This window comes from Sphaeramia orbicularis, chromosome 4 (assembly GCF_902148855.1).
Source record: "Sphaeramia orbicularis chromosome 4, fSphaOr1.1, whole genome shotgun sequence".
Lineage (NCBI taxonomy): Eukaryota > Metazoa > Chordata > Actinopteri > Kurtiformes > Apogonidae > Sphaeramia > Sphaeramia orbicularis.
Genome location: NC_043960.1, coordinates 39822372 through 39966550, shown reverse-complemented (window position 1 = coordinate 39966550; position 144179 = coordinate 39822372). Strand labels below are relative to the sequence as shown.

General features: G+C 39.8%; 3 protein-coding genes and 1 long non-coding RNA gene across 6 annotated transcripts; 1 reads left to right on the top strand and 3 right to left on the bottom strand.

The window, feature by feature from the left end:
- Nucleotides 1-28496: 28496 nt before the first annotated feature.
- Nucleotides 28497-53940, bottom strand: midn (midnolin). Its single transcript, XM_030132204.1, has 8 exons — nucleotides 53549-53940; nucleotides 50982-51210; nucleotides 49249-49336; nucleotides 49048-49110; nucleotides 38261-38815; nucleotides 36661-36784; nucleotides 36121-36444; nucleotides 28497-29581 (listed from the first exon to the last, which is right to left on the bottom strand). Exons 1-8 carry the CDS (start codon nucleotides 53622-53624, stop codon nucleotides 29319-29321), a joined length of 1722 nt encoding a protein of 573 aa, XP_029988064.1. The 5' UTR covers nucleotides 53625-53940; the 3' UTR covers nucleotides 28497-29318.
- A 27100-nt stretch (nucleotides 53941-81040) lies between these two features.
- atp5f1d (ATP synthase F1 subunit delta) lies at nucleotides 81041-89880 on the bottom strand. 2 transcript variants are annotated; one of them, XR_003935211.1, is made up of 5 exons: nucleotides 89655-89880; nucleotides 88291-88444; nucleotides 86582-86670; nucleotides 81316-81488; nucleotides 81041-81170 (listed from the first exon to the last, which is right to left on the bottom strand). XR_003935211.1 is itself a non-coding variant. In XM_030132038.1 (5 exons), exons 1-4 carry the CDS (start codon nucleotides 89769-89771, stop codon nucleotides 81366-81368), a joined length of 483 nt encoding a protein of 160 aa, XP_029987898.1. In that variant the 5' UTR covers nucleotides 89772-89878; the 3' UTR covers nucleotides 81041-81170; nucleotides 81359-81365. The 2 variants fall into 2 exon arrangements, 1 of the variants encoding a protein (XP_029987898.1); XM_030132038.1 differs by having other exon boundaries at nucleotides 81359-81488; nucleotides 89655-89878.
- An 802-nt stretch (nucleotides 89881-90682) lies between these two features.
- cbarpb (CACN subunit beta associated regulatory protein b) lies at nucleotides 90683-110079 on the top strand. 2 transcript variants are annotated; one of them, XM_030132035.1, is made up of 11 exons: nucleotides 90683-90776; nucleotides 91701-91879; nucleotides 93006-93078; nucleotides 95013-95158; nucleotides 98200-98261; nucleotides 100591-100753; nucleotides 101216-101387; nucleotides 102419-102571; nucleotides 103546-103783; nucleotides 104592-104778; nucleotides 105811-110079. In XM_030132035.1, exons 3-11 carry the CDS (start codon nucleotides 93031-93033, stop codon nucleotides 107309-107311), a joined length of 2670 nt encoding a protein of 889 aa, XP_029987895.1. In that variant the 5' UTR covers nucleotides 90683-90776; nucleotides 91701-91879; nucleotides 93006-93030; the 3' UTR covers nucleotides 107312-110079. The 2 variants fall into 2 exon arrangements, with proteins under 2 accessions (XP_029987895.1, XP_029987896.1); XM_030132036.1 differs by lacking the exons at nucleotides 90683-90776; nucleotides 91701-91879 and adding an exon at nucleotides 91886-92129.
- Nucleotides 110080-115123: 5044 nt separating this feature from the next.
- Nucleotides 115124-127021, bottom strand: LOC115417865 (uncharacterized). Its single transcript, XR_003935212.1, has 3 exons — nucleotides 126885-127021; nucleotides 118836-118840; nucleotides 115124-115135 (listed from the first exon to the last, which is right to left on the bottom strand). It is a non-coding gene; the product is annotated as an uncharacterized LOC115417865 (long non-coding RNA).
- Nucleotides 127022-144179: the final 17158 nt, after the last annotated feature.

Here is a 144179-nt window from a genome sequence, read left to right as displayed (position 1 = left end):
CAAGCAGGGCTGCAATAACATTGTAATAATCTATCATATCTAGCCTAGTTGTCGTCAGGATGTACTTTGTTTTCATTTTCCTGTTAACGCTCTAATTGAATCAACATTTTATGGTTTTACCTAATTTTTTGACTCCATTTTGGAAAAAGATTTTATCATTATAATGTTTTGACTCTTTGTACCTCTGACCTACATTGTGAAAATTTCCGCAACTTGAAAGTAACTTTTTCATTTCATTTATTTCATTCATGGTTGCGCCTTTCATCAGCAGACATTCAGTAATCATCAGGTGAAAAAAACATTTACACACCCATACTCAAAAAGGAGCAGGATGAAGAAAATCTTATATTTCTTGCCCCCTTCTAAATAATAACAGCCTTAATGGTAAGCCATACACAACTAGCTATACATTCTCTGACCATTAAGAGTAGTTAACCCACTCATTTGGTTTCTTCAAGCTTCACTCAGGACCAAAAATCATCCTTTGAACCTGAAATTACTCATGATAATTAATGACATCAACTGTTTTTTTTTTTTTTTTTTGGCATTTTTAACCATACCACCTAGCTCTATCTTTAAAAAGGAGTTGCGTACCAAAACACTAGTACCAAAACCACTAATAATTTAACTTTATGTATGCACAGACTGTATCACTCATTGAATAAAGTATAAAGCTCATTGTTTCCTCACATCTCAGGCAAAAAGTCATGCAATCCGTCAAAATAACACTGTCTTATCTTTACGTGCTGCATCAGCTGATAGTTTACATTATAGCTCTGTTAGCTTAGCTCTGTTTTTATACAGAAAACAGCCACAGTAAAACCACTAATCACCTGTTTTCTGTACACTTTGTGTTGTCAGTAGCTGCACCAAACATGTGTGTAGAATTGTCCAAACAAGGCCAGAAGCGTCACATTTTAGTCTGAGCTGTGGATCAACAAACGGTGAACTTAGCCAAGGTAACATCACATAATAACTTTAAATCTTCATAAGCATCCTAATAAAATTCACCCGTGTAGAAGAAAAGCTGCAATTTCATCATCAAAGTCCTTTTTTTTTTTTTTTATTTTATTTAGAGCTGTGTCCAGTGGTGAAAACAACAGTGTTTCTAGCTGTTATCACTTTGTTTTATTCTAAAGCACAGGGGTCAAACATGCAGCCCGGGGGCCAAATCCGGCCCGCCAAAGGGTTCAATCCGGCCCCTGGGATGAATTTGTGAAATGTAAAGATTACACTAAGATATTAACAATCAAGGATGTTAAAATCCTTTAAGGTTATCTCAGTCTACAGTGGATCAGGCTAGTCAAATACTATCATAATAACCTTATAAATAATGAAAACTGTAAATTTGTCTCTTTGTTTTAGTGCAGGGGTGTCAAACTCATTTTAGTTCAGGGGCCACATTCAGCAAAATTTGATCAGAAGTGAGCCGAACCAGTAAAATTATAATATAATAATATAGAAATAATGTCAACTCCAAACTTTTCTCTATGTTTTAGAGAAAAAAAAGTACATTTACATTATGAAAATGTTTACATCTACAAACTATCCTTTCAAACAATGTGACTAACATGAGCAAACTGAAAAAATAAGTGTAATTTTAACAGTATTATGCCTCAGTTTATCATTTACACAAGTACATTATAACTTTCAGATCACAGTGGATCTACAAATACACAAAACATTTAATAACAGACAGAACATTGTTAAAATTGTACTTACTTCTCTTAAGACATTTCAGGTTGTTCATATTTGTTCAGGTTATTCACATTTTTTACGAAATTATACTTTGTTTTAGTGTAAATACATGAAAATGGTTTATAAAGTAATGCATGATTTGGCTCCAGATCCTCTGGCAGAGTTCATCAGCCAAAGAAACAGCTCTGAGCGTGTCACTCGAGGCTCTGTCAGAGGTGACTGTGTCATTTCTCTGCGTAGGAGCACTTTCAGTAAGTCAGCCTGGTCAGTGAGGAGCGCTAGTGAGTGGAACTCAGTACCTGAGGAGGTTAAACTGCTTACAACATACAAGGCCTTCACAAAAAAATTGAAAATGTGGCTTATCAACACCTGTAGCTGCCAACACTAAAAGACAAGCCTGTTGTGATGTTTTGATGTTGTGATCAAATGTTGTTGTGATATGTTGTGATGTCTTATTCTCTTTTAATTGTATAGTAAGTGTTCGAATATGTATCTTGTATTATATTGTACAGGTATTGTGTGTTTTGTGCTCCCTTAACAGTCTGTTATGTATATGTTATTTGTTACATTAGTGCCTTATCAAGTGTCTAACCATGTCTTTCACCTGTAAATGTTGTTGTTTTTTTTTTTTTTAAACTTGGCCAGGGGACTACAGATGAAAACTAGCCTTCTGGCTAATTCTGGCTTTTTTTAACCATGTGTAACCATGTGTTTTATGAAATTGCATTGTCCCCTTTCAAATAACCTAAACTTAACTAAAATATTACATTTACAAAGAGAAAATTTTGTTGTTGTCATTATTTATATGTTAATATGATAGTATTTTACTGGTCCTTCACACTTGAGATTGAATTGGTCTGAATGTGGAACCTGAACCAAAAGGATTGTTAATATCTTATTTTTGCATTTCACAAGTTCATCCCAAGGGTCGGACTGGATCCTTTGGCGGGCTGGATTTGGCCCCCAGGCCGCATGTTTGACACCTGTGTTTTAGTGTAAAAAAAGTAAAATCACACAAAAATGTTTACATTTACAAAGTAGCCTTTAACAAAAAATGTGAATATCTGAAATGTCTTAAGAGAAGTATGTGGAATTTTAATAATATTCTCCCTGTTATTAAATGTTTTGCGTATTTGTAGATCCACTGTGATCTTTAAGTCGTGATTCATATGTGTAAATGATAAACTAAGGTGTAATATTGTTAACATTGCACTTATTTTATTAAAGAATTTTCAGGTTGCTCATATTTGTTCAAGTACAATTCTTAGATGTAAATATTTTCATTACAGATTTACTTTTTTCACTCAAAAGTTCTTATGCTATTATTTACATTATTTTACTGGTCTGGCCCACTTTATATCATATTAGGCTGTATGTGGCCCCTGACCTAAAATGAGTTTGACACCCATGCTCTAAAGGTTGTTTCTTAACGGTTCTCATCACCGCTCTTCACTTTCTGACACTTGAGTCAAAGGTTCTGTGGTGTGAGCTTGTGAGAGACATTACTTCTACACTCTAATGATAGGTTTCAGTTTTTTATATTTATAAGTAGGAATAATGCATACCCCCTTTATATGCCAATTTAAAAAGAATATATTCCCATACAATAAGAGTAAAACCACAATTCAAACATGTACTGTATTTTTTTACCCTTTGAATTTTTTTTTTTTTTTTTTTTTTTTTTTTTTTTAACTTTTTGGACTAAAACATGAAGCCATTCAACATGTGTTTATTCCAGTCATAGAAATCTGTAGCAAAATGATAAGTGGCTGTGTGGTTGGGACAAATGCCACAATCTCACACATTACCTTTTCTCTCTCTTCATTCAGTCGTTAAGCCGAAAGACAGCTCTGCTAAATGTCAAAAAGCTGCAGGGGGGAAACCACAGAGAGAAGCTGGTTTCATTGTTATGCTCTTTAATTGTACACAGGTCAAGTGGAAAGTCTCTCTTCATCCTCTGAAAATAACCTTTTCCCTCAGAAAATTGGCATGTACCGTATTTTGTAATTGCCCTGCATTGAGAAATGGAGCATTGCAGATGAATGAAGATATTGTTTGCACTAGACATAAACTCTGATAGTCTCATTTTACCTGCCCTGAAAACAAAGTTCAGACAAGACCGAACAGAAGAACACGCTGACAGAAAACAGACTGTATGTTGGCTTATGTCCTTCCCCACCTGTTTGACACCCCCATCTATACAGCAACGCTACTTCTAGGTTCATTTTTTGATGATAGACAGTGACAGAGTTGAGCAGAGCAGAGCAGAGCCGAGCTGAGCAGAGCTTCACGGTTCCTGCCTGTCTTCCGCCTGCAGTGTCTGGTGTGTGTTTGATGTAGTCCAGGCTCACCGCCGGCCCTGTCTCTGACTGCTGGCCCATGACACCAAACTCAGACAGATCTAAAATCTGGAGGGAAGGAAGGAAGGAAGGAAGCACACTTCCAAGACAGTCAACTAAGAAAGAAAAACAATCACCAGTCACCACTCAGTCTGTGATTAGTATAAAGAAAGCTGAAAAATACTACAGCTATTTTTGCATTTCCATTACCAAAACAGATGTGTGTTCTGTTGTCAAACACATTGTGACTTACTGGAAGTATATTAAAAATGCTCATCAATCAATAATCAATTTTACCACCCTTATTTTTATTCCAGCAGTTTCTACTTTATTTCCAACCACATCAAACTGAGCTTCAACTACTTATTTCTGTGTGACATGCATGAAAAGTTAACTTCAGGTCACTGTGTTGTCACTGCTTTAGTTTAATCAACTTCAACAATGAGTGTCATGACTGTCAGTTTTGCTACTCACACAGCAGAGGTTACTGGATTGTCCCAGATTTTAATGAAGGCTAAGTGAGCATTAAATTGCCACAGCTGGGGGCATTATGGGACAGTATTATTACAAGTAGTGCAACAAATTACCACTCACAAGGAGTAATAATATTTTTTTTTTGAAGTGAATAACAAGAAATTAGTAAGACATTATGTTTTAATGGCTGCCAGAGGCTTAGGACTGTGCATATACTGATATTGGACAGAGACTAAGTTTTCCATTAGGTCTTTAATGAGCTGGATACATCCATGTTGCCTTTAGCAGGAAGTCTTATAAATAAGCCACTGCTTTACTGAATGTGTTATTGCACAGTAGTTTCAGTAAACTTTCTTCATATTTTTGTTAAATTCAAATAGCTTTTTTATTTGTTTAGCGCTACTTTAGCAGACTTGATTATGTGACTTTTGATGTCCTCTCTGTAGCTAAGATGTAAAGTAGACAAAGTAATAAAATGCAATAATTTTCTTCTATAAAAACATCCTATTTGTGTGTCAAAGGTATTTTCAGAAGTAGAAATGGTAAGATGCATAATATGTAACATTTTTTACATTAATCTGCCCCCCCTCCAAAAAAAAAAAAGGAAAAAAGTCTATGTAATTAAATCACATCAAAAGTTTCTAGCACTGTTAAAACTTAACTTAATCCATAATTTCTGTAATTGTAGTCTGCATGGAAAACACAGTAAACACTGTTTTTAATATTGTCATATTCAAAGTCAAAGTCAGCTTTATTGTCAGTTTTGCCATATGTGCGTCACACACAGAAAACTGAAATTACAAAACTCTATGGCCCCACAGTGCAAAATGAACAGAAAAAATACAAAAAAAAGGAAAAAAAATAGAATAGAATAGAATAGAATAGAATAGAATAGAATAGAATAGAATAGAATAGAACTATAAACAGCAGGGAGTTGAGGAAATAATAAATAGACAATAAAGGTGCAACACTGAAGTTAAACAAATGAGTAATTGAGTTAAATTGATATGCAATAAAGTGACTAAAGTAAAATAAAGCAGCTGGAGCAGTCATTGTTATCAGTGTGTGTGTGTGTGTGTGTGTGTGTGTGTGTGTGTGTGTGTGTGTGGGGGGGGGGGGTTCATCTTCCTGACAGCCTGGTGGATGAAGCTGTCCTTCAGTCCGCTGGTTCTGGCCTGGAGACTCCGCAGTCTCCTCCCTGACGGCGGCAGACTAAAGAAGCTGTGTGACGAGTGGGTGGGATCACCGACGATATGGAGGGTTTTGCCGGTGATAGCTGCTTGTGGCTATTTCATTGAAATGACAAAATGCGAATATAAATCACTAGATACACAACCAGGCCAAAAAAGTCCCACTCTTTAATATTTCACTGGATTGCCTTTAGCTTCAGCGCACATCCATCCTTTTGATAAACTTATACAATGTCACAACATTTGTTTCCGTCCATAGTTGCATTAATTTTTCACCAGGATCTCGTGTTGATGATGGAGAGTCGGACCACTGTGTAAAACCCTCTCCATCACATTATTCTCAATAAAGTCAGGTCTGGACTCGGCAGTGGTAGATCCATGTATATAAATGATTCTAAATCTTTCTTTTCTAATCTGACCCTGATGAATCCTGGTTTTGTCATCTTGGAATACGCCTGTGTCATCAACGAAGAAAAGCTCCACTGATGTTCAGACCTGGTCATTCAGTTCATTCAGGTTCAGCTGATCTCATTTTATGGACACATGTTACTGAACTTAGGCCTGAACAACTGAACCAACCCCAGGTCTAAACACTCCCCCCACAGGCTTGTACTGTAGGCACTAGGCATGATGGGTAACCACTTCATCTCCCTTTCTTCTAACCCTGGTACACCCATCATTCTAGAACAGGGTCAGTCTGGACTCATCAGACCACATGACCATTTTCCATTGAAACACAGTCCAATCTTTATGATCTCTTAAAAAATCAAAGCCTTTGCTCCCATAAGTCTCACTGTTAATTAGTTTTCTTAAATAAATCAAGTAAATTGACAAATACAGTTTTTATTATTATTATTTTTTTTAGTTGTTTAGTTAGAATTAGACTTTAATTAGGGTGACCATATTATGATTTCCAAAAAAGAGGATACTCTTGTCCTCCTTGAGATACTTAAATAATACTCAAATTTTAAAGATACCTTTGAACTTTAATCCTACTATATAATGCACGTTCTGTGTCCATCCGATTGATGTTGCAGCACAGGAGGGCATTTGTACATATTTTCCTCAGCCTTCACAGGCCCGATCGCCGCCAAACTCACCAAATGAATTGAAACATTACCTGACTATCTACTAGGCACAATTTTATGTCTGTATTCAAATGTTGTGAGGTATGCTGGGTGATTTTAGCCTCTCATGCTATCATACGATGGCACCACGGGTACAATGCCACTAATATATTTAACCCATAAAGACCCAAACATCCACTGGCGACCAACAGCATTTACTGATCTAAACTGTCTAATACCTGTTGATTCGCTAGTCCTATCAATACATGTAAATCATTGATATAAAATGCAGTTTGTCGTCTTTTCATGGTCATTAGATATGATCCATTTGGACATTCAGGGGCTCCGTAGTTACCGTGGAAACACTGTCATCTTCTACAACATTGATTCATCAGTAAAACCCATGGAGTTAGACCAATGATAGTGGATGGAGACAGTTGTTTTATGTTCAGTTATTGATATCTGTGCTAAAAAAATCCACTTTTTCTTTCATTTTCTCTGTTTCTGATAAAATAACATTGAATTTACTCTGAGTTTTCATGAGCATCTAAATGAAGGAGATGAAATATAAGAAATATGTGATTTAAAGTGAAAAATGCAAAATACAGAGAATAAATCGTGATAAATCACTTAAGAAATTTTAAATAAAGATAAAAATTCATTTGGGAACTGACACAAAAGTAGCACTGGGTCTTTATGGGTTAAAGTATGGATAGAAAAGACAGATTTTCACTCATTTATAAACCCCTCCCAACAGGATGTGAAAACAGGACATGTCTGGGCAAAAGAGGATGTTTAGTCACCCTACTTTAATTGGAATGATTGTGTTGCTTTACTGTCATATATCACTTGCACAATAACAACCACCTAGTTGTAAGTTTATTCCAGACTGTAGTGTTTTCTTTGGTGTGTCCTAGATGTACGACAAATTAATTTGGTATTGTTAAAAACCCCTGGCAAAAGGCAAACTGCACACAAAACAATTAAGCTTTTAAATTCCCCCCTTGGGCACTTCTAAAACTGTCATGTGAGGAAGGTTTGGCCGAAGGTCATGATGTGAGTCACAAAGCAGAGCAGGCTCATGTTTCCTGCCAGGGGAGTCAGGCTGTTTCATGCTTCCTTGCTGGGACAGGAAGTGGAGGGGTAAACAAAGGGAATCCCACACGCTGACGAGGAAACTCCACAGTGTCATTGCATACTCACCCCGTAGGGACTCTGGTGACTATACCCCCCCCCCCACTCCCATCCCACACACACAGCCACAAAACACACATAAATGCATGGATGCACCGCTTCCCACTTAAGTACACATGTGGATGCACCGAGTCCCTCAAGTCCTCAGTGAGACAAAGGATTTCTGTGCGGCGCCTGTGGCTGGCAAAGAAAAGAATTGAAATCACATTTGCTTTTAAAGATTTTGCTTTGTTCCATTCAGTAACTTCTACGGATACGCACCTTTCAAGCTTTGTTTTAGGATGCACAGCATGAAATGTGGTAATTCAGGTACAGTGCATGCCTGTTGTGAGAGCTTATGTCTTTTTGACAAAGTACATTACTGCCCGTAGAGAAAAATGAGCTGCAAGGAATACTCTAACTCTGATATGCTTTGAACATGATCGCCATCGTGATGCAATAATGTGCAATGTGCCCTTTATAAAATTTCAGGGGAATTAGCCTAGTTTGTGAAATGTCATAGCCATTGCTCACCTTGGCATAGCGCTTTCTCCCCTGTTAGCATGTGACCTTATTTCTCTTATCTATGGCAGCCATGCAAGACCTCTGCTCATCTGTTTATGTGTCAGTCATTTGTGGTGCACCTTAATGCGTTCGGTAGGATCTGAGTTTGAGGTTTTGCTCACGCTGACATATGAATGTTTATAGCTTTAATGTGGTTATCGTTTTGTTTTGACAACAGTGTAATACTGCGATCTGCCTAATGGGAAAGTGATCTGCAGCCTCCTGAATATTTGATGTTAATGCAATAGGAAAGTCATAAAAGCTTTTCAGATCTCAATTTATCCAGTCAAAGCAGTCATTGATTTAACCTGCAAATTTATGTACGCCCCCTTTTCCTGTTCCCCCCGTTCACCACAGAGAATGTTATGCCCGTAAATCGCAAATACAATGAGGATTTTTTTTTTTTTTTTTTTTTCACGATTTATATTCCAAGGGGCTTAACTATCTCATTTGAATTATTTACTTGTGGGTTTGATGGAGAGACTAGGGAGCAACTATTGATCTGAAAGATTTAGAGCCTGTTGGCTAAGGTAAATGGCAGCATGTGATAGTTAGTGGTTGAACTGGGGGGGTCTGTTTATCATTTCTCTTTTACAAAATAGAGAGAAGATGCATAAAAGGAAAAAAAAAATCTTCAAACTTTCTGATTCTCAAAATATAGGGTACTTTGATAGTGCACCATGGGTCAAAAATGCATTTTTTTTACATTTCACACTGCCAAGTTTTCATTAAAGTAAGCTCCTGGGTATTGACAAAACTGTCACAACAGATTTTGGACTGTGCCTTCATTAGAGGTACAGTATTTTCCTACTATAGCGTATTAGTGTCATGCAGAAGGTCTTGGGCAGCAGATGTAACGGAGAGTCACCACTTAAGGCCTAAGGCCGCCGACCCTGATACCGGCTCAGACTGCCACACTTCTCTGATGATGATGATGATGATTCAAGGGGTGCATGCGGGTCAATGATCCCCTGCCAGGGCTGCACAGAGGGTGGGGGGCCAGAATGGAGCACAGGGATCAATACATAATATCTTACAAATTGAATTCGACCTGGATCGACCCAGAGGGCGTGTGTGACCGGCTGAGTACTGTGGACGACTGCACAGTAAATCCTACCGATCAGTGTCGAGGCTAGAAAGGGGGATGGAAGGAGGGCGGGGCGTCCTCTCACAGGGGTGTCTGCTCAGAGGGAAGGAGGCGTAAAGAGCCGGGTTTAGACGGATGATGGAGGGGGGTGAATACGGAGCAGTAGAGGTGATGGAGCGAGGGGGAAAGACAGAGGCAGTATCAGTTTATCAGCTCCAGTCAGGGGGTCACTCACTTCCCCCTGTCATTATATTCCAGAGGTTTCACCCCTAATCTGTCTTTATAATGGTGGGCTTGTTTGGACAAAGTCAATTTTATCATCTCATTCAGGCTCTTCAAATGTCTATTTGTATCTATATGATTTTCTGTGTGTTCGTGCATATGTTCATACAGATGAGAGTAATAATTCTGTATTTCATATAGTGATAAACAAACATTGCAGTGCTTAAGCCAGTGTGATATATATGCACTAATATGAATTCACTGGTGGGAGACATGTTCAGATTCTTTATGTATGCAAAAGTATTAAGACCACATTCTTAAAGCGTCCTACAAGTGAAAAAACCTGCATTCAAAACCTCACTGAAGTAAAATAATATTTAGTAGTATGAGCAAAATGTAGTTTAAGAATGAAAAGTATTAGTCAATGCACAGTAAAATGTTCCCTGTGTGTGTGGTTTTTTTTTATATTTTATTGTTCTGGATCCATGTTATGTTATGAATGCAATGTTATTGCTGCATTAATGTTTATGTTGCATTTTACTGCTGTATGTTGATCCCCTTTTAGCTATTTAATACTGTGTTAGGTAGTTTTTTCCGCACCAGTTGCAAAAACGTCAGCTTTTCTTGAGCTCAGAAAAACAGTCCAGTTTCAGTTCTGTGACAACGTGATTTACATCTAAACCAAAAGAGTTTAGTTAGGTTAAGATGGAGCAGAATTTCTTCATCTATAAAGGAACACTTAACCTTTCAGTTTATTACAAACATTTAGAAGCAATTTATTCAGAGATGTTTTACTGGACTAATCTAATCTGAAAAGAAACTAAAGGTATCGGGTAGAATTTGCCTCTGAGACTGGAATGGAGGCCGAATTATTAAGGACATGTTCTGGTATCCTTGGCCACTTTGGATTTATTTTAAAAATAGGTATGTCTGGTTCAGTTAAATGCATAATTATGTCTAGAAAATCATTTTGGACCATGTTCAGTGATGCATGAGTCAGTTACTGAAGCAAAACAGCAATATCAAGCATCTCCAAAACTGATCCCTTTGAGTGTGACAATGTCTGTAATACTAAGTCTGGAACTCTTTTGTATTAATAGCGACATGATTTATTCAACTGGAAAGGAGTTCCATTAAAGCAATAACTACTGATGATCATAATAACAACAAACATTTATAAATAAGACATGTTTGGGTGATCAGTTGGGATGTTCCATTCACTTCTGCATGTGTTGTATCAGTTTTAAACCTTCTTAGTTTGCCTTCAAATTGAACATCTTGCCCTCCTCGTAGATTCTACAGCTCGATATATTTTATGTATAAATATAGTGTGTTTAACATATTTCAAGCAATAGAATGTACAAGGTGGGCAAGAATGTTATTTTAGATTTTGAAAGTCAAACCTAATGATTTTGCTGTATTTTCCAACATGATATTCAAATGAGTTCAGGTCAAAGGTCATGTTTAGCACTATTTAACCCATAAAGACCCAAACCTCCACTGGCAACCAAAACCATCTACTGATCTAAAATGTTTAATAACTTCTGATCCATTAATCCTATCAATACATGTAAATAACTGGTGTAAAATACAGTTTGTCATCTTTTCATGGTTATCAGATATGACCCATTTGGACGTTCAGAGGCTCTGTAGTTACCATGGAAAGACCGTCATCTTCTATAACATTGATTCACCAGTAAAACCCATGGAGTTAAATCAGTGACAGTGGATGGAGACAATTGTTTTATGTTCAGTTAATGATACCTTTGCTGAAAAAGTAACTTTTTCTTGAGTTTTCTCTGTTTTTGATAGAATAATCCTTAACTTTACTTTAAGCTTTAATGAATATATACATGATTAGTAAGTTAAATATAAGAAAATGCATGATTTACATTGAAAAAATGCAAAATATGGAAGATAATATTACAATCAATGGTGATAAATCACTTAAGAAAGGCTAAATATAGAGAAAAATTAATTTGGGAACTACCACAAAAGTAGTACTGTATCCTTATGGATTAAGTATTATAAGTATGAATGATATATAAGTTGATAAAATTGCATAAGGGCTTTGATGTGATTTTTAGGAAATATTGCTGGTGCATGGTGACGGCAAACAGGGGTGAGTTCAGCTGCTACTGTAGCAGTATCTGGAGGTTTAGATAGTTGTAGAATATTAACCCTTTCATGCATGAATTTTGAGAACCTTCGCCAAGATTTTTTTCCTGAGTGTTTTTATACCTCTTTAGGCATTAAAAAACCAATGTAATTGAATTTTTTTTATATAAAGCTATTTTTCATGAAGTTACAAAAAATGTCCACTCACCTGGACACCATGCATTTAATATTTGAAGCAAAGATTAAAACCAATCATCAAAAAGTAATATACTGTTTGAAAACTATGAAATAAAAACATTTTTCATGCTTCTCACATTTTATCATACTCTAATATTAGTTATTACTCACTTCATGGAGATGATATGCAAAAAAAAGCCCAACTTTTTGATTAGGAAAGTAGTTAATTATAGTCTTAGCAACTGATTTACACTAAAACATGTTAGTGTAGATCAGGTTTATCAAGAACAGCAAAGTTACAGTAATGGTATGAATTCCAGTGTATGGGATGGTACATAAGTATCCACTGTGTTGGCTGAAATGGAACTAAAACAACATAAAACATGGATATACAATAGAACAGCTGTAGAATAGCTGTCCACTGTAGTGACCAGTATGCATGAAAGGGTTAATATATGGAATTATAAGGTGGATCCTTCTTGGAATCAAAAAATGAACTATTTCTGAGTAAGTCTATGAAAGTGGGCCAAGTAGGTACAGATAGGAGACAAACCCTTTATGCATAAACAGAAACAGGCAAGTCAAATACAAGTACTTTAACACTATACGTATGCACAGTATCTGTGTAGAAGTACTTAGTTGCATTCCACCACTGTTTTTACTTCTTGTACATGTTTATGCTCCATGAATGTCAACTAATCAAGCATGAAAAACACTGTAATAAAAAGCCTCTCTTCTTGCTCTTTGCAGTAATGAGCAATTTACGCTCATAATGGTTAGAATAACCTCTGGGATTTGGCAGCAAAACACCTTTGTGTATTGTCATAGGTTAGTTTCACAAGTACAAGCAGCTGAGGTTTCATGCTTTTATTCAGCAGAATCTCTCTCAAAACAAAAACACGTTTGGGGCACGCCACTCCCCTGCTTTCATTTTGGTAAGTGGCAGTTGTGTTTCAGAGAAATCAAAGGGAAAGTCAGAGCTGTAGGTAATTCACCTCTGATGTCTGCAGTGGCACAGACGCTCACTGAGTGCTCACCAGCAAAGGCCGGGGTCAAAGTGAAAAACAATCTGTGCAGCGGAAAAGTGCTCGGTCAATTCTAACCCAGAAGGCCTTTAGTACTGTAGCGGCTCAGGTGTCACAAAGGCTGATGTGTGGGTGTCGTTTACATGGAAGGCTGTGCATACGGCCGGCCTGCTGAGGTTGAGGACACATTTATTTGAGTCTGTCTAATTGACATGTTGGGATCGATGGGGAACAGAAAGCCTCTCTGCAGAGTCCGCCGATACAGAGCCACTCCCCCAGGGCCCCCACACGCTGGGGCCCTGCCACCCTATCAGTCACAACCATAGCACTGAACCGAGAAGCTTACCCCCCCTCACCCCCTCACCCCCTCACCCCCCCAACCCCACCCCCATCACTTAAACACACTCAGACTGAAACACACACACATATACTGGGGGAAATAGACACCGACTGACCAGTGCAGACACACATACCCACAGACAATCAAACACATAAAATCCCTATTGATCATCGCCCCCCTGTTGTACCAGAGGCACCGCACGGCTTTGGGGGAAGGGGGAGGGAGGGGAGCATAGCAGGAGGGTCCAGGATGAGCCACTGATCCCACCGTGGACAATTGGATCACACTCAGTGGTATCTACTGGACGGCTGCTGATGTGTCACTCAAGGCTCCTTTGTAGCCTCACGTCCCTGAGAAATACAAGAAAATGCACAATGATGGAATAATAATCAGAATACACAGAATATTTTACTATAACCACAATATTGTTCCATGCATTGTGTGTGCGTTTTATATATATATATATATATATATATATATATATATATATATATATATATATATATATATATATATATAATTACAACAATAAGTTTTATAAGAGTTTTTGTAGTGAATATGTAAACCTTGAACCATCCTTGTAAAAAAACAAACAAACAAACAAACAAAAAGCACGATTATTATATTTAATGTTAAATTCAGGCTCACATTCCAATTGCATCCTTTGCCTCACATTAGTTTCATAAAACTAATAAAACACTTGATCAGGTTAAGGAAGTAACATATTTCACTTTAAAAAAAAATTTTTTAAAAACTTGTAATTTTTTTCTGTACTTTACAGCTAATTAAAAGAGCAAGCCCCCCCCCCCCCCCCACACACACACACACAATAGTTTTTGTTTTGTCTTATTTAAGCTTTGTTTCTGTTTTGTTTTGCTTTGTTTCATTTTGTTTCGTTTTTATTTGTGTGTAAATTTGTTGGTATGAATCTATCTGATATGATACTTCAGTCTGTTCTATATATAGAAGTATTTACAATCTAAGTCTTATGACTGTATGTTGAATATCTATGTGTCCAATAAATAATAAGTAAAAAAAAAAAAAAGGCTAATCATTACTCCACTCAATTATATTTACTTTATATACTTGAAATTCATAATCTCAATAGTGAAACATGAAGATATGAATGCTGAACTGCTCACATCCATCTTTTCATTGTGACCTTTGTGTGAAATATTACAATATACTTCCTGCTTGTGAAAAATGGTAGTAAAGGTAGGTAGTAATTACATTCCCTTCATAATATAACAAAAGAAGAGTAGAATTACATTTACACACTATTGTATTTGTAGAGGATTTACTGCTGTCAGAGAAGAATACACCATTTATTTAGAAATTCTTCAGATGTATTTACTTACTTTGCGGTTTGACTAACAGTGGTCTAACAGATTGAATAAAATGGCTCAAACAAAAGCACAATTTGGCGACGCAACTGCTGACACCCCAGAACTGACTTACTACAGACACAGATGTTCCAGCGTATGGCTCTTCTGAGAGATTTATGATCATAAATCATAGCCACTGACAGACATGGAATAACAATCTTGAGTTTCCGTGTGTGTGTGCGTGTTTGTGGGGTGTATAAGGGGCTAATGAGTGAAAGACCATTTCTGAGGAGCCTGAAACCCATGAGGCAAGAGCACCTGTCCCTCGCCTTTCAGAGTGCTTCAAGAGAAAGAAGCATGATAGGGGGGTAAGAAGGAGAGCGAGGGGCCGAGGGAGGGGAACAAATCTGTCTAGATGATTATAGGGCCAAAAAAGCAGATGTTTGTCAAGGTGTGTGTGTGTGTGTGTGAGAGAGAGAGAGAGAGAGAGAGACGCGGAGCCCCTTTACATAAACCACGCAATGTGGGTGGTGGGGTTTACCCAATGCAGCCCCCCCACTGTCTACATGCATACACACCACCTTTAAGCCTCCTATCCTTTTGCATGTGTCTTACTTACAATGAGCCCCCCCACACACACACGCGGCTTTTCCCTCCATTTAAAAGAGGTTTGTCATCTATAGATTTAGCCTTGAGGCCCAAAGGAAATGTGACCCCCAACCCCCCCACCCCCCAACTCAGTCCTAATATTCACCCCAAGAAGCAACAGCTAATTACAAAAGATAAGGCTGAGGCTAATGAGTGACGGACTGCTGTAGAGACAGGCCTGGATAAATCTGTTTGGATGCATACAGAGCATCTAATTAGGCGGTGTGGGGGGGGGGGGGCAGCGAGGGAAAGATGAGCCAGGCCATGAGGGAGACCTTTTCTTGGCCTGGGATATATATACTCTTTGATTGGCAACAGATCACCTACTAAGATATTCAGGCAAGAGTTTATATAAAGATGTGGAAATCTTTTACATGAGCCTCATTTTATTGTTACACGTTGCATTATAGCATTTTCCGGAGTTCAGTAAAGTTCCTGTTCAATGTTAAAAATTCAGTTTTGACCTTCAGTATTAAATGATCCTGCATTTAACAGCTAAACCTAAACGGTGTATACGTGTGCAGCCTGATAAGCAGCATGTTTAGTTGAGTGAATAAAAAGCTACTCTCTTATGTGTAGTTATTGCTATGAATACTTTTAAATAAGGAATAAGTTAAATGTTTCACCCTTGAAGGTACTGAGAGCCATGACATACTCTATTTAAGCCATGACCTAAAAAAATTGACAGCATGACATATGTGCTTCTGGCGTTTTTTTCCAGTTTTGCTCCATCCTTAATGCATGCATGCCCCCAGCCCTCCCCTATTTCCCAGTGTACACCATCTTCAGCGCCCGTTTAAATGGTTCATCGCTTTGTAGTATTTTGCATCACTGAAACCTCATGACATAATTTCGCAAAGGAACGCGATTGCTTCTCTGTGTTGTTGCAGCATTCTGAAATCCTACTGCCATCACGCTGGCTCGAATCCTCAGAGCCACAGATTTGCTAAACCAGTGGTTGTGAAAACAATGAAACTGCACTTGCTTCACACACCACTAAGCTGTAAAAACAATAGTGCCAGAGTTAAAGAATGTGTTGTGACCATATTGCCAGTTTGGAATTAACACAGAGAGCATTTGCATATTCATCACTCACAGTTTTCATAATATGCTATTTTATTTGTTGATACTGTCAGTACTGCTTTTATATCACTGTCCTTGATATTAATGAACATATGGGGATTTTCCAGTTCACCTATTTGCTTGAAAAGATAGGACTGCCAAAATATTTGCTGGGTCTCCCATCATTTTTCTGTAAGCTCTTGAAAGTTCCCTGTATCTGCGTGCGATCTGTGCGCTCTGCAGCTGCTGCCTCTGACTCGCAGCGTACTAGAAATGACGTCAAGACAGCGAGAAAGGCGAGCCTCTCCTCACTGCTTCGGGTTTCAGTTTGTTACCATGGTAGCAGCTGCCACTTCCTGCCAGAGTGGGTCTTCCTGTGTTCATTCATTTTTGTGTGTGCGCACAGAGAGGAGTTACGAAGCACTGTGTTTACATTACCATATAAGGGGTTTTATGAACAATGGGCACAGGGCTTCCCCCAAAGTCAAATAAACAACATTAATGGTATCCACAAGCACACACACACACACACATATATATGTGCATGCACAAGCCTCTCCACACACACACCCTTGTGCCATGCCCCCTATCAGGCATTCGAAACTGCTCCCATTTGCACACAATTATCTCCACTTAAGTGAGTTAAATGGAATGTAAATGTGTATGCTACTTGACATGGGATTTCAAGGGACTGTGAAGCAAAAGATAAAAGATAAAGCAGTGTAGGTTATGCGAGGTCTGTTACTTGATCATTATTTTACCTAGCAAAAAAAGCAGTCTGTTTTCGGTTGCAGCTAACAATCATTTCCAACGTTCAGAGTTGATCTGCCATTCTATTGCATTTACTTGTTTTTTTCTGCCCTGCTTCTTGTTGACTCGCATTTGGGGGAGGCTTAACGTTCACCTTTTTCTGAGTGGAAACTATGCTGCTTAACCCACGCATATAACCGGTGTTTCCTTACTATGAGGTGACGAGAAAGCAGGGGGAGGGAAAGACTTGGAGAGCCCCAAGATTTGTAGACGTGTGGTTTTCAGAAAGGCTGTTTGTTTTGTGTTTAAGAGGAGCCAGGACCTTGGCTCTGTCAGAAGAATCTGTGCCCTTCTAAACGCAGACTACTGTCCTGCATACTTTGAGCTGATTAGCAAGATCCCTGCCCTGCCTGGCATCCAGAGGAGGAGGGACAGACGAGATCACGCACCGCTGTACTCAGCTCTGGCAATGGAGAAAAGCCAACTCATTTACATTCAGCACACAAGGCTGCACGCACTCTGTCTGTATTCATGACCTCAGCTGTTTCAGCACACTGTAAAGCCATTCCATAACTCATAGCGCTACATTCATTAATGGGGGCCAAGGGTGGATGGATGGAATGGTGGCTGAATAAGTGGAGCGAGTGGGATCAAGGAGGCGAGCACAAATGTCAGAGAGTAGGATGCAAAAGTGTACATTTATCTGCCTCTCTCTTTTTCTCTATGACACCTCTAATTCTATCGCTTCCACCCTCTCTCCTGCCCTTGTGCCCTGCCGTTTCTGGCAGGCGCAAATACCTGTTGGAGGGCATCCAAACAGCTGGCTTGCCCTTTTCATTGGGTACTTAGAGCGAGAGATCACATAGTTTGTACAGGACGCATGGTCAGCACAGAGGTAACAACAGTAAACCTCTCACAATTAACTCAGACAGATGCTTAATTAGGCTACATGCTTAAATATCTACTACAGCTAAGCCTCTGGAGTCCAAACTGCGCCATGTTATAGCCGACACCCAGTTTGTACTCTGTTAAAGCTGGACCTGCCTGGACAGTCCATTAACATGGAGGCTGTTCAGGCCCTAATGTGTCTTTTGTGCTGAGAAATGCAGTTTCTGTGTCATATTTTATATTGGTCACGTAGGGAAAATTAAAAAAGTGCTACTGCTCTCTTGGATCCAGGTTACTTCCTCTTGTTTTTATTTCAGTGCAATCATGTCTCGGTGACTCTGAGGTTATAAAACCATCACCACAGGATCATTTGAAGAGAAAATAAACATTTGGAGTTTGTGTTACAACAGCTCAACCGTTGAGCTCTTCTGCATTAGGAGAAGGGAGGATGCTTCAGTAACTCACCTGGTGAAGTGCAAACCTTCATTCTAGGTAAAGCCCTAGCTCAGCGGGTTTGGGTTTGGGTTTGGGTTGGGTTAGATGTCATATCCGGCCTTTTCTGTCTCCCTCTACTATTGTCACTAACAGTAAATAGCAATACAGGGAAACAGAAAGAGAGAGGGACAAGGGTGAGACAAGGAAACTCAGTCAGTTTCACCCCTACAGCTGCTAAAGGTCACTGGAGCAACTGCTGAAAGGTACCTGATCGTCAGCACAGAAGGAAAAGAAAGAGGAGGAGGACCCCAGCAAAAAGAACATCTGACATGTGACAGTTCACACAGACCTCCACTGTGCTAAATCTATGTGTAACAGCAGTTTTTTGAACACCACACAGAACACACGTGGAGATGATAAATTAGAAAGTACCTACATTAGATTGGGACCTAGCAACTCACAAATTGTGTTTGCATGAATTGTGTTTGCATGGATTTCTCTACACTCGTGCGCTGACAGATGGTCGGGTCACCTGACGTTTCTCTGAACGTGGTTCCAGACCTCTGAATCAATGCCCGTTGCTAGCATGGCAGCCACATCCACTAAAAACAACAGAAGGAGGTGGCAAAAATAGTAACAATCATGAATGAGGTTTAAGCAGCTGCACACATTTTAGAAATGAAAACTACAAAGCTTTAAGTTTAGTGCATCATGAAATAGGCTCCATTCACTGTTTGGTGTCTAATCCTGGTCCTCGAAGGCTGGTATCCTGCATGTTTTAGATGTATCCTTCTTCCAGTGCACCTGATTCAAATGATAATCCTATCATCAAGCTCTGCAGAAGCCTGATAACGACCGTCAGGTGAGCTGAAAGAGGGAAACATCTAAAACATGCAGGATACCGGCCCTCGAGGACCAGGTTTGGACACCCCTGGGCTAAAAGAAGTAAAACTAAATGGCAAATGAGCCTGATTTTCTGGCTAACCTGACTAATCACACAATACTGCATTTAATAATTATAGTTGATGGTTATGCACAAACAGATTAAGATGCCCATTTATTTTGCTCAAAGTTCACACCTTCTAAGGTGTATCAATGACAGAAAAGCATGCCCAAAGCATTTAATCATTTATATTTTCACTAATACCTCAATCACTCTCAAATATAAGTACTGCATCAAGTTTGTCTTTGGGTGTAATACACTGACATTTATTATTCAGCCTCAGAAGTGTTTGTCTTATGTTAAAATATAGAAATAAATGTAATGAATTACAGCTTCAGGAACTTTTTTGTTGCTTAGCAGCTTGATCCGTCTATGCTACAGCAGGCTGAATTTGTACTAATACTGAGAGCTTATAGCGTCCACAGAAAAGATTTCCAATTGTTTTTCTCCCAGCTCAGTGGTGTTTGATTAGTGAGTGCCATATGTCTGAGTGGGTGTACACATCCTGTTTACCCAGTTTCCATGGTTTATTTTAACCATGACCTCTGTTTCTCTTGCCCCGAGGTCACGGGGTCAATCTCCGGGGTCATCTGCACACTGACGGGGACGGACAGCTGAACACCTTTGAGTCTAATGTGCGCATGTGTGTGTTCACTGGAAAATGTCCTACAGTGGCCCAAAGATGGCCTGCCCATGAGGAAATGTGAGTATATGTGTGTATATGTATGTGTGTGTGTGTGTGTGTGTGTGTGTGTGTGTGTGTGTGTGTGTGTGTGTGTGTGCGCGTGTGTGTGTGTGTCTGTGCTGCTGCCTGAAAAAGATATCAAAGGTTCTCTTCACAGCCTCACAGCTGCATAAATATCCATCAGGTAATGTTTCAAACAGAAAGCCATTCTTCTCTTTCAACTGCGCAGGGAACAAACAAAAATAGACAAAAGACAACAAGGTCCCTGCTGACCATGCGAACAGCCCTGGGTGTTACAGAGGAGGAGAGTGTAAGGCCACGCTCTGATGTTTATGCCATGACCTGAAGAAAATGCATCTTCAGTGAGTTCACTTCATTGCTCTCTTGTACAGATGGGGCTTTTATCAGAGCAAGGAGGCTGCCTGTTGTTCTTTTGTAAAATGATAAAAGCATGTACTTAAGCATGGGGACAAAATGCACAAAACTGAAACGTGGAAAGACTGTAACATGAAGCATTTTGAGGGCCATATATTTGTTTTAATTCAGAGGATATCATCTTTTCTTTGCCTTAAAATATGATGTTTTGCATTAGTATTCAATCTCTATTCATCAACACTGTAGCTGCAAAACAGTCACCAGAGAACCCTATTCAAATGATAGTAAAATGTTCTCAACATCTTCAGTCATTTGCAGAGGGTGCAGTCACATGGTTTCTTTTAAAAGGAAGTGTCTTTCTGTAATGTGTGGAAACATGTTTTTTTTTTTTATAATTAATCTTCTGTTCTTTTTTTTTTTTTTTTTTTTTACTTTTTCTCACGCCTCCATTATCTTTCAGTATGTACATGTGCACAACATGCATGAACTTAGACACCTCCTAAAGGTTCAAAATTCAAGAATGTTTATTGTCATTATTTGCACATAAAGAAATTTTGATAACAGGTAGTTCTCAGTTAGACAAAAATATAAAAACATTAAAAAAACATGTACATCAAAACTATGTACATCATATATGAGTAGTGTATAAGAAGTGTAAAAACACAGTATGTACAGGACAGGATTTGTGTGCAATATAACCTAAAAGTAATATTAACCTAAAGGTCTTAATGCCTCAAAAGGCATTACGGCTTTATGTTTTATAGACTTGTATTTTGATGATATGTAGTTTTATTTCCCAATAAAGTAAGAAGTGCATGTTCACACAAACAAAAAGACATATACACAAGGCTGTGAACTCTCATTTTGACACAAGGGCATTTGATGCTCACTTTCTTGCAGCATCCCGGAATTTTTTCCGTTATGCTTGTGAATGTGTGAGTGTATGTATGTGTTTTTATGTGAAGAGAGGATACAGCTGAGTGTGTCTTATCTTAGATCACACAGCAATGTGTGAAACCCCAACTCTGCGGAACTCCTCTCAATCCCAGAGCCACAGGGTTTCAGTTTGTGGTGGCAGCTGAGCCCCTCTCTCTCGCCTGTCTGTCTGTCTGCGTCTCTCTCTCTCTTTTTCTCTCTCTCCCGCTCTCTCTGTTCTCTCTGTCTCTGAAGACAGTTACATCCACAGACAGCAAGCTTGCAGAAAGCAGCAAATATAAGTGTGGAGGCTGAGAATGACAGTCAGATGCAATCAGAAATAGGCAGAGACTTCTCAGAAGAGGCTCTTGGTAGTTGCAGTATGACTGGAAGCCATGTGAATTTAACTGTGTGCTGCTGCGCATGTTATTCATGTAAGGCAGACATATCCAGGAAGATGTAAAGCTGTAAACAGTCAATTCTGTGCGCAACAGTCATAAACAACACAGTTCCAATCAGTATACGAGGAGTCTGTTTACTGCACCTGCGATTTTCACTGTAAATATGTGTCAACATTCACACTTGTGGTTTGTTTTGTTTGTTAACTAAATGACAGATGGAGAGATAAGTTTACCTGCCTGTGCTTTGGCATGTTCTGTAAGTATGTTTCAAGCCAAATAATCTGTATTTTAAAGAACATACTGAATATCCTTCAATTTCTCTGGTGTTGCAGCCCACTGCTGGAAACAGTCTCTTACAAATGTAGTGTTGTTTCTCTTACTAACCTCTGAAAAGAGCCTGATCAATGAGAAACTATATTTGTGATGTGTTTTTACTGTTTTCTTAACGTTTATTTGACAGGGAAAATATGTATAGGTATTGTTACATGTAAAAGTATGCAATAATTTTACAATACTGATGTAAATTACACTGTTGCCCCCAATGTTGGAATAAAATATTTCTACCTCTGCTCATGAAATGATTATGACAATGTGATTCATTTTTGACATAGTGTTACTGGGACTCAGTATGCAATCATTGCATCTGGCCAAAGGTAATTAATGATGAATATAAATAGGAATAAAAAGAGAAATGGGTCTAAAAACAAAATTATTCCAACTTTATGGGCAACAGTGTATGTAAGACCTGTAGCTATAGTAGCTAACACTAAAAAAAACCAAAAAAACCCAAACAAAAACGAAAAAAAAAAAACCCAAGTTGACACAAAAACATTAAAATCATCTAAGACTGAGCATTTGATAAAATGTTGCCACAGATCCAGGAATATTTTAGCAATACTGCAAGTTAATAAAACTAAAATAACTAATGCAAAAACCATCAAGTGCTCAATGACATCTTAGATTAATGCTGGATATGATTCATAGATTTACTGTTATTTGAGCCACAGTTTTGTTTTGTTTTTTATGGTTGAAAACTTCTAATTTAGTTGATGTTTTTATTTCTGGTAATCCAGTATTCCAGATCGGAGCACCTTTAACCCAGACAGAGGACTGGCTGAATGTAATTTTGCATTTTACTGGTTCAGTCTCCACCAACAGCTCCTGTTGTGGTGGCTCCTTCACTGTTGTATTTAACCCATAAGGACCCAGTTTGACTTTTGTATCAGTTCCAAAATGAATGTTTCTCTCTTTTTAACCTTTCCTAAGCTATTAATCAACATTCATTATAATTTATCCTCTAAATTTTATATTTTTTCCAATGAAAATCACCTATTTTCCTATGTTTAATTGACTGATCATGCAGATGTTCATAAAAGCTCAGAGTAAAGTCAGAGGTCATTGTATCAAAACAGAAAAATGCTGAAGAAAAAGTGACTTTTTCAGTAAAATATATCATTAACTGAACATAAACCCAGTGTCTCCATCCATTGTCATTGATCAAACTCCATTGGTTTTACTGATGAATCAATGTTGTAGATGATAATGGTGTTTCCACATTCACTACAGAGCCTCTGAACGTCCAAATGGGTCATATCTGATGACCATGAAAAGATGACAAACTGTATTTTACACCAGTTATTTACATGTATTGATCGGACTAGTGGATCAACAGCTTAGATCAGTAGATGCTTTTGGTCGACAGTGGATGTTTGGGTTTTATGGGTTAAAGATCATTTGATCAAATCAAGTTTTATTTATATAGCACCAAATCATAACAAAAGTCATGACACTTTACATGTAGAGCCAGTTGGAACCAGACGCTCAAGCCAAGTATTTCTGGTACAAAACCATTTTAAAGATTTACTAAATGAATGGGCTATCAGTGAGCCCAGAAGGTCCTAAAGTATTCAGAGTGGGTCCAATGGAGTACAGCCTTTATTATATACATCAGGTTTGTTGACAGTGACATACTTTGGAAAAAGCATCATTCAAATCTGTTAAACGGTAGTGGGTGATGGTGATCTTTGTTCCTATTCAATAAAAGTGAGGAGGAATTTGGAATGAGTTCTGTTATGATAAGCTCTGTTTTCAACTCTGATATTTCTGTCTTTGTTCTTATTCATCACTTTAATGTTCATAATCTTCATTTTACTTCCAATCAAAGTTCCATTTAAAATCAGATATGTTCCATATGTGCACAGTTGGATATTATATGAAATATAATCAGGATGGTAATGGACAAACATACTGCACCAGAGTAGGTGGATACTCAAAAGAAAAAAAAAAAAAAAAGCACATTTCCCTCCATGCTTTGCATTTTCCTCTTTTCTCCCGGTGGTTTCAGGGTAAATGCATCCCCGATGGTTATTGACGAGCTGATCAATACCTGAGCGCTCATTAATATTCTTCGTTCATCAGGATTCTCTTATCAAACCCCACTGGTTATGGTGTCTAAATAATTCAAAAAATGCCATGAACAGGAGGGGTGTGTGTTGGCTTATGTTCAGAAGGCCACTGAGTAGGCGGAGGCTTTCATTTCCAGAATGATCTGTACAGAAAGAGGTGGGTATGCCAGGCATGAGACACATCTCTAGTCCTTGGCTATTATCAAAATGAAGGTGTAAAAAATATGAGGCATCTGGACTGGAGGGCTGCTTTAATGCGGCTCATGGCTTTTGTCTAATGGATACATCATTGAATCTGAGGATCATGGAAGTCATCCAGATATTCTTTTACAGCATATAATAGTAACTCCAGTAATCACATGGGGAAGTATGAGCTGGGTCAAACATTATTTTCTGATTCCAGTTCATTTAAGTTTGCCTTTGTTCTGAGATATGTCAGGCAAGAGCTACTATTACTGCTATTATTCAGTCTGATTAGATCACAATAGCAGTTCAGAATAAATAGCAGGAACTTATGTGTCATCATGTTATATGTTACCATGCAACTCTACATGTTGACAGGCAGCGCTGACACCTTTTTCGAGCAATGCTTTGACATACAGTAGTTTTGCCTTTTCATGTTCAGTCCTCTTTCAGATATTTCTTGATGCTCCAAGTCAAGCTCTGTTCTCAGCCTTGCTGGTTACAAAAGCGTGAGCTACAAGTGCTGCTTCAAAAACACTTTTTTGCTGTAAGTACATGTGTCAGGAAGTGAGCTTCACATGAGGCAGTGCTCTTTCTCCTTCTCCAGTCTGTCACTCTGCTTCCATATTCTGTCTCATCTCGAGCCCGGCTGCACTCACAGATGTGGAGAACATTTCTGTTGGCTCTCTCACTGTACCGCCCCCTCGTAACCTCCATCCACCCTTCACTCTCACACACACGAACCACCAAAAACATGTCTGTGCATTTTGCCTTGCCATAAGCAGATTATGAGACAGGGGACCTCTGGGTATAAACACATTAGTGACCTTAACTCCTCATTACAAGCCCATGTTGCTCAGGGTTTTGTCTTTTTGGCCACATTTTTCAGGCTAACCATAACACCGAACATTAACACTGTGGGAAAAAAAACACCACAATGTGTATTCTATGGAGCTGTATGGAATATGTTAAATAACAAAACTGACAAATACTCAAAAAAATACAACACGTCTGAAGCCTGTATGCGTCTTGTGGCTCACTTCCACCCCTCAGCCTGATGAAATGGTTCAGTCCAACCATCTATTACATTAACTTTGATATAGGGTAAGGCAATATATTATCAATGCAGTTCTGAGCTTCACTACTTTTTCACATGCTGCTCTTATCAAGTTACCTCATGAAATAGATTCTCACATGAAACATAAGACTGAATAGCAGCTTTCACTCAATGTTATTGAATGGGTTAGTAATGAATACTCACAGACAACCCGATTACTCATTTTGTTTTTTTTTTATTTATTTATTTATTTATTACCTAAAAAAAGAAAAATGTTCTATCACAAGTCACACTGAAATGTATTGCTTAAGAAAAAAAATATATTCATATTTTTTTTTTTATAATTTTTTTCTTTTTTCATTTTTTTTTTTCCTTTTTTCTTTTTTTTGTTGGAAACATGATTGTTTCCATTATATTCCACCAAAAACAAAAGTTTTTTTTGGACATGAGCATCAGCTGCTGCCACGTCCCAACAACCTTCTCCCCCACTTTTAAAAAAATGCACAAAGAAATACATAATTCACAGTTACCATTTTGGTTTTATAAATTAATACAGTCACACATGTGCTACACCGGTCTAGAGCTAGAACATTGTAAATTGTATTTTTGAATCCTGTTATTTTCAATAGTTGGCTACAAGAAAGAACAGGCAACTTAAATGACGTGATCAGAATTCCACCAACATGTTTTTTTCCTCTCTGTAATGCTTTGTCATCTTTTTTGTTTTGTTTCTTCTTTTGAATTTTACACAGAAGTGAGGCACACACAGAGTATAGTTCATACATATACAAAAGGAAATTAAATAAAATTTGAGAGGGGCAGGGGATGAACTGTCCTTTAATATGTTGTATCCAAAGGAAACAGGAAGTGCATGTAGTCTGGAGTCCTCACAGGACCGCCTTATTGGGAATCGGGGCTCTTACTTACTGTGTAAGTACTGTGGTGTAAACTTTCTTGGATAAGGTAAGTTCCACAGATTTGTAGCTTTTGCAGCTTGTTGGTGGGACTGCATAAGAGGGATGTGAGTATTGGACAACGGAGACCAACAAGCATGGCAACACAATGAAGAAATGGGACAAAGACAATATTTGAGGAAAAACACCTACTTTCGCACAGTATTCGATTCCCTCAAACAAGCTTTACCCCTAAAACCTACGACTCTCATGGCTGCGAACACTACAGTCATGAGTATCAATCAGTGAAAACAAGTTGTTCAGCTTAAATCTGACACTGACACTGCAAGGGCAATATTTTAAGGCACAGAAGCCTTTGACATAATTGAGACTCCACCAGCTAAAAGCACTAAACGACAGATGCCCAGTGTCCTCAGTGACAAAAATGGTGCCTTGATGACGACAAGTTTGACAACGATAACACAGAAAAGTTTAAAAACCAAAAACATTCCCGCTCCCATTGTCCCCCAAGTGTCTCATTTTTTTCATGAAAGGTAAGGCCACTTAAAAAAAAGATGAGGTTCACCAAAACGGTAATCTCTCACTGCAATCTCTAGGAGTGCAATAGTGGTATGGTGGTCGATCGATCAGACAGACAGATAAAGAGACAGTCAGACCAGATGCTTGTCTCGTATAGGTTTGGGCTTGATGGACAGTACTGTAAATCCGCTGGTCTGCTGGTTCCCTGCGAGTACGTCCACACTAGCAGAGGGGAGGTGGCTAATCAGTTCATAGGCTGTCTGGGTCCTTGAGAGTCAGTGAACGGGGATAAAACCAGCGCTCGGGAAGTAAAGAGAGTCAGGTGCTCTTTGCTAATCATCATCATCATCATCATCTTCATTGTCACACAACAGGAATGTTCAGTGCTGAGCAAGACGGGAGTCCACACTTAAACTTCATCTGTTTTGGTTTTGCGGTTGTAATACTTTCGCAGGACGCCGTTGTTCTAACATTGAAAAATAAAAATACAAAACCTAACCAACAAAAGCAGCATTGTTTTATTTTCTTCACAAATTCATGCATGTTGTTAACCTTCATTCCCACAGCACCAGTTTCTTTTTTTTTCTTCCATCAATAGAAAAAAGATCAGTGAAATTCACACTTCTGCATGCAAAGAAAAGTCACTTTTTCCCTCCCGCTTTTTTAAAATTTTCAGTCCCCGTGTGTAGCAGCAAAACTGTGAAAGGCCTAACCTGATATGTCAATGGATGTACTGGTGGAGGCACTAGATAATGATGCTGGAAACGGATCCCACTTCTCCCTCTTTGCCAATAAAAAAATAGAGTCATCATTATTGTGGTAATGGTCACATCAAAGGGGCCTAGAACTGAGAAGCAACTCTTCACTATATATATATATATATATATATATATATATATATATATATATATATATATATATATATATATATATATATATATATATATATATATATATATATATAGTGTGTGTGTGTGTACGTGTGTGTGTACGTGTGTGTGTGTGTGTGAATTGACTGCAGCTGATTTGAAACTATGGAGTTATCCAGGAGAAGACGGCTTGGACAAAGACATTGGGATATTTTAAATCAATTTATACTAAAGTCAAACATACACACACCCTCATAAACCTTTGCTAATTGTCACATTTATGTACACAAACGCTAATGCAAACTGTTGACGAGTCCATTCAGGTCTGTAAGACATGAGGTGGGCTCGATGAAAATTATCACTCCATGTCATTGGTTGTGGCTAGACAACTATTAGTCATGAATGAGCTAATGAATGATTGAATGGATGTACGTATTTTGTTGGTAGTCAACGACTTGACTAAAGCCACAGAGGGCTGCTGTTTTTTGAAAACAGCAGATAGGAAGAGAAATAAAAATAGATTTTTTTTTTTCCATATACATTTTAAAGATTTTAAAATCCTCTAAAGCACTTTCTGTTAATATTAATTCATTTTGTTTAATCATTAATCATTCCTATCAATACCCTATGTCACTGAGGTTGATATCAATACTTCCATATTCATTTCTTATTCTATTTCAGGCCCCTCCTCCTCCTCTTCCTCCTTGCACACTTTGACCAGCTGTTATAAATCAAGAAAATGTGCAAATCGACGACTACTTTTAACTGTTATATGAAAACCTGAATGCTTTGTGAACAATGCTACATATTTTTTTGTTTATAAAATATAATAATATGTTTCAAAATGGCAAAAAAAACAAAAGGTTTAACCACCCCGTAACAAGTAAAAACTGGACTCTGGTTGGTGAGATTTGAGATCAATAAGAATGCCCATTGGAATAATCCATAGTTCGGCAGCTCTGCCTTTCTTGTGAATAGGAAACACTGAGGCCTCTGGTTCTCCTGTCCTTTTAATTAGTCCAGTGTGGATCTCTTCATTGCTGTCCAGAGCTTGTGTTAAAAAAATCTTGAAAAAAAAAAAATCTGGTAAATACCACCACCACCACCACCACCACCCACTGAATTCTGCTATGCTCAAGTACAGGTATGGTCTCTGAAATCACACAAGTCTTTTACTTTAAGTCCAGTTTCTGCCTGTCCAAATCCAAGCTTTAAAAGAAAGTTCTGTAGCTATTGTTGCCATTTTCACAAGGTCGACTGTGAAGGACACAATGGGATTAAAGTCAACAGGGAGCTTTTTTCATGTGACAGACGGCAGTCACAAGGACAACTTTGATTTCCTCTTTGCACAAGACATCTTTGCACAGTTGTGTGTCATCTCCTGCCAATCCACTCCCTCAAAATATCTCTAAGTAAATCCCAAGCAATGCTTTGCACATCTTTGAATATATCCTCTGGGATATGACGGGTTCAGGCCATGACGAACTCAGACTTCAAGTCAGCCTTGACATCAGGCTTCCACACTGAATCATCAAAGTCCAGGTCCAAGGAACCCTCGCTGGACATGCTGCTGTTACTGTTACTGCGTCCAGCCTTGCGGTTGGGCAGCCACTGATAAGGAGCGCGCTGGTCCCGCCTGGCCTTCCTGCGCAGGCGCTTCTGCTGCATCAACAGCTGCAGGCGTTCCACCTTACAGCGGGTTGCACGGTTCTCAGTCTGACGTATACGGTCACCTGGGCAGAAGAACAAAGAGGGAGGAGATGGTTAGTCATACTGTTGTGTTTCTCTTTTTGTTTATTTACATTAAACAGGCCTGGATAGAGAAGAATGCCAATATGTGTGTGTTTAGCAGACCAGAGATAAGCTACACAGCCTTAATGATGACGCGAAGAAATGCGAGGATCATTCTGTGGGATACACACATAAAGACACACATCTTGTGTGCAATACAGCATAGGAATTTGCTGCTCAACCTCCCCCACTGAGCATCATTAGCCCCCTCAGTGCTATTTCACCCCCTTATCGCTCAGCGGGGAGACCTTCTTAGACTCAAATATCCTTGAGAACCAATAACAAGGCCAAAACATACAAACAAAAGTCAGGGATGACTCATTGTAATAGCTGCCTATGATATGTGGACACATAATTTCAGATGACATGCCACAGCGGCTGGATGTGCTACTAAGTGCATTTCTAGTTGTTGATGTGCCTATAGCAGCATCCAGTCTCATGGGAGAGGCAGAGCATTGCACTGTGAATACTTTCCTACAGTAGCCAAGTCGAGCCTAATTCCATTTATACGTATATTCAGGGGCTTGGAAGGAAGGGAAAGCAACCGCAATCTATTAGCCAGCTCCATTAGTATCTGTCTGGGAATTAAATAATTAAATAATGGGCTAGAATGTCAATAAACCAAAGCACAACGGCCATCTCTGCCTCTGCTGCACACCAGAACGCACACAAACACACACAGAGACACTCAAATCCGCATTCGAGCACATCATGTATTCACACAAAAACACATACACAATGTGCACGAATGGACACGCACGCATACATGTGCACGCACGCACGCACACATACACACTCACACAGCAGCAGCAGCCGCAGTAGCTTTTAACGTGGATCGATGGCAAATTAAAAAGACCTATTGATTAAACCTTAGCTCTAGTGCAGCCATCCATCTCAGGCCCAGGACAACGCTATTGGCTTTCAATAGAAAATGCAAGCGAATGGAAATTGTAAGCAGAGAGAGAGAGAGAGAGTGAGAGAGAGGGACACATAAGGAGAGATGGGTTTTTTTCTTCTATTTTTTTTCTTTATTATGGCTGTAGCTTCCTACTCTAAGCTCATTGACCCAACACTCCCACCTCCCAGTTTCCCCTACCCCCCAATAACCCTCACCCTCACACACACACACACACACACACTCAAGAGGACCCCCTCCTCCTTCTTCCTCCAGCTTTTGCCCCATGTCTCCCTAGAGACAGCAAGGTGGGGCAGTGCAAAGAAGGAGAAGAGGGAGGCGTGGGGGGGGTGAGGTGTGGGTTAAGGAATTCCTCCCCCAGGGGCAAGGGGGGGTAGAGCAAAGGACGGAAGATGAGGGTGGAGGGTAAAGGATCAACCGTAGGTGGCAGTTCTCAGAATCGATTGTGCCCCCATCCCCACATCGGAATGAATTCCGGACTCTGTGTGGGCTTAATTTACCTCTTTCCTTCATTTGCTTATCGGATCGAGCAGTGCAGAGCCTTTTCTCCTGCTATAAATATTCACCACGGTCTGGCAGTGCATACTAAAGAACTAAACTGCCGTCAAGTAGCCTTGGTGCTACTTTTAGAGAACAGAGAAGACGTGAATAGTAAAATAGTTTCACATTGCACTGAGCCGCATAGAGTTTTTTGTTCCACTTCCTGTTCTGTCCTGGCACAAATATGCATGTGTGTGCATCCAGATGCTGCATGCGCTGTGTGTGAGGGCAGCGTGTCATCTCTAGAGAACAGGGGGTATATACAGGGGAGGTGTGCGTCTATGGAGGGGGGGGTCTCTTCTACATTAGAGCCATTGTTCCGCTGCCTCGGCTCTATGTGACATCCATATACACTGCCTCAAGGCTTTGTTCCCCTCTAGTCCTCCCTATTCCCCTTCACTCTGACTAGCCAAAAGCAAAACCGCCCCTCGGCTGTGTTGAAATAAGGCTGAGCACAAAGAAATGACACAAAGTCAACACATGCCTATGAACAAAATAAATCTATTTGCTAGTGGCTCCTTAACAGGACTGTTTTTTTTCCTAGGGCCTCAGCTTTATGTCTTTGTTTATTTCATCAGGATAGTCTAATCAAGATGGAACAGATTTCCCAAATAGTTACAACTCAGCAATATTCAAGAACACTCACACACACGAACACCGTGTAAAGGGCAGTTTGGTGGTGCAGTAGGAGGTCTTGGCCTATGGCTTGGCAAGAGCTCTGGGAATGTACTTGGAGCTACACCAGCCTTAGTGCGAGTGAGTGTGTGTGTGTGTGTGTGCGTGTTGGTATGTGTGTGCGTGTGGCCATTCATCAGCGTCACTACCGGAGCCCTGGGCGGCTGGGCCGGACACAGCTGGCCGCAGGGATCTCCAGACTATGTTTATGACAGTAGGGCTATTATTAGGGCTGGCTAAAAAGAACAGACTATACACTCACACACACAAAGATACACACACAGGCTAGCCGGGAGCCTGCCTGCAGAGACTCGGGTTTGACGTGAGCACAATAACCTTGGAAGACCCAGAGTGAGGGGTGGTTAAGAGACATAAAGATTGTGTGAGGGAGAGAGAGAAAACATCTTCATACAACCCGTGCCACACACAAAAAAAAAAAAAGACAGATGAGGAAGCGACAGCAAATCTTTTCTTGGAAACACGCAATGAAAGATATCATACAGAAAACAGGTCAAGGGCGCGCAGAGGAAGGAAACGCCAGTCTTATCCACCTTTTCCATTTTTTTTTAACCGCTGCCTGTCTGCCAATCAAAAGAAAACTCAATCCTGAGCGGCAAATATATCCATCCCCAAAACTCTCCTCTGTGAAGACACAGGCCCAGTAAATACACAAAGCACTGCAGGGAAAGAAAGAGGAAAACAGACAGAGAGAGAGAGAGGGAGAGAAAGAAGGGGTGATCTATGAATAATCGATGCGTCAGTCAGTTTTCCTTGCCTTTGAGCCCAGCCCAGCAACACAGCCTGGACGGAGATAGGGAGCACAGAGAAGGGGTGGGAGGAGGAGGAGGAGTGGGTGGAAGAGGAGAGGATGGAGGTAGAGAGAGAGAGAGAAAGGGGAGGAGGGCTGCAGAGTGCAGGACGCAGGGGGAGATTAAAGGAGCTTCTTCTTTTATTGATTGTATAAAGATTGGCCTTCATTTGCAGTTGTCTTAGTGCTGTTGTTTGTTTGTTTGCCTTGATAAGTCTTGTGATCTTGCAGAGAGAACATTGTGTTTGCTCAGCATCCAGGGAACCAGGGGAAGAAAGGAGGGAGGGGTGGACAGACAGAAAGAAAAAGAGAAAGGGGAGAATACAAAATCACATTGCAGCAAAGTCGGTCGTGATTTCTTCATGTAGTCTGTCCGGTTCATAGTCAGAAAGCACGTGGAGACTTGCATGGTCACATCTATAGAGTTGTAGCACGGACAGATGTGAGAAAGATCTGCCCTCTTTGCAACATAAAACCAAAGCACCGAAACTGAAGCATCCAATCAGAGAAGAGCTAATATGAACATTTTGACAGCCAGTGAAAGGGCAGTGACAGCCCTGCAGGGACACAAGCTCTTCAATGACTTTTAGACTTCATTTGCATTCTCTCACTCTCTCTCACTCTCCTTGTCGACAATGAAAGGGCACCTGATGTGCTTGGCTGGCTTTGCTAGATAGGTCTGAGCTGTGCTGCGTCGCTGGGGCATTTCGTTGGAGATACCGATGCACGTGTGTCACCACAGACCTCCATGTGTGTGGTGAGAGGAGTAAAGCCGACCAGTGGATAATGTGCTTAAACGCAGGGCTCAATGAGGTTAAGGGCGTAGGATCTTTCTCTGCGACTCTGTCATTCTCTGTCACCCTCCCCTTCCTCCTCCTCCTCCTCCCCGTTCTCCTCTGGCTCGCCTCCTTGTACGAAGCTAACATGACCTGACAAATCAAAAAGTGGACAGGGGGGGTGAAAGGATGTGGAATGGACAGAGAAGAGGAAGGGGGAGCCTCCAGCGCTAACTTAGACCCTCTCTCTGTGCTTGTGTTGAGCTAAAGCAGCTGCAGAGGGAGTAGGACTAAAAGGCATCCCTATAATCCTGAAGTCCACCCCCTCTCACCCCCTTCCTCTGCCCCACAATGGCTCAGCCTGGTGCCCTGCATGCAGCCCCTGTCCCTGGCCCCTACACAATGAGTTTGGCCAAGCAGGGGGCTGGAGGGAGGGGTGCAAGGGAGGTCCACCCTACTCAGTAAAGGAATGTAGCTAACAATCAGCCTGGCAGGCCATCCCAAAGCCCCCCTGTTCAAGTCCCGGACTGACAAATCCTCATACTCAGCAATACTATACACCACAGCCATGAAACCCCGCTGGCCTTTAAACAGGCATTTGTGGTCAAGTATGTGTGCATGTGTGTACGTTCAAGCTTTTTATTTACGCTCGTCTTCTCCCCCTCGCACATGAACTTGCAGCGGAAAGGGTAAAGGCTCTCAGGAGACAGCCAAGCAACGTGACATTTTCAAGAGGCCGTCTCAACCTGAGTTTGACTGTGCGCGCACACACATTCGGACAGATGGGAAGTGCCGGTTATTCCAGTAGCTGAATGAAGGCAGGTTTCTGTGAAGCGGAGTTAAGCCGCAGTGTTAAGTCCAGTAAGTCTTCCATCAGGTGTCGGCTGATAAGACCGACTGAGAGCGCTTAGTCATCGGCTTCCTAGGGACACCATGCGGAACCGGATACAACTAGACATGTAGCCTGTGTCCACAAAAACAGACCAGCACATTCATTGTCCCAGTGAGCTAAACCATGCTTGGTTGGGTAGGTTACCCATTCACAAACCTTTCTGGATAAGTACATTGTGACCAGGAAGTTGTAGCAATAGTTGGAAAAGGCCTTTTTTTTTTCCCAGCCATTCTGTTTTTTTGTCCCCTTCAACTGGAAGCCCCGGTTAATCAGCGGGTACTTGGTCGACTGATGGACAGGATATAAACACCAGTATGATGAATGGAGGCTTAGTGTTGTGGTTTTAACAACCCCCCGTCTTCCGCAGCCTCCGCCTCTCACTGCCCTCTCCTTCACAAAGCAAATTCTTTTCAGAGCTGCATATTGGAATAAATCTATCTATTTAAAGGCCAAATGAACACAGACAATGTATTGATGCACAACACAGACATGGAAAGAGAGGGGTGATTAGTAGGAAGAAAGAGAGATGGATTTTACAGACGAGGCTTTTTTTGGACAGCAAATGGGGGAAACAGTGGCGTGGGCTGTTGAGTGCAGACGACGAGAGATGACAAGACGGGAAGAGGAGGAGGGCGTGGGGTGTGAGTAGGTGGGGGCAGAGAAGGAAAGGCCTTCCCTGAGTTAGGAAAATAAGCCTGTGTTATTCCATCTGTTCACTGAACATTTGTAAGGCCGCTCAGTGTGATGCAGAGGAATACTGGACACTGGCAGTAAATCTTTGCACGGTTTCAACGACTTAGAGGCTTCACTCGTCTTGTGACACAAAGTCTTAAAACAAAAGGGACAAAGATACAATAGAAGTGTATGTACTTGCTTTTCTAAACAAAAGAAAACATTAAACATTAATCACTGCATTCGAGGGCCCTCCCAGTCAGACTATTCAACAAAATTTACCAGCAGCTCACCACAGAGTAGCTCAATTTCCTCAGCAGGAGATAAGGAGGCAACAGAGGACAATACTTTTTCTCTCAGCACAGCCAGTCTAACCTTACAACACTGACTGAATGTTATCGGTGCTGGACATCTGTCTGACACTCAACATCCTGTGTCTATGTAAGGAAAAGAGGTTTTTAAAAACACCCAAACCTACTCCCTAAATTGTCCCATTTGAACTGCTGCACCTGCCCAGGCCCAACCCTTGGGCATGGGTATGTCGGGGTTTGTCCAGTCCCAACTAGCCCCAGTCCACACATGCCCCAGCTGCAGCCATTCTTTAAGAGGTGGGTTAAACCACCCAAAGCCTAATCTAATCTAAACATAGCCCAACCCAGGCTGGAAGGGGTAAACCTATCTCCTTGGCGCACAAAAACAAAGCCAAATGCACTGTCTGACAAGTGAAGCCTGACTGAACAGGTCTGGAGAAGCTTGTATTGCATTACTAAGGAGAACCCCCCTCCTCCTTCCGTTTCTCCATCTTCTTTTCTGCCTGAAACCCCAAGAGTAATATATCTATGACTGTTTTTGTTCTTTAATCTGACATTCTTGTTTTGTCAGTATTTTGAAGATGAAAATAAGTGCATGAACAAGAAAATGATGCAAAATCATCCCAGAAGAACCGATAGCAACCAGGATATGCTACAAGAATAGGAACAGAGAGACAAAGATGACAGGGAATTCTTAATAGGTTACAAAGGAAGAGTAGAGCTAGGCAAAATGATCAGCTCAGCAAACACACATACAAAGCGCTGTGGCAAGTGCAGTGACATCTGCATCACAAGGGCTTCAAAGGATGCACAATTACTAGTACATGTGTGTGTCTGTGTGTTCATGACATACTTGCATGAGCAGAGGGAGCAAAGAGTACAGTCACTCACCAGGAGGTTTGCACATGCGGATCTGGCTCTGGCACTGCACCAGCGGGTGAAGTGTCGGCGGAGGGCTGCTAGGGCTGGAGGCGGGCACCGAGGTAGCTTTGGCAGAGAGGCCTGTCATACCAGCAACCGGGGGTGAAGGAGGCGGTGAGGGTGATGGTGAAGTTGGTGAACCACACTGGGTCTGGTAGCGAAGCTGAGTGAGGGAGGGGGGCATGCCCTGGTAGTGGCGTGTTGCACTCAAGAGGTCATTGAGGATCTGCAGGATGGTACCAATATCTCGTCTGGGACGCCCATTGCTGTCCTGGCAGTTAGGATGCAAAGTGCCTGAGCAAATGAGAGCACAAAGGAAAGAAAGATTTAATTTCCAAAAAAGCAGTTACGGTTATTTTTAAACAGATGCCCACAGCAGACCTTCAGCCATGTATTGCATTTTCTATGTATTTTTCTTAATTATTCAGGTTCTCATTAAACAAGGCTTTCAGCTGACTGTGCATGCTTATCACTCAGAACAGAAATAGCAGCAGCTGAGTGTCTCCTCACCTGAAAAGGTCCCTGAGAAGACCCCAGGAGCGTGGTTGACAAAGCTCTCAATGATGGCGCCAGGTTTACGGGAGCGTGTCGAAGGGCTAGAGCCACTGTTGGGGCTGGTGCTGCTGCAGTTAGCCTAAGGGATAAACATATTACAGAGAGACTTTTAGAGAACAATCTGCTACATTTATCCAATACACATACTTTATATAAATCAAACCAGGGATCCTCAACATCTGTTACAAGTTATAATTAATAAGGAAAGGTACATTTATTTACACAATAACTACTACAAATTATTTATAACTAACAGGCATTTGTTACTATTACATACTTTAAAGTAGCAGATTTATATACTGAGGGGCCCAAGTAATTTTGATAAGTTATAGTTTTTACCTGACAAATATTGTTTGTTTATTCACTCCCCCCCTGTTCTCCTGACAATTTGTCAAAAGTGTCCCCTGGGTAAGGCATGTTGGGTATCCCATATGTAAACTATGCCCTGGGGTTACCGCCATGAGCTCGGTAAGTGACCTTTACTTGATGGTGTAACTACCATTATTGCTATGTAAGTAACCTAAGAAAGCAGGAAACCTGAGCGGTCTTTCGTACGATAGGACCCCAAAGACCCAGGTTATCTGGTTACCTTAAGGTAAGATAAGACCAAATTTGGCAGCATCACTAGATCACTTCAGCTTATCGTGGATCATTCTACTCACATCTGAAAGTGAAACTGAAACCCAGGCACAGCCCTCTGTGTTTGTGTGTACTTGATTGTGTATCACACATGTGAAAGTTTGATGAGGAATAGCCATTTCCTTTTTCTCACTACTATTCTTTGTGTTTTCCTTCTTGTGAATGTCTCTCCCACATAGTACACTGACATCTGGTACTTATTTACTTGCCACGGGCAGGGGATAGACACATTTAGTAGACGAAGACAAGAATGTATGTGCAACTTCCTAAAGTTATCCAAAGCTATATAAATGACTGTCAATGTCTATGATATACGGCTGATAACAGAGTGGTAAATGATCAGTCTTTACTCCTTAAACTCAACTCTTGTTTTTCTTCCGTATTCTTCTTGCCCCCATTGACCCCCTTATGTCTAACTGGGCAGGATGAGGTCATACGGATGCCTTGCCTTCCTGGCTTATGCATGTGTGTGGTTTGAATGTATTTGGAAAGCGAATTGCAACCTAGTGATGACTAACAGTGCTGTGGTTTTGGAAGCAGATACACATCACATGCAAACGTTCCCTAGACCTGAGAAAACCACGGGTTCTCCCTCATGCTGCCGGGGTATCCTACTAATCTAATCAACATAATGGAGGATGATTTAGTTGTGTGCGTGGCACTGGGGTCAAACAGTCATAGTCCATCTAATACGTAGTTCACTCATGAGATGAAATGAGTGCATCTAAGGAAGTCAGTGATTTATGTAAAATTAAAGATTTACACAACCTACGACATGTTAGATTTCAGTGTCTTTTGTGCATACACTTGATGTGACTTTCACTGAGCTGGGGCTGATGATACAAATGTGAAGCTAGAATTGCAAGCAAGGTTTATTCAGCAATAAGACTGGATGAATAATGAGGGTAAGGCTCACCTCGGGGCAGAGGACTGGGGCTACAGGGCTGGCCTGGCTGATGTTGTGGCTGGGTTGGCCTGAGGAAGGCTGGTGGTAGTGGTGGTGGTGATGATGGTGATGAGGTGGTGAGCGGAACAGGCTTCCAGGCATGTGAGACGGACGAGGGGAGTGGGGAGGTGGAGGTGGAGTAGGGGGGCTACAGTGAGAAGAGGAGGGCGACTGGTGGTACATGGGTGGGAGCGGCTGGTGGTGTGCGGAGGGCAGGGGGAAGGAAGGGGAGCCTGGTGAGGAGGGGGAGGAGGGGACCGGGTGAGGTTGGGTCAGGTGGGAGCTGGGGTGACTGTGGGGGTGATGGGGGTGGTGGTGGGAGTGCGGGTGAGAGTGGGGAACACGGGGCTGGCCTGTGGGCTGTCCCATTGTGTTTTCAGCATTGCCCCTGGTGATGAGGTGTCTGTGCTGGAGCTGGGGTCCGCCAGACTGCTGCGCTGCCAACTGGAGCTGGACGAACATCATGTGATCACCTACACGCAATGCCAGGGTGAGGGGGGAGCGGCCGGACAGGAAGTCACTGACCTACAGACACAAGAAACAGAGAGTGATTATTTAGATTTTTCTCAGAAAGGTTTGGCTGAACATCAGAATCAAATAAATTTAGAATATATGCAAACACATTTTCCACACTCAGCCAAAATATGAATAAAAGATATGGTTTGGTAATGTTGTGAAGTAGCATATGATCAGGGTTGTAACTGTTTTCACCACCACTGCTGATTAAAATCTAACTTAATCTTTTATCCACATTACATTATGTTTAATGTTAGCTACCCCTTACAGCTTTCACGTGAACATTTTTGGTGACATTTTATATATTCTAAGTGTATTAGTTATGATAGAATTCATATTATACATTCAACACAGCATTAAGTCTGTAGGGATTATTCTTGCATATAAACTTGAGTGAATCTGCATCATGTGTGCAGTTAAAACCACACAACAATGCTTTGACCTCCCATTCTCAGAGATAGAGACACACCACATTAGGCCATCGTGCATTCAGCCACTATTCTGAAACACTGGCCTATTTACATCTGCTATGGAGCAGTGGATGAGGACACCTATTGGAAAACACAAATAGAGCCCACTCTTGCTTCCCACTGCCTCTCAGTCTGTTCTTAGTCAGCAGTGTCATTCAGCTCAGGAACAAAGGCCACCCTTCTGTCTGGCCTGGGGCCTGAAAAATCAGTCCCACGTCCAGGAAATACACCCCGCCTGCCTCTCACACACAGAATGGCTGATTGTCCGTGGGTTCGCGGCGGATCTGGAAGGGCTGCCCATTTTTGGAGCTCTGGCAATGGCAACTAGAGCCAAGAGTAGAGGCCTTCACTGACCCGCCCATGGCCCGGATGGACCCACACAAATACACACAGTATAGCAGAGTTGTCACGACTTGGCTGGAGGATTCACACTAAACAACAAAAGTCCTCTTGTCCCCCTTTTGCATTCCTGCTGCTCTGTTGCTGTATGTTTGCAGCTCACTGCTCAAAAATCTGTGTGTGTGTGTGTGTTTTCCGTGTGTGTATCTTTTCGTGAGTCATACGAGGGTCACAAAGCCTCCTCTTCTTGAAGACTCAGCATTAATGACCTATAAGGCTCTCTCCAAATAGGAGCAAACAGAAACAACCAGCAGTGGCACATACAAAGTGACATCTCTGTCCAGAAAGGTTTCAACAACCCCTTACTGCCCGTGTGCTTTCAGTCCCCAGAGATGCTGAGGGGGGGGGGGGGGACAGGAAGACAGAAGGAGCGACGCAACGCTACACAAGGGGTGGAACACACAAAGAGTTTGAGAGATGGAGAGAAAGAGTTATAACAAGGCAGAGAAAACAAGTAATAGAGGCATACATACAAAGACAGCAAAAAAGCAGAGGCCTCGCTCCCCCAAGACCCTGCAGCCTTTGGAGTGTGCTTGTGAGATGTTGGCCTGTAGTTAACCCTGTGAATCACCAGGCTCTGCCCTCCATCACTTCTCTCCCTTTTCTTCTGCTTATTTATTTCTCTATCGACCGCTGCCTCTCTGTTGCCAGGGTGACCTTTGCACATTGGTATTGACATGATGTGGAAAAGAGGATAGAGAGGAAGGAGAGGCAGGTGAAAGGACGAGGGGGTTGGGATGATCTGATGGCTGCATTTCTACAAGTAAATAATCAACGGCTAAAGCTAAAGCAGCGCCTATTTATATCAGCATAAGAAAGCACTGCGGGAGAAACACAAACTCAGCTCTTTTTTTTCCAAGTGTAAACTCAGCCACTAATGGCTTGTTGATACAGTCCACACCCGTCATGATTACCCCATCGTGGTAAGACAATAAACTCAGCAGGCCTGAGGCTGGGTGTGAAGTGAGGTGGGAAACGGGGCAGGGTGAGATGGCTCCAGGAAATTCAACATACAAAAGGTCGCCTGTGACCTGTTAGAAAAAGTGCGTATGACTGTTCAAGACTTAGGGTGGGGGGCAGATTTAAAGAGAAAAATGTGAAAAGGAGGGGGAGGAGATGTGACTGTGTGTCTGTACGTCTGTAACTGACAGCTGTTAAGAGACGGTAGTTTGCCAGGCCACAACAACACGCACCAAGAGGGCCGCATATGAAAAGTCACGAGTCCATGAAGGAGACTAGCAGACCACTTCTCAAGTAGTGGGAGGGGAGGGGGATGATGGAGGAAAACACCCTTGAGAAGTGAGTATCTGTTTATCCTCTGTGCTTATCTATATGCGCAGCGAACACCTCCTAGCTGACATTTAATTTGAAATTGTGGTGAAACTTCAACTGCTGCATGGAAGGAAAATATGCATGCAGCAACATAACAACGGTGGAGTGGAAACATGGTACTTCTACCCCTGTCAGTTTTGTTTAGAAAAGGCCAATCAAACATGTGTCACAGTAAGCCTACATTATTAAATGTGGTGATCATATTGTACAACATTTCAGTCAGTGATTTTTAAGAGAAGTCCCGTGTGAATTTGCATGCATTTATTGTAAGCTGAATATATATATATATATATATATATATATATATATATATATATATATATATATATATATATATATATATATATATTTTACTGTCAATTCTTAAAGGGCTTTTGCTTTACTAATTTACATGTGCTTGTATATGCAAGTAGTACATGTGAGAGAAAGTGAGAGCAAAGAGGCCGACAGTGAGTGACAGCAGGAGAAACAGAGAGGAGGCTTGATTACCCTTATAATGACTAGTGTGGATTATTCAAAACCACCAAGATGAAATTCATGTACTCCTACTGAGATCCCAACACCACATGGCAGCCTTCAAATTAGCCTGCGAGAGAATGAAGCTCTCTCCCTCACACTTGTTTTTTTTTTTTCCTCTCTATTTTTTTTTCCTCCCCCAGTCGATTTTTGTCACTCTTGGTCTCAAAGTCTCAGTCGTTGACTCATAAAGTCAATTTAGAAGTTGCTCACACAAGCCCAGCTTAGTCTCACATACATGAGAGCTAAAAATCTCCTCTGCTACCATACGCCTGAGTCATATGGGGTCTCCGTACATACACACACACACACACACACACCACCCACCACAACCTCTTCTTTAGGCAGAAATTAAAAGGCCACAAAACCCACATAAACATAGACATCTCATTTGCAGGGAAAATGACAGGGGACATTTCAACGACTATAATCTGAACGGTCACTCTCATATCTTTGCGGTCAGCTTTCTTTTGCCTCAGAAGATAAACAAAAGGAGCCAAAATAAATCTTCAGGTGTGGAATTCCACTCCTCCAAACTAAGAGCTGCATCATTTCTGACTGACATGCTATTTCCCAGGCTCCCTGGAAAAAAAGAAAAAAAAAAAAAAAGGGCGAACAGCTTGTATAGCTGGGAGCCGGGAGCTGTGGAGTGGAACACCTGAAATAGGGCCCGTTTCCTGAGGGAAGGGAGGAGGTGGAGGATGATACAGAGAGGCCTGCCTGCCAGAGGCTAGATTGGCGAGAGTGATCGTGTAACAACAAGCCTCTTCCAGACGGACAGAGACTGTGAGAGAGAAGCAAGGGAAGTGAGTGTATGTATGTATGTTGTGTGTAGGGGGGCGGGGTGGGGGCTCTCTAGTGCTGGAGAGCTGGCTAGCGAATGATTCCCAGAGGTCTCGACTAGCAGTTCAGCTCCAGTCCAAACATGCCTGTCTGCTCTCAGGAGCACAGCCAAGACAGCCAATGTGGCTGGCTACCATTGACGTCAGGACAAACACCAGATAGAGCTTTCTGGAACATCACAGGCAAACAAAAGAGCGCTTCTAGGCTTGTCTTTAAGTCTGCAACCCTCCTCCTTCTTTCCTCCATTTCTTTTTCCAGCCTTCTCCTTGCAGCACTCCACAAATTCCAGGCCTTTATAAAAGCAACTTATGGCTGTCTCTAGTGGTTTGTTATGAGAGACACAAGACAAGGAGAGTGGAGGGCCCCATTTTTGTTGTGTTAAGGCAGACAGAGAGAAACCAGCCCTTCATTGTTCTCCTTGTGATGCAGCAGCAGTGGTATGCAAAGAAATGAGGTGGTCATGCCTAAAGAACAAGGTGTGCGTTTGCCGAAAAACAGCACACACCAGTGATTACACTCGACAGAAACGACACAAGTATTGTCAAGACGGTCTTCTCACTGACATGAAAGTGTTGATTAAGGGCTGTTCCACTTAATTGCCATCACTGGCCCTCTTTAAAAACTGACCCCGGAGCCAGCACCATCAGCTATGTTGCTGTCGGGGGTCCAGGAGGTGGTACTTTGTTTAGTAGGAGGTTTTGGTTGCTATGCAGTGATAGGGGAGAATATGATAAGGGGCAGCCAGGGGAGGAGGGGTGGTAAAAAGATGGAGGAGAGAGGAAGGAAGGAAGGGGGGGTGGATGGCATGAGAAAGGGAGGGAGCAAGGATGGTGAAGGGGGATGGGGGATGCGGGCGATGGGGGTAGGGTGTCAGAGTGGTGGTGGTGGTGGGTGATGAAATATTCAGTGAGAGTGTGCCTCTGGCTCCTTCTCTCTTTTTTTTCCTTTCGACATCTCTGGCTGACAGTTTTATTTATTGGGGTCCCTGTGGTTCAAGGAACTCATTTGCAGTCGTTCTTCCTTTGCACACTAAGCGAACTAAGGGAGGGAGATAAGCAGCGAGGGAGGACGAGAGAGGCTGAGAGACCGAGGTAGGCTGAGAGGGAGAGGGAGGGAAAGATAGAGCATGCTGGCAGCACTGAGCTGACATTCATGAACAACTGAGCAGCTTTGTGCCGGAGAAAAGAGGATAGAGAATTGGAGGGCGGGACAGATGGGTGGAAAAGAGGGAAGCCTTGAGAGGAGGAAGCCGTATTCTGGTTCCAAAGCAGCTGCTCACCTGTCGAACTGTTAGGTGGAAGGTACGGTTCAAAAACCTGCTTATTAACCCATTCATCGACCGAGATGTTTTGATCGCACCAGGACGCTATTGATAGTCTCTGTGCAGATACACACCGGCTAAAGATGCAATAACAGGCTCTCAAAAGAGAGAAGGAAGAAAAAAAAAAAAAAATCAATGACTTGCATCATGCCCCAAATCCTAAACGCAGCCGGGGGGCTCTTCAAAGGCCCCAGTAGAGAAACAGGCGTCTGTAACACTGGCCAATAAGAAAAAGACAGTACTGCAGCAGAGGAGGACCAGCTGGCCATTACTGAATTTGATCGGGTGAGTGAAAAGAGAGATCAGAATGGCAAAGTTCAGGATGATCAGGTTCCTGCTATGGCCACTCCTCATACTGTGCCAACAACTGGTCGGTGACATTGAGCTAATTTACACACACACATACAATACTCAAGCCTACCAGCTCCAGTGAAGGAAAGCAAATAAATCCTCATTGTTGTTCCCTTTTCTGCTCTTTACATTCCCTTCCCCACACTCACAGCCTTTTATACCTTTTATACCCACTGACTATCACTGTTTAATCGAGACTGAGCGACTGGCTAGTGTCACTTATCATTGGATACTTTATTGTTGCTAGGCATGCATATTTGTCAACCACCACAATCCTTCTCTTCATCTAGTGTGAAGCTGAATTAAAATGTTGCCATGATTTCTCCGAAAACTTAAAGTCACCATTATGTTTTTGTATGATGAAGTGATCTGACCTGGGTTTCCGACCCTAGGTTCTCAGTAACAGCAGTTGCATACATCTAGTTGACTTCATTACACTTGATGGTGGCTATCAGACTTGATATTCCTGGCCTCCACCCTCCCACACACTAGCCACACTAGTCACGATGCCTGCTACTTGAATCACAAAAGCTCAGTGTCGCCAGGGAATGGAAAACAATGATGGTCACGACTCAAATATGGAGAAAGAAGACTCTCCTGGCCGCTATACTGGGGAACACACAAAGACACGTGCATTAAAAATGGATGCTGGCACATGCAAACACACACATCCACCCAGATGCATAGACACAATAGGACAATGAACCCTCCTGTAAAATCTATCTCTCCTTTGACTGCCCCACAACACACCTTGATTCCTTCTACCCATTGCCGCATCGCTCACCCACTGTGCATTTAGGCATCACAAAGGGGATTACACAGGTGCAAAAATACTGCGTGATCAGCTTATTAATGTAATTTTCAAGGCCAGGATTTACATGAGCAGGGACTGAATAGGCCTTTAGATCAGCATTGTCTTTCATTCCATACACGATTTGATTTACACATTCAGCAACAAATTAATTTCTGTAGCTTTCATTTAGGTAACAAAACAGCAAATTAACATTCAAAAGAGCAAAGAATCCCTCTCTTAGGCTGCATGCATATAAAAAGCCTTCATTTCAATGGTAGTAGGCAGGAGAGAAGAGAAAATACCACGTGATCAAAAAGAGGGAGGATCCTCTCATATTGACCAATAGACTGACTCAGTCATTTTTCAATTCTTTGCACTCCCAAATCCTCAATACAATTACCCGCCAATGATTTCCAGTAGTGCCAATCCTGCTGATTAACTAGCATGTAGATAAGGTTGATACAGGGTGCATGAAAAAGAAACATATTGACCAACTGCATTGAGCTGTTTTACACACAGACATGCACATATATGGAGGATCATTGTCTACACACACCATTCTCATTATCAGTCCTCTCCTCATTTCACTCCTTGTGTTAGATTAGAAATGTCTTTCATTACCTGTGTATGCACAGACAGACAGACACACACACACACACACACACCAGGCTGACTTGTGCAAAACATTCTCTCCTTCTTTTCTCCTCCACCTGTCTGACCCAGCATGGCACCCCCAGAGGGAGGCAGAAGGGAGGAAAAGATGCAAGGGTGACCCAGATGTGACTCTCTGCAGATTGCTAGATTCTACTAGTTTGCATCTGTTCGCTTCTAGACACAATGAAAAAACCGTGCTGTATCCAAATCTGTCATTTCAGGGGAAAAGGGAAAGAGGAGGGAGTGTGTGAGGACAGGAGGTAGTTGTTGGTGAGAGAGGGAAAAAAAGTAGAGCAGATATGTAACAGCATATTCTGCTGGGACATATAGACTGGCAACAAACAGCCCAGTCCCAATCTGCGTTAGTGTTCAAGGCAAAAATTTGTCAATCTGCGGCCTGCTGAGCTTCACTCCAGCTGGGTCAAGCATTGATTTTGAAAGCAGTATGTGCCGCTGTAGAAGCAGTCAGTGGAGTATAGCTGACGCCTATGGATGTATGGACGATGAAAGGGCATTGTGGGGGAGAGCCAAACTTAAAGAGTGACCCTCAATCATTGTTCTGCATTAGAGGGTTTGTCAGCTGGGCAGGTTTGGTGCTCATGCTTTAAGACAGGAACAAAGAGGTGGCTGCATGGGGGAAGGGCAAAGGGGGGAGGGTAAGGGTGATGCCTGCCTGCCTGGTTGGCTTTTATACTAACATCAATGTGCATCAATGAGCAAATAGTCCCTGTGTGCTGAGAGGGACATATAATCCTTCTCTTTCTGTCAAATACCAAGATCAATAGATGGAGAGCTGATGTCACTACCTACATTTGCCCAGCAATAGTGAATATTGCTTTCATTTCCCTTCTTTCAGTGCTTGTCTTGTAAGTATACATTCATTTTACTACTAGGATCAGACGTTCTCTCATTCTCCGGGCAGGATCAGAAATCCTCTTAAATATATCCTTTCAATTCTGGTGTGTGTATTTGTGTGTGCGCCTGTGCATGACTGCATATGTAAGCTGCACACACAACCTCTATTTAGCACACAGAATGAGAAGAGAGTAGCAAAGGCAACTGTATTTTGATGGGCTGTCAGGAGGTAGTGGCTTAATACAGGCTTAGATGTCATGCAAAAAGTATAGTAAGACGCCAGAGGAGGAATTAAGGCAGCCAGGATTGTCCTTGCTAAAGAAGCCAGCCATCACGGTCAAACTGAGGCAGTTATGAAGCCTGGTTAGCCGGACTTGCAAACCACAGCACATTTAAATTATAGGGCCCTGGGAGAGCTGTTAAGCAGAAACAAGAGAGGGAGAAAGAAGAAAAGGGGGAGATGGAGCAAAGGGGGGAGAAAAAAAATCCCATTTTGATAATTGCCGGGGCTCAATTTCCATAAAACATTTTCTATCTAACTTGCTCCACAAAAATCTGAAACAGTCCTGGAAGCTGTCATGTTCTGCCTGGTTGGCTGGCTAGCTACTAGCCACAGACCCCCCACCCCCCCACCCCGAATTCTGATACAGGAGAGGATCATCCACTCTGTCCACTCTTCCATGACTTACACACACACTTTCTGGCTAAACACTCAATCTAGACATGAGACCACATAGGACCAAAAATACAGACAGGCGGAGGGGTTACAAGGGGGTACAGGGATTCATACCCACTTCATCTGAGGCTACCAAGACTAACAACCACCCCACATCTCCCCGAGGCTATTTTTGGGTGTGGGGGCATATCAGCTATCATGTCAGACACTTTTAAGAGCTAAGTGCATTGATTGATTTTTGATAGCCCCAGAGTTAGGGGGAGAGAGGAAATGAGGGAAAGCTTTTGTGTTCCTATTTTCTAATCTTACTCAGATCCGTAATCTCTCCCCAATCTATATCATTCCATTCCGCTTCATGAATTATAAAGAGGAATCAATTTCTCTGGATAAAAACACACTAAAGCAGCTTTGTGCCTTTATTTTAACCTTTTATTGCTATATTGCCAGTCATTCTAACTGTGCCCTTTATTCTCTGGATTAATGACACTATAAATATGGTCGCAACAGAAATGCACGATAAGCAAACCTTCAGGAAAAAAAAAAAAAAAAACACAACACATAAGCACCTGAGTCATAATGAATGTAAGAGTAATAGGTTGAAGTGACCAGATAGAAACACAGGAAGAAAAGCAGAGTGAGAAATATGTTCTTCTGGGTCGTCGGTTAAATTATCATCTGCCTCTGGTGAAAATGACAGTCACTCATGGCTGCCCAGCAAAGGCGTACCACATGATGGGCAAGGCTCGCTTCCAGCCCACTATCACACTCACATACACACACAGTCACACAGTAACAGACAAGGGTACATCCACTTACACACACCTACACATGCAGTCATTTGCTGTCAGCGCTACGAGGTGCATGCTGAGTTCACACACACTACAAGGCCAGGATTTCCACCATAAAATTATCAGCAGGGAACGAAGCCATGCCGAACCGCACTCTCCTATCTCTGAACAACCCACATCCTCTGATAAATTTGTGAGTGAATGTACAGTATCATTCTTGTGACAAGTCCAGTGGGACGCAGCCACTGCAACGCTGACGGTCCTTACATCAGCGCCTAATTTCACCATCTTGTACTGTTTTGACATCCGTCAGCAGCGCATCAGTGATGCAGTTACGTACATTTCAGTGTTACCCAATGCAACAAAAGGAAGTTGATCTGAGTCAGTCAGTCAGCTGCAGAGTGTTTCATACGTCATACTGTTGTCTGTGTGCATTCAGCCTTATCGCCTCTCTTCTCGCTCGCACTCACTCTGTGGCCAGCGAGGAGAACTCGCAGCCTTTTTCACTTTACTCTCACTATTGATCATTTTGGTGAGTCATGCCACACTGAGTCAAATGCATACTGTATTTCAGCAGGATTATAGAGCCATTTCTCTCTAAATACAGGGTGTGGGCCCCAATCTGGCTGTGTGAGCATGGTATGCTTCCAGGAACCCTCAGCTAATACTGAGTGAGAGGGCTGTCATCTGATGATCCAGCACTCTATTTATGAGTGAGTGAGACTACACTCAATCTCTCGCCACAGCACACTTCCTGGAAACTTACCTATGCGTGTGTGTGTGCATGAGCGTGAAACACAGAAGGAGTGGAGAGCGATTACAGATAAAGGCATGAACAGAGAGGTGAATGTGGATGTTATGTGCAGCCCCATCAGTAGCTCACAAATATGCCTTTCTTCTGCAGTGCTCACCCTGGCTTTCTGCAGCTGCATGCATGCACACACACACACACATACACACTCTTCTCACAGATGTTACTAGGATACAGGAGGGTGTTGCTGCTTATTATATCCTAACAGCTCACACTGGTTGTGTAGCTCGGCTTGTTTAAGAGGCTGAGATTAGACAAGGAAAGAGGCTTGTGCAGCTTGCTCATCTCATCTCCTTCTCTATCTCTGTTGTATCTGATTGTCCTCTGTATTTAACCATGGCTACAACCTTCCAAACCTCTCATGCAAACATACACACAAAAGATTCAAAGCATGGTTTGTAGTAGTAGTGTACCAACTCTGCCGGCTCTTACCTGAGTTTCTGTTAGGCTCTCCAAGGCCTGCATTACTGACTGTTCAGGTCTTGATGCTTGAGACTGCAAGAAAAAAAGAGATTAGTTTTAAAAATTCAATCATGAAGAGGTATTCAAGTGGAATTATGGGTGTCTAATTGTACAAATGTATTTTTTTATGGACTACAAATTAAACGGGAGCCACAATCAGGCAGGTCTTACCATTAATCCTGCTTCAACTGTTGGTACAAGTGTTAACTTGCTCCCATCTGAGATGCCTAGATCCTGGAGTTTGCCTGAACTTAGACGCCTTGGGTTAGAGAGAACAAGATAATTAGACTGTGATGACAATATCTTCTCACTTCAGATACACAAACACCCCTCAGCCAGGGGGGCAGACAGACTTCAAAACTAGTTTGGAAAAGAGCCGTGGGTGAAAAGCTCCATGAAAGAGAAGTATTGATTGGGCTGTCATATTTCAATTTCGAGTATAGTGGAGCTTGACAACTGCTCACAGTGGATATTTGGCACCACTGCCACTTGCCTAAGTGGTGGTAAGTATTTTCTTTTGGCATATCGAGTTTTACAACCAAGGAGGAAAACTCCCTGATGAATATAAATTCAATACATGCAAAAGTTTTAAACATGAAAAGTAGAATGACAATCCTCTATTGTTCTTGGTTCTATTGTTTAAAGAGCAGGACAGCTGTCTTGGCTACACAGAAATGTGATAAATGTTACTTTTATGAAAATTACCATAAAAAAAATCACAGTATTTGTCCCTTGATGACAGAAATTATTTCTCCAGTTATAATGCCATTATCCACTCACACTCAGGTGCAGTGACTCCTTCCTGTTTACAGCCTAATGGAGGATGTTCAGGGCAGCCTTCTGTACAGGCATGACCCAAATTTCACCCCATGCTGCTAAACAAAGGGCCTCTACACTGAGTTTCAGTGAGTCTCCTGTCTGAGGAGCAGGAGCGGATTAAAATGGGGGGGGGGGGGGGGGGTTCAGGTTTTAAAGGATGATGTGATTTATTTAGTGATTACAATGGGTGAGAGGGCATGGGGGCTGAAAAACAATGCTGACTGTTTGCATATAGTAAGCCCCCCCCCCTCTCTCTCTCTCCTCCATAATGCTGCTGGGACTACTGGTACCTACAGTAAACTAATCTGGAGGGTAAAGCCTATTTCTGCTGCTTCATGGTTCCCCTTTTTTTGAATAAAGTTCTGTTTTAATTGCCTTAATGCCTACTGCAATAATGTCCAACTGCAACATTTCTGAGTAGGTGATAAAGTAACTCCAAAAAAATAGGATTTCTAAACATTTACATTGGTACTGAACTACAGGATGCATCCCCCATGACATATACAGTTACATGTGAAATATGAACCATATACAGCCTAGAACCAAGTCTGCGTGACTTTACTCGTCAATGTTTAACTTGTTTGATTCACACAGCATTAGCAATTCAATCAGCCTTCGGTATTTGTAATGAAGGGGGGGATTAATCAATGCAAGTCTGCAGATCGCCTCATCAATACTGTTCCAGTGACCGGTGCGTCCCCTATGCGTAATTCCAATACCGTGCGTCCTGATGGACACCGGTTTCCTTGAATGTATTGATGAGTGAAGCAGCCAAGGTTGTGTTTGAAGCTCCAGACTGCTCAAGCACAAACACACACACACATACAGAAACACACACATACACACACACACACATCCAGAACAGAGCTTTAAACATGTCGCTGCAGACCCGCAGAATAAAGTCCGTTTATTCGCATTTCACACTGCGCAAAAGCCTAATCTTTACGGTTCGTGCTGTCATGGCTTAGTCTCAGCTTCAGTGTGGGTCTTTAAAGACAAAAGCCATCATGCTTGTTTATATGAATGTGTGTTTTAACTGGATGAAACACTTCTGGTACAGAATGAGTGATCGCGGCTATACTCACGTTTCTTTGTGTAGCAGAGCGAGTCTCTCTTTGGGTACTTTGAGTCTTTGCGACAGCCTCCTCTTCAGTCCCTCCACGGTCTCCTCCAGGGGCAGGGAGAGCTCGAAGCGTGTGCCGGTGGTGGAGTGGATGTACAGATTCATGGATGGCTCAGTCGGGACGGCCTCGCAGGACGAAGCTCCGCGACTGGTGCAGCTCCGGGCGCTGGGATGCTGGTCCATCCGATAACCTGTGGTCAGAAAGGGGGGAGACAAGACGAGCAGAGCCGGGGATGAAGACGGTGAAGATGAAGAAGCTCCGTCGTTTCGGCTACGGTCCGTTGTTCTGCTTGGAAATCAAAGGCTGCATTCAGAAAGGCTTTTCTTTTTCTTTCTCTCTCTCTCTCTCTCTCTCTCAAGCTTTTGGTGCCTCCTTTTTTTTTTCTCCGTCTCCTTGAGTCAGAATAAAACCCAGCCCGTCTTCTCTCCGGTCGATATTATAAGAATATTCCCCCAGGAAAGTCAACTACATAAGGCTTGTTTTTTCTCTTTGTTTGGTCTTTTTCTTTGTTGCTTTTTTTCCCACGCGTGCAAACAAGCGTCTTCACTAAATGCTACATAGATGGGGACATACCAGGCAGAAACGCAAGTATGTTGTCAGCAAAAAATGCCATGGACGCTCATGTACGCGGACGAGTACCTTGAAAAGAAAATCGTCGAGGTCGAGTAAAAAGAAAGGAAATTCCTCTTGGTGTTTTTTGGGAGCTTTTGCAAAAGCTTTTAAAGGAGCGAATGTGCGGTCCGTAAGCTGCAAAGCCTCATTCGGCTTAAACAGTGAGAGGCTCTCCGCTGCGCACCTACGGCAGCTCCAATGAAATATCGACAATGAACATTGTCACAAAGTATCCCACTTCCACCGTCGATAAAATACGCCCACAGCCCCGAGGCGGCCCGACCAATCACAGGAGGGATCCTTCAGGACGCTGCTTTTCTCATCCAATAGAAACAAGAGATTCACACCCACGTGGAGAGCAGGCGAGTTTAGGCCATTCATAATAAATTACAGCATATAACTAAATATGTGCTCATACCACAGTAGCATACAGCAGCTTTAGAGCCAGGAGACGACCCCCCACCACCACCAAACGACCACTACTGTTCCCCTTTGATAACTCTTCATCTCACTAATGCGCATCTGCGTGGCTGGCATCTCCTCCACCCGGTACATATTATTTATACTATGTCGCAGTGTTCAACGGAGAGTTCATATCTCAAGGTGTTTTGGGACATTTTTTGCAAACTTTTCAGCAGCACCTTTGAATCTGATCATCAAAAAAAGCCTTCAGTCACACCAGTACAGCATTACGCACAAGTTACATCCTGTTCGAGCAGGTACAGGCATCACATCAGCTCAAATTATAGGCTGTCAAAGGATTGTTGATGATTTTATAAGTATGGTATCCAATATTCATATTGAAATATAGCTATCAGCTTCAATTAAGTGTCATTAGCTTTTTTTAAGTGGGTTTTAAATACCAGTAGAAGCAGTCTAATGTAGTAAATGTAAGTTATCAGTTGGTCTGTATTAATAGTGCTGACGCCACCCTCTTTCCTCTGAACTCAGCAACATGCAGAAAGCAGTAAAGTGATCGCGAACAGTATGCAAATCACGTACTAGAACAGGGTATTCTCTTCAGGAAGGAAAGGTACTAACACTTTACAGTAAATACAGTACAGGCTGCAAAGAACACTGTGCGTAAAATGGCACATGATGCGGCTTAAGGGGGTTAATGTTTCCCTACATGAGAAACAACAGACAGCAGGGGCTGCATAATGTTCCTGTTTTCCAGTCAGTGGTTTGGTCACATGAAAAAAAAAAAAAAAAAAATCCCTAATGAACTATCCAGGCAGGCTTAAGTAGAGACGGATGGAGGAGAACTTTAAATACCGTATAGGTGTGTAGCCTGTGGCATACAAATACAAAGAGGGCTTTTTTTCCCCTGTGCAAATTCTTTGAACGCAAGTAGGTGTTTTAACTTAAAGAACATACTCCGACGCCATCTAGTGGTCAGCGAGGAAACTTTTACACTCAAAACTTGCAGTTTACTCCCGGTCTAGCCATAATAGACACTTCTTTTCCGAGTATTTATCGAGATCCAATATGAATTCGTCCCCTTTTACTTCACAGTTCATGGTTTTGCTTCTAAACTCTTACTAGTCTTATCACTTAAATAAATCCAAATGAACTGGGTTGTTATTGCCCTTGTCTGATCAGTCCTATCAGCAGAACTACTCATTATAATTTACAGTAACTGTGACATTCTTTTTAGTCGATACCGGCCTTATTAACTTAATCATGCCCACTGAAATTACATGAAAGGTGGCTCATCTAATCACTTGACAACATGCTTTTATCGATCCCGGATTGACTCTTTGTCTCAAATCAATTCCCAACCCACCAGCACAATACAGCATATGTCAATTTTTTTTTTTTTTCCACCAAAAGCTACTCAACACTGCAGACAATCTCCTCAGATGCCCACAGAGGACACACATGTACAGCTAGGACGCAATAATTCATGTACTTACCAATTATTGTGGCGAAAACTGTAAAGCTTCGCGCAAAAGTCTCTTGTGTTTCAGTCTGTTCCCCCAGCTTTGGCATGTAAAGTATAACCAGACAGTGAATGGAGTCTTAGATAAATCCCAACACTTGAATATCCACACGATTTTCCTTGTAATTTCTCTGGCAGGGGTCAGTGCGGTTCCAGTTCACGGCGTTTTTACGCACCAGACAGCCGGAGTCCCGGCCAACAGGGAGCTGCACTAGTGTGTCCTAAGACGCCTCCGCTTGTTGTCAGAACTCCGGTGTGTTTCTTGGTAATAAGAGCGTGGTGAGGAAGGTGAGACACCTCTTTAACAGACTCTTTTCGGATATGGGTGGAGAGTAGGTTCTTGTTATGTCAGCATGTGATTTAAGGTGGTACTGCGTCGCTGTGGCTGACGCGTTCCCGACGCTGTTCGAGAATGCGCCTACGCAAAGCTGCAAGAGATCAAGACATCCAAATGTATAAGTGAGTGAATAAAAAAAAATGAAAGGCTGTCAGTATAAGCAGACATCAACACAGAAACTGCAATCCCCTACCACCTTAACAAAGAAGTAAATGAAACGAACGCTTTGGCAACTAAGGGGTGTTGCCATTCTTTGACGACAGAGAAAAAAATGTCACTGAGCAACAGAGCAGGTAAACAGGCTCCTTGGAAACAGAGGCACGCACACCGATAAACAAAAACTTTACTGGCAAGATTCCCTGAAACTTTCGCGGAAATCTATTGTATGACAACATTTTTATTTGAGACATGTGTGCAGACATGTCCAATTACTGTCCATGTTGTCCAGTAGTAAAGATGACTCATAGTTTTTCAGAAAGACAATTCACATTCCAGAAATTAAAAGCTGACCAATGACAGAAAAATACACTGATTCATAACTCTACCACATTTGTACTTATAAGCACTTTTAGTTTAATACACTGAACCCATACTATGATAAATTATAGTTCGTTTTCACATTCATTCATTAAGTTTATAACATTATTATGACTGATCCATCCATTTGCCTGTTTCACATGGAAAGACATCAATATTTTTAGTATTTGTAAGGTTATAAAATTGCAAAATCACACTCCTCATATACTTGAAGCTATATTTACACACACTTAACCGTCTAACAACGCCAATCTCTCCTGTGCTACTTTTTGCACTTTACACCATTCAAATTACTGTAACTCCTGAACTGTTACCGCTATCCACAAAATTCAAATGGCATCAAAAAGCTGAGATCCTGAGCTTTCTGACACTATATAACACTTCACAGCGGTAATGTGGAACTCTGTTTCAAGAAGAAAGGAACTGGAACTGTAGGAACTGAATAACAAAAAATATAAAGCCATAATATGGATACTGAATGTTCAAGACCAAAAAGCATGTTTGAGCAGATGTAAAATAGTTGAAAGTTTATTTCTGTTATCTCAAAAAGTTTTATTATGGACATTTACAGTTGTTTCTTATAATAAATATGCTAAAAACTTCATCAGTCCACTTTTTTTTTTTTTCTTTTTACTAAAACACATTGTTTTAAGCATTAATTATTTATGATAATGATAATTATTGGCCAGATATTGAAAGTTAAGTTCTTCCTGAAAACAAAGGTGCAACAGAATTGGCACAAAAAAAAGACATTTTCTGACACTTTTAATGCAAAAAAAAAAACCCATGAAGGCACATAGGTGGCCTATTGTAATGGCAGTCTCAAAAGGGTTAAGCAAAAAATAGAAAATACTCTATTTCTAATAGAGTAGAGCAGTGTTTTTTAATGTTGGGGTCGTGACCCCATGTGGCATCGCTTGGTATCCAAATAGGGTCACTTGAAATTTCTAGTAATTGATAAAAATAAAAAATTGCTAATAAAAAATCTGTTTTTATGTTTCAATATATATGTCATTATAATTAAAACACCACACACTTTTCCTATAAAAATCAAGTTCAAATAAAATGCAGGATATAATATCTGAAAGGGTATATCTTGATTGACCACGTGCATTACGAAGCTTCAACCTGCCCGGACACAGTCGCAGTCAGAAAACTGGACCGAAGAGAGAATGGAAAGATTTCTTCACCTGCCTGGCCTCACTAAGACATGTCCAAGAGAAAACTATCTCCGTTTTGAATGTCTGGGGTCACCAGAAATTTGTGATGTTAAAATGGGGTCATGAGCCAAAAAAGGTTGGGAACCACCAGAGCAGAGAATCAAGTGAAACCCTCCAAATAAATGTCAAATAACATATAATAAAGTAATTGAGTGAAAGCACATGCTTTTCAGCACTAAATGTAGACATGGGTAACATAACTGTAATATGTGATAATCATCAGAATATGGTTCACCTGACGGACAAGAAAGATATTGTGTAATGTCAGCAGGAAAAAAACCAAAACAACATGACTGCCTGTGAAAATGCTAACATGCAGCAGCCAAGAACTGTCCTTCCTTCCAGCCTCAGGACCAGCACAGACTGTCTGTCTGATTACAGAAACACACTCCTCGCTACTGTGCAGGGACGCTGTGCCCCACCAGCATATTATCACACTGTCTGAGAACTGAATCATCCTTGTGTGTGGCGGGTATGTGTGTGAATGTGTTCAAAAGACACTGTTATCTCCTAGAGACTCCACGAACAGACAAAGGTGCCTGTTTTTGCTTAGCCCCAGCAGCTCCCTCTTTGTCTTTATCACTCTCCATCGGTTTTCGTTCTCTCTGGGAGATGCTGACTCAGTGGAGCAAAGTGAAAGGAGTTGGTTTAACTCCCTGTTCTAGTTAAAACACAAGCCTTTGTTCAAGTCTAACACTGTGCTTTTGAATTAGCTCTCTCCGTAGAGTCTTTTGATGCTTGTCATGCAGGAGCAGGAGCAGCGTCGCAGGGGCCTGTGTGCAGTGCAACACATCAGAGAGGAAGCAGTGATCTTTGTTATCCTGACCACTTGCAAGTCAAGTTCTTCTTTCAACCATGAGATGGTTTTGGTTGTTCGTCAGCAGCCCTGGCTGTCAAAACAGCTCCGGTCATGCAGTACACCCTGACCCCTTTTCCTTGAATTAGTCTTGTTGTTAAGTTGACAGCATGATGCGGTGTAAATGGCGCAACTCTTGCTTCATGTAACACTGATTGACATTGTTTCATTAATAAGTGGCTTCTTTGTCTTTAGTGAATAACACTAGGCGGTCTTGGTATCTGTCAAACAGGTCTGGCTCTTGGTCAAGCCCTTGTTCCAGCCTGTGATTTATTTTGATTAAAGTTCAGTCACAGTAGCTGGTACTGTACGTCCCCTCATTCTATCTGTGCTAATGTGACAAATCACAGTGTGATTAAGTAAAAGAATTGCGTTAATGCTCAAATTTATCATCATGTGGCCTAAAATCTAGGATGTTTTTCTCTGTGCGCTGCATGGGATATCAGGATGCACATGGATAAGCCTGTGATGGAGGATGTAAGAGCAACCCCCATGCACAGACGTGTACATGATAATGCATCACACATACTTCTGGGAAGAGTTTATTGACAAGGGAGGAAGGCAGTGTGGGCGGGTCGTAAACATTTCACATTGGATATCAGATCTGGTGGGACAGAGCAGCCTGTGTGCGACTGTGTACGCGCTCATCTACAAGCATGTGGTTGTGTGTGTCCGTGTGCGAGCAACAATGCGTGAGCTGTTGTGTGAGAGACTTTGAGTGTGTGGGACATGTGTGGGCGTGTGTGTGTGTGTGGGTGAACAGCATTCCTATCCATCAAAGTCACCAGTGGGCCGCCCTCTGCCTCAGGAGAAAAATGAACCATGCCCGACACACTCAGCCTGCCGTCGTTGTTCTGCTGCCACCATTTCCTCCTGATTCACCCTGAGTGGCTGTGAGTGGGACAGACACACCTTATGTAGCATCACCACGCTAAGCACATAACATTACCAAATGACTCTGACCCATAAAGAAGTCTGCATACTTCGCATGCTATGAACTGAGCATACTAAACCAGGGGTGTCAAACATAAGGCCCGTGGGCCAAAACAGGCCTGTCAGATGGTTCAGTCCGGCCCGTGAGATGAAAATGCAAAAATATTAACAGTCAGAAGTGTTCAGTGGCCACATACAACTCAGTGTGATCTCAAGTAAAATAATAGCACAAGTAAGATAAGATATGCCTTTATTAGTCCCACATAACCTATAAATAACAGACTGATCTCAAGAAACGCATTGCATGTCACGGCAGTTCTTATGGCATTCGTGCCATACCTATGCATTTTCGACCTTTCGCATGTTATTCAACACCATTTGATTGCACGTCAATTTATGCGAAGATCTCCAGTTCAAATAATCCTAACCCCTAACCCTAAGCCAGTGTTTCTCAACCTTTTTTGGCTCATGACCCCATTTTAACATCACAAATTTCTGGCGACCCCAGATATTCAAAATTGATTTTTTTTTTTTTTTTTTTTTTTTTGCTAAAATTTATTTGATCATGTAATAGTTTGATATACGATGTTACAAATAAACATTAATTTTAGATGACGTTTAGTCTATATAATGTATATTATTATGGTTGGAGGCAGAAAAGCCAGGTGTAGATTACTGCACAAAGTGAGAATTTGATTTTCCTTGGTCAGGATATGTACAGTCAGTCCAGCTTGGATTTACAAGGCTGGCAATTAATACTGAACAAACAAGAACTCAAACTATGAATTATGAAAGAGCTGCAGCATCTGAAACCGACCACAGTGAACATTTGAAAGATAAACAGTACCACAGTGCTTCAGTTTCAGCTTCACAGTTTGTCATATCTTTTATGTATTGGGATTGTCTCTCAACTCACCAAATACTTTTTATCAGTAATTTTTTTTTTTTTTAATCAATTGCTAGAAATTTCAGGTGACCCCATTTGATTTCCAGGTGACCCCTAAGGTTGAAAAACACTGCTCTAAGCCTAACCCTCTGTGTGTGGTATTTGACACCAAAAACATTGTGAACATACAGGCGGAAAGCTTATAATGCATACAGATAACACGCCAATTTAAAGTGGCATGTATATTTTCGTGAGTAATGATATCACATTGATAAATAATGGCAACTACAAATTTTCTCCTTGGTTTAATGTGAAAAAAGTAAAATTACGTCATGAAGATATTTATATTTACAAACTATCCTGCCATAATAAAATGTGAATAAAATAACTAATATGAAGCTGAAATGTCTTAAGAAAAATAAGTGGAATTTAAAAAATATTCTGCCTGTTAATACGTGTTTTCTGCATTTGAAGATCCACTGTGATCTGCAAATTTTGTTATCAATAAGCAGAGACATAATATTGTTGAAATTGCACTTTAAAAGATATTTCAGGTTCTTCAGGTTTTTCACATTTTCATAATGTAATGTAATTTTCATCCTAAAGCATAGAGAAAAATTTGGATTATTGTTTATAGGTTATTATTTTACTGGTCCGGCCCACTTGAGGTCACATTGGGCTGGATGTGGCCCCTGAACCAAAATGGGTGTGACATACCTGATACTAAACAAAGAGTGTTTCACTGTCTGACAGATACATGGAATGACACATGCACTCGTACACTCATGCACAACACATACAGCAGCAATAAGAAGAATGTCTGGCATGCAAACATTCAATCAGCTTTCCAGAAACACATACTTAAGATATATCATGTAGAAAATGTGCTTCTTCTGCTTTTTTTTTTTTTTTTTTAATTTTCTTGTGGTGAACTCTAAACACAAACCGGTCCAATCTCTGCTGATCGTGGTCGATAATATTTCATCTCTAATTGCTTTACTGTATGTGTTGTCTCTGAGACGCTGATGACTAGATATTATGACTAAGGAGACAGTCATATACGTCCTAAATTGTTAGTGAGTGATTAATGGATACAAAGAAGCGGTGAGGGATACGATAGATAGAAGTGGGTGGATGTGATGTTGCATATATTAGAGAGGACTCAGAGCACAGTTAGGATGGTGCAATTTATTCAATGTTATTTTCAATGTGAAACTCCTCAGTGCTTGAGAAACGCAGGTGCATTCGTTGATAATTATTAAAAGGCTCTGGAGACTCCAAGTCTTTATTATTTCAGGAGTAACTATAACATTTGGTAATAATCCGTTATATAATGAATAATAAAGACCGAATATGTGATGTAACCATGGAGTGTGATTTAAGCCTAATGCTTTACACAATGAGTTAATCACAAGCCTTTTATTAAATTCTAGTTTTTAATTTAAAATGGCCTTGCTGTTCTTATTTCACAGTGCTGTTTTTTGTAAATGACTGCTTTTATTTCATAATTCAACAAATTCGCCAAAAACTGAAGAGCAAATCTGTAGAAAACAGCCAAACACTGACGTAATTCTAATCATTATATTGACTTTATGTATGTATGTATGTATGTATGTATGTATGTATGTATTTATTTATATTCATTTCATTTATTTTGTTCATGGCTGTGCATTTCATCAGCAGACATTCAATAATCATCAGGTGAACAAATATTTACATACCTATGCTCAAAAAGGAGCAGGATGAAGAAAATCTTATGTTTCCTGCCCCCTTCTAAATAATAATAGCCTTAATGGTTAGCCATACACAACTAGCTATAAAATCATACTGTATAAAGTCAGGCAAACCAAACAAAATACATCCAAAGATAATACAAAATGAATACAAAACCAAGTGCAAAACTACATGTTCAGGAAGTACAAAACAAACAAAACATAGGTAAATATATACCTGACGAAATGATGCAAAACAATTACAATACCAGACCAAAATAAACCAATAAATATGTCACAAGATGCAAAACAAATACTAAGCAAAATGTAAAACCTTAAAACTTATTTATTAGTGAGGAAAACAACAACACATAAACAAAGGGAAAATCAAACAAATAAACAAACAAACCAAAAATAACAACAACGACAGAGTAACGACAGACAACAACAATGACAACATCATATTACAATGAAAAAGATATTAAATGTAAAGAGCAACTAAACAATATAGATTGATTAGGGGCGATAGGGAAAAAGGGGAAGAGGGGAGTGTGAATGAAAGTGAGAAAGAGAGAGGGGGGAGTGAGGGGGAAAGTAATAACTGTTGTAATAGTGATAATAATAATGATAATAACAACAACAACACAAAAATATATTATAATAATAATACCAATAGTGTAGTTTGCTAGTATTATTATGGCGGCAGTAGCGGCAGAGGTAGTCACATTTTATTGATCTCATGTTGCTATGTATGACGTTATACTCACTTGATACATGGCACGTGTTGAGGCAGCACAGGCAATGTGGGATTTGTAGCCGTACATGTGATTCACATGACTCAGACTTCAGATTTGCATATTAGCATTCATATAACGACATAACACACCTACTGATGACATGCAGGGTTAATGGTTTTAAAGAATGCATAACGGGTTGTGAGGGGTTAGGGTTAGGGTTAGGTAGGGTTAAGAGTTGTCCTGAGAAAAGAAGATGAGGAGGACAAAAGCAGAGCAGTAAGAGGACGAGTGGGTGTGGAAGTGGTGTCGGTGTGGACAGGGTCTGTGATCCCACACCTGCAGAAGTAGCGCTGTTCGAACCCTGCTGTAGCGTGCCCTCACGGCCTCCTGGCTCACAGCACAGATGACTGGTGACACATTTCTAGCTCTACGGCTCCACAGACGACATGCCAAAAATGAGTGTCAGAGCTTCAGCCTGAGAAAGAGGGAGAAAATGTGCCAAACGTGCAACGACACTGAACAAGAAAAGAAAGTGTCACATCAAACCGTCATTTAGTCATAATTTACAGCAACTTCTGAACGTCCAAGCCAGGGACATTTCAACAGAAACCCATTTCCAGTGTTGTGAGTCACGACCTTCCCTTGAGTTTTGATCTCATCAATGTAACTTTTAACTGGAATTTCTGGAGTACTAGATGTTTGTTTGTTTGTTTTTATCAGATTACACATACATAGTTTTACAAATTTATGCATTAACCCTGTAAAGCCTGAACCATTAAATCATTGACAGAAAATTCCGGTTCTTTGAAACTGGAGCCTTTATTGGTCCTTCTGAACAACCAAAAAAATTTTTTTTCAATATCAATTTCCACGTTTTAGATTCAATTTTGTATCGTATTTGATACATCAGGTCTCAATGCTCAAATATTATTTTTGAACCAACAAAAACATAATATAACACAAACATGTCTAACAAATTGGTAATTCCTTTTCAAAGTTGGCAATGTTCTGCCTCCTCCCTCATTAATGACAATATTTTTGTCACTGGAAAGGCCTCTGGTGGACGAATTCCTCCCTCCATGGTGGATTATCAGTGTATTGCATGTATCTAATTGTATACATCAGGTTTTCAAGAAAAAAAAAATCACACTGATCATGTAAAACTCATGTATAAAATATGATACATTTGGCATTATAGAGTTAAAGCTGCAGGCTCTGAAATCGGGGGGAAATGATGGAATTTACAAATACACAACACAGCTCTCTCCTCAAAACCGAAAGGCTAAATATGATGATATATTTGACCTGACGCTGTTTCATGCTGTGCTTTTTCCATGCTTCTGCTTCTGTTGTCATAGATTACAGCAGTAGAATCATATCTAGGTTACTTCTTATGGAATCAGAACAGCAATCCATAATTACAGCTGTCAGTCGCATACTTTACCCTCCCACAAAATCTGTGTCACAGGTTATATTTTCTACAGCCTGAAAACAAAGACGAGGAGTGGATGGGCGCTTCTATGAAACTGGAACTTAAAAGCAGGACAGAGGGGCTAAAAATTCAAACCAGATGTAGACTAATGTTATGAAGCAAGTTTGGAAGCACTTTATATTTACTGAGATAAAAGAGAGACTATTTTTCACTCATAACACATTTTTATTTGACGCATACAAAAATCTATACATAACATGGTAAAAAGGACACGAAAATTAGGTGCTACTATTTTTTTAAATAGTTTTTTATTGTCTCACAGGTACATTTTGGGAATTGAAGTAAATATGGAAGGCAAAGTGTTTCACAAAAATGACCACTGTTTAAAAATCACAATCATTATATGTGTTTAAATGGGCAGGTTCCGCATGTAACACGAGTGGACACAATAGGTTATGCGCAAAACCTGGAATGAGACTGCCAATTCATGATAAATCTGCATGTGTGGATTAGAAAAACCACTAGGATTGTCAAATTTAACACCATGTCTTTATTTAAAGCGGTATATAAGACCATTTCATGCGATGTTTTCACCATCAAACGCACTGACACCTAGGTAGCTTTTCACCTCTCAATTTTGGTCCTATTTTCGGTCCCAATATTTTATTAAAAATGTATTAATTTTGGGATGGCTCAGAGCAAGAGTATAATTTTTTTGCATTTATCTGAGGTCATCATTAGATACCTCCTGGGGGGAAAAATGTCTAAATTTCTCTTTTATTATTGGGTCTAAAAAGCTGGAAAATTTGCCAGATACCAAAATAAACCCAGTTTCATGGATAGACCTAGATGGAGAAACGTTATGTCCTCTTAGATCATTTGAATTACAATACGCTGGTGAGTAATTATGGAATTTTTGCTCAGTGATGCTAAGACACTGTCAAAGACTGCAGCTTTAATCACAGTATTTTAAAGTCAGTGTTACGTATGCTACTGTTGAGTGAATGATGACTACAACAAACTGTAGATTGAACAGCGCCCACAAGCACAATGGATCCAGTCCAAACATTTCACAACAAACCTTGCTGTACTCATTCCATACACATATTGTTTTTGTTATCCTTTCGTTTTTTCCATATAGCATTTCAGAACATTCTAGTCAATCCAGTCTTAGTCAACACATTTCCAACTGGCAGGTAATATAAACTAAACCTACTGTAATTCATGAAATCGCAAAGTCATTTATCATCTCTGGTGTATGACAGCACTAGAAACTTTCTTGTACATTGCAAACAGTGAGTGCGTTATGTAAAAAGTGTCTCCTGTGACTGATTTCACTGAGACGCAGCGCTAGTTAAGCAATATCTATGAAAAAAACGGTTGCCTTGTAGTAACATAGTAATTAGTCATCAGGACATCAATGTGATTTGAGCCTGTGAGAATACAATGTACTGTTATGGCTTAGCCTATCACGTTTGTAACAGGATACTTCACACATTCCATATTCTGTCCTTGTGCGACCGACCATTTGTCTTGTTCACAGTCTCGCTTGTGTCGTGACGCTGCACGACTCATCGGACGGTAGTGGATTGGCACTTTACTCCCAAACCTCACTTACAGGCCTGTCAACCACTTACTGCACAGCCTAATCCAAATGGTGTAAATTCAACACCCCCACAAAGTGGACCTGATAATTTCTGCCTTTTTTTACAGAGCTGGTCTGCTCACACTAAAAGGCCCACAATAGGACTGGGCTGAATGTGCTAAATAAGCTAATGAAATCCACCCACAGGACATAAGCCCGGCACGATAAGAACCTTTATAGCTGTGAAACTCGGCCAAGCTGGGAGGGTGTTAGCTCTATCTGTTTGTTTATTTGTCTGTTTGACAGCCTACAGCGTAGTGCCAGAGGGACTGGTGGTCCGACAAAGGTTAGGCGTCAGTGTGGAGTGTATAAAATAGAACGAGGCAGAGCGAGTGAGAGAGAGAGAGACTGGAGAAAATAGGAGTGAGGAAGAGGAGAAGAGAGAGAGACTCAGGGCAGGAAGTGTGGGAGGCTGGGTAGGTGGTTTTGGCACTGCAGAATGGACTTCTTGCGTATTACTTCTGGTAAAATAAAGATATGACTTTTTCAATGGTTCTGCCCATTCACTGGGTAGGATCAGTTGTAAGAATTTGTTCTTTGAGGTCAGTGTGTGTAGAGGGGACTCCAAATCAGTTTAAGTACAACATATCATCACAACTCGCAGCACCTTTAAGGAAAGAGATAGTAGATAACTGTGCTGACAGTGTATGTATGTGTGTGTGTGTGTGTGTGTGTGTGTGTGTGTGTGTGTGTGTGTGTGTGTACAGTACACAGTGATGAATACCAGATGCAGGCATTTCCTTTGTTGGTGCAAGCAAGTTCAGAACTTGCCAAATCGCCCTGCTCTCCTCCCACGCGGTTGAATACTTCCACACACACCCACACACACTCCAGAATCCCTGCCCACTAATCCTCCTCCGTCCTAAGCTTAGGGGTAGTCGAAGCTGCAGGCGAATTCAATCTTGGCTGGTGCTCTGCTGGTTTTATTTCTCTCCTGTTGTCTTTCTATTCTCCACCCTTGGTCCTTGCACTCACACTCTTGCTTAATTATTTTTCTCCTTCTGCTCGTACCACCACCCCCCACCCCACCCCTTCGCCTACGCTCAGGAGGTGGACACACTTTTCTTGATTCTTTCTCGTTGTGTTTCAGTTTCTTTACTTTATCCTGCTCTCCTTATGGCCTTTGCAGCAGTGTATCTACTATCTTTGTTCTGCAGTTGACATGTACTAATCTAATCACCGACTGCGAAGGTCATTATGGGTCACATGATTGGGCTGACCAGTTGTGCCGAGAGTTGATCTCATCTGTGACGTCAGGCCAGAGGAGTGCGCAGCTACCTTCTCCCTATCAGATTCTTAAAATAGCCCTCTGTCCCCACCGCTGACGTCACCCATTCCTGTCTCCCTCTGGCTCTGCTGCCCATTACCTCTTTTTACTTCATTTGCTTTCTCTCTCTCTCTCTCTCTCTCTCTCTCCCCCCTTTCTCTCCTCCAGTTTCCCTCTTTACTTTCTTTTTTCCACACACACCCCCCCCCCTTTTTTTTTTTCCTTTTGCCATCTCCCTTGTTTGTGTTTCACGATAACAGCAGCGATTCCATAAAGAGAGTTCATTGCACTTTATACCAGTTTCTCTCAGTCGGATGTGGGTCCTCTCTGCAGGCCTGAAAATGTAAAACCAAGTTCCATAGTAAACGTTTTCCTCTGAAATATGATAACCATAACATGCAAATGAATTCAACGCTCTTCAACCCTACACTTTCCCACCACTTCAAACATTACTGCTGAAATCAATGAAATGACACTATCATTTCTGAGAAGTGGCGCATTTGGACGTTGAAAACTGAAAGCCACTGATGACGTGTAGTTAAATATTTACCATGTGTAAGGGCAGAATACCGTAAAGCAAACTGAGTCACACAGGGAAGACTCAGGTGACCCTGTGTATCTAGAGAAGCCATGATCAAAGCAAAAGCTTTAGTTCAACATAAGCAAGACGGCGTTTGCCTGTGGATGCCCACAGCTTGGGTATCCTGTTGGTCTTTGATTCAAATCAGAAACTTCAGTATCATGTGCATATATATATATATATATATATATATATATATATATATATATATATATATATATATATATATATATGTATATATAAACAAGGAAGTGATCCCAAGGAAAATGTCAACACATGGCTGTTTGTGAATGTCATTCTGACACCTAAATTTATGTTTCAGCATTATTAACAAACACATGGTTTTATGGTTACACATTGCTTGACACAGCAGTTTCTGTGTTTTCTTCTGAGGATGAGAATAAGTGACTCAGTGCCACATATTAGCATAATAAATAATAGGCCTTACTTATCAAAACAGTCTAACTAATAGCTCTAAGAGCAACAACATGTCATTGGTGAATTAACCAAACAATGAGACATTAAATCAACATGACTACTTTATTTGCTTTATTCACATTTCCTTCTGTGTTAGTTGAGCAGTTCTATGGCATGTCGAGAGCCAAAGGTATTTAAAAATAGCCATTAACAACCAGAAGCGGTCAGGACAACAGACAGACCTCGACAGCTCATATTCGACTGACTCTGGGTGTTTGCCATCTCACTTCTGTCTCTCACCATCATGTTGGTCTAAACGTTCATCAACATGCCTTAAGAGCTGAAACCAGATGATAACTAAGCTCATATCACTCCACCGGACTTGGCCTTGTCTATGTTTAGTCATGTCTATTCTTTCTATTTGATGCTACATGATACAGCCAGTGGGCCAGCTCACAGTTAATTAGTCAGTTGTGTCTATTTATACTGTACCAGCTGACGTACGTATCTGGTGTTGACTACTTCTTAAGGATTTGTTTATCAAGCATTTACACAAAAGCGGAATGATGGATGAAAAATGAACATCGTCGGATCCATCTCTTGGCGTCGAAGTGATGATTTACCAAGTTCAGTGGCAATTTAAAGGGTCATTTGAGACTGCCAATGGGGGTGGAGGCGGGAATTCACTGGCACATAGTGTAGTTTGCCATCACAAAAGGAAAACCCTCTGACAGATGATCTCATCAGCATATCAGGTTGATTCAGCAGGTCATCAGCAGGTGATCTTATTGCATATAAAAAAAGGTGTACGTATCACAGTTTGCTGATAACATTTGCAGTGCTCAGTGTGTACTGATCAAAGTTTATATTTTCCTGATAAAGATATAATAAAACCACTCGAAAAGGTGTTGCATGATCTGCTAAACATGAATTCATAGACTCTGTGCCACATTTAGTTGCTTCATTCCAAATGACTGTTATTGTCCTTTCAAATGTCAACAATAATTAATATGATCCTCCACTTCTAAATTGTTGGCAGTGAAATACTCAGAGATTAACATACAGTGTGTTCTCAGCCACGCATGTTATTTAAATGTGGGGGCATTTGGTTACATGTATATTACCCTAGGTACATTTGTGTATACAATATTAATACAGTTATTTGTAAGGAATTATAGTTAGCAGTAAAGGGTGCATTCAAACACTATTCTGCCAAACGCTTTGCATTTCAAAGCTGGATATTAAAAAGAATATTAAAATGAAAAAATATATTTTAAGATAGTGCATGTCACCAAGTTGAGGCTTATTGCTTATCTTCTACAATTCTTTTTCTTATTATTTGTTTCCACGTTTACTAATTTTTTTTTAGGCTGAATTTAAAAATAACTTCTCTATGTACACATTCTTGTGAGTGGAATCTGTCCATCTGACCTTTCAAGAGCCATTCAGAAGTTCTTGGGCTCTCAATTTGGAGTCATGGAACAACCCCACCTCTTAAACCTCCCATGTGGGGTCTGTCAGTAGCTGCATTCAGAGAATGTCTGACCTGGGCTGAACTTACACACGTAACAAAAGTTCATTGCTGCATGGACTGCATGTTACGACAGAGAAGTCGTAAGCACTGTTACAAGAGCTGATGGCCAAATAGCGAAAACTGCAATTTAGATCCTCTGTGGTCTAAGTCACCTTATGTGTAATGCTATTTGTCAACATTTATTTTTCAGAAAGTGTCATCACTGTGTTGCCCCAGATGCTGTGAGACTGGAAAATCCAAGGTGGAAGGGACAAAGGGATTAAACGGGGACATGGAAATAGACGAAGAAAAAGGAATCTACACAGGCATTTCTGCACTCAAGTGAGAAGTCAGACAGTAACAGGAAGTTACTTATTTTTCATGTAGTATGCGTCAGAGGTGTCAAGTAACAAGTACAAATACTTTGTTACCCTAAGTTGAAATTTTGGTTATCTGTACTTTACTGGAGAAATTATTTTTTAGCTGACTTTTTACTTCCACTTCTTACATTTTCAAGCAATTGTCTATACTTTCTACTCCTTACATTTTAAAAATAGCCTGGTTACTCCTATTTCATTTTGGCACGTTTTCATTCTGACTTGTCATCGTTCAAATAAAAAAAACTATCCAGATAAATTGTGCCATCCGGAGAGAGTGAATTTGATTGTGGTTGGATGAGAGGTATAAACATATACAATTGGTTTGTACACGATCCATCACACCTGCACATGACACAAATCATGTCACACTCCAGCAAGGACATAGCAGACATGCAGCTCTGGAAAAAATTAAAAGACCACTGCAATTTCCTGTGAAATCAGCATGTCTGCATGCATGACAGCTGTTCCATTCCTGCGTCTGTTGAATTCCAACACAAGCACACCTTATTCCACTTAATAAACACCTGATCCATGTCTTATTTAAGAAGGAGCAGTATAAAAACCACTACTGTGGCCATCACTATCTTCTTACAATAGGCAAAAACAGTGCTATTAGTACCACAAAAGTAACTGGAATCCAAAAATAACTATTGGAAACTACTGGACTTCTTTTCTGACAATGTTCCCAAACTCTGAGGACTGGTTTTTCTATCAGAACAATGCCTCCTGGCCTCAGCTAGGTCAATAAAGGTGTGGATGACAGACCACCAGATGAAGACCCTGTCATGGCCAGCCCAATCTCCAGACCTGAACCCACTTTGAAAACTCCTGCAGGAAGATGGACGGTCACAAGCCATGGAACATTACTGAGCTTCTTGAATTTCTATGCCAGGAGCTGCATAAAGTCATCCAACAGCAATGGAGGAGAGAAAAGACACGTGAAACCTGTCATTGAAAATCAGGGTTATTCCACTAAATACTGATGTCTGAACTTTTCCCAAGTTACAACATTAGTATTGTGTTGTTTAGAAATGAATATGAACTGGTTTTCTTTGCATTATTTAAGGTCTGAAAACACCTGCATCTTTTTATTAGTTTGACCATGTGATGTGTTCTGCAAATACATGCTCTAAATAACAAGATTTTATCTGGAATTTTGGAGAAATGTTGTCAGTAGTTTAGAGAATAAAACAAAAATGTTCATTTTACTCAAACACATACCTATAAATAGTAAAATCAGAGAAAGTGCTAATTTTGCAGTGGTGTCTTGTCTTTTGTCCAGAGCTGTATGTACCCTAGTATGGAAGAGACACAAGAGATCTCAAGTGAAATGCTCCAACCACTCTACTGTATATAGACAACCATACAAGGGTAATTGTTACTAAGCCTGTCCTGGGTACACCAATTTTCTTGTCCAGTTTTGTTATCTTACATCCATTGCCCTCACAGATTCCTGCAGCTAAGTTTGGATGTACATTTACATTCCAATAAAGGATGATAACATGCCTCTGAAGTTTGACTTTTTGCACCATTCCAATACTTACAGGCAACTACTCATCATATCTTCTGCTCCGTTAAGCACAGGTTAATGCCCAGTTGTATACAAATATTGTTCTTACATTTGAATTGGACTAAAATGTGTTCATTTTTAATGGGCATATATGCAGCTGAAACAGGTGGCCTAGTACATCCCAAATTTTTCAACATTAGCATTTTAATATAACATTGTAGTCATTATGGCCCTTAGATAAATGTAGTGGGGTAGTGCACTATAGGCACCTGTGGCGCCACCTAAGCTTTTATCGTACTGGCATATTTTTCCCCTTTCATTTACTTTATACTTATAGTTTTGAAACCAGTACTTTTACTCTTTTACTTGAGTAAAAAGCTTGAGTTGATACTTCAACATCTACAGAAGTCTTTTTAAACCCTAGTATCTATACTTCTACCTGAGGAATGAATGTGAATCCTTTTGACACCTCTGGTATGTACAAAATATGACTTATGTGCCTTAAATGCCTTATTTCCTGTACGCGTGGCTTGACTGACCATAAAGCAGACTCTGACTTTGACTTCGGAAAATAAGTTTATTCAATAAAATGTAAGATCTTAGCTGAAAATCAAATCACATGTAAAAAAAAACAAAAACAAAAAAAAAACCAAAACTGTACTAATTTTAATATTAAAAATAGATGGAGACAAGTTCACAAATATAGTCCCTTTGCTTTCCATTCTGATATCTTATTTAAACCCCACCCACAGGGGCCTTTAAGGACCACTGGCATGAGACCTCAGCATTGGAATCCAGGCCGTGTCAGAGCCGGTCCATGCACATTAATAGAGTTATTTCTGCCATCTTTAGGTGTCCTATAGGTTGAAACTAGCTTGTTGGCATATTTTCCTATGTGGCTTCAGTGGAAAAGCTTGTGACTATGAAACCACAATGAGTCGTTGTCAGTCACTGTGGACAGAGGAGAGACAGTCACACAGGACAGGAGGATTAACTGAACCGGTGAAGGTTGAAGGGGAGGACATGTACTGTGTACCAGTCATTTTGAAAAGCATGTCACATGCCTTCAGATTTCTGTCTTTTTGGTAGTTGATCCTTGAGATGAACTCTCTGAAACACCCAATTCAGGGGTGTCAAACATATGGCCCGGGGGCCAAAACCAGCCTGCCAAAGGTTCCAATCTGGCCCTCGGGATGAATTTTAGTTTCAAACTCCAAAATTGTAACAATTTTCTGCCTGTTACTAAATGTTTTGTGTATTTGTAGATCGACTACAATCTGTAGTTAAAATGTATAAATGATAAGTCATATTGTTAAAATTGCACTTATTTTTCTTAAGAAGGTTTAGGTATTTCATGTTTGTTGCATTGTTTTGGGAAAGGATAGTTTATAAATACAAACATTTTCATTGAATTTTCATTTTACTTTTTATGCACTAAAACAATATACATACATCATTTATAGGTTATTATGTTATTATTTTACTGTAGAAACATGAGATTATACTAGGCTGAATCGGAGCTAAAATGAGTTTGACACCCCTGCCCTAATGTATATAATGAAAAACAGCAGAGACAAAAAATCAAAAAGAATGTCTGAAGTGTGACATGTTTACCTCTTTAAAGTAACAATTAATATATACAATATTGTATTTCGGTGAGAAAAGGCATGTAATTTTGTTATGTAATGGCAAATTGTTATTGGTTTTGCCATTATGGGTTTATTTTGTCGTGAGTATTTTTGAGGAAGTAACTTTATATTCTGCATATTATATGTGTTGGTGAATTTCTCCCAAACATTTTGTACATCCAATAAAAGTGACAGGATTTTTTAAAAAAAAATGTATGGGGGAAGCTTACTCTTTACAATATCACACCACATGCCAGTTATGATGTGAGAATGAAGTCAATTAGTTTTGTCTCAAGTGATGAAATAATTAGAGCAATTATTGTTTCATTGCATCAGTTTTCAGGAAATGTTACGCCATGACTAAGATTTCAACAAAATCTGTGTCAGCTGGAAAGTTTCAAAAGAGCACAGCAGTGAACAATGACACAGACATTTTCGCACAGTTCACAAGGAAGAAAAGACAACCGGGAGGTGCTCCTCTGGTGTTATTTACACTCAGTTCCTCTTTTGGTGTGTTGAGCTTGAGCATGTGTGTACATACACCGGCATATAACAGGATCTGCACCTGTGCTAACCATGCAATTAAAAGGGCAACAAATAACCCACTGCACTTTCATGATCAGTGTGTGTGTGTGTGTGTGTGTGTGTGTGTGTGTGTGTGTGTGTGTGTGTGTGTGTGTGTGGGTTCAATGTGTATGCTCTCAGGTGTGAATGCATGCTCACGTGTCCAGACACATCCAAGGAGATGTTTTGGAAACATCTACTGGAGGAGGAGGGGGTGGGGGTGGGGGGCAAGACAGCCCACAGGAAAATGTGTGTGAAAGAGTCCCAGGAGGCAGGGAAAAAAACACACCCTCTGCCTGACGAACAGATCACACGGGACAGACTGATCTGAACAGAAGAGAGGACAAGAGGAAAGAGTGTGTGATCTTCAGGACAGGAAAATTGCAATCATCCTGAAGATGACTAAGCCCCAAAAGGACAGTGGAGCAATCGGACGTCATCTGAAGGAAGGGAGCAGAGTTTGGTCCCTTGTTTGGGAAGAGTCAAATGTCTGGGCCAGGATTAGAGGCACTGAGCTGGTAGCACCGTTAGCTTTGGTCCACAGCTGTCACCTCAGGTGGCTCCCATGCACAGCAGGTGCTGGGTCTAAGAGGAAACTTACATGAAATGTTACATAGATGACTAGTATACCATCTGTTTGCCATGGTCAACAAACTCTCCTGGATGATAAGTTTGTTGAATCATGATAGGTCAACAGATCCAAATAAGGCAGTGTGTCTTTTTCTGTAAAAGGGAACTTATTGAGGTAGTGATCTCTGGGAAATGCAGACAAAATGGAAAACTTTGAACAGATTGAAATGAGCTTCAGTATCAGCATGATGCCTAAACATAGATCTGTACATTCTGTCTGCAAGGACGAGCCTCTCTTGTCACACTTTCATAGACACCACTATAAGAATGTGTTGTATGTCCTCGCTTTACCTTTTACTATGACCCTACTCTGGAACAGCATGTGTGCATGTGCATTCATTGCCTGTAAACCAGATCCGCACACAGTATGGTTTAAACGCTTACTCAGATTGCGCACACAGGTCGGGTCCCACCCAGATGATGCACTCTGTTGAACCCTCTAGCATGTGACACCTCTTGCTGGAATGCCAAACAGCCACAATCCCCATTGTCAGCAGGACGGATATTTTACACATCTCTCCCAACCGAAGTCGACATCACGTCATGCTCACATTTTCTCACATACACAGTCTTCACTCTCTTTATTCGGTGTTCCTTCAAGGGTAGATTTTGTTCTGCTTGCAGTCCTTTTGCTGACAGCTATGGAATCCTTTAGTCTTCATTTATGCATATTGCTGTAGAAATGTGCATGATACCTCTTAATCTGCTAATTAGAGACTTGAATATCAAATAAAAGGAAGAGTGGATGTTTTTCTTTGGTAATGTGTAATTGAATGAAGATCATCGAAGCACTGCAAAACTGGAAACAGACTGGGGATATGGAATAATTCCAAGCACGATTTAAGTAAATCTGCAACATGTTTTCGCTGCTTATGCAAATGTGCCCCACCTGGGCTCCTTCTAGAAAGTGGAAGAGCAGCTTTGAACACAACAGAGACCATTTTGAGCCTCTTTAGTGCTGCATCCGAATGGCTCGAGTTAACAAGAAATTAAATCAATAAAAACCAGCTTTACGGCCGTATAAAAGCATTTTGTTTTACTCACTATTTATACAGATTTTATAAGCGGCATATGTATATTTGGATGTTCATTTTTATGTATAGCATTGAGCAAGTATAGTAGTTGTAGTTTTTATACCTGCATGTCTTTGAATTGGCGGCTCATTTCAGAGTAAATATGCAGAGACACACACACGAGGACAGAAAGCACTCTTCCCCTCTCCCACAAAAACACTCAGTGCAATGATTACCTGCCCTGCCACTCAGGGGCCATTTGCTGTTACCACAAAGCTGATTATCTCACCCCTACAGCAGGCTGTGTTTGCGGCTTTGCAATTTTCTCCCAAATGCCCACACTGCTATTTGTAGAAATGTTACCTAGCTGGCACAAGCTGAAATATGTTTGTGTTTGTGTGGATGTTTGCGTCTGGGGGAGTATTTGCGGCGGTGCCTGGCTCTGTATGTGTGTGTGTGTGTGTGTGTGTATTTGGTGGGTGGGTGTTTGTGTGGAATGGAAGGCTGTAAGAATGGAGGGATGGATGACACAAACAGGGCAGAGTGGTGGGAGGATGGTGTCAGGGCCCTACTCCCACTACCAGGCTGGATGCAGTATCTGACAGCTGACTGAGAGTCTGCAGGCCCCCTCTTTACACAGTACCACCAAAAGGTCAGCACTTCAATCAGCTTCGCTCTCTCTGGATGGCTCTCTTTCTCTCTTACCAATGCAGAGCCTCAATTCTCCCCCTTGATGCACACTTAGCAGTGCTTGACCATATCTCGCAGGTGGAAATGTAGTTTTCACAGTCAAGAAAGCAGCCCCAAAATGCTGCTGTGACAGCGTCTATCTGCAGCCCAGACATAGAATACACTAAAATTCTGTAATGCAGCACATGGTTATGCATGCTGGTTGATATGTGTGCTTTTTTGTGCACTTTGGTGTGTAGAAAATTACCATCCTCTAGTCATAACCAGCTCATTGCTTGAAGCATTTAAATTTTCCAGACCTTTCATTTCCTCACAGTTCCTTCTCAGGTCTCTAATTTGCCTTCACACATCAAGCACTCTCAATATCCTGTAGCCTACCACCTGCTACTAGAAAATGTTTACCCTACACATGATCAAAAATTGTATTTCTAATGTTACTTAATATGATAGGACTGTGCAGACTACATTAATATCCTCGGGGTAAATAAAGCTCAGACAAAGAAAAAAAACAAAAAAAAAACAAGACAAACTGTGTTCTAGCCTACTCATTGAAGAAAAAACTCCAGTTCGGTGCAAGTAATCATCAGTCTTTGTGTCTTTTGTTTTGATTAAAGGTGTGTATATCTTGATGTTACTGCCCGGCTGCAGCACCTCTTCAAAAATCACATTACTCTTTTCAAATGTGTCATCTGTCACTCCCCCGTTTTATGCATAACACTCTTATTATTCACCTGTTACATGGGTTTTTTTTTTCTTCCATAATCATGCTTGATAAATTAACAGTTCTCCCATGCTGTCAGATGCTTGAATTATCATTAACACTGAGTGAAATGTCAATAGGGGTGCATGTGAATTGTGTCCTGTAATTTTATGAGGCTAATAAGTGCATTGATACAAAAGAGATGAAGAGATTTCTATTTGAGTATCGGCTAAGAGACTCTCATCTGTGTTTCAAGTCTGATGAGGCTAAAGTCATTCCATATTTCCATCCATATATAGCCAATGACTAATGCTGCATCAAGACGCTCTGAAGGCAAAATGTTTAATACACGGAAATATAATGCTGTCTCAAAGGCGTGTGTCACGTTGAATCCCTGCCAGCATATAAAGAAAATCTTGAGCCTCAATTCTTTCCATTGGCTTTATGACTCATTTCATTGCCCACTTCTGAGCTTGTAACATTACAGTGACAGATGCCTCAGAACCAGGCTAACTATCCTCTACTAAACTTCATGAAGGCGCGTACACAAACCTTACCTTACCACCTAATTTTGCTTGTGCACGAGCTTGGTGCTGTTGTTTTCAGTCTTTTTATGTCAGAAAAAAGAAATCAAGGGAGAAATTCATTACAGATTTCCCAAAGTGAGTGGTTTGCATGTTTTTAAGCACCTCCCGAGTGGCTTTTCACCTTTAAAATTTTTCTATCATAGATGTAGGGTTGTACCATTATTACCCTGCCCCCTGAAGGGGAGGCAAGGGGTATTGTTTTTGGTTCAGTTTGTTTGTTTGTTTAACACACAGCAAAATTGTTAGTTGAATTCATACCAAATTGAGTTTATAGATTGCCAGTGACCCAGAATAGATGTCATTATATTTTGGGAAAAGTAGGTCAAAGTTCAAATTTTTTATGAATTTTTGAAATCTTTTTTTTCCCCCCATTTACTTATAATGGGCGAAATTTCACATGTCTGCAACAGTAAAACTATTGGTTTAATTCATACCAAATTGGGTTTATACATTGCCAGTGACCCAGAATAGATGTCATTACATTTTGGGAAAAGTTGGTCAAAGTTAAATTTTTTATGAATTTTTAAAATCCCCCCCCCCCCCCCCCATTTACTTATAATGGGCAGAATTTCAAATGTCTATAAAAACATCAATTTTGTTTCAATTTAGTTCAGACTTGCCACATATATAGAGGCAATTCATATGTTGACATCAGCACATGCATAGACATGATGACATCAGCTGGATCAATGCCAAAATAATCTGTAACATGTGCTAGAGGCAGTTTTTGTTGTGCCTGGCACCACTTGTTATATTAAGTTGGATGTTATGCAATAAAATAGAATATATTTTAACATTTTGTTTGTGCATGTAGCTACATTAACGTCTAAGTATTGCACAAGTTATGCTATATTTATTTTCATAGGAGAACACTTTTCAGCCCATTTGTGCAAATAAATTTCATAGAACAATAAGCATAAAAGATGAACTAATGGATGACAATATAGGCATATTCTTGAAATATTCTGGAAACTTCAAGAACCAAATAATCACATAGCGTAATTGATTAATTTAATCTGGTAAGGGCTGAAATATATTTGTGGTTCCACACAGAAATGTATGTTTTCTCCTGTCTGAATATGGCTCCTTAGATAGGATAATAAAAGCTGTTGTTCCCTGTCCTAAAAGATTTGTTTTGTATGTTGTTATTGTCCTGACACTGTATTGAAGATTATTTATTCATCAGCGTATCATCACAATAATATTAAAAACTAATGAAGCCATCTGAAAGTCTAACAGTCCACTAGTAGCTCATAAATGCTAAACCCAGCATGCTAATATGAAGATTAACATGATTTTATGATTCTGTTATTATTTTGTTTAGTATGTTCTTGTACATGCTTCTCCTCACGTCTCTCCTGAAAAGCAAATTATATCTGAGTATGTTTCCCATGTTAATAATCACAGTTTGTCAAGTTAGCATGCTAACAATTTAGCAAATTTAAGAAAATGTGAAATATTTATGGGTTTCAGTTTTGTAAACGTGAAAATTTATCTGGGCCATTCCACCGAATGGGTGCCATTTCCATCCCCAGGACTGAGTAACAGTAACGGGAGTGAGTAGCAACCTCTGGTTTATTGATTTATTAGTGACTATTACTCGATATAATACTATTCACTTGATCTTAAAGTTTTACAGTTGAAATTATTATATTCATTTGGCTAGTTATGTTATATTATATAGAGCAATCTGCACGTGTCTGTGCAACCTCTAAATATTAATTAATTTGCATAAAATTTTGGACCGAAGTAATTTGGCCAGATATGGAACCAAATGCAGGGTTCTAATCCAGAGAATCTGAAAAAAAAAACATTTTTGGACCACCCTAACATACACACACACTCATTCCTGTTACCCAATGTTCATTCCTGTTACTAAATAACTTTTTCTTAAAAATAAAGATAAACCACCGGATTTTTTCAATTTTGTGTGGTTCATTCTTTGTCCAAGTATTTAATGAATTGCATCATAAAAATTCTGATAAATTTGAGGTTTGGGTCTCCTTTAAAATGAAAAAAGGACTTTGCAGTTTTAAGAAACATGCATATATAGTGATTTTTTAGTCACAAATATTAATTATTTTAACATGTAACCAACCATTTCTTTAAAATAAACATTTTGTTGAGAGGAAAACAAAGGAATTAGTCGACAAGATTTTAAGTGTGCTTTTTAAATGTCACATGAGTTTTGGTAACAGGACTGAGAAAAATGCAATCATGTTCCGCTTAAAAACCTTGTAAAAAATGAAATAAAGTTGCCTGAGATGGACCAATACACATTTTGAATAGTTAAATATGTGTGTTATTAGAGTCAGTGTTGGAAAAAGATAAAAAAGGAAGTTTAATTTGGAAGAGTTATAACAAGCAAATGGCTCCCATTCGGTGGAATGGCCCATCTTCTTTTGTCTTTTTAGCCTTTTTTTTCTAATCTTTCTCTAATTGTGCTTCCTACTTTCAGGCTAACCAGGGGTGTGGAACCGAAAGTAGGCCTGTTTTCCTAATTCGACCACCAGGTTTGGGTCACGCTTTAGTCGCTTTTCCTTTTTGTTCTATTTTCCTCTACTCAACTTGGTTTCTGTCGTTTTAATGTTACGACTGAGTACCATCTCAATGCGGTTGGGGTCATCATAGCAATGCAGCCGGAAACTCCTGTGATGTCATTTGTTTCTGACACAAACGCAACATAATGGAGGACATGGAGTCTCTCTCGTGACTGATTCAATGATGTTACTGCCTGGCCAATCGGTGACCTGCTCTCTAATGATGTCACATTTTCAGCCTGACTCTGCTCGTTTGGAACCCCGGCCAAGTGACTATTCAAAAACTACCTGGTACCAAGTACAGTCACCTAATGAAAAACCCTAAAAACTGGACAGAGCCGAGTTGAGGAGGTACTATAGCGAGAAAAAAAAAAAAAGTCCATTTATTTCCTCCCTAGCCTTCTGCCAGTTTATCTTGACTGAATTTTGGAGTGGGCCTTTCTGTGTAAAGAAAAAAACCTCCCTCGAGATGGAGAACTAGTAGCAGACCCCACCGAATTACTGCCCAGGTTTCATGACCTAACTAGAAGGCAATGGACACCTGATAAACAGGCTGATGTCAGCTCATGGCAGAACAGTGGCCAACCTGCATCGATGGGGCTACTGGGGGTCCGGACATTGTCCTGCCTGCGATGAATGCCCCCAAGACACTGCCCAGTTACAGTGGTCCCTGGTGGACACATCACCATCTATGCAGCAGGAGAGTAAAAACAACCATACGATACCACATAGACTAATACTCATCAGAATAATTCAGTCATTTTTTTATAAAGAAGCTGAAATCTCACAGCAGTTTACTCTAATTTAAGACCTGACCTCATCCCAAATGATTCACGTGGGCTGGTTATCTGTATTTCCTGCTAGTGGATTGGTAAATTTAGCTCCGTGTGTTCTCACAAAGCTGGTAGCCACTTTGTGTTGGAGTACCACTCCAAAGATGACACCATAGATTGTCATAGATTGTATCGTGTTATTCTCTCTCCTGGGTGCAGACGGCACAATCTTTTAATTACAGTGCGCGGCCACCCCTGTGAGGTAGACAGTGACTTATCAAAGGCCTCATCAGCCCTGAAACACCATGAGAGGCTCATGAGTAAGGGCTCTCCCTGGATATTTATTGATGTTCATCAGCTCCGTCTCAATGTACAGCACTTGAAAACTGAGGTTAGGCAGTTCATTTATGGGATATTTGCTTCATTAGACTTTTGTGGCTGACAGGTTGGAAATTAATCTTCACAACAACGGCCGGCAGCGAAATTTCCCCTCTCAAAAATGCACACATCAAAAGCTAAAATGAAAACGTTATAGACTAAAAAGAGTTTCAAAGATTATAGTACCTGCTCTGAGTATCATGCACACTGTTTTAGCTAGATGACTGCACATGGAAAGCACATGGTCATTTTCTACTTTGCCTTTAGATGAAAGTGGCGTTACAGTGAGGAAGAAAATGTAAAAGAGCCTGGTTTCAACATCCCCTATCATAAATCTAGATAGAAGAAGTGGTGGTTTTGAGACGAGCGTTTCATCTTTCCTGTCTCAAGTGTTACTCACTCTCATGTCTTCGGGCCCTGAGGCTGAATGATGAGTGTGTACAAGTACTGTGTTCGGGTTGTGTGCAGCTGGAATGAGAAGGTTGTGATAAAAGAGACTGGCAGACTGGAAAGGAGAACAGAGAGCCGGATGTATTAGGGGTTACAAACTATAGTTTTTATTAATGGATGCTGGCCTAAGTCACAGTGGGCCAGTCTACACGGCATGTGCCTAGGAAGTGAAAATTTCAAGACTTGACATTTATAAACATGTTATTTATGGTCACTTATAGAAGTCCAATTTTTTGCTCTAATGAAAAACTTTTACTTCTTATTTTTAGACAAAAGTCAGGCCCTTGTACATGCTGGAAAAATGCTTTAAAATAGGGCTATTACCAGTTTTCCAAAATAATTAAATCTCCAGTTCACTAGCAACTCAATGATTTTATATTTTAGGGTATATTATTACTCTGAGAAATAATACTTATATACATGTATGCAATATTTTTTTTTAATGTTGATGCATCTAACTCAGTGAAATTCTAGTAATGTTTCCATTAATATACTGTTATATCAGTTTATTGTACTTTTGGTTAGTTTCTGTCTTAAAAATGGCAACTGTTAAGTGTAGTTGAACAGGTTCAAATCAATCAAATTTTCCTCATCTACAGAAAAAGACAAAATCATCCCAGGAATTTACTAACCAATAGCAAATCATTCAAATGTAAAATCTATCCATTTGTGGTTTCACTATCGATTTTAGTACAATTAGAACGTGTGTTGTGTGTAAACACCGATCCCTCCAGAGTGCACTACTTGTTAAACGCTCTTCAGACTTTTGACATTTAAATAAACCGGTTGTGGTTTCTTCTCTAAAAGCCTCATGTCAGCACGTGAGTGAGGTCAGTGCCTCCTAGAGTTAAGACTGAGCTCAAACCAGTGGTTATGAAACTAGAGAAAGGCCCTGTTTTCCACAAACTGGACAGCAAAGGACTTTTCCTGGCTTTGTCAGAGAAGCCTGAGGTCATCACTCAAAACAAACAAGGGCTGCCAAAACACTTAAATCAGGGCAGTGACAGTTCAAAATCACTAACACTCAGAGCCTCCGTCAAAGTGACTATGCTCGTAAGACACAGCAACACATACGCACAACAACAGACTTAAATCAGCATCCCTTTTTTAAAGGTCAACTTGAAAGCAATCACATCAGGCAGTGGTTTATATGATGATATAATCATAGTTCCTTCTGTGAAGCTGTGGCTTGGAAAGAGGTTAAGTACAAATCTGATAATCTGAGTCTGAGGTGCTGGTATCTGCTGCCATCGTGTGGTGAATACACAAACTACATAGCTTAAAAGAGATTGCACATTTGTATGATTTGCAATTTGTTTTTTTGTTTCTTTGTTTTTTGTTTTTTTTTTGTTGTTTTTCTACACACACAAGGTGATATCCTTCAATGACAAATACATCTGATGTAGAAAATGCATGAGAACCACATAAATTTGTTAATTTGCTCAATTTTTTTTGTTGTGCACAATGACTGTCTGTAACATGAATTTCACGGTTCCCTTAAAAAAGCATCAGAACCACATCCAGTGAAAAGATGACAAATGTCACCACATGGTAATTCCAAATAAATTTATTTTCTTATTCACTGTACAATGCAGGAATGGAATCCTCTGGATACTGACGTACTCAAGTTGGAAACAGCGGGGATCATACATTTCCACCAAATCAACAAAAAAACAGCAACCTAAAGGGAAGACAAAAAAATCCACTCAGTTTGACAGACATATGCAACAGTACAGCAAGAAAGGATCATCAACACTTCTATTCCCAATAACACAAATAGCCCTGCATTTTCTTCTGAGTTAAATGAAGCAAATCGACATTATCACCCTCTAATAATCTGATCACGAAGCAGAAAATGAGCCATCGTACCACAGGTCTACTCCAAAGCCTTGACGATGGCCTCGGTGGCCTCTATGCTGATCTGAACCTCCGCCCTCGCTGCTTCATCAGATGTACCAGCCAATTCGGACTGGGCCTTCTCCAGGTTGGCCTTGGCAGCCTAAAGACAGACAGAAAAAAAATGAGCAGTGTGAGAGAAGGAAATCAAATTCAGATTTTATCTGCTGCTGAAATAACCAATATTCCAGTGGTAAAAACAAAGACAATGAAAAATGTATGATGTGACATAATTTCAATCATGTCCTCAAATGTTAGACAGTTTCCAAAAAGAAGTCTCGCATGGCAGATCATCCTGTTATTTGAGTAAATCATGGGGAGCAACTGTCATTCTAATGGTAATGGAATTAAAAGGAAGGCTGGAAAAAAAAAAAAAAAGACTGAAAAACTCTAATCATCTTGAAACCCCCTAGGAGGATAACTGACGTGGAAAAATCTGAACAGAAAGCCTGAAAAAGAACAACTATAAAGTGGGGTGAAAGACAAGTAGAGCAAATCCCTACTGCTTCTTTGCTCGGAAAGCTCCATTTGTCACAGTAGCGATTAGAAACGAGAAATGCCAAACATAGCTGGAAGTTAAAGGTCTCCCAGTAGGGATTTGACACATCTGCTATAACTCAACAGTGACTGACCTTTCCCTCCTTATTAACAGCATGGGTCTGTGTGCATTTTTACTGCATAGTGAAAGACGACAAGGGAAAAAATAACTCATTTACTGCTATGAAGTCAACTTGACAGTGACACTGCCACTACCCAAGGTCAAAGACAGACACCTCCACAGAGAGCACGTAACAACATAGTCGAGCATTAATAAGAGTGACATTTAAACAAGAACTCCGCATTGGAGTCCAAGTGCAACACTGATCAGGATATAATCATCAGCTGGAAGGTGCTCATCACTACAGAGGATCAAAATGAGGACCAAAAAAACAAAACAAAACAAAAAAACAACTACAGTGGGTTCAGAGAACTGTCTTTGCTGTCAAAGAACACATTACTGCTGCGAGACAGCCCACGATGAACGATCACTAATTATGGATTCCTCGACAAACTGGATATGGACACCCATCACACAAATGTCATTAAAACATAAAAGATCTATAAAGAACCAACCAGCCCAATATAGAGTGGCATTTTAAAGAAGTCATTTGTCAACTGTAAGTAATCCCTACTAAATGATGAAGACAAAGCCACATTAAAACTGTGCTACGAGGGAGTAGTGTCTTTGAAAAAACACCAATTTACAGTAACCAAAGTACACAACAAAAGAAAAGTAAGCAGTAACACATGAGGTATAGGTGTGATCACTGATAGTAGTTTGTCTTGTTCAGGAGTCTGCAACCTTTATTATCAAAAGAGCCATTTTGCCCCCTCTTCTGCCAAAAAAAAAAAGCCTGGAGCCACAAAAATTAACAGAGCTTAAAAACTTTTAAAAGTTTTAATCTTTTTTTTACATTTTATGTGTTACAACCACTGAATACAACAGAAGTGCAGTGTGGAATGGATTCTGAAGTATGATTACTCTAAAAGTACACAGTAAAAGTATTTCAAAGTATTTGTGCAAATAGTATATGAAGTACTAATACCAAAAATGCCAAATTCACAAGGTACTTACTGGAAAAAATAATTTTATTCATCATTGAATTTAGTCTTAAAGCCTATTTAAGACGAAAAAAAAACACTTTTGGAGCTCGGAAGGGATTTTTGAGTATGATTACTCCAAAAGTACACAGTAAAAGTAGTTCACAGTATTTGTGCTAATAGTATATGAAGTACTAATACCAAATATACCAAATTTATGACGTACTTATTGGAAAAATAATTTTATTCTTCATTGAATTTAGTCTTAAAGCCTATTTCAGATGAAAAAACACACTTTGTAGCATGGAAGGGAATCTGTTGTAGGATTATCCAAAAAGTACACAGTACTCATACAGTCGCTCTATGAAAAGTATCGCTATTTATGGAAATTATTCTCTTCAAAAGTCAACACTGCCTCCGCAGTTCCCAGTTGTACTGCTCCATATTCTCCGTCTGGGTTCACATCTGCAAACTCCCGGAAAACGGACAGAATTACGTGAGTAATATACAAAGGACAGACAGAACCCTCCGTCTGTATCCGTCTGCGTCTTTAACGTAGAGCATAAATGAGCCCTTACTTTTGTTGTCCAGAAGGGACATTCATTCCACGCAGCTCATCTACCATAATTGTCGAATGAGTAGCGCACAAGAAAAACACTAGCGGCTGGCTTGACCATACAGAGGAGAATCACGGCTGCCTTGACCGCAGTAAAGGGAGACACTACAAGGAGGCTGAAGAGCCGCAGGTTGCCGATCCCTGGTCGACTTCATGTAACTAACTGTATTTTAGTCCTTTCAGACTGACTTTAAAGGGGTCATATTTTGCCAAACCCACTTTTATTAGTCTTTGGTTCATTTATTTGTGTATTTGGACCCTAATAGTTCATAAAGTTTGTATTTGAAACCTCCAGGTGCTGCAAAGCTATCTTTACATTCATTCTGGCAAAAACTGAGTGGATTTCTACAACCCGTTTCAATTCCTGTTTAATTTTTACATTTTATAACTAGTTCCGTCACGACATTTGCACATATAAGGTCCAAACTTCCTATGAACATTTCTCAGAGTACGACATAAATGTTTGTGAGCAGCAGTGGTTGTAGTCCATACTGAAAACATGTCCAAACCTCGAGTCGATCACGTACAATGTTCAGTTGTTGGTTGTATTAACGAACACAAGTGGCTGAATGGGACAGAAAGCACGGTCAACAACCTGGAGGGGGTGGGGCGTGAAGTGGCTCATTTGAATTTAAAGGGCCAGCGCTCAAAACGACCTTTTCTGGTGTCATTACTCAGAAATAGGGTTGAAGATGGACCTGCGGAGTTGAATTAATGAAGAATTCAGACCCAAGCATAGCATTTACAGCTTTAAAATGCATAATTCCATTAAAAAAAAAAAAAAAAAGCTAAATATCACTCCTTTAAGGCAGGAGAATAAAAAAAAAGATGGGACTATATATTATACCCCAGTTTGTGACATTTTAAATGTTAGTCCTTGTGTTGAAAGGCTGTTTTCACACCAATAAAATTCAACAAATATTGATCCCTTGCATTTACATAAAATTAAAAACACCTCACTAGAGAATAGGGGTGTGCAAATACATCCATTGTTAGATTCATTGCAATGCCACACATGACGATTTGATAACGATTCATAAATGTTCAAAAACACTTATTTTTCATAATTACTAAATGACAGGCACACAACAGCACACGGCAGGAAAATTAAAGTGGCGCATGCCGCCCAGACGCCTTGAGGAACAGACCATGGAGAACACAGTAAAACCAACTCTAACTCTTTGGCTACAGTTACAGAGCGTGAGAGTCACCCAACGGGTTTAAAAGCTAGTGTTTGGATGCAGGGCTGTCATGTTGATGCAGACGCTGGAGCGCAGATACAAACTTCTGAAACAGAAGTATTTTGCCCAGAAAGTAGTTCCCGAACTGTACAATGAGATCAAAACTAAAGTAGTGGAATCACTGAGGAAAGAATGTAGGATAGCTCCGACATGTGATGCATGTTTTGATTGCGAATAGTGAAATCTTTAGTTTGTTATGGGATTTATGCTGCTCATTGAGGATTTTGTTTGGATATCATTTATTATGACTGAATAAACTTGTATTAGTTCAGATTGAATTAGCGGTTTTCTACAGTTTTCTACTGAAGCATGTCTGTGGGGAGGGTCTGAGAGTTTGAGTGGGTTCCTGTGGTGCTTTTGAGGGGCCAGAAAAACTAAATAAGCAATTATTTATTTTTTTTATTAGACTTGTACAGATATCTGTGAAAACCACTTTTCATTAAAATAAGTCTTATTTATTTCTAAAGACACTTTGTTATTTGTTTTCCTAAAAAAATGTGGACTTCATTCCACCAAAGTCTTTTTGTACTGTTAACAGGTATATATTTTTGAAAAGTATTACTTTTGATAGAGCAAATGTTTTGCAGGTAACTGGAAATCCGTATTTGTGAATAAAAGCAACTTTTGCTGTATATGCCATTGCTACCTTTTTCCAGTTGGTTCCCTGGTGGAAAATCTGTTGGATCATTCAGTGGTTTGACACAAATAAAAGATAATGGAGGAAAATTTGTTTGATGACTTGAATTTATAGATACTGACAAATATACCTCATTTAAAAGTATGAAGTAGCCACAGAGGGAGAAAAAAAATCCTGAATGGGGCAAAAAGATGCATCGAAAATCGTAATAATTGTTATTATCGTGATAATCATTGATTAATTGAATCGTAGCACCCTGAATCATAATCGAATTGGGAGGTGCCTTAGATGGCACACCCCTACTAGAGTAGGGGTACAGTAACAATGACCAAGATAACCATCTCAACCAAATCAATCAACACATGAATAATGCATTTTTAAAGTTCAATATCAGTCAATAATATTTGACTGGATGGCATTTCATAAATGTTAGGCTGCAGGTGAACTCTTAAATGACAACACATATTTTTGAGGTCCTTCTTGTGAAGGGAAATTTTGAACATTACCATTCAGAAAAACATGATAATGAAAATAAAGTAATTACAGTATACACAAGTGCACATTACAATTACATTAATGACTGTATCCTTAGTTGATAAATATTCAGAAAACTAAATTAAGAAAATGAAGAGCTCATAGATAAAACAAAATTAAATATGTTTTGTTTTTGTTTGTTTTTTTAATTCAGTCAACCTAACAGCTGGAAGAAACTGAATATTTGATGGCAGCAAAGTGGTGCAGTGGTTAAAACAATTGCCTCACAGAGTTCACGGGTTCAATTCCTGCACCAGCTGGTGTGGGCCTCTATGTTTGGAGTTCCTATGTTCTCCCCAAATCCAGGATGTGCCCCATCTCTGCCCCATCTCTGCCCGATGGTAGCTGGGATAGGCTTCAGGACCCCTTGACCCTCTTGAGGAATACGTGGTTCAGAAAATTAATGAATATTTTATGACATTGAGTAAATCCAGTATCTGATTTGACCTGTGATTTACAACAATGTCCACACAATTATAATTCACCCAGAGCCACAGCCTATATAGTGAAAGATACATGTCTGCATTTCCAATCAACAATGCAAACAGCTCTAGAACTTAGTGTTATGATGTGGACATAAAACTCACAGCAATGTCCAGCTGGTCCAGGGGCACGGCCTCCTCTGCTAACAGTTGCACTGAAGAATCAGCGTTGACTGTTACTGACCCGCTGCTCACTGGATACACACAAACACACAATTTAACAATTTAGTTTTGTGCAACACAGATTCCTGTCATTCATGTAGCTTCTGTTTTATTGTCCCACTGTTCTAATGGCATCTAGTGGTCAAGCTGCAGATTACAACCAACTGAACCCCCCTGGACTTCAGAAACATGACAGCGCAAGGCCCTCTGTAGAGTAAGTGTTCATTGTGTCTTAGCGTTAGATGCTCCATGCCATTGACCAGAAGAAAAAAAACACAACAACAAAAACATAGTTTATCATTGGCTGCTGTAGAAACATGTCAGACTCCGAGAGGGTGAACGACTCCTTTGGTAGATTAAAAAAAACAAACTCCGCAGCAATTAATGTTTCATAAAACATCAACATGCATATTAAAAGCTATTACTGAAATTTGATGCCCCTAAATTTTACACACTGAGCTTTCAAGGACCTCTACTGTTTATTGTCCACATTCTGGACTAATTATCTGTCAACTATTTGCAAGCTTAAAGAGACAACTTTTTTAATGAAACGAATATTCTGTAAACATTACATGTAGCACTTCCATGCTTAAAGTTTTACTTGTGAGAGAGGTTAGAGACAAACAATTGTTTTCAAGAGAAAGGAGGAAATGTCTTTGTAATGGCTTGAAAAAAGATATACACTAGAAGCATTCGGAGAGGACAGACCTCCGCCAAGGCTGATCAGTGCCCCCCCCCCCGTGGGCCCCCCCACGCCAAGGAGGTTATGTTTTTGCCAGGGTTTGTTTGTTTGTCTGTCTGTCTGTTTGTCTGTCTGTCTGTCTGTTTGTCTGTCCGTTAGTGTGCAACATAACTCAAAAAGTTATGGACAGATTTTGATGAAATTTTCAGGGTTTGTTGGAAATGGGCCCCCCCGTGGGCCCCCCCACCCCCGATCACCACCAAAATTTAACTATTTCTTCCTTATCCCATTTCCAACAAACCCTGAAAATTTCATCCAAATCTGTCCATAACTTTTTGAGTTATGTTGCACACTAACGATCAGTGGCCCCCCCCGTGGGCCCCCCCACCCCCGATCACCACCAAAATTTAATCATTTCTTCCTTATCCCATTTCCAACAAACCCTGAAAATTTCATCCAAATCTGTTCATAACTTTTTGAGTTATGTTGCACACTAACGGACAGACAAACAAACAGACAGACAAACAAACAAACAAACAAACCCTGGCAAAAACATAACCTCCTTGGCGGAGGTAATAATTATAAAAACGTCAAATGTGTAAGATTTAGGGGGATCTAATTACAGAAACGGAGCATTATAGCCATTATTATGTTTTAACCAGTGTCCAATAATCTGAAAGTATGGTGGAGTAGGATGAATAATTGTGAGACAATGGTATTCTGTTGGTTGCAATCTGTAATCTCACTGCTAAATACCCCTAAATCTCCTTCAGAGAGGAAAAACAAAAGTGCTGCAATTCACATACATTTACTTGTCATGCACAAATGATTGAAAAGGTTTTACAGAATGAGCACTGACTACTCTAAAGATTCAATGTGTAACATAATTTGAATGATAATTTAAATCTTTGAGGGTTATTCTATCATAAAACATTTATGAATATTTAATTTTGATTATGCACAATCTTACCGAAGTATTTGGTAGAGGAGCCATCGTCACTGAAGACTGTTACAACACCGGGCCTGAGTACCTGCAGGGTTGGTACATGAGCAGGAAGGATACCGAATGCACCGGTAAGTGTGGGCACATCAACCTGTTTCACACTGGCCCCGTTGAAAAACACCTGAAGAGTTAAGACGTGAGACAGTAAGAAATCAATTAAGGTTACATATAATCATAGCAAAAAAAGTGATTTTGTTAAGTCAACATCAAACTAGTATAACAATTCTAAGTATCAAATTTTAATGAAGCTGTTGGGGCTTTGTTGTGATACTAAGGTGATAAATTGTAAACTACCTAGTACCTAGTTAAGTCCAATGGTAGTTCACCTATTACAGGTTAATGTCAATAATGAAATATTTGAACACCTTGTTTTGTTTATTTTTTTATATAATTGGTGTATGAGCTAATTATTGCAAGTTGAAGTTTTCTATTTAATGTTAGTTGTTGTCAATGATGTTTAAATGTCTTCCTTGTTTTAGTGTGGACCGCTGGAGGAACATTTCTTACTGCAGTAATAACTAATGGGGATCCTTGTTGAGTAAAATAAATGGTACAATACACTTCACACATGAGGAGCTCTGCAAGAGTTCATGGTAACTAGATAAAAATGTATAGGCTATGATAGTCTGCAGGCTATTATAACTGACTTAGAACACACCTTTATTAATTACATCATTTTATAATAAACCTAGTGTAAACTACCTGCCAACTTACATTTCTTCATATTTTACGATTGACATTCTATCTACAACGACATATACTCCTCTTTACAGATATTATGCATAGCTCAAAACTGTGCAAACGCAGTCACATTGTGAAAACGTAAACACTGTACGGTGAAATGTCTTAGAGCGAGTTAATCCAACATAAGTAAATTACTATTATTGTCAAGGTTAGAAGTGCACTTCTGTGACCGACATGCCGCACACAATAATGTTCTAAATCAGAGTTTAACTTCACACAACTGAAAAGCGATATAGTACACAACAGTCGTTTAAAGTGAGAGAAAAGGGAAACGATAAAGCAGATGACATTTTCATATAATTTGTCAAAGAGCTAGCAAAAAACAGTGAATGACAGCGAAGTTAGCTAACACTAGCTAACCTAGCCCTTCAGCTAACACTAAAGGCTTAATGTCTGCACACCATGCGTGCGTTAATCACGATAACACACTGTTTAGTAAAACTAGACACTGTCTTAATGCAAAACTGCAAAGATGTTTCGAATGATAACTTTTCTTGCAAATTGTACCATGCATTTCAACACAAGTTAGCCGATTTGCTAGCTGGGCCTAAAAAGCCTCGCAGATAACGTTAATGTTAGCTTGATACCTGTGACGGGGAAGCAAATGTGAAGGACATCTGCGGGGCACCAGTGGCCGCCTCGGCGTAGGAGCGAGCTTGCCTCAGCAGAGGGAGAGAACGACGAAGAAACCGTGCTGCCATCATGTCTAAAAAAATGTGATTTTAGTTCAAGTACAAGTGAATGACAGACCTCCCCAAACCCTCGCGTGAAGGCAGTCGGTGTGCGCTTGGTTGTACAAGGACGTTGGGAACCTGCCCATAAGGCTTTACGGTCACGCAAGGGATGTAGGGTAGTGTAGTCTCTAACTTCCGCTCTGAAATGAAGCAATATAGTTGTGAAAATTGGCGGTAATTTGTCATTTTGTTCATTGTAGAGTCCTGCCTCTGATTTATGAAAACTTAGCACTAGATATAGTCATTCTGTATTTTATTTTGAGGCAAAAAAAACTTTCTGCGTTTACATGAGAACCTTCAGGGAAGCTCAGTTAATACTAAAAATATATATATAATTCCTACCTTTATTGCTTAGTAAAAATAGAACCCTCATGCGTGGTATACATACATATAATTTTATTTACTTTTTCGACGGAAGAGGAGACTTGCATGGGAGTTACTCAGAGCTACGAGTCAACGGTAGGTGGCGCAAAAACCTCAGTCCTAAACTAGTCCATTCGAGCAACTGTAGATCATCTTTGGACTTTATTAGACTGTGGGACTACAACTAACTTGTTGTTGTTCCTGTGTGTTATAATTAAGGACCACAAGTACCACCATCACACAGACTACATCTCCCACATTCCCCATCCCTGACAGCCATATATGTTATATTAAAGAGCAATAAAGCATCAAACGGCCTTATTTGTAATTATATCACAGACTAAACGTTCTAATTTGAGTTGAGTGGGCCAGTGAGATGTCTGTGTGTGACAGGACACATTTGTGAGAGATCCTCCAGACACTGGGCTTCACCCTTTACCTCACTCTTGCGTCACGTGGCGCGGCTCTGACTGGGTGGTGGGCGTGTCTTAATCAGCGGGGTTTCATTCATAAATACTTTTTGCCTGAAAATCCACATTAAAGTGTCTACGGTGAGTTTGGTGTTATTGGCTTTGGCCGTCCACCCCTGCATGGACCAGGCTCATTGAGGAGGTGAGTGGTGTCTTCGTTCCACGCTCCACGCTCCACGCGCTCTGCTTCTCTGTCCGTGTATCCACTTCATTCTCTGACACCGGACTGATGAAAATAATAAGCGCCGGTGAAAAAGCCACACTGGAATTTTTATACTTAACACGTTCGCAGTCGAGTTGAACTGCTTTTTTTTAATTTTTAAATTTTTAAATTTATTTTTTTAAAGTTTTGCTTCATTCTGTTGCATCCTATTTGTAAAGATTCCCGAAGCCACTGTAGGTCGGTGCTCATTTGCAGAACCCGGTCGTAAAGAACGGGAGGCTTTCTTTTGCGCATCCACTTCTCACAATAGGCTACTGTTACCAGGATCTGAATGAACGATTACAATGAAGTATCGGTTTGAATGGATGATAATGGTTTAATTAGAGGTATGGGATGGAATGAAAGCGAACCCGGAATGGGTCTTGCTTTAATGATGCAACTAATGCCGCTGACAGACTGAAATCTTGGCATGATGGGATAGGCTATGCCATTGCTGGGACACCCATGTCTTACCATCTGCTCAGTCTAATCAATACAACAGTCTTCTAGGTTTGCAACAACACAGTAGTAACAGCTCTTAAATAAATAATGTAAAAGGCTAAATTGATCAGTTGTTATTTTTTCACAATATTTCCTCCATAGCAGAATAAAGACAATTAAGTGTAACACACTACTTGCTACTTGGTAGGCTACTAAATATGTTTGCATTTGATGATTTGCTTCTACTTTTGTTAGAACCTCATGTATGGTGGAAGACGTGGTGATGTGAGGTATAAAGCATCCCTACAGAAACAGGCTCTTGAGTGGAGCTCCTCAGTGATTTGATGTATATTTGTTGTATGACATCACCTGTTAAGAACTTATTCAAGTAAATAATCAATAATTGTGCTGTGTTTTTGTCAGGCATGTGGTGCTGCCGTCCCGTTGCCCCAAGGCCGTTGGGCCAGCCCTGAGGGGAACACTGCTGCTCAGGCTCAGTCACCTGGGTGGGTTGAGGATGCAGCAAGGGAGCTGAGGAGGAGACTCCTGAGCCACAGCCTGACACACACATCCAGAGCTGCTGCGCACTGCCCACCATCAGGGTAAGATACTGGGCTGCTAGAAAGCAGGATGTGGTATAGTGCTGCAAGGGAAAGCATTCTGGTCACAGCCTGATGTGTTCCAGTAACAGTTTTCATGCTTGGACGGTAGATGTAGAGAGAATTAGACAGGCTGGCTGCAAAGAGCTCGGCAATAGCTAACACATTGTGGTGCTGAAGTTGAGTGCTGCAGTGACTGGCAGGCAAGGAAGGAGTGCTGAGTGCTGCTGGCATGTTGCTTCTCCCCTGCTGGGTGAGTAGATCTATCCAGTGTGTGTGTGTGTGTGTGTGTGTGTGTGTGTGTTTGTGTGTGTGTGTGTGTGTGTGTGTAGGTGTGTGTGTGTGTGTGTGGGCGTTTGGTGCAGCAGTAGCAGTATTAATGGCTATGATCTGTAAGAGCGAACGCATAGCAGCAACAGCAGCAGCAGTAGTGGAACTCAGCTGCCAGAACCAGCGTTTTGTAAGCGCTGGTGTTTCTCTCTCTGCTACTGTAAGAGTGTGTTTGTGTATGTGTGTATTTGTGTGTGTGTGTGTGTGTGTGTGTGTGTGTGTGTGTGTGTGTGTGTGTGTGTGTGTGTGTGTGGGTGGGTGGCTGGTAGAAAGAGAGGCTTTGGGCTGATATGGGATTATGGGTGATGAATTACAGTTGAGATGCTAACATTTTCATCTTATCTGAGATTCAGAGAATGCGTACAAACTCACACTGCACACACACACACACACACACACACATATATACATATATACATATATATATATATATATATATAGATAGATAGATAGATAGATAGATAGATAGATAGATATTGGCTTCTCCTTAGTCTTGCAGTGTTTCATGGCTGTTTGAGATGCAACAAGCTTCCTGCTGCTGCAATGGACATTTTCTATTTCACTATGCCAGTAATGATTATTTTATGTTTTTAGACAACAGTCTCTGTCATAGCATCACACCAATGTTCTTTAAACATCATAATGTCTTTGCATATAAAGCACATTTTTGTTTGGGTTTATTAACGCTGTATTTTTGGTATTCAACTGTCATTTTAATGATTAACTGTGGTTTGATGAACAGCTCCAGTAACAGTCATTTCCTTCGTGTGTTTGTGTATGTGCTTATGTTGTCTCTCAGGGGGACTCTCTAGTTGGCCTGGACCATGAGCAATGAGTCTACCGTCTGGAACAACCCACCAAAAAACTTCACAGTAAGTCTGCCTTTCACCACTGACTTATTCTCAAACTTCCTGTGTGTGCATGTGTGTGAGTCTACAACGTGTGTGTGTATGTTACATCCACCGCACTGGCAGAACCATACTTTCCCCTCATATTCTCCTCTGACCGACTGACTGGCTAATAGGGAACATCCTGACCTGGACCTGAAATAATTAAATCTCTGATCTAATCTCATCTTTAATTTCCCCTCACAGTGAAATTACAATCTGACGTCAGAGTGTAGGGTTCATTAACACTTGTGCTTTGTCTCTCACACAGTGTAACATTCACTCTGTAACTGTGCTGACTTAGTTTTCCATCATTAACCTTGGTTTATCATGTCACTGGAGTATTTCATGTAAGATCCAGGCCGTTGATATCTGTTCAAGTAAAAGAAAATTCGGACCGGGACTGCTAATTATTTAAAACATGAATGTACTCAAAACTTTAGGCAGTAAGTTACGCAATTTATAAACCTGAAGAAGGAAAAGTAAGTAAGTCATTTCCTTAAATAAGTCTTTACAATGGTCATGTATAATAGTGTTTATAATAGGCAGATGTGGGCACCAAACTGATGTACTAAAAATCATGCACATGAATAATATCTTCAGTTATGAAAAACTGTACTTGGTGAGGATTTTTGTCATCATTATCTGTCATTTGTGTATTTCATTATGCTTAGACAATATACTATACATAGGACAGGTTTTTTACTCACTAAAGCATGGGTTACACAATTGAAAAACAGTGTACTGCACAACACTGGTCAAAAGTGCGAGAAGGAAATGCTACAGCAGGTGACATTTTTCATATTATAATTTATCTAAGAGCTAGCCAAAAACAGTGAATGACAGCGAAGTTAGCTAACACCAGCTAACATCGTCAAAAAGAGTGTCTGAAATGAACAACCGACTGTTGTCTAATGCAATGTCCATATACAGAAGTGTTTCTCAAACTGTGGTGCGAGCCTCCTAGGGGAGGTGTGAAGGCTTGCCTGGGGGGGGCATAGGATCACTCCTGGCTGTTTTTTGTTTTTTTTTTCAGGTTACAACATGTCGCATTTTAGGGACGTACAACAAACAAATCTACTGCCATAGTGATCTGTTGCTAGACTAGACAAAGACTTTAGGTTTGGAGAATAGACAAGGATTTGACCGGGAAAGAAAAATGTGCAATGTTTCTGTTTTTGCACAGTTTGCACTTTAATGATGTGCAATGGAAACAGGCTCATTGCACCCACTGATATTGTTAAAATGTTCATCTTTCTTGCAAAATGTGTTTGTTGTTCTATAAAAAGTAACTTTATTGTCATACTTGGAAGATAATTGCATATTTCCTATTTTTATTTTGAAAAGTATTGTCTCAGAGCAGTCTTGTTGAGTTTATTTGTATTGTTCAAGCAAAGATCTAAGTTATTTTTAATTTTCACAACAAATTATTCAAGGAAAAGCCAAACGAATTGTTATAATATTGATGTTTCTTTCAATAAAAGTTATAATTGCACCACTGTTACAGTGTTGTTGGGGTTGAGGGGGGCCTGGAGTTTTTTCGTCTTGCAAAGGGGGTGCCGACAGAAAAAGATTGAGAACCATTGCTATAGAGTCTAGAGGAGTGTTAAATTCAGTCAGCTGCTGCCTACCCTGCAGAACTTCCCCATAACTGAGGTATGCTCTAGACAGGTTAATAGCACTGGCATTTATTGATTACTTGCATTGTAGTATTTACAGATTCACTTTATGCAGAGAACCCAACCAGTGGAGTTCAATCAGTCTGTTAAGCTGCATGGTGAAGGTGTAACAGCTGCACGTGACGGCGCTCAGATGCAGTCGACAGCTAATGACATTTACCGGTGGTGTGTTACAAAGTTAAGTGTGTTATTATTACAAATATAACTTTTGTGTCCCTTTGTCACCTTCGTCTTCATCAGATCCCATATGATGCCGAGGAGCAGCAGGATGGATATGTGCTCCTCCTGGTGATCCTTTCCATCTTCCTGGTAGGAACGCTGATCTTCATCTCAGTCCTCCTCATCACCTGCCGACGCTGCTGTCGCAGAGGGCAATGCTGTGCCAGGTGCGCTGCAAATATTTCCTGTCCATGTCTGAGAGTAAAGGTCGATTGATTTTATTTGGGGCAGAGAAAAGACAAAAGCTGATTTATTAGTCAGTATCATCCCACCCCCGTCACAAAAGATTCTGTAGCTGAAAACACACAATACATGTCCGAAATGAACTTAGAGCTGAACAATGTGTGGCAAAAAAATAATAATAATACAATTTTTTTCCAGTGTTTTGGAAGATTTCTGATTTTAATTGATCACAGGATTCCTAAAGGTTTCTACAGGTTAAATTTAAGACTTTTTAAGACTACTTACAACAGAATTTAATGCCCATTTCACAGCCTATTTCACGGTCCTACTGGCAAAAATTGGTGACTCCGAATTTAGGAAAATGTATTTATTTACTCCAACACTGAGTCATCTCCCATCGGGGATTCCAAAGTTAGCGATAATTGGTTTGTAATTTCAATATAAATTGTCAGGTTGGAACTGGTGTAACTGAGTAGAATAATGTTACTTTCTTTGCAGTTTGGACATTTAACAAACACATTTAAACACAACACAGCCAACAAGTTTATGGCAACAGAATTTAAGACCATATCAAATTTAATACCTTTTAAAGACTTTTTTAAGGTATTAAATGCAGATTTGTAAATTCAAGACTTTTTAAGACCCCGCAGGAACCCTGGATTATTTTCTGGCCACATGAACAGAGGACAAAGCATACATTTAAAAACATTCACAATTCAGATATTTCAAGAAGCATAAAAGTTGAACTTTTAATTTTTTAGCACTTTTTAAGCTCTTTTGATTACTCAGTAGGCATTTTTCACAAAATGTAACAACTCTTGATTAACTGAATTAAATAAATACATTGGTATACCCTTTCTTCACATTAGGAGACAATGGATAACTTATGAACTGAACATCTAGTCAGTCAAAGTCAAGTCAAAGAATTAAATATAGAAAAATGAATAAATCTTAAACACAGAGCACCAAAGTTATTAATCCACAAATATAGAATCGAACATTAAACTAACCATCAAATCCAAGCAGCAGTGATTTTTATTAGTTGAGTTATTATTTACTGTGTTAGTAACCTAATATTCACCACTAACCACTATTGGTGCCAATAACTGGTGATAAGAACAGATTGTAAACCAGCCAATGCGATTAGTTGGTCTGTAGTTCAGAGGCGGAGGCTGTAGTTTATTATATTGTTGTTTTGGGTCTCAGTAAATTAAACTGCTATGGTACAAACCAATTCTGTAATCCCCAAGTCCAAATTCTCTTCACTAAGAAGACTCAACACTACTGATCTGCATTTTTAATAAAAACCGTCGAGCCTGTGGTTGTGCCTCCACACACATGGTTTAGACAACAGAGCCAGGTGAACAGGTGGTGAATGAAGGCACATGTGTGAACACATAAGTACACACAGTTTGTTGACAGACTGGTCTTAGCTTTCATACAACTCCTGCTCTGACTGGTACCTATATTAAATGCTATTTCTTACATATTTGATAAGGCTCATTGCATTTGTTTACATGACGGTAAGTGTTTTCTGTAGAATCTTCCTTATGCTCCACTGAACCCAGATCCAGCATGTCCAGTGACAGATATTAAATAGACTGAAGCATCTTTACAATGAAAGAATAGTGTACTGTGGATGGAAGGGAAGAAATTATGTAATTCTAAAGGGAATCACATAAGCATGTTAAAGCAGGACAACACGGTGCATTCACTCATTATACATGTCTGCTGTTTGACTGTCATGACCCCTGTGGGGCTGTTATGAAAACACCTCGATGGAAATACATTCAGTATTCATGCTCATTTATTTGTGATTCATCTGTGTTCATTCAGCAGTAACATGGCTACCCTTGAGACGCTTTGTCCCTCTCCACAGCGGCACGCATCATCACGTACACTTGAATATATGAGAGCATCACCAGCTAGATGCAGATAAACAGAGAGCACAGAGGCTGAGCTGTGAAAAGGCGAGGCTTGCCGGGGGAAAGCAGAGGAGAACCGGGCAGACTGGTACAAATGATGAGTGTAATGAGATTTCATAGCAGCCATCGGCAGTGATTAATCTTGCATCTCAACCCAGCTCTGTGTGCACACCAGAGAGAGAGAGAGAGAGAGAGAGAGAGAGAATGAGGGATAGGAAGAAAGTGCACACTCAAACTCACACATATACACAGTGTGGAGAAGCAGGAGCCACAAAGGAAATGACAGACGAGAAGAAGCGCAGATCTGGTTGGACAGAGAAATCCCTCAAGTTGCTTCACAGCTCCACACACACTCGTCTGGGTCCTTCTATTGGTGTGAGGACCCTCATTGACATAGTATGTAATTCTGTAATCATCACAAATATATGCATAAACATAACATTAGCCAAATCAAAAAGCAAAGTTGTGAGAACCAGCTAAAATATCCTATAATATAGTATGGCAGCAATAGATAGAATTCACACACATAACTCAAAGCTTGGCACAACAAAACCAGAAAAACTACAAAGAGCTTTCAATTTCTTGTGCCTCATTACTGTAAGGATGCTGTTTTACTGTTAGCAGACTCTAATCGAATAAAGACAAAATATACAAAATAGATTATATGCACTCCATCCCCTAAACACTCTGACCTTTACTGTGTGTTTATTTTGTGCCCGTAAAAATGAATGGAAATGGCCAATCTGATAAATACCATGTTTCATCAGTTCAAGAGTTCCCCTGCCCCTGAAGGTTATCAAGTTACTGGCAATGATTTAGGCCCCCAATGATTATACAGCCATTTAGACAAACAGCAGAAGGAAAACTCAGCAGTGTGTGCTTTGTTCATCCACTGCATGATTTTTATACTGTTGATCCGAATGTGCAGTTGAAGTGCAGATGCGTGAATCACACAGAACAAAAAGGTCAAATAGTAGTACAGATCATAAAGAGGTGTAGCCCGTGAAGGCTGCACAAAACAGTGGGGTGGGACAGATGAAAGACAGACTTCAGGGGTAATCATGTCACAGCATTGATCTAAATGTTTCTGTGTGCCCCAGGGCCAGCGATGACCCAGAGAAAACCAACACCACCTACATGGAGGAGTCTCAGCCCACCCATGGTAAGAGACAAATGGATGAGGAAGAGAAAAGAGGAACAGATAATAAGTGTTACTGGGAGAGGTAGGAGTGATGGAGACAGGGTGGCTGGGAGATGGAGGGACTGAATTGATGCAGGGATGCTAGAGGCAAGGATATTTTTATCACGTCAGCGCAAATGTATAATCTATTCCATTAAAATATTGTGATCTCAACCCAATTACCTTAAGTAGCTGTTCCATTCCTAGAACACATTTGGACATTTTGGGAACAGAAAATGCACTCTGACTGAAAATGATGTATTAAAAAGGTAGGTTCAATTTGGTATTATGTTTGGCTTTTTGTCTAGTTTTCCAGACAGTATTGTAAGAACTTACCATCCTTATACTTTAAAAGGTATTTGGATACTAGATGTTTGACTGTTGTATGAACAATAAAACCAATACCAAATGTCATCTATGACATATATACCCCAATATCAGAGTGATGTATGCTAACTATAAAGTACACTATATGGACAAAAGTTGAGTTCAGGTTTTTCTTTTCTACAGGGGTCTGGGATATAAAACAATAATGACAAATGGCATAATACAGATTTATATTGTGATAAATAGTATTGCATTGCATTGGTTTAAATTGTTATCTTTGCTTCCAAAATGCCTCACATGGTTTTTACTTAATTTCTCTCAACATTGATATTGTTTGTTTGTTTTTGTTTTTTATCAATGACTATGATTTTAAATGTTCTACCTCTAAATTTCGAAAATATTTTTAAAATAATTTTTAACCACAACTAACCATCTACTTCCTTCACTACTATCTCACTTAGCAGACTGATCTCATGAAATCACGTTGTATGTCACGCCAGTTCTTATGGAATTTGGAGTGCTATACCTATAACGCCATTTGATCGCGGGTCAATGTACACCAAGATTTCCGGTTTACATATCTGTAACCGCTGACCCTAACCCTAACCCTGGTATTTTACACGGCGTGAACATAGATGTGGAAAGCTTATAATGCGTACAGATAACGCGGCAATTAAAAGTGGCGTGTTAGCTATGCAATTCATGGTATCACGTTGCACTTAGGAAAAAAAATGTCCCATTGAACTTCAAAGAAATATTGATGTTTGTATCTCAAATCAGCATGAATAGGACATCTTACAAGCTGCAGCCATAATGTGTCCCAATATTTGTGTCCATATAGTTTATAAACATCAATATTTCCTTAAAGTTTAGTGATAGAACATGTATGCAACAGCATGTTTGTATATGTATGAAAAATATATTGTGTATGGGCAAGACATACCACAATATATTATTAATTCCTTCAATTTGTAATACTTTATACCTATTTGTACATACATCTTTACACTTCATGGAAATATGGGAATATATATATGGGAATAGCCAGTGCAAATTTACACTAACAGCATGATAACATTGTAGAGCCTTGACTGAACTTTACTATTCCCAGATGATATTACATTAAAGATCCAGGGTGTGATACTTAGTGACATTTTGGCGTCGCAGTGACATTGTGGTTAGCACTTCGGTCTCCTCTGTGTTGAGATTGCCTGTTCTCGCAGCTTGATCGTCCAGTTTCCCCTGCCATCACAAGGTTAATTCTCCTGTCAGTCTTTGACCAACATATTGATGAACGTCTGGGTTGGTCCCCGAGCATCGTCAAAGGCCGCTCACTGCTCCGAAGTGTTAATGCTAACTGTTTACTGCTAATACTAATGCTAAGTGCTGTGTGTATTAGGACGGGTAAAATGTAGAGACTGTATTTCCCTACAGGGATAATAAAATGTCATCAGGTGAACAGCCCTCCTCACCCTCACTTATGATGGCCACCAAAACCACAAAAGTCCATTGTTAGAGTTAGTATGTAGTCTATCCATTCTGATTGGACGTCTAATGCACACTCATATATAACAGATGACTTTTATGCTCTTTAACATTGGATGCCACCAGCTATAAAATAAAAAAAGAAGAGGACGTCTGCTGTAGAAAGATGGTAGTGCAACCAGGAGATGAATGGTGACCAATATATCAATACAAAATAAAACTTATTTTTGTGTCATTATACAGAAATGAAAACATAATTATGAATATTATTTTCCATCTCCGTAATTATATCCTAGATAAGCCATGCTCAATCACACCCACTGAACCTTTAAACATTAACTATTAAGTCTGAACATAATAATTATTGTAAAAATAAAAGTGAATTGAATTCCTGGCTCTTTTTTTTTTTTTTTTTTCTTTTCAGATTGCTTATTCCTCCTCCTTAATCCATTTTCCACCGGTCTGTCTCCTCTGTCTCTTTCTCTTTGTGTCCCTGTAGAAATCACCATCAGGGTGGATGAGTCAGACTGCCTGTCAATGGCCAGCTCTCATGATCAGGAGACCGAGCGCTTCCTGTCCACAGGCACCACGGGCCGGCGCGTCTCCTTCAATGAGGCTGCGCTCTTCGACCACAGCAAAAAGGCCCAGGAGAAGGGCCGCAGGTCAGAACAGCAGCACAAACACACCTAACCATCCACGAAAGCCCACATTTTCATTTTGTTTCCTGTATTTTCATCACATAACTGTGCATAACCTGCTTCGGTGTTACTTTAGAGTGAAAGTAGATGGACTCTGAATTTAAGTTTTATCATGATCATAAGTGACCTATTTTTCTGTTAAAGCCCCAGGCGTCATATGTAAATTCTTCTGGAGGAATTACTCCACAGGGCTTAATACATAATCCACTGTAGCTGCTGGGTTTGGACTCAGATATTTCCTATTAGCTGTTTGTCTTTTGTGTAAGGATAAAATTACTGATTGTGGGCCTGTGGGGAGTGAAAGAAACTTAATCATCACCTTTGCTTGGGTTTCATTAATTCAGTGCCACAGCATCATACAGACTGATGGGTGTACTGATGGTGTACCACTTTCTTATTTGCCCCTCCCCCTGTTTTCTGCAACAGGTACACTCTGACTGAAGGCGACTTCCATCACCTGAAGAACGCCCGGCTTACACACCTCAACATGCCTCCCCCAGCACTCAAGATAGTCACCATCCATGAGTGTGACTCAGCTGAGAACACTATCACCATGACAACACGGCCAGTCGCTAAGTCAGCACTTTCCATTTTCCAGGTGACACCTTTGACCTGCTGTTTGTCCCAATGCGTCATTAGTCTTGACCAGAGCCAATTACAACATCATTCAACTCGGGTCATGGCAAGAAAATGTATCAGCCTAATCATTAGGCTGATACAGTGCTAAGCAGTGTGCTTGGGTACATTAGGGCCTAATGTACCCAAGCACACTGCTTAGCACTGTATCAGCTTAGCAAATTAATTTCCCCATGTATAGGCAGGGCACTTTAGTAAGACTGACAGCCTTGAAGGGAATCTGAACTTATCTAAACGTTATGTTTCAATATTCAAATATGTTTATAATGTCTCTTTATTATACTGACAGTGATAAAATAACACCTAAAATATATGTAAAAATAATTAAATTAAATTAAATGTATCAATAAAAAATTGCTACACTACATCAGCTTAACATATGCTGCTGCCTAAACTAATTATTAGCAAATGTAACTTGTCATCATAAATAAAATCAATTGCCATAATTATCACCACTAATTATATTATTATGTGGGTTTATTTATGTTCTGAGTTCTTTTCTCTTTCCTCTTTATTTATTTTGGTTTATCGAATCACTGCAGTTATTTATTTCTTTAACGTTAGCATGTTCAGAAATTAGCATTGCTAAGTGTTAAGCTAACTGGTGGGCCTAGCTAGTATAGCATACTAGCATACTGTACGATCTAGTATCAAACTGTATGGTGTCAATTTGATAGTTTTAGCAGTTGTTTTAACCTCAAAAGTTAATGAGTGGGTAGATTTTAAATACTTTAAAATGTAAGAGATTCGGTTTCTTATTTTGATTATTTTATGGCTTTTTTCTGTTTTACTCCAGTGTTGACTCCATTGCTATATGGAGCCTAATTTGTTTGCAAAGTTTTCTATTGTTTTCAAATCTATTCTTTTTGATTGCATAATAAAGACACAAATTAGGTTCCATATTGCTACAGACATGAAGAAAACATATTGTCCAATAAATCAGAATAAATCAAGGGGACAAAGTCTGACTGTGAGTCTTTGTTTCACCTTCAGCCGATGCTGTGTCCCCTACCGCAAACAGCACTGACCAGCCTGAGCGTCAGTCCCAGTAGTGCTCTTCCCGGAGACACCCTCAACTCTGTGGTGGACACCAGCTTCAGTGAAAACACCATCACTCTCAGCACCAAGGAGCCCAGCTCCAGCTCAGTAAGTCATTATATGACTTTGTGTAAAAAGAACTATTTCACATCAAGGGTATAACAGTTCTGTTTTTGTTTTTTTTTTGTTTTTTACTTTTTCTTTCATTGTTAGTTCAGTTTTAAGTAGAATTTAAAATGTTTGGTGCTTTATTTTTTTCAATGCTTTGTTAATGTTTTTAATAAATTTCAGCATTAGTATTCTGGGTTATTTTAATATGTGGTATTTTTGAGAGGTGAGAATCAGAAAAGTAAAAAAAAAAAAAAAAAACCTCAATCAAACATCAAAACATTACATATATACATATCATAAAAAAAACATCCACTTAGGACAAATAGCCAACCATCCACAAAAAACAGCTTTAAAAGTTAGGTGAATGTCTGTGTTTTATTGTATTGCTATGATTAGACAAAAACATGCAATCCAAAGTCCCTTTCTTTATAGTTATTTTTGGCTATTGACACTAGATTTTTAATTTGGAAACATTTTTCTGTAAATCATAGTTTTTTGCTCAGTTTACAAGAATATTTTTAAGACCTATTTCTTGTTACTTTGATGAACCTCGTCATGCATCCAGTGATAATCCTGACAAAGAAATTAGTCTTTTCCCTGATGATCGAAATAGTAAAACAAACACAGATGCAAACATTTCATATCTTTTGGTGGTGCATCCAATGACCTGTAAAATGTTTTTAAAAGCCCAGCAAAACATCCAGTGACTGATTGAACTTTCAGAACATTGTGAAGCTAGAAATTTGTCAAGTGATACATTGAAGTCAGTTTTCCAGCACACTGCACAGTTTTTCAATTGTCAGTCAAGCAGTGAGTCATCCATACGGACATTAGAGGGCCATGAAGCCTGAGGGAGGAACATCAAGAGCGATGGCTAAACAAGGACGCCCTATGTGGAGCATTATTGTCACTGGGGATTATACACAGAACACTTGGCTGCTTTTTTTCTGACCACATTTCTTTCTGCTCAGATCGAGATGATGGGAGCAGGGCCCAGGGGCAGAGGCAGCAGCATCAGTGTTGGGGAGGGGGCCACAGTGGGGACTGGTGCCCCTCCTGCTGGCAGCGGTGTGGGAAGCCAGGGGCCTGTGCTGCAGTTCTTCACTAAACTGCGGCGCCATGCTAGTCTGGAGGGAGCCAGTCCTTACTTCAAGATCAAGAAATGGAAGCTGGACAGCAGCCAGAGAGCCTCAAGTCTGGACACCAGAGGTAAAGATCCTTGATGGTGCAAAGACTTTTCAGCAATATTATTTTAGAGATGGTAAATAAACAGGATGCAAGTAAAAATGTATTTATGTGGTGCTTTTCACCAACAAAAAGTCAGGAGTGCTTCTCATGAGTCAAAAAAGAGCATACAAATTTAAAATGGAAGCAGCACAAATATTAAAAGCACAGAAACTGGAATTAAAAGAAACACAACACACAACTGCCATTTTAAACAATCTACTGAGTCTACAGACCTTAAGGGAGCAGGCTGAGTATTCTAGGTCCAGTTCTGCAGCCTCAAAGCTCAATTACCACAGGTTATTAGGCAAGACAGAAAATTAACAGGATAGACTTAAAAGTACAGTTCTTTGTGTGTCTTCAATCGAATCGTAATGGGGAAAATAAAGTCATTCTGTTAGCACTTTCTTAGCTGTACCCTTTCCTGTTTGTTTTGCGTCTAGTATTTTCGGATAGTAAACAGACAGTGGTTAAGCAGGAGGCTGCAGTAACCAACTGTGAGGTACCTCTTGGCTGCATAGTGTTGGAAATACTGTACACACACATGCACACACACTGGACAGATGGCTCCATGACGTAAAGTCAGTTCCAAATCAGTTTGAGCTCCGGAGCGAATCCATCCTGCTGATCTCCATCTTACACACAAACATTATTTCCTGATCCTTTCCATCCTAGTTTGTTCCATCAGTGGGCAACAAAAGACCATAAAATCCCACTCATAACCTTCAACAGCTGATAGAAGTTTTTTTTTTTTTTTTTCATCTTGTATGATGACCTGTACGTCTTTCCTCAGGCTCTCCAAAGAGGAGGCAGTTCCAGCGCCAGCGAGCCGCCAGCGAGAGCATGGACCAGGATGACAACGATGCCCATCACATAGACCTTATCCAGTACATCGCCCGCACCCACGATGTCACCTACTGTCCCAGCCAGACCAAACGTCTCCTCTCACCTCCTTCCACACCACCCCCCTCCCTCGGCAGGTATCTTTAATTCCCTTGCCATTCATCCTGTTCACTGCTTTGCTGCCTTGCACTCATTTCTTGACAGTTGCTAGAAACTCCTATGATGACCGTGTAGACTAGGGTGCAGCTCTAAAACCCAATTCTCCACCTGTAAAAGTGTGCTTTTCTGATACTAAGCGCTCAATTTTTGTTTGATCAGATGAGTAAGGATTCAAAAAGATACAGGAAGACATTTGTTTCTTAATTGTTTTTCATGGCAATTGAGAAAAGTACGACACACGATACTGAATAATTTCCAAAAAAGCCCCTCTACTTTTCCACACACTGGTGCGTATATAATGAGATCCTTAAAGTCTGTCAAAGCCCATTTCATGACCCCGTCCAGATGTTGGGGATTCCCAGAGTGCACTTTTCTGACAGTGGAGAGGAGAATTGGGATGCAGGGTTTTATATTTGGCTTATGAAACCATTCCATCGCTGACATGGTCTGAGAATGTCATGTTGTCCACCAAAGTGGAAGCAGGGTGATTTGGTCACTTTTTAGTATTATGTTATGTAATCCAAAAGTTTCCCCAAATACTTTCTTATGTAACTATTTATTTTCCTTAGCTGAATATTAGATTAAATACAGTCAGTACTTCCTGTGTATGTTTTCACGTTTGTTTGTGAAAATTAAAGTGATTTCCTGCACAATCTTAGCTAGGATAACAGAGGAAGCTTATACTTATGCACAGTTTACAGCTACTGATGTTATTTAGGTCAAGTCCCATAAAGAAGATATATATTTTTTTAATACTGTTGTCCTCATTCATTTCTGAGACCACATGGCATCACTATTCAGCAAGGTTGAGTTTACAGACATGCAACAGCAGCCATTGCAAGTCATGAAATCATTCTGTGCACTGTGAACACTGCCGTGACCTAGACAAAAGACTTAGTTTGATATATTCCCTGACACTGACTTTGATTTTACATGTCATTTCTCTCCTTCCATCCCTCCCTGTTTCTTGAATTTTATCTTGTCTCTCCACCACTGTTTGCACACTACAGGGTAGAGGTAGAGGTGATGGTGGAGCCCAGCTGCAGCCATGGTGGACCAGGGGTCATTGGCCTATCCCCTGATCCCCAAGATGAAGCACTATCCCTGGCAAGAAGGGAGTGTGCTGACCCTATGGACACCCTAGATTCCCAGGACCCCCAATCACTTTACAGAGACATCTGGACCCTACGTGCATCACTGGAGCAGTACGCTGCCTCTGACCAAAGCAGCAACAATGACAGGAACTCTGTTTGCAGTGATGCTGATAGTGTGTGTTCGCTGGGTGGACGCACAGAGACAGAAAGAGGAGGGCTCCCAAGTTATCCATCCCAAGATTTAGGGGATGAGGCAGAAGGAGAGGATAGCAAGGACTTTTTGATGCATACAGATGAGAGGTTTGGGATGAAGGAGGTAAGGAAACGAAAACAGGAAAGCACAGACTCCGAGCGAGGGGCTAGTGATGGAGAAACAGGGACTCGTAAATTGCTGCAGATGGACAGTGGGTATGCATCAATAGAGGCTCCATGTCGTGGTCCAGAAGAGCTACGACTCTTCGGGAGTGGCAGCAGTAGCCCTAAAGACAGAACAGCTCATGAAAAGAGGCACCACTTCACCAATGCAGGGCGGACTGGCACAATCGGTGAAAGCTTTGAGTCCCATCTTTTTGAAGAGGAGCCTGAAGATGACCTCTTGTTGGGCGCCAGTGGAGGAGTTTCCATAGAAACGGGCACTGGGTCGCTAAGTTGGTTTCCATACGGTCAGATGTTCACACCTCGTGAAGCTGCACAGCCGTCACCTCAACTGTCAAGTCTACATCGACGAGACTACAGTATAGATGAAAAAACAGACGCGCTCTTCCATGAGTTTCTCCGGCACGATCCTCAGTTTGACCTGCAGGAGTCACCGTTACGAAAGCACCGGTCCCGGATCCACCTTCGTAAGCAGTGGCAGCGGCACAAGCAGTGGAGTGACCCTGGTGTGAGGCATTTCCAGTCTTCTTTTGAGAGACAACGAACTCCACTAAGGAGGGGTGAGAGTGTAAATTACCCACTGGACACAAGCTACCATAGCACACTACCACGTATTGTCAGTGCGCCGGATGAGGAGACGAGCGATGGAACCAGCAGCACTCCTGAAACTCCAAAGATAGACACCACAACTACTGAGGAAGGGAGCACTGTTAGAGACCCAGAGGATCACACTTCCTGTTCTCCCCCACCTCTTCATCCTTCCATTTCAGAGAAAGATGGAGGGCTGGTTGAGCACCCTGACCCTCAAGAAGAAAGCAAGCAGTCCGGGCTCCCTACTGACCCTCAAGAGGAGCACTCGTCCCCTCAGATGCCTGACTCCTCAGGCTATGGCCCTCAAACCATCACAGCAGAGTTCACTGACAAACTGACTGCTAACCTGGATGAGAGGCTGTACATGGGCCTTCGCAGGACCAGGGACACAGCTGCTGAGTGTGTGACAGTGACAGCCACACATGCTTCTCCGGACCACAGCCCAGTGTAGCAGGGCTCCAGTCGTCCTCCTCCATCGATGTCACTCCTGCTGACACACACTTCTCTGTCTAGATGTCTCTGTATACAACTTGAATGGTGTGACTCAAACCCATAAACACCTCGATATATGCCTTGAATCAGTCCCCTGCTGAAATTTAGCTTTCTAGATAAACAGACACAATCCCAATAAGTATTTGTGAGCTACAGTTGACTCACTAGCAGTGCAACCAGACTCATCTGATGTGTTTGCATTAAAAAAGTTCCAGTTTCATAATTTTGCCCTTTACTGAAGATATAGATATAACTGAAAGTATCAGGCGTAAGGTTGTAGTCATGTTAGTTTTTCCATATCGCTTGTTTGAGTGTCTGTAGTCTATTTTTATATCTTCACCTTTCACTCCTCTTGTTTGTGTTCACCAGTTAGAATAAGTGAAGTTGAGGGCCGGCGTGGCCTCTGCACTCTTAGATCCACTGTGAAACCAGGTGCTAAAAGACAAGTAGAAACCTTCAGATCTTACACAACAGTGAACCACCAGACATTAGTGGAAAATAAGTAATTTTATCACAATCTGTGAGCTAAAAGTTGAGTAGAATTTTATCATTATCATTTGACAAAGCAGTCTTTTTATTTAAAATGGAAGATATCCTACTCACTGAATGTATGACTGCTCATGATCTTTGTTGTTTTGGATTAATAGCACCTTTAGCTATGTGACAATGTTTAGGGTTGTTTATATTTTAGTTCAATGAGTGGTAATATATTTTTTGTACATCTGCATTGCTTAAATGACAATGACAAGTGACAGTGTTTCAGGTTTGAAGCAGCTTACAGGACAACAGTCTGAACTAGCCAGACAGACACTATATTATTCTTGTAAAATGCCTAGTATGACAATAATTTATGACTCCATAAGCTATGACTCTTAGTATTGTGGGCATCACTGATATGACCTCTGCTCTAACAGGGAGAACAAACTGTTGTTTGTTCAGTTTCAGTGCACAGGTTTACAGCCATGAGGTGGGCAGTCACATTAAAGCTATTAGACAAGATGGCTGCCTGCACAGACATTTGGTGTGTGTTGAATTTACAGGAAAGGCATGTTTTTTGTGCATGGGCTCACAGAACAGGCTTTGTTTGTCTGTATCTGACATTCTTGTTTTCTCTTCTCTTCCTCTTCTCCTCATGAGAAAGTTGACAGTGCACTAGATTCCTCCCTCAGACGCCAAGGACTTAATTTCCTGCCAGCTTATAAAACTCAGCAGGACAAAGTTACTTATTGTTAAATCAACTTTTAAATTTTCATCTAAGTTGGCTTCATTTGTGCAGTTAAAACAAACCAGAGCTGCCATTCAAATTAAACCACATCAGCAGATTGTACCCAATTGATAAAGAATGCCAGTAATGACCAGCCTGTTGCAGAGTTATTTTGCTCCTGTAACTCCGATATTACATGCTCAGCAGTACAGCAACTTGATTGTAACCCAGTTTTGCTTTAAGTCTATTTCTCAAAGGGGCTGTTTGGCAGTAAGGAAAGCCTCTGCAGAACGTGGTGTTGAATATTAATCAGAACAATAGAAGGGAAGTCCTCCTCTGTCGCTTCTCTCTCAGCCTTTGAGGCTGTTACATTGCTCTAAGTTAAAGAACTGAATAGAAAATTACAACCCTCCTCTTTTTCTTTCTTTATTTATTCTCTTTTACTTGTGATAATGTTGCTCTTATGCAGCCTGCCTAGATTAGATCTCTCTCTGCAGAGTGACAGAGGTCTCCTCCTCTGGCTAAGCAGAATCTGAGATAGACGCTCATTAAGAGAACAATGACTAAAGTTGAATGGAGGTGAACACAGATTCATCTATGGAACAGGCAGGACAATGAGTTTTTCCCCTCTCCTTTCATGCAGCACTCACATCCAGAGCTTGATTCATTATCTCACTATGAAACAACACAATGTGCTCTCTTTAACTGTCACAATTTGCAATGAAGTGGCGCTCCGTTGTATGCCGGTGGTAATCAACAGAAATGAAACAAAATATCAGTAATACCCCTCTCAGTTACAATGGAATTGATGCGTCTTTGATCGCAATTACTTAGCAAATCCTGACAGTTCTTATCACAGGCAGAGACACATGCATTTCACAAAAATTAGGAACCAAAATGTCTCAATAGCTAAACCCATATGAGTGAATTAGAAATCAGTGCATACATTGTACAAAGCTAAAACATTGCTGTGTATACAAGGACAGTGTCACAGGGGCTAGACTAAATCAATGTCCCCTATTAGGTTTAGACAGATGCTGTGCAACTGGGGACACTGTGGTAATCAGTGTTTGTGTACTAACCAGTAGCCTGTCAAATGCATTGATGCATAGCTATGTGTAGGTCTGCATGAGAGTAAACATTTTAGTACAAATCTTCATGTTTTCTCAGACTAATGCTCCAAAATGGTCATGTCCATAGTTAATGCTCATTGTTAAAGACAGAAGCTGAACATTGGTATAACTAGAGATTTTGTATTTTATGGAATCCACTTTTAAGAGTCATGCTAGGATGCTGTAAATGATGAGATTTTGTGAGGTTTATCTCTTTGGAAGTAGAAGTATTTCTGTATTCCTTGCTTGTTAGTAAATTGCTTCATTTCTCAAAGAAAAAAAAGATGAGCTTTCTAAACAACTTTGCTTTTGTTGATCCAAATCTAATGAGCCTTGAGGGACCAAATCATTAAAAAAAAAGTGTTATTTTAGGATTGTTTTCAAATCTGTGAATAAATGAATGAAGCAAAACTGATTGTCAGTTGCCTTATTTCAAAGGTCTGGTTGTAAATGAAGGCGTGGGAACAGATCATAGATAAGGTTCCCTCTCATGAATCTCATTTCATTTTTCTCTTTTGTTTAGGCTTGTATTGATTTCTTGCCTCTCCTTATCACCTCCTCCAAATTAATTGGAGAGAAAAATCAAGTCCAGCCTGTGATCTACAAAGGGAAAGCCTTAATGTCTGCCTTCCATGTCACACCGTATCCAGTCCTTTGTTTTATGCATTCAAACAAAAGTACATAACACTTAATCCTGCAAGATGTTTTGGTATTTATCATCATGTGCCTTGATTATAAATGCTGAATAAAAATGTTTGGATTCATAGCGCTAAACCCCACAGAAAACAAAGACGACAGCTGTGAGCACAACTGCCCTAAGTCAGTCTAAGGTTTAAACAGCATATTCTTGTTTACGTAAGTGATGCAGGTACCTCAATTCTGCATTTTAAGTAAGATATAACACTTAAAAAGAAGGTGCAAAGACTCCTTGTTGCGCAGCTGTATCTAATGTGTGGGCACTATGTAAAAGCAGGTGTCTTTGCATAAAAAACACACCCTTCCACGGAGCTGAGAAGAATGGTAAGCAGTGAGCACAGACTGATCTGGACTGATACAAAGCCAGACTCTTTATTGACACAGCAGAAGCGACAAGATCACCTTATCAGAATCCGCACTGAGCCAGCCCTCCAATCAAAACACTATATTAAAGTCAAGGTGAAGTGAGCTGCAGTGTTGCTATATGAGGAGACTGCAGGAAGGAGGACAGCTGCAGAAAAAAAAAAAGTCATAAACATACCGTCAACGTGCACGCTCAACATTCGATCTAGTGTAAGAATGCATATTTACATATAAATCAGCCAGAACTAAATGACAATGTGGCCAGTAGATTGTAGTTATAGCTGAAATCTCTATGAAATACATGAAAACCTACGATCACTGGTGTTAAACAAGGAAGAAAATAATACAGACTTTTATGATGTTCAATAGCCAATGCTTCCTAGCATCAAGGTTTATCATTTTATATCATTCATTCACTCCTGAAAATATTATTTTCTTAACAGAAAAAGTATTAGCCTCATTGTAATAAGTGTCAGTCTACTGATTTAATACACATCACTTTACACTTCATACTGGAAGACTGCAGACTGAAAACAGCATACATCCTTTCAGTGCTGTGGCTTTGTGAAAGAATGGGGACAGCTATGGTTTCCCTGCCTGCCTTTCCCTCTGTGTTTCACTCTTTTGCATCACCCCGGCTCTTCATCACTGCTCTTATTATCCTCCAGCCAATCACTGGGACAGACACATGAGCTGTTGGCCAATTGGGACCTTGCAGAGGGGTTTCCTTTTGTAAGTGCATCTACGTCATTCTCTGAGCAAGACCCAGCAAAATATCCTTTGAGGCGGTTCACATATCCATCTCACATCTCTGACCTACAGGTGAAGGAAATCCCACGCATCCCTCGGGTATATTAAAGAAATTGGTTATTTACATTTTGCAGTAGTAAAAAAAAAATGACCAGATGGTTGGTCAGTGGTTCTCTCAGGGCTACTGATGGATAAAACATCTGGTGCAGGGATTACATTTGTGACCTTGTAAGCACAGAAAAGTCTCATTTATTCAGCAACCCCACACTCTGAAAGAGTTTTACAAGAACAGAAGGACTGATGTTGAGAACAACTGGAGGATATACCACAAAAAATAAGAGATGTTGGGATTTCTCTATAGTAGGATGATCCCACAGTCGTTATTTGTTGGTGTTTGGTAAATGTACTTAAAATAATCTGCTAAGTAAACATATTCAAGCTGCTCCATTCACAACAAAACTGTTACTCATTCCTTCTAGAACCACAAATAGTGATGGCGACGGTGTTCCCTGTTTTATGCCCTTGCTTTCAAACACCCACCCACATTTCACATTTAAGGTCTGACTTACACACATGAATGAACGCGTATTTGCCTCCACATCCCCTCCAGCTCCCACCTTCCAACATAAGATGCCTGTCAGAGAGAGAGAGAGATACTCAGTATTCAGGGATGTTTCTGAGAGGAAACCCCATCCCCCCTCCTTCCCTCCTTCCCTTCACCACCACCTGCTCCTCTGCTCCCCCTCCACCTACGCATTCCCCTCCTCACCCGCCGCCTCTTTCTTCTCTCTCACCACCTCGCCTTTTAGCAGAGCAGCTCCAGGCGTCGTTAAAATGTGCGAGAGATGCCGATGACTCACCGGGTTCCTCTTTGCTCACGATTAGACGGCTGTTCCATTTCTCACGTTTTCATGAGGCTAAATAAATGTGATGCCAAAAGCTCATAAGTGAGGAAATTATATTGACTGAGCAGGTTTTAGCTCATAAAGTGTAGAGGGAGCACATGAATTAAAGACAAAAACAGTAACATAAGTTATGGTATTTTTGCCATTTGTCTTCTTGGAATGCAGGCCATAAGCATTTGAAGTAACAGGTATTACAACATCACTTAAGGAACAATGACACAGTGTGCCTGTGGGTAAAAAAGGATGACAAAGGAATATGAGGTGGAAAAAACAAATAAAGAGCTGACAGGGCAGGCCTATGTTAAATCATCTGAAATGAAGTGAAGCCTGGTGGCTGAGGAGAAAGGACAGGAAGGACAACAAGAAGATGAGTGAGACAGATATGGATTGGGCAGAACGAGATGAATGGGTGATTAAAAAAAAAGACAGTGGCAAAAGTAAAAAGAAAAAGAGTAGGAGAAAACCCTGGAAAGCTGAATATGCAGCATCTCCTTCCCACGCACTCTGCCTACGCTCTCTCCTTTCTCCTCCTCCTCCTCTTCTTCCTCCTCCTTGTTCAGGATTCTGCTCTGCCTAGTTCTCCATCCCTCCCCCCCTCCTTCTCTCAGCTGCGTCATCCAGCTCTTCATTGTGTGCGCCCCCACCCTCCTCCCACCTCTCTGGGGACGGTGCAGAACTCTCCACCGCTTAGCTTTGTTATTACATGCAGACTGGAGCTTTTGGGCTGTTAGAGCGTTTACACTTCATCATGGTTTGAAGGACAAAAAAACACCTACACACATGCAGGCATTGTTCTATTGACACCAATAAGTTGTCATCTTTTTTTATCAGCCGGGTTGTAAAATCTGTACACAAGACTTCCACTTGTTCATTAAAGCCTGATGAAGTGGTGAAGAGATGCATGTTTTATCTTTACTTTATCCTAAATTAAATTGATGATTCAAAGCTGTGTGTGTTGTTGGGGGTTTCCTTTCCTCTATCTTTGCTATACTGTGTAGAATAGTATGAAATGATGACAGTAATAGATGATGAAACTGCATCGGAGAGGTGTTAAAACCTTTGTCTGATCTTGCAGATTCTCTGTCTCACTATTTGTCACATTCAGACTCATGCACCTGGTCTGCATACAGATATGTGTGACCACAACCATGATGTCAGCCCTACTTAGGCATAAAGAAAGGCATAAATCAGAACTGAGATAAATAAAATTAAAAAATGATTCACTCATGAAACATAACATCCAAAATATCAACACTCCGGTCAGCGCCACCACAGGGATGTGACAAGCGTTATGACTCAAATAATCTCTAGAAAATACAGTTGATAACAGGGCCTTTTCTTTTTTTCTGTTCTATTTCACATTCTGTTGATTATCAGGAAATGCAGGCCTGATATGAGATGGAATCCACAGCACAGAACAAAGGGGTACACATTCACCCAATCTTGTATAAAGTACTGGAAAGTCACACTTGAGCAGAAGTACAGGTGCCCTACCAAAACAAAATGTATTCTAGTAGAAGTTCAAGTAATACTACTCAAGTTAAAGTCTTTAAGTATCTAGTATTTACTGCACTTAAGTATATCAAGTAATCTACAATTAAATGTACTCAAGTAACGAAAATAAAAGTACAAGTAAATGTTAATGACAACCAAAGACAGTCAGAATTTTGAATATTACGCTGCTGCTCACATCAACAGATTGCAGACAGATTGAGTGTGGACCGTCATTTGCACTTGCGCATTATGCAATTAGGCCAAATGACAAATCAGCTTCCTGATTTTGTTGCAGTCACTGGTAATCGCAAGTGAAAACACCAAATTTACTTTTAGTTTTGTAACAAGTAACGATACTGTGCTTTAGAAATGTATCCGAGTAGAAGTATGCAATTGAGTTAGGAAATGTAGTGAACTCAAAGTGAAAAAATACTCAGTAAAGTACAAATTCTCATAAAACATACTTGAATACAGTAGTGAACTATTATTACTTTGTTACTATACAACACTGCATTCACCTATACAAATCAGAAACTGATGCTAACTTCAAAGATAGGATTACATTGATAAGTGGACACCTGAATCAATCGAAAAGTACCATGAACCAGCCATGAATGAGTTAACTCAAGCTTTGCTGTTAATTCTGGACAGCGTCTCCCCTCTTGGGTCAGTCTATTTTATGTTACTGTTTATGAGAGTAACATGAAAATCTTTGGCAAACAGCACAGATGCCAACATAGAGTACAGTGCAGTGTCAAATATGCAATCCAAAGTTTCTAAGAGTTTGGATTTCATGAGAAGTATAGAAAACTGACCCTATTACTGGCTATTTGAAAGCACCGTATAGGGCAGCAATTCAGTGCAGCAAACAAATTAAACAACAAAAATTAACTCTCACCTGGTTGGATGGTTAATTTCAAGATGTCAGCAAAGACTCTGCAGATACACTCACAGCTGGCAGAAGTAAGAACACAAAAAACAAAGACGGGGATATTAGTTTGGCTATTTTCTAGCCAAAATCAAGCCATGCCTACAGTAATAGCATATTTCATTGCAAGTTTTATTGCTGAAATTTCAAGACCTTACAGTGAGTTTGACAGCATTTGTAACATGGTAAATACTAGGCAAATAGTATTTCTCCAACAAATGCCTTTCAGAATCAAAGAAAAAGTAAAGCAATGAAAATAAACAAGAATAACACTATAACAACTATGAAATTGACAACCCAAGTCTGGATGTTAAATCCAATAATCCCACTGCTGTGTGACAATCACAGTGCACTAGACTAGATATGAGATTTCCTGGACTTTTATGAAATAGATCCATTTTAAGATAAGGATGCCCTGTCACTTTATAGAACTAACATATTTTAATGATACGGAACATTAATGTCTATATTAAAAAGAAAACGTAGTAAGAACCATAACTGTCCACTGCAAAGGACATTCAAAATAAGTAAAAATCTATCTAAAAAAAAAAAAAAAAAAAATGTTGTGTCATGCTGTTTTCACTTAATTTTTTCAGCAGTTTTTTTCATGCAAGAAAGGAATACACTTGCACTGTCCTGGGTCTCAGGGGTTATTTAGAAACACATGCAGTTGTATGTGATAAGAGTAAAAGTACAGACACGCTAATAACAGCAAAATGAGCAGGCTAGTTGGCAGCCCATATTATTCAATGCATATGAATGCTAATATTAGCTAATGCAGCTAAATTACACTACTTGTTGGGATTAAATAAATATAGGTCAATGTCATGACAGAATCTTCTGACGGTCTTATTAGTGTAACTTCTTGAATACAACTATAGCAGAGCTGCCTGTCAAGGACGAAAAACCTTGTTTATTGTTTTATTCAATAAACAATAGCTCAGAATGTCAGACACTAATAAAAGCAAAACGAGCTAGTTGGCAGCCCATATTACTCAATGCATATAAATGCTAATATTAGCTAGTCTGGCTATGATACGCTACTTGTTGTGATTAAATACAGGTAAACTTCATGACAGTATCCTCTGACAGTCTTATTAGTGTAACTTCTTGAATATAACTATAGCAGAGCTGCCTGTCAGGAACGAAAAATATTGTTTTATTCAATTAACAATAGCTCAGAATGTCAGACACTAATAAAAGCAAAACGAGCTAATTAGCAGGCTAGTTGGCAGCCCATATTACTCAATGCATATAAATGCTAATATTAGCTAGTCTGGCTATAATGCGCTACTTGTTGTGATTAAATACAGGAAAACTTCATGACAGTATCTTCTGACAGTCTTATTAGTGTAACTTCTTGAATATAACTATAGCAGAGCTGCCTGTCAGGAACGAAAAATATTGTTTTATTTAATTAACAATAGCTCAATGTCAGACACTAATAAAAGCAAAACGAGCTAATTAGCTGGCTAGTTGGCAGCCCATATTACTCAATGCATATAAATGCTAATATTAGCTAGTCTGACAATGATACGCTACTTGTTGTGATTAAATACAGGTAAACTTCATGACAGTATCCTCTGACAGTCTTATTAGTGTAACTTCTTGAATATAACTATAGTAGAGCTGCCTGTCAGGAACGAAAAATATTGTTTATTGTTTTATTCAATTAACAATTGCGTAGAATGTCAGACAAGGCAGCCAAGCTAATGCTAGTAACAAACAACAGGCAAACACAGGCCCACTCACCTGTCAATCACAGTGCCCACTCCTTGAATTGTGCAGGAACTGTGGGCTTTGGATGATATAAACAGGCAGGTTATATCCAAATTTATCCCATGTACAGTTGTCACAGAAGGGGAAATTATCAATAAAGAGTAAACCTTTTTGGTCTTTGGCTGTAATGTTTATTTCAACAGATTTTGACACTTGGACTTTGGCTTCACTTTTAAGCCGCAAAGAAAGAATATCCCCTTTCAGTCCAGTTCAGGGACTTCTGTAGCATGTTTCTAATCTGTCTGTCCTTGTTTACTTTCTCTCTCTACTCTCCCTTATTACAAATAAGGTGGAAAAACCTTTAAGAAATAAATAAAAAGCTAGCAAGCAAACTGTGACCAGAGGGTTTTGTTTTTGTTTTGTTTTTTTCAGTTTTTCAAAGCAGGACCATGTATTAAACAAATTTCTTCATTTTTATAGGAAATTACAGTGATGTACTAGCCAACAGTTTCAAACATTAAATGATTTAAGTAGCAGTTCTGAGCAGCTGCAAAGTCTAAATCTCAGTGCGCAGTCGTATAAAATTCATACAAGGCTGATTCACTTCTGAAAATGGAAACACATTCTCAAATAATTAATAACACAAAGATGGTGAAATCAGATGTAGTTTTCAGTCCATCATCAGATGCGGATTTCACTGGAACACACAAACTACACTTTAGCATTAATAATAATAATAATAATAATAATTCTGGATAAAAGGGACAGCAGTCAGTTATCCGCTCACTGCCTCAACTCCAACTATGAAAGCCATTTTCACTCCAATTTTGCATGTATTCATCAGAGATGGGTGACAATTAAGTGACAATGAGGTGTTTGATGATTCATTTCTGAAGCAGGGGTGTAGTGCTAAAATTGGCAGATGCAGCTGTAAACCTGTCAAGTCCTCTTATAAGAATACAGGAAACAACTTCTCATCGTGGTAATCAAAGACACACATCAAAAAAAAAAAAAAAAAACACTTTCTGCAAATTGTTCTCATTTAATCAGAGCTAACAAGTGTTCTTGGCAGAAAATGAGTGTTATGTGGCCCCTTCCTCTTTTTTTTTTTTTTTTTTTTTTTTTTTTTGCCTCCCTCATCTCTTCTCACACCACCTCTCACTCCTTCACAGTGTGGTTCTCAGCTGTGGGTTTACTGATTAGCCTGATCCATAAATAAGTAATCAAAGCGAGAGCTACGACATTCCGCTTGCCCTTATTATCAACCAGTACTCGCACACACACATGAACACACTATATTTGACACTCCACCTTTTTTTGATTCCCTTTTAGAACCGTTCCATGATGTATTTTTTGGAGGTAACTTTAAATAACATATAAACAGAACTTGAGCTGTTTTCTCTCAACAGTTGGAATAACAAAGAGATTTAGAGTGATGGAAAGTGTGTATGTGTGTCTGTGTGTGTATGTGTGTGTATGGGAAGGAAGAGGGACAGTGAAATGGAAAAAAAAAAAAAAAGAAAAAGAAGAGAGGGAAACATACAGTCAGTGTGAGTGTGACTAAACTGACTGCAGCAGAATGACTCACCCTGTTGCTATGGCAACTTAAAGACACGCTCTCCTCTAATGTGCAATCTCAACTGCTGGTGGAAACGGCAAGCGGCTAACGGGGAGAAAATGTTTGTTTCCGGAAATCATTGAGGGAAAGGGGTTGCAGAGGGCAGCGTATGGGCGAACGCAGCATGTGTAAGAGCTGTCCTGTCAAAAAGTGGTATTAACCAAAACAAAGGTAAAGTGCACAGCTCCAGTCACACGTCTCTGTGCATCTCAGCACTGCAGTATGAAACGCAGCCTTTCCTCTGCTGTATAGGACTGATGTGTGTGGGTGTTAAGATGGAATGCCCTTGGAAAGTAAAAGCCATGCAGGAGAAAGTCTGGCCTGCCACAGCGATACTAAAACCTCTGTAAAAATTCATTTCATATTTGTTACAGTTTTTCATATTACAAGAATGGCTTTCTGAAAATTACTTACTGTCTCTCATAATGCTTGCACAATGTATTCTGTTGTCAATATGCTCAACGACAGACTTTGTAACCTAATCCCAATTTCTCTTCCTTCACACACCTATCAGACTAGGAAAAAGCATCATATCAAGGGGTAAAAAACAGAAACTCAAATGTACTAGTCTCAGTATAGTTTGCAAAGGTTCACACGTATGGAATGATATTGATAAAGACTTACAAATGTCCCCAACTGTACATGTTTTAAAAAAGAGATTTAAGAGGCAACTGCTACTGGAATATGCTCAAACATGAACTAATGCGGTAATCCTTTTCTTTGCCTTTATGTAACTTTGTTTTATGACTGTTAGTGATGACCTTGTTAGGAGTAGGGCTTAGATTAGTTTTAGGTTATTGGAATTATCAATATTTTTGCTTTTATTTGTGTATGTGAGTGTGTGTGTGAGAGACTGTGGATCAATGTGCTTATCATGTAAACCTGTACTGTGGGGGTGCTTGAAAAGGGTGGGTGTTTTTGGGTTTGTCTTACTGTAAAATATGTTGCATTATTGTTACATGTGTTATTTATTCTTTCTGTCTGGGTCCCTCTCAAAAAGCTCTTCAGCTTCCCAGGATGTCCCATTTCACATAATGGAAAATTCAAAATGTAATGTTTTGTATACTTGGTTCTTTTAATAGATATGTGAATAAAATGAAATGAATGAAGAAACTCTGAAGAAGAAACTCTGTCTCAATAAAAGGGAGTCAATAGAGCAGTGGTTCCCAACCTTTTTTGGCTCGTGACCCCATTTTAACCCTTTCATGCATAGTGGTCTCTACAGTGGACAGTTCTTCTCCAGCTGTTCTCTTGTATATTCATGGGTTTTGTTGTTTTATTTCCATATCAGCCAACACAGTGGACACTTATACATCATCACAAATACTGCAATTCAAACAATCACTGTAACTTTGCTGTTCTTGATAAACCTGATCTGCACTAACATGTTTGAGTGTAAATCAGTTGCTAATTGTTATTAGACTGTAATTAACAGTTTTCTGGGAAAAAAAAAGTTAGATTTTTTTTTTTTTTGCATATCCTCCTGAAACCCAGCAATGTATTTTGTCCTCTGTAAGGGACAAAAGTTTGACAGTTTTACTTAAAAAATGTTATGCATTGCAAAGGACATTCCATTAAAAATCAATCAATAAATAAAAATAATGTAAAAAATGTATCTGAAAAAAACTGTTGCATTATGCAGTTTCCAATCAAGACAATTTTTGAATGTAAAAAAGCTAAAACTGTTAATTTCCTGGGTCTCAGGAGGATATTATCTCCATGAAATGAGTAATAACTAATGTTAGAGTATAATAAAATGTGAGAAAACAATAGCAATTTAGCAATTAGTGGCATTAAAAATGTTTTTATTTCATAGTTTTCACACAGTATATTGCTTTCTGATGATGATTTTTTTAAAATAAATATTTCTTTGCTTCAAAACTTAAATGCATGGTGTCCAGCTGAGTGGACATTTTTGTAACTCCACGAAAAATAGGTTCATAAAAAAAAAAAAAAAAATCACTTGCATTGTTTTTTTCATGCCTAAAGAGGAATAAAAACACTCAAGAAAAAAATATTGACTAAGGTTCTCATAATTCATGCATGAAAGGGTTAACATCACAAATTTCTGGCAACCCCAAACATTCAAAATGGAGACATTTTTTTTGCTAAAATTCATTTGTTTTTGATCATGTAATAGTTTGCTATACTATGTTGCAAATAAACATCAATTTTAGATGACATTTAGTCTATATAACGTCTATTATTATGGATGGAGGCAGAAAAGGTGTAGATTACTGCACAAAGTGAGAATTTGATTTTCCTTGGTCAGGATATGTACAGTCAGGCCAGCTTGGATTTGCAAGACTGACAATTAATACTGAAAAAACAATAACTCAAACTATGAATTATGAAAGAGCTGCAGCATCTGAAACCGACCACAATGAACATTCGAAAGATAAACAGTACCACAGTGCTTCAGTTTCAGCTTCAGTTTGTCATGTATTTTATTTATTGTGATTGTCTCTCTCAACTCACCATATATTTTTTACTAGTAATCATATTTATTTATTTATTTATTTATTTATTTATTTATTTATTTATTTAATTACTTGAAATTTCAGGCAACCCCATTTGAATTCCAGGCGACCCCAAGGTTGAAAAACACTGCAACAGAGGATGAACATAAAAGCTAAATATACAACTGTGTGATCTTTGGGGCTTTCCCTGATGGAAGACGACAAAAGTAGTGATATGTATCTGGACAAAGCTATGACAGTATCAGGAATTTAGAGTGTGGCTGCTGCTATGACCTTCACCGACTTAACAGGAAGGCACCATGAAATGATGTTATGATCAGTGCAATAGGGGTGTTTATGTTTGCTACAACTATCAACCTTAATTTTTCTTTGCACCACTATTGTGAGGGTTTTGGGTTCATCACAGGCACTGATGCACACACTTATTTTTGTATCTTATGTTGAAACCTGAGACTCAGTCAATTTTATCATTGCACAGTTGACATACATATTATATCCAAGTCAACTTAGATCCCCGTTGTACAGTGTGACTGCTGTATCGCACACTCTCCAGGAGGTTTTAAAGTGATAGCAGTGGGCCAGGAATCATGAGATAAATTATATTATTAATATTGTGTTTGGTGAGGGGAACCAGAAGGAAAAGCAGGAAAAGGACCCAAATGTAGACTTAGCAGACTGGTAGACAGACTGGGTTCAGGGAGAAAAACAAAAGTTAAACATACAGGCAGTCAGAAAACCAGGGAGCCCAATGAGTAAGGCCAGCATGAGGAAAGACATGAGGAATCTGGCTTAGAAAGACACATTACACATGACTAGAAGAATCCAGCACAGGACGAAGAAAACAGGAGAGTATAAGATACATGGGAATGACTACGGGTGGGGCCAGGGGGGGAAAACAGGTGTAGGTAACTGAAGGAACAGGAGACGCATGAACAACCGAAGGGGCATTTAAGTATTCCAAAAGCTATTTTATGTATGAATTATTAAAGGTTCAATGTTTACGATTTGAATGAATTTGGAGCTGGCATTAGCTAAGATCATTTGTAAGCTAATGACTGTTTCCTTCACCTACATATGTCCATGACAACAGCCAGTATTCTAGTTTCTATATAGAGGACCCAAGTATTTGTTAACCCTTAGGGGTCCATGGTCATAGCCCCGTGACTCAATCACATGACATTTTCAACACGTCGTAGTGTTGGACCACTGGGGACAATTGGATTTGAAAGGGTGGACTTGAAACACTCTCCCAGTTTTTATTTGATGTTGATAGAACAAATAGAACTGTCCGAATATATGAGGTTTTGAACTTGGAGCAAACACACGTGAATAAAAGTATGAAAATGAGGTGGAGGGGTGTTATATTTCTTTTTCAAAATGGAAAAAACTGGCCAAATCTGTAGATTCTAATCCACAGACTGCTTTAGCATAATAGGTAAGGGTGAGAATGACCCCCAGCTGAACTGGATGCAGGGACCAGGGGAGAGGTGAGACAACTGGAGAAATGTAAAGATATGCTTTTATGTCAAATATTTGAGTATAGTTTTAATTTATTACAATTTTGATTTAATATACCTAGTATCTGGAACCAATATTCACTTTTAAAGTCTTCAGAATGGTTCATTAAGCATCTTTGTGTTATTTATGCAATAAATTATATAAGTTTTTCAAATCGGATTTTATATTTTTTGTCTGTTTTTTTGACCTTTTTTTTTTTGTTGATATAGTAAGTTAAAGTGAAAAAATAATAGGCAGATGAAACAGATGAAGTTGTGCTGAAAAAAAAGATACCAAGCACAGGTATAATAAACATTTCTTTATATAGTATGTAAAGGCAAAACCAAAAGTACTCAAAAATAGCCAAAATAGGCTCAGACCCCTAAGGGTTAAAGTGAAAATAGCTTTTGGTGATTTCTTTAAGAAGAAGCAATGTATATAAAGTCTTTTATTCTTATATGCCTATACTATATTGATTTTACTAAGTTTTACACATCTATGTGCAATAACACGAAAGGACTGGCCCAAGCACAAATTCACAGATGAACGCCATCCACAATAAATGAAACAGAAAGAACAGTGAGCAATCATCAGTCCGATAGTATCATATCAGACAGTAGAAATGCTGCTGAATGAGGATGGAATAAAATACTACGTCCTGACTTTAGATGGAGGAGGAAGTAATCTAATTTCCGTCCACACATAAATAAGATTTCATTCTGACATACTTAACCTACAATTAATTGGCAAAAGAAAATAAATGAGGCCATTCCCCTTTCCACGTCACACTGTTCTGGAGGAACACAAAACACAGAAGTGAGGCGAGAGAAGAACGATGGTCCTCATGTTTAATTTAATTGGGTCCTGTGTGGACACAGTCACATTTCCAGGCAGCTCATTAAGCTCTACTATAGAAAAATAAATGTTTCAATACAAACCCTAACACAATAAAACATGATGGGCTAGTAAATAAATAGACATAATTTCCCCTGTGACCCCAAAGACAGGTCTGGCTTCAAGAGAAGTAGGTTGTGTACTGTACCGCTCTCAGACAAATACGTAATAACAGCGAATAAAAAGATTATTCCCTTTAACTTCCGTCTGCCTGCTACAGGAACTGGCTGATGGAGTCGGTGATTGAGGGGGCTTGATTATAAATGGTTCTGTAGAGGCAGTAACTGTGTAGCCTTTTGTCACTTTTGACTCACCGAGAAGTCATTGCAATTTGAGTGGGAGATGAAAAAAGTGGTTTCATAAGAATGACAAAGGGCAAAAGAGCTTCTTTAGTTGGCACAGAAAGTTGTAAGAAAATACTGAAAGGCCATTAAGGAAGGTCTTACTGGCAATTTCTGACTCCTGCTTCAGAGACTCAAAGTATCCGTTGCAGCTATTTAGATTCACGCTCAAACATCTGCATAATGTGTTGATTTTTACACTCTTTATGCAAGATACCTTAAAATTTCCATTATCTTGATATAGTTTTATCTCAGCAATCAGAGTGAAACTGATTATAACTGAAGACTGTGTGGAAAAAATGCATTGTGATAGTAGTAGTATTTAGTGTTTTTATGATTACATAATATGCGTATAATCTTAGTGTGTGCCTACAGTATGAGTGTGTTGGCTTGCTAGAGGGCTGACACCAGCACCATGCTGCAATTAGCCAAACAAGAGACTATGACATATTGAATGCTGCTAGCACCTTCTGTTAGTCAGACTGCAAATCCGTCTTCAGGCCATAGTTGCTGACACAAGTACAGTATAACCCTGAGCCACAACACACATTATTTCATGTTCAAGGAGTTGCTGAAGTACACTTTCAAATCATTTAGTCTTTTTTTTATTGTGTATATTTGACAAAGTGCTAAGCATATGATCACTGTACTCTGGCTATGGGAACATCCAGTTCTAGATTGTTCTTTATATTTTACTAAAACTCTTCAAGACATTCTCTCAGAACTTATTACAAATCCACAAATAGTCACCCATTGCATGCAAACACTACAGGCACATTTTTTATCTCCATATTATATTCCATTTATTTCCTTATTTTCTTACAAATCCTGCGTCAGTGTATTGGTATTCACAAAATTCACAAAAAGAAAAAGGCAGCCTAATGAGAAACTTTCTCAAAATAATGAAGAAGCGACTATATTTGGACAAAAGGGGCAGAGTTGCGAGAGAATGTGTGGTCACAGCCATCTGTTAGGGGTCATCCAGCTAATGCTAAACACTACTGTACTGACTGGATGAAAATGTAACACAGTCATTTCATGGTGTTGTTACTGTAGCCTATCAAATAAATAGATGGCCAGGAAATAATTCATTGACTTAATATTTGTTCACAGAAGATTGGTTTAAGTCTATGGGAGCTATGTCTTCTTGAATCCTGCAACATGCAATGTGTCTGCAAATTAGAGCTGCAGCTGTTCATTAGTTTTGCAACTGATTAATCTATCGCTTTTCATCATTTAAATTTGATTAAATTATTATTTGAATATGCTATATATATATATATATATATATATATATATATATATATATATATATATATATATATGAAAAAGACATGTCTGAAAATGACAAACAACATGTCCTTTATTCCAGAACCAGCTGAAACAAAAAATACAAAAAGTATAAAAGTAAAAGAATATCTAAAAATATCAATATATAAATAAAAACAGCATAAAAGTATATATACAATATCTATAACAGCAAACAAGTCAAATGACATGCATGACACAAAGAATATGTGCACTGCAGTCTTCAACAAATTTGTATCCAACTTAATAACATAAATAACAAATATTTTTAATGTTTTCTGCCTTTTTGTCCTCATCTCTTCTGAGCTATGTTCTACATTGTTTGTGTTGATCCAGGCATCATGTGCGTCACAATAAGCATCCATGTGAAACATAACAGAGGAACCAATGTTTATCAGCAGCAAAATTAACAAGCTTCAATTCAGGTAAATTATAATCAAATTATTTTTTTAATCAATTTGACTTGATTAATCAATTAATGGTTTCAGCTCTACATCAAATTAAGCAGGAAAATCCTTAAGAAAGGGAGTGTCGGACAAACCCAAAAGTGGACGCTCTATGAAAAGAACAGAGTATTGTAAACCAGCATATCATTCTGTATCAGTCAGCTTTGAGGGCTCTTCAAAAGTGAGAAACCTCATTTTCCTAAAGGAGCTACAGCAAGGACAAAAGTGGCTCAATCAGACAACAGTAGTGTACAAAGTGTAGGAGTCAAAGAAAGACGAATATTTAACTTAATGACACTGAGAATGAGCAGAGGAGTCTGATGGGGAAAAGTCATTGAGGAAATGCATTGGCTGTGTTTGTGACAACTGAGTGAGAGATGAATGAGAGCTCTGGCTATGAGTGGGTAGACACTAGAATGAGAATTATTTGGTGTTTTATATCCTTGAAAATTGTTTGACACAAACAGCAGGTCTAGACAAAACACAGTATGAATAAGGCTTTGTTGCCCTTAATGTTGTGTTGATATTTAATGCATCCCACAGTAATTTACTCCAAAATATTCATTCTTAACTCATGTTTTATGTGTTGATTTATGTGTTCCTGAACTGCTTCAAACTCACAAAGGAAGTTAAATAAACAAATGTGTATATGGATTCAATCGCACTTTAATTCAATTACTTTAGTGTGTCAAGGTAATTCACCCAATTATTACTTTTGTGTGTGTGTTTCTTGGAATCTAAGCAAGAGGCTAGGATCATATGTCCAAAGTGGTACCGAGGTGGAAATACCACTAGTGACCAGTAGATGCCTGGCTCCCATGGACCTGGACTGAACGTATCTAAAAATACAGCCAGATAAGCAAAGGTTGCAGACCCCAGCCCCCCGAATGATCCCAGTGTGCTGAACTCAATGGGAGGCAGTACTGAGCAGAACTAGAAAAATTAAAGTGAATCCTTTGGAGAAAAATTCCTGGATTTGCATTCTCATCACAACATGCGACGACTATGTGCAAAATTACAAAAGTCAAAATGTACAGTACATTTTGACTGGTGAGGACAGACAGACTGACAGAGTTTCTATACCTTAGGGTGTATTCATACCTACTTCGTTTGGTTCTTTTAAAGTTCGTTTCCCTGGAAAGTCTGGACTTTTTTAGGTGTGAATACAACCATGTCAACTCTAATTCAAATCAAACAAGCAGAGGTGGTCTCAGTCCGTTTCCAAATGGACTCTGGGCCGGTTCACTTCTGGTGAGAATATAACCGACCTCGAGCTGAGACAAACCATGGTACCATGTGTCTTTTTGTGCTTGATGAGCCATCGTAGCCGCTGGAAGTAGCCAAGCTATATGGGCAGTCAGAGCTAAAAGCAGCAGCCATGATCCATGGACAGATGTGGAGCGATGAGGAAACTGAATGTCTCATTGACATGCGGTCAGATGCCCATATTAAGAAAATGGCACCGAATGAGCTGTTCTTGACAGTTAACATTATTTTCATAAATTTGTGTCTGTAAAAATAGAATATATATTCCGAAAACAGTAACTGCGCACAGGACCTCCACATTTGGTTTCATCAACACCTGCTGTCTCTGATTCACCCCGCCCTCAACTTTTCTGTCCAATGCCGTCACATGCGTGCTTCTGTTTACAAATTTTGGTCCACTCACAAAAAGTGCAATGAGAATGAAATCTGATCCAAAACAAAAAAAAAAAAAAGAAGTCCGATCCATTCCAAATCAAATAAGCAGACCAAAGGACCTTCCAGGTGTGAATACTATGGAGGACTGACCCTGCCGTATTTAAAAATAAATACAGAAATATATACAGAAATGTAGAATTGGCTTGATAAATTCATTTCCATACCACTTATTTATTTATTTTGTCCTTAATTACATTTTTACTTCTTTAATTTTTATCCCTGCATTTATTTCTGCGTTATTTCCTATATACATTTCCTTTATCTCTTTTCTTATTTATTTCTAAAGTTTATTTTCATCCAACATCTTAGTAATTTATTAGCATTATTTTTATTCATAATCATATTTACCTCCCCACTATTTCCATTTTTGCATTTTCTTCCTCTATTTATTTCTGCATCTCTCTTTTATATTTATGCGACCCCTTTTTCTTTTTCTCTCTATATTTATGCTTTCTCTGTATACAAATGAGGGGGCGGTCTTAAAGGCGTGTCCTGGGGTCAGCTCTTCTCCTATCGGTCAGTTTGTATGAAGCCACTGCGCTATCGGTGCAGAACCGACCGGGCGTACGTGGGCTAGTGGTGCCGGTAGAGACAGACATGAAGCTGTGATGTTTGAAAACCAGCAGAAATGGTTGAGCTTTCTGAGGATATTTGAAATGATCTCAGGCACATCGCAGTCTGAGCTGAAAATCACAGTCACAGTGAACTATCTCCTGTTTGTCTGGATATCGTAACTGAGAGAGCATTTTGGTTCGCTTCACATTCGGACCAACCTGTATATTGGAATCAGGGGATCTGTGTATGGATCACTTAAAATCGATGATCTAGATTCCAGTGCTGCAACCTGAACCGGGACTGGGTTGGGCCGGGTTTGGACAGAAAAGAGTGCTGTTTGGTTCGAGTCAAGTTCGGTCCGTCATCTTAATTTGCAGTGAACATTTGATGTTTTAAAAAATACTCATCAAATGGGCTATCATAGACCTACTTAATTTCATGGTGTTAACTGCTTTTAAATAAATGTCAACCATAGCAGCCCAAGTCTTCGGTTTGGTTTCTGTAGAGAAGATGCGTTGCAATCATTTAATAAACGTACTGTTCACAGACCACAAATGTGTAAACCAGTCCATTTAATTATATCTATAACCTAAATATGGGAACAACTGGATTTAACTGATCAGGTTCAGACACAAACATTGAAGTGCCTGTCGGGTTCGGATGCAACTATGTCAATTTCGGACAGCAACAGAGAGACAGTGCACATGTACCGGGCTACATGTCACTGGGGCTGTGGCTTCAAACCGGGTGAAAATGGCATGTAGCCACAGTACCAGTGCCTCTACATGCGGCCCTATCCAAAACCGAACAGCACTCCTTTTTGTCTGAACCCGGTTCGACCCCATCCCGGTTCGGATTGCAGTGCTCTAATCTACAGGGGTTGGACAAAATAATGGAAACACCTTCACCTCAGGATGATAATGCCCCAATCCATACAGCTAGAACTGTTAAAGAATGGCATGAGGAACATTCTAATGAAGTTGAGCCGTATGGCCGGCACAGTCCCCAGACCTCAACATTATTGAGCATTTATGGTCAGTTTTAGAGATTCAAGTAAGACGTCGATTTCCACCGCCATCGTCTCTAAAAGAGTTGGAGGGTATTCTAACTGAAGAATGGCTTAAAATTCCTTTGGAAACAATTCACAAGTTGTATGAATCAATACCTTGGAGAATTGAGGCTGTAACTGCCACAAAAGGCGGACCTACACCATATTAAATTATATTTTGTTGATTTTTTAAGGTGTTTCCATTATTTTGTCCAACCCCTGTAGATGATTGATCTGAAGTGATCCATGCACAGATCCCCTGATTCCAATATACAGGTCGGTAAGCATGTGAAGTGAACCGAAACACTCTCTCAGTTACTATATCTACACAAACAGGAAATAGTCCACTGTGACTGCTGAACCTAACTGGTGTCGGTCGTTTTGATAATGTTAACATAAAGCTAGGTTGCGATTCTGACAGTAAAGTGTCCAAGAGCATTATTTGAGCAAAAGCAAGTAGCTAACACTATGTTAGCTGAAGCAACTGGACAGATGTTAGTTGCTAACTTGGTCAAACTCTCATCTGTTCAGACTAACTTATAGCCCCTTGAACCTTAAACACCCTAACCTGTAACTCAGCGGTAAGTTGCTATTGAATGTCTGTTCTGTACAGTACAGTCAGCCACTGCTCTTGACGGCTGTGATGTGGAGGATGTGGTACCTGCTCTTCTATTATGAAATAATGAAATAAATTAATTGGTTATCACGGGATAACGAACGTTGTTATCTCGACATAACAACTTAATTAATTCATTATCACGAGATAACGACCATAAAATAAAATGTTAAACCACGGCTGTTCTCGGCTTCCGTATCCTCGACATGTTTTCTCTTAAATAAATCATAATTACAGATGCCCTAAGAGGACATACCTTCAAACATTTTTTTCTATTGTTTTCATGAGATAATGAGATACTGTTAATGAGATCATCATTGAACATTCATTTTATTCAGTGTTAAAAGTTATCCTATTCACTCTCCACACCAGTTTGCTCCCAACTGTGTGAATGAGTCGCGATCCCATATAATCTAGTGTCTGCGCCTGCGTTGGTTGACTTGGTTCTGCCTGTCAGATTTGGCTGGAATTATGGGCTATTGTGCTATACTTGCTAGCTGGCTACTACCAGTCACTACACATACATAACATCCTATATTTCATATGATTGATCGAAATAATGAACAAATGTTGCAGAATTATATTGCATGTGTTATATGTACAAGGAAATTGCACTGGGGAAATTTTATTTGGAGATACGTTTGCCTGCCTCATTAAGCAGAACTCGCATAGCTTCAGTGATGCAGTACGCTGTAGCAAATTGCATCAGGTCATGTATATGTACTTTGGCTGGTAGTTTGTGGATTTGAAAACTAATACAGAATAAAACTAATATACACTGTTGTAATATACACTAATACTAATACATCAGGCTTTATTGCACAGAGCTGGCGACATGCCATCAGCAGTTCACATGACATAGCCTAGTAGCGCCACTGTTTTGGTTGTCCTTGACAATTCCTGATTAACTTTTATTACAAAGTGTAATTTTCAAAATGATACACTATGAAAGCCTAAAACCACAAAAACGGCTTACCTGCATAAATATGCACCAGTCCTCTCCTACTCCTTTTGCTCCAGCTCTTAGTTGTTTTCTTGTGATCTCATTAAAATGATCTCGTTATCACATGAAAACAATAGGAAAAAAATGTTTGAATGCATGTCCTCTTAGGGCTTCCGTACAAAATCAAGCCTCTATATCACACATCTTTATTACACTTATCCCTCTTTGTGGATTCTGTCGTTCATATTTATTTCTTATTCATTATTAAAAGACATGACACTAACTCACATGATCTCTTAAACATGCTAAGTATCGAAACAGTTTAAATCATTTCTCATGTATATTTACTACTCTCAGACTTATTTCTCTTATACTTATGGTTCATTTACATTAATTCTTTGCCACTCTATGTACTGTTTTAGATAAATCTTGGATTGCTTTATACATCTATTGCACAAACCAATCGCAGTATTAATTCACAGCATTTTACATATTGCAAATCAAAATATCAGTGACAGTCAATATTTTGAATATTTTCAGGTTGAAAGTAAGTCAGGCTGAGGGTTTTCAAGTGCGAGCATGTTATGTTTAATTCTATTATGACTTAGAAAGTTAAAATAATTGCAGGCCTGATGACTTGGGTAATATAAAATACTCTATCTTGAGAACACTTTTGCTGATTTAAAATGCCTGCTAATATTCACAAGTGGTGTGTTCATTCAGTCATATTTTAACAACTGTTATGTCACTGCTTGCCCTTCCTCCTCCATATGGACTTCACTGCACTCACACACCTTGGGGAAAATGACATCATTTTCCCCAGAGAAGGGTTCATCCTCCCTCTCTTCCTCACAACACAGCAAACATGCAGAGCAAAACACAGAATGAAAGAGGAAATACTTGTCTGATAACTGACTTACGCTTAACTGGATTTTCTATTTAAAACAATTGATAATTTTTGGTTTAAGGGTTAATGCGATATAATATATAGATTTTTGCCTTTGTTTTTTTAGTCGCAGCTTAATAGCCGAGGAAAAACATACACACACAGATGTACAAAGGACATAATGGTGAATGTGTGAGATGTGTGTGAATGTGTGTTGTGCATACACACCATGTGACAGCAAATAGGGGTTGTGACTAGGGTCATCTCATTATGGAGCATGACCTTTCTGTTTCACACATATCAGTCAGTCAGCTCCTGCCTCACACTTTTAATCACACACTCACTGGTCTTCATTAGGGCCCGGCAGAAACGGGTGGTATATTTGATTCTTTGGTAATGATTCTTCAGATACATTCTAATCACAACAATAAGCTTTCGTTGGACCTCCAACCACATCATTTAGATGTACTTTGAGATTACGAACAGGAGTTTTAGAACACTGACTGTTAAGTCACAGTCATAGACTGCATAGAAATCTGTATCTTTATTGCCATTTGGTCATTTTTTGTCACAGCTCATAGGATGCGAGTCATTCCTTCAACCCTATTAGTGAAGTTATGTAAACAAAACAGCTGGGTATTCAACATGATGCTTCACATGGCCTTTCGTAATAGGAAAAATGTAATACATTCACATGAAGGGAAGAGGCAGAGTTCATAATAGATTTTTTACAATGGTTGCATTCATTGTGGCTATAATTCTCCATGTGTCCTTTGTGGTCGGTGGCTTTCTATTGTTACAGTCAGATTACAAATCGTCCAGGAGACAAAAATGTCCTACATGTCATTCTTTTTGCCAGAAATACTGAATATAGAGCATCCCACCACATGTAACACCCAGCATCCTCTTGTGTGAGGGCAGTGAGTAGTGTTCGGAGCTGGATGGTTGAAGACCTTTTGTTTTGTAACAGCTCACAGAGCATGAGTGATGCCAGCTGAGCCACAGGGGCATGAGGTAGGTAGCAGTGAGTGTTCATATATATATGTGTGTGTGTGTGTGTGTGTGTGTGTGTGCGTGCGTGCGTGCGTGTGTGTGTGTGTGTGCAAGGTGCTTTTTTATAACCTTGCTGCATGAAGTTGTATGTGTGTATGCGTGGGAACAAGTGTGGAGGGTGTGAGTGTAGTGAAGAGTGTCTGATGTGTAGGAGGTGCCTGTGTACGCTGTCATGTACCGTAAGTGGAGACGTATACTCTGGGAAATTTCACTTTCTTTTGCACCGTTTGTCACATGTTCTGTCCATGTTTGCCGGTTTTGTTAAAGCACCACTTTCTGTCTTTTTGCAACCATAAATATCCATTATTTCTCTAAATGAGTTTTTCTTCCTTTTCCTGAGACTAAAAGCTCTTCTGCCCACTCCCATTCTCCAACGTTAAACAGCTCATCTTACTCTGCCTCCTCCACAACTGCAGTTACATAAAAAAACATTAAAAGGGGAAATTATCCAACATTCAATAACTTCCTCCAAAATTTTGTTTTAAAAATATGTTTGCTTCAGAATGATCTCTGGATTTCTTTCACACTTCACCTTGTGTTGTATTTTCTTTTATTTTTTGCTTTCTTAAACAGCCATGTGAGCCACTGCTGTTTATAACTGACCTCCACCTCTTCTCCTATTTTAGGTTCCAGAGCAGGATGATGACTACAACTGTAGATGACAGAGCATCACTTACATGGTAATACTGGATTATTTTGGATTCTTTTAGATGCAACAGATTGATTTTAGATGATAGGCCAAAGTACATACAAAGAAAATCTGTATTTCCTTGGGCTGATAAAAAAAACAAAAAAACAATCATTTTGACTAAGTTTTTAACCTAATCTATTGGGCATTTTTGCTGTCCTTTTTTCAAATAAAGTATATTTATGCTATTATACAGGTTAAAGGAGTATCCTGCTTTAGTGAGCCTGCTGAAATGGTATTGTTAGCCCTGTGAGCATTTTCCTCTTTGAGCAGCGAGGTGCTTTTGTTGTTGTTCATTAATACTGCATAGACTCCAGCATAGTGCCTCAGCTCATTGTAAGTCACCCTTAATGTTCATATTTACACTGAGCAAGGTAATTAATTCTAAAGACCCATCTGCCCTTTTGCTTTGTTAAATATTTATACAGCAGTCTGTCTTTTTTTTCGACTACCATTTATTCTCATTCACTGTCTCCCATTTTTCCCTCACAGCTCTCACATGTGACAGACAGATTTTCTACAATTATTCGCTGTTGGTTACAGAAGAAATGTGTTGTTAAAATCCAGCAGAAATATTGAGCGTTTCAATCTGAAATTGTGCTGACAGCAGTGGTTGATATTGCCATTAATCTGCTCATACTTGACATATGAATGCAGCTGTTTTTCTTTTCAGTCTGGATACAGTGAATCAAAGTCACATGGTCGTGGAGCTGTCACAAATGGCGCACAATTTGGAAAGACAGAATCCAAACCTTCTCTCCTTTGTTTCATTTTATTTATCTACTTCTGACAGCTTTCATGTAACAGCAGCAACAGATACACTTCAGCCATTTGTTGCCATGGTAACTGCTGCCAGCATGAGCATCAGCTCCTGGGCAGTCAAGTGCCTTTAAAGGGGTAGCTTCCAAAGAGACAGACTGAAAATGGAAGAGATGGTGTAGAAATACTTTATACGGTCTGACTCGTCGGCAAACATAAAGTGTAGTAATCACACATACAAAAAGAAGTCCTCATCTGGATTTAACTAAATAAACAGTTCACATTGGATATTTACTGGAGTGACTGATAACCACCAGTGTGATCGCGAACATAAAGATGTGTTTCAAGACTGACTGACTATTAGTGTTTCAAGACTGACCCTTTTGCAAAGTGATGCCTTCATCAGGTTGAGACAAGGTAGATGAAGTGATTACCCATCACGCCTAGTGCCTACAGTACAAGCCTGTGGGGGCAGTGTTGTGATCTGGGGTTGATTCAGTTGTTCAAGTCTAAATTCAGCAATGCTATATGTCTATAAAATGAGACATTGCATAAGCTTTTTGAAACAATCCCACGGTAAATGCATGACATTAATAGAACTAAACTTCTTGCTTCTGGTCTCAGAGGGGACCAGAAACATCATCATCATGGAGCTGACGATACTATGGGAGGATCGCTTGGGGGAGGTTCATGAAAGGAAGCGGACCAAATATGAACATCTGGTCCTCAGCTGTCAAGAGCAGGGCTGGTAGGCGAGGCGTATGCCCATTGAAGTAGGCAGCAGAGGGTTTGTGGGCCCTCAGTGCACTGGGCATTACAGGGGGAGCAAGGAGCAGAGCCATCAAGAACATCACAAAAGCAACTGAGAAGGCTTTGAGATGGGTCTGGAAACAGAGAGAATATCCATGGAGACAAGCGAATGCCACCTGAACACACACCGTGGTCTGATCAGCCGTGGTGGGGTCGCCTGGAAGAGGGTGTATGATGATAAGAGACCTGAAACACCCAAGGACACCAGGTTACATCACTGACGATGTGTTCAGGTGCATCAGAAGATGTATTGAAGAACTAAAGGTAAATACGGCTAAGGCTTAAATATTACACCTTTTTTTTTTTTCGCTGTGTATATAGTACAAGTTAATACAACGGCGTATTAGGGCCACATAAAGTAAAAACACTTGTCACTATGAGAATATTTTGAGAATAAACTCATTATTTAATGAGAATAAAGTCGTAGATTTAAAAAAACTCATTTAATGAGAATAAAGTCATTATATTTCAAGAATAAAGTCATTATTTAATGAGAATAAAGTCGTAGTTTTAAAAAAACTCTGTATTTAATGAGAATAAAGGTGTTATATTTTGAGAATAAAGTCATTATTTAACGAGAATAAAGTTGTAGTTTTTAAAAAAAAAACTCATTATTTAATGAGAATAAAGTCATAATATAATGAGAATAATGTACAACTTGGAACATTTTGTGAAGTTACTTTCATTTGGGGGTTACACATGACCAAATTCTGAGCCCATCCCCCCATCAACACATTGCTGCTTCGCTTGTTGCCTTTGCTGTAAAACTGGAAACTCTGTCAAATTTTCAAAATATTATGACTTTAATCTCATTAAAGTACGACTTTATTCTCATTAAATAATAACTTTATTCTAGAAATGTAACGACTTTACTCTTGTTAAATAATGAATTTTTTTTTTAAACTGCAACTTTATTGTCATTAAATAATGATTTTTATTATCGAAATATAATGACTTTATTCTTGTAGTGACAAGCCTTTTTTTTTTTTCTTATGTTGCCCTAATATGCCATCATAGGTTAAAGCCTTTTGGTAGTGTTCACCAGATGAAACCCTTCTGTTCATATCATTATACTCTCTTTTGGATAAAACTATATCATAATATGAAATTTACAGGTTTTTGTCACAGTCTCTATATGTGTATATCATGTAAGCATGTGGTCTCTGGTGGGAAACTAACAATAAGTGTTTGCTGCCAAAATAAATCCACTCCAACACGAGACAAACACATGAGATGGTGGTGAAGTTTAATTCAGACCACATTAAATAAGCCAAAAACACAAAGCTTAGTGCAAATAGGAAAACAAAGTCTTCTTTCACACATACTCAATAATCACGCTGCCTGTTTTAAATAAATAAATAAAAACTACCCAAGGGTTTTTTTGTATTTCATCCAATAAGTAATTTGCACTTCATATTTGGAGGTGTGCATGAATTGAGTTTCTGTTTCTGAGGCAAACAAGAAAATGATTACTTACTTATGTTGTGTGTATTATATCAAGAACCACTCCACAGGGTTAGATTCAAGTATCCTGGAAAAATGGAAAAAGGACACTATTTCTGGTGTAATTTCACAACAAACAGCAGACATGTTTTTGACTCTTCTCAGAATGAAAATAATTGTGTGATGATACATTTTCAACAGAAAAACATGATACATAAGCAATATTATACATATTGTTCATATTGTTTAGGTTATATTATCTAGGGTTGATTCAGTTTTTCAGGTAAAAATCTGCATATAATATGTAATACACATTTTACAGGGTTCCGTTTCTTTCCCTGAAATTATTTTCCAGGACTTTTCCAGGACACTTTCAGCCGCTACAGAGACAAGTTATCGCATCATACACTAATCCAACCCCCTGTCCCCCTCATTCTTTGAAATGTTCTTTTCTACAGTTGTAATTTGCATTTACTCACATTGTTTCTATGTTTATTACTCGGACATTTAATGTGCAGTCTATGGCTATAATTTACCTATGAAAAATAATTATGACAAATGTGTCATAGTATAATGCAAACACACCCTCAGATTACAGCGTAGCTCTTCATTAACATGACAAACTGGAGTTACAATGTTCAACTGGGCAATTCCCAACTCAACTTTTTGTTCTGTACTTCCTCTAAAAATATTTGTATATTTTCAATAAATCACTGAAAAGCTATTTCCTTTGTTTCATCCCAGTTTAGGCACACACGGTCACAAGACGAGGAGAGGATAAATAATTTTCCAGGATAACTTAACCATTTCAAGGACATTTTACCTTCTGTTTTTATTTTCCATATGTTTTCCATGACTGGAAATTCGGTCAATCATTTTCCAGGTTTTCCAGGTTTTCCAGGATGCATGGGAACCCTGATTGTAATTTTCATTTCCTTAGAATGACATCTCTTCGGATTTGTAATTGCCAGATACTTAACACATTTTTATCTGAATCCTAACATAATCTGCTCCTCATATAAATATAGTATTACCTACAAGTTCATCTAAATTATAACCTTTGTAGAAATTGTCTCATCTTTATCCAATGCTAGCTTTTTAAAACAGGCTGGGATGTGAGATGCTGTAAAGTGCATAATGCATAAAAACTGCACATATACATTATTTATGCCCCAGCTTTGATGTAATCCAGTTACTTGTCTTTATTAGACTGAAGATACGTTTATGATGCTAAACATATAACACGATTGAAAAAAGCACTTACGTCATAAATTAAAATGTTTGGGAACAAACAACATTCACATACTCAGGAAACCACAAGCAGAGTAAGTGGCAATCAGATTGAGGATTTGTATTGTTATTGAGCAAGTACTCAAGGAAGTGACTTTCAGGCAGAGCTGAGAAAGACTCAGGAAGTCTATTTGTGATCTTCTTTTCTAATAAAGTTTCTGTGTTTGCTATATTGCATCACGACTTTTGAGACTTGTTCTATTTTTTTTTTTTTTTAACCCTGTTACATTTCTACGGTGTTTGCGGTCACTTCTTTGAACAACTACAGTGAGCAGCAGCTGCCTGCCTACAGTAGGTGAGTCATACCAAGTTGAATACCAATTAGTACTAAATGAGGCTGCTTTAAATGAGACCTGACAAACTCTGTTCACATATGTGACTTAAAGCAGTGTAAGACAGCTCGAGGTGCAAAGACAGCAGATGGTCGCTGGCACATCAGTGGAAAGACAGAGTATGAATATTAATGTCATTTATCACAACAATCTGGAATAGATTCTTTGTAAATTACTGTGAAATGACAATAGACATCATTAATGTTGCTTCCATCACTGTGTAGTACGTTCTTCATTCATCTTAGTAAAAACAGAGGAAACACACTCTTTACATTATTGCAGCAACTAAACTAAATCCTTTAGTTTTTACCTTAATAGCTCTGTAAGTGATAGAGACACTTAATATTGTGTGACAAGGAACAACAAAATACTTTAAAATTCAGACACATAACTAACTTAATAAAGTAATGAAGAGTAAATTCACTTCTCTATCATACAAACACTGTGTGTCACTGAAAATTGCACTCATCTTTCAAGTACTGCAAAAAAAATTTAGCAGCTTACAAGAACAACATGCCATACTTTTGAACCAATTTTGTGTTGTTTACAGTGTTTGTGTGATGAAAATACAGAAGGCATTATTAATAAAGTTACACAGAACGGAACATGAGTCACAAGAAACTTTTTCTCTAGACAAATTTCTGGCATTTCCTGCGTCCCCCACACTCAGCAGTTCATCACCACATAATGCAGTTAAGGAAATTACTTGTTAGCAGATTACAATAAGTATAAATAACATAATAAACCTATTGACTAGGGCAATGCAAGTTCTAGTCATCCGCCATAAAAAGGCAAATTAGGTATCTCCATCAGCTCATAGCTGAAACTAATTTGATGCAGATTATATTCATCATCTATTATGTTGAATATATGGATGTTCATTTGCTGACTAAATAGTGGCATCAGTATTACGTCACTTCAAGTATTATTTGTTTACACTTGCACACAGAAAATGTACATAGAAATTGAAAGTTTGGATAAACAGCATTCCATATGCTGATCCTGCCAAGAACGGTACTGTTTATCTGTCTGGATACAAGGCCAAAAGTCTGTTATTCAAGCTGAATGAAAACACTTCAGAGCTTTCGCTGTCCTCATAAATGCAGGAGCATGAAGCGCCTGTAGAAGAGATGAACACGGGGGTTATTCCAACCCACTGGGGATGAGTGGAGAGTTCAGAGCTGTATTCAGATAGCACTAAATGACAGTCATCCTGACACAGAGGGAGACCCGTAGTCACGACCACAGTGGTGTCCGGCTCTGCTTACAAAGTAGGAAAGGAAAACGACAGCTCAAGAGAACTGAAAAAAGCAATAGAGTGTAGAGCCAGAGGGGAGGAAGGGAGGAAGGCTATGAGAAAGAGAAAGGTGAAGAGGAAGGGAGTGCAGCTGTATGAGCAGAGCGTGCGCCAACATTAACCTCCTCCATTAATGAACTGCTGGAGGGACTTCACAGGGGTAATGCAAAACACAGGAAAGAAGTGTGGCAGGTGAGGGTGTGGGTGAGGTGGGAGACGAGGAGGAAAGTTGTTTGTTGAGGGACAGAGGGGGTGATTCTATCCGGCCTTGTCACTTTTCCTGCCCTCATTGCCGGTTCAATCAGTAACACACATTAGGAGTAAATTGAGTGGATAGATGATGCAGCTGCTTTCAGCCAGTCTGGGGCAGACAGAGCAATTACCACCGCTGAGCCCTATTTAGTGGTATGACGTACACACCAACACTACAACTTAAGACAGGCTGGTGGGTGGACAGAAATGGAAATACATTTCTTTCTTCTTCGTTGATTTGGTATCATGATGGCAACAAAATGCGCTTTGTGTCATAGTTTTTAAAAGATATAGAGAAACTCCTTGACTTCAGCGAAGAGTTACAGTCCTGCAACCTGAAAACAAGATAAGATAAGATAAGATAAGATAAGATATGCTAAGATAAAATAAAACACATGACAAGACATGCTAAGATAAAATAAAATAAGATCAGATAAGATCAGATAAGATAAGATAAGATAAGATAAGATAAGATAAGACATACGAAGATAAAATAAAGCACATGACAGGACAAGATAAGACATCCTAAGATAAAATAAGACAAGATCAGATAAAATGAAATAAAACACATGACAAGACAAGATAAGACATGCTAAGACAAGATAAGATAAGATCAGATAAGACAAGACAAGACATGCTAAGATAAAATGAAACACATGACTAGACAAGATAAGACATGCTAAGATAAGACAAGACAAGACAAGATAAGATAAGATAAGACATATGAAGGTAAAATAAAACACATGACAGGACAAGATAAGACATGCTAAGATAAAATAAGACAAGATAAGATAAGATCAGATAAGACAAGATAAGACATGTTAAGATAAAATAAAACACATGACTAGACAAGATAAGACATGATAAGATAAGATAAGATAAGATAAGATAAAATAAAACACATGACTAGACAAGATAAGACATGCTAAGATAAGATAAGATAAAATAAAACACATGACTAGACAAGACACGCTAAGATAAGACAAGACATGACAAGATAAGATATGACAAGATGAGACAAGATAAGACAATAATGACTTTATTGATCCCATGGTGGAGAAATTGCAGTGTTTACAGCAGGTAAAAAACAAAAAACAAAGTGTAGAAAGACAGGCAGAAACACTGAAGAGTACATACTTGTAATGTCGTTGTACATGATGTTGATATTGATATAATATGGAAGGATTACCATGAACTGTTGTAACATGCAAAATTATTAAAAAATAAAGGAAGTTCCCACCACACATGGTAACTCCTTGATATAGAATTGGCAGCTATAAGATAAAAATATGATTTATCGTCCATGTTGAAGGGTCAGGTGGTAGCCAGCTAAAGTCCTGGGTCAATAGGTCCATTTATGACAGCAGGTAATGAACTCTTCAAACATCAACCACAACATATGGATTAAAAAATATGATGAGTAAAATGTATTTAGGAGTGCTTTGTACCAATGAAGGGCTCTAATCATTATCATTAAGTTTGGACATATGCTGACTTCAAGTGGGAGCAAGGGTTTTGCAAGCACTGGTTGAAACATAGAGGATTGATAGATGGGTCATTGGCGCCCTCACCTGGTCATACTTAATAACTGCAACTGGGTCTGTTCCTAACCTTGGGGCATGTCAATGGAGGCTTCATTTAATGTGTGTACCCCTGAAAACAACAATGAAATTATAGGAGAAATATCTGAAACTCTACATTCTTTGTACTTTCTAAATCATGGTCAAAATAATAATGTTGTCTGTAGTTCTCTTCATATGTTTGTATCATTTGTAAATATGTATAAATGTTAAACCCAGTGGCTGCTTTTACACAAATAAGCATGCCAGAATTAACCGTTAAATCAGTGTAGTTTACTGGATATTATCAAGAATACAGACACATTGTTAGATTTATGACAAGCCTCCTAGTTTTTAATTAATGTTTTTTTTACACTGTTTATCGTACATTGAAAACTTTCACCAAGACCGAGCTGCAAATGGGCACATTTCACACTAGTGATGGGAAATTTGACTTTTTTCAGAGAGCCAGCTCTTCTGTTTCCCAAACAGCTCTTAATTTAGTGTCATTTCTAGCCTCATATTTTAGCCTAGATTGGCAAATATGAAAGGTATGTGTTTTGATAAAGCCTTTTGCATTCAGTGTTTTTATAACAAGCCTTATAATTGCATCATTTTGTGCATTTGTTCCGTCACAAAAGCATTCTTACTTTTAATAATAATAATAATAATAATAATAATAATAATAATGGATTGGATTTTATATAGCGCTTTTCTAGACACCCAAAGCGCTTTACATTATTGATCCATTATTCATTCACTCTCACATTCTCCCTCTAGTGATGGTAAACTACATATGTAGCCACAGTTGCCCTGGGGCAGACTGACGGAAGCGTGGCTGCCAATTCGCGCCTTTTGTTTAGTATTTTTAATCAAAGTTTTAATTGCACAAAAATAAATGAAGAAAACACTGCAAACAAATCCACAGAACCAAACTCAGTAACCAAGCAGTATGAATGTCCTCAGTGCAGGTAGAAAAATCAGATCTCACCACTTGGATGGGCTGATGCCATTCCTTCAATTTGCGAGTACCTGCCCTGTTTTCCAGAAGATTCTCTCAGAAGGAACAAATGTTTCCAGAATACACAGTCTCCCCTCCATCACCTTCAGGCATGGGCAGACTGAGGCCTTGGCCGGACACCAGCCATAGACGGTCCTCTGGATGAGGGGTTTCTCAAAATAATGTCTCATCTTGGCCTCGTGTCCACAATGCTGCCCAATCAAAACAAAACTGAGCAGCGGATGGAAAAAAATAATGGGGAATCGGCTCTAACTGGAGTTGGTTCTTCGGATTCACTACGGAGCATTATTGTTAATAAAACTGCTGAATGTACTGTGGGTTTTACTAATGATGAAATATAAGATCCAAATCACTTTTTAAAAAAAAAAAAAACTAAGTATAAATGTATCTTTTCTCAAAACCCCTGAATATTAAAAAAAAAAAAAAAAACTAAAAATTTGGGGAATTTCTCCTCAGTCTGATTCAAAGGGCGATGACTTTACTCCAGAACGAAGCCAATCCATAAGTATCTTAGAGTGGTAGTACCACTGATGGACACTAGATGTTGACTCCATAAACTTCTGACTTGCCAAGACAAACAAGACTACTGATTTTGTTATGCAAATGTTTAGAGACGTTTTAGATGGTTAGTAAGCTAGCATTTAGCATCAGCCCTCCCATGATTCTGTGCAGCACCCAGTGGTGTAGTCCAGGGTAAACAGCGGTATACGGACTATTGCCGCGTTTCCACTACGTGGTACCGGCTCGACTCAACTCGACCTTTTTGTATTTCCATCAAGAAAAAGGACCTGGAATCTCGCACCCAGTACTAGTTTTTTGATATCACCTCCGCTGAGGTTCCAGGACTGGGGACCAGATACTAAAAGGTTACGTGTAAACACTGCAGACCACTGATTGGTCAGAGAGTTGTCTCTGTGACCCGCCCTTTTACAAAAAACAGATGCGGAACTTTACAGTAAATATAGCGGTAGGTTAATCCACATGATGACAGCCCGCAAAACTACACCGTTCAGTCAGGAGATTCAGTCTTTGGTGGCTGACGTAAAAATTCAGCATGAGTTTGATGACACAACACGCAACGAGCGAGTTTATCAACAACTCTCTGAGCAGACGTCATGGAAGTAACGCGCTGCATCGCTATGACATCCAGGTACTCCAAAGTGGGTAGTATCCTGTAATGGAAATGGTCTCCAGGAATAGGACCTGTGTGGCACTTTGTGAGTAAAACATGCATTAAAATAGTTGCCCCCCCCCCATTTAATTTGTTGAAGATGTAAGTAAAGCTACTGTTCTTGACTGTTTTGTTAGTGAAATGTGTGTTGTTAAAGATATATTTAATTTCACCAGCAGAGGGCGCTTGGAGTCTTGTGCAGCAGTAGCAGACGATGGTACAGTCTACTCTCGTTAAAGCTATACCTACCGATGTGGCATTTCTCATAGCACTTAGTAAAAGTTTGAACATGAACAACCCGCCTCCCTCCAAAGCCCCGCCCACCTCCCCTTGCCTGAGCTCTGATGCTCGCCTCCTCTGACCTGATGCGCGCGGAGGAAGCGGAGGGGCAGGTCCGGTCCACTTCGGTGTGTCCGCAGACCCCTCCCTCAGTAATCAGATGCATCATCCACCTGCCGCGGCCCCTGTTCCATCAGTAGACCCTGTATTTAAGGGTGTGGTCTGTGCAGTACTGGGTCAGTGTCTTCACTGCACCATGGAGATGAGATGCCCAGGCGACGGGCGCGCGCACGATGAACGCGTGGCCTCCGCGAATTTTTCCGTGGACATTTGAGGTTTCATAGTCCATACATTTATCATCCTACATAATCCTACATTGTGTGACACTATGTACATGTACCTGTCTGAGTCCCACGGTCATAAAAGCAGAGCTTTATGCAGACCTGTTCAGTCCAGTACATCCGACTTCCGGACTTTTATCTCCATCCTTCATTCATCAGACTCCTGTTTGTTCTCCTTAGTAGTTGTTTCTGTTAATAAATCCGTTTATTCCCTTCCACCTGAGCATTTGAGTTCTATCCATACACATCCTAGAAAGGCTGTGGTCAGTGACAGGAGAAGCAGCGCGAGTGATGCGTCAGATTCAGAGGTACCCGTATAGGATGTGGAGACGGCGATAATGGATCGGATGCTGGACGGCCGTAATGGATGATTGACTGGAGGCTCAGCCAGGTTCGGCCAATTATTTTATTCGGACCGAATAAAATGATTGGTCAGACTTTTATCAGAAATATACGAGAATTAAACATTTTTGAGTTTCAATACCTGGTGGATTTCTTTTACATTTTAGTTTAACACACGCTTATTAGGAGCATTTTAAGATGACAAAAGAAAAGTGTAAAAATGCCACATCATACGGTATAGCTTTAAACCGCCCGCCGTTATACCGCCATTTTCGCTCACCGCCAACCAAAACCATTGCACAAAAATCCCCAATGCATTATTCCATTAGCTACCGCCATTTCCGCCTATCGCCATCCGCCAGCCCAGTTCCATGCACAAACAACACTTATACCATTGATTTCCCGACCGTTATACCGCCAGCGTGACTGCCATCGAGTACACATAAATTTTAACAATGCACTGAAACAAACACGACAGACACTGATCGCGACAAGCTACGAGTAGGTCTACGGAACGGCCACCGTTCATTTATCGCAGAACACTCAGTAGGTCAGGATGTCGGGAGGAGGACGTGGGATTAAGCCAAAGCCTCAAGATGATGGGGTGTCATTTCCCGACACGGTATAATAATGCTTAAAATGTTTCCCCACTTTAAATGATCCCTTACAACATAACAGAATCAAGA

Coding starts and splice junctions, on each gene's coding strand:
- midn (XM_030132204.1), bottom strand. CDS start 53,624: ATGCCAAAGCTGGGGGAACAGACTGAAACACAAGAGACTTTTGCGCGA. Junction 51,211..53,548: donor AGTTTTCGCCACAATAATTG/GTAAGTACATGA, acceptor TTCTGACCACAG/GTTATCGGATGGACCAGCAT. Junction 36,785..38,260: donor CCCCAGTCCTCTGCCCCGAG/GTGAGCCTTACC, acceptor TTTATCCCTTAG/GCTAACTGCAGCAGCACCAG.
- atp5f1d (XM_030132038.1), bottom strand. CDS start 89,771: ATGATGGCAGCACGGTTTCTTCGTCGTTCTCTCCCTCTGCTGAGGCAA. Junction 88,445..89,654: donor CATTTGCTTCCCCGTCACAG/GTATCAAGCTAA, acceptor TTAACTCTTCAG/GTGTTTTTCAACGGGGCCAG. Junction 86,671..88,290: donor CTCCTCTACCAAATACTTCG/GTAAGATTGTGC, acceptor GTGTGTATCCAG/TGAGCAGCGGGTCAGTAACA.
- cbarpb (XM_030132035.1), top strand. CDS start 93,031: ATGAGCAATGAGTCTACCGTCTGGAACAACCCACCAAAAAACTTCACA. Junction 101,388..102,418: donor CAGCACTTTCCATTTTCCAG/GTGACACCTTTG, acceptor TTTCACCTTCAG/CCGATGCTGTGTCCCCTACC. Junction 104,779..105,810: donor CCACCCCCCTCCCTCGGCAG/GTATCTTTAATT, acceptor TGCACACTACAG/GGTAGAGGTAGAGGTGATGG.